Consider the following 144,179-nt stretch of genomic DNA (forward strand, 5'->3'; position numbering starts at 1 on the left):
GCCCTGGCAGCTGCGTTCTGCGCAACTTGAAGACGCTGCAACAGGTACTCTGGTAGGCCCAGGTAAAGAATGTTGGCATAATCCAACCTGGAACCTATCAGGGCCTGTACAGTCAGCTGCCTGTGCTCCACCGACAGAAAAGGCAGAAACCTCCGCAACATCTTCAATAGGCCGAAGCAGGTGCCGGTCACTCCAAGGATCTGGGCTTTCATCGTCAGCCCCTTGTCCATCTTAACCCCCAAGTTTCTAACCATAGGGGAAGAACCGGACGGAGGGAACATATCGATGGGCCACCAGGCCTGCCAGCTCGGCTCCGTATCGCATCCGAAGAAGAGTACCTCAGATTTATCGGAATTGCACTTGAGGCTGTTCAGTTGGAACCATGTGAACACCGCCCCAAGGCAATTCCGGATACTCTCCCCGTCAAAGTCGGCCCCTTATTATTAGTGGTCTCTCCTCAATAGGTAGTTGGTTCACTAACGTAGGAAAGAGATTTGTAGGTAAAATACTGATGCTAATGGGGGGAGTAGCACTACTGATTTTAGGGATAATCATTTCTTGGAAATGTCGCAAACACAAGAAAACATATAAAGTAAATCAGAAAGGAAAGAAAAAAAACTTCTGTGAAATTTAGCTTGAAGAATTAAATGGGGATTTGTATAAAAGAATGAAAAACTTCCACATAAATAATGGGGAAAAACCTAAAAGAGTGTTTGAAGAAACAGAAATGAGTTAATGTTGACAGTTGGCATCTGTTTCTGTAGTTTGTGATGATATAAAATATCATAAAAGGGGGGATTGATGGAGCAAGGTTTCACATGTAAAGCGCTTTGCTTGGCCTTTTCGAAATAAACTGTAATATACTAATAAACATGTTTTGTCTTATTAACAATGCAAAACATGACATTTCTAGTATCTAGGGGAAGCTTTTCTATGTGCTTTTACTAACTGTAACTCGATTAATCTAAAATGGCCACCGCAACGCGTGAACTTTTCACCGCATGCGTATGTCATACTCACGTGACATGACATACTTACTGCTTGGTGGGAAATTCTTGCTTCTGCGCACTAGAACTAAAGATAGCTGCTCTGTGTGTTCACATGCTAATGCTTGCAATGCTGCTTTTATTAAATTGTCTGTTCTGCATAATCCTTAATGCTTTAGTTAACATACAGTAATGGGAATAGAGTAGAGATAAGTGGAATATAGTGCATTCATTTTTTTCTTGTTCAAAAACTGTTTCTTTTCTACTTTTGCATGTATCGTATTTTGGGCCTGACCTGTACTTCTGAACTCCATCTTTGGAGGAACTGCGCCTGTGCAGAGAAGCTCAAATTCCTGAAGCACTGACATTGAAACCCGGCCAATTCCGGACTTCCTAGAAGATGTTCCTGGCAACCTTACCTCTTGACCTTGGAGAGGAAGCTCAACCAAATTGTTATATTACATTGTAGTCCTTATTGATACATTCACTGCCGGGTGGAATAAAAGTGCATGGGAAAATAAAATATTGGGCGGAAACATAAATCCGAATATTGAAGAGCATGACCTCATAACGGTTATGGTGTGATGACCTCCCCTCATCTTTTGACCAATCAAATTGAGGGAATTCGCACATTTGCAATATTGCGGGGTGGTACACTGCCCTGGAAAATGGTATAACTAAGGTAGGCTTAGCTAGTTAGATTGTCCGATTTGTCCGAATAGCTGACTTGTCAGTCACCCAAAGCACTCAATAGGCGATCAAGAGCAGAGGGGCTGGCGAAGCACTCGATCAGAAGATTTGATAACCCAATCGGGGTTCTGGGAAGGAGTTTGATAACCCAATCGGGGTTCCTGTGGGAGAAGATTCGCTAACCCAATCGGGGTCTGACTGTTAGCTGCAGAGAGGGGTGTGATGCTGGAGTTGCACTTTAGCTGTAGGTGCCGGTCCTGACCTGCGGTGGTCCTGTCCTGATCAAATTTGGTCCGTACTTATCCTGATTCTGGTCTGCACCTTTTCTATCCTGTTGGCACCTGCATTATCGGGGGTCCTAGCCTTTATCCCAGCCCATGGCCAGGGCTGGTCTTCACACCATTCTAGGTAAATATAAAAGTCGTAAGGGTATTTCATTGTGCTGTTTCCCTTTTCTTACCCATCCTATATTTCAATGCTTAAAGAACTTTATATGATACTCTCACATCATCTTGCTTTGATGTTATTCATGATTGATCAAGCCTTGACTAATTTAGTATGGGCATTGACTTTTAAAACATTATTTAGATAAAACGTTTAATTCTTTCCCAAGTCTGTGGTTATTTTATGAGTGCAAATGATTACATACTGCCTATTATTCTAATTTCCTTGATGCCTTAGGACTCTAGGTACCGGTGACAAGGATTGGTAAGACAAGGTATAGGTCCTAAAAAAGTAATATTACTGGTTTAAAGAGTAGGTTTACCTTTTCAAAGAGTGTAAGTGTTTATGGGCCCAGGTGAGTATGGTAAAAAAAATCTGGGCAGGTGAACTCGTGCTCTATCACCACCATTATCTCTGTTTTAATAATGACACTGTGGCGGAAAAACCTGTGTGTGCAAAGGCAAGCCCTTCAAGTGCTGCTCAGATTAGTCCTAATCTATGTTCCATGTTTGGTATTTCTCTGTCCCCCACTCCAGGGATTCGAGCAAACGGAACATTGTTTGCATCAGTTATATACGAGTATTTGAGTGGAAACCCTTTAGGTAATGTTTTACCACTGTCTTTACTTGAAGCATTGACAGCGTGCATTATTTCACCGTCCATTTTCGTTTTTGAATGAGTTATTGCAGCTACGGAAGCCGTTTGCACAGATTCCTTTGCGACTTCATCAGCCAATGAATTCCCTGCAACATGAACGCCATCACGTTGATGACTCAGTGTCTGTATCACGTGAGTGCTTTTTAGTTCCTGTCGTAACTGAACTACTTGTTCCCAAAGCAATTTATGCTTGATTGTGCAACCTTTTGCATCTTTGTAACCGTTTTGAATCCAGTTCTGCAAGTATTCATTGAAAGATTGAACACAATAATACGAATCGCACACTTTGAGTGTGGGGAATTCGCCTTCCGTATTTTCAAGCGCCATCTTTAATGCTTGTAGTTCAGCTTGCTGAGCTGTACAATCTCCTAGAGATTGAGTTTTAGTGACCATTCGGCGGAATTTGCCATCGCGCCAACGAACTTTAACGATCGCGCACTTTGCATTATAGGCTTGTTTACCCACCGTAGCGGGTTGAGCTGATCCGACAGTATAAATTATACTTTCATACTGCTCTAGAGGCAGAATTTCAGTAGGCAGAGGACATTCTTGTTCATATTGTAGAAATGCTTGTGTTTTCAAATATGGGTCAAAAATGTATTCAATGTCTGTTGCAGCAAGAGAATTAACTCATTGTATCCATCTTGGATGAAAAGCCTTAGCATTTGGAATGCTCGCTTTTGTCACTGCTTCTAAGGCAGGTACAGGTGTAACAACCATAATTTGTTTACCATGTGCGAGGGCTCTTTCTTTTGCTATGCAATTTGAACCGCTGTTAGAAGTTTTTCTGTACGAGTAAAATTAATTTCTGCTTGTGTGTACAAGTGTTATTTGTATGCTATTGGTACTTTTTTACCTTTGTTAAAAGTTAAGTTTGTGAATCCGCATTGTCCTAGAATGATTCAGTTCACTAAATTGAGTACGCTTACGCGTGTTTGCAAATGTTTTGTTGCTAACATGTGTGTTTGCAATGAACGCAACATTTCTGTGTGTTTTTGAGTCCAATTAATAGTTTTAAAATCAGGTTTGACTAATTTGTGGAGAGGTTTAACCATTTCTGCGTAGTTTAGAATGTAAGTTTGTCCGAAAAAATGCATTTTTCAGCGTTTTTGGAGGTTGGAGCAGCACACATTTCTCTGGAAAGTTGGTTGCCAGAATGTTGCCTTCACTTGATAGTTCATATCCTAGAAATAGGACGTTGAGATGGGCAATTCTAGATTTTATAAAATTGAATTTGTAATCCAAGTATAATAGTGTTCACTCTGTTTAAGTGCCCATCCAAGGCATCATCTGTTAAATAGATGTCATCTACATATGATAGTGCTTCATCATCATATGTTTGTAGTAACTCTGTTACTCTTGCTGAAAATAACTCAGGACTATTCTTGATTCCCTGAGAGAGACGATAGAAGTGATGCTGTGTTCCCATAATTGAGAAAGCGGTCAAATACCTACTTTTGGAGCAATGTTTTGACAGAAAAAAACGTTAGAAATATCTAATGTGGTTTTGTACTTTTTACGCACAATGTTATTCATTAATACTGCACTATGTGCATTTTGTACTGCAAAAGTTTTGCAACAAGAGTTTAGATGTCAGTAATGCAATACTAGACGATATGTATTGTCTGGTTTGGAGACAGGAAACAAAGGATTGTTCATTGACAAGATGCATGTTTCAATCACTGCTTGGTATTCAAGTTAATCTAACATCTCCCTGACCTGTTTTTTAGCTTCTTGTTTAACTGGATACTGCCTTTGTGCAGTTGGTTGATTTTTTTTATTTGGATTTTATGGTGAGGAGAGTCCTCATCCCATCCTACATGACTTTTGTATAATACAGGAGCCTGTGCGACTGCCCTTTTCCTTGCAAAGGTATATTTTAAATGAATTGAAATGTGATTAGAGAAGGCTGGCATAATAATGTCCTCACCATGTGGGCACTCCCTGACAAATTGTGGTGGCCAGTCTTGTTCAGCTAGAAGAAAGTCATAACCCTTAGAAAGTCGCTCCCAAAAGAGTGCTCTCACTTTTCTTGGTATGTCCCCCTCCACCCGGAGTGTTATTTCATATAACTTATGTTGACAACTAACCCTGGTATCTGAATGAATGATTACGTATTTGTATCGCGCATGGCTACCCGAAGGCATCCCAGCGCTTTAGACCAATGTTTATTCACCAAGGCTAGACGAACAGGAGGGTTTTTAGCATCTTCCTGAAACTAAGATGGTTACTTTCCATTCTAATGGAGAGTGGAAGATTGTTCCAGAGTTTTGAGGCCTGTAGGGAGAAGCGTCAACCACCCATACGCACTCTCCTTGTTTTCGGGACTGTCAAAAGGTTTTTGTTATGGTATCTGCAGTTTCAACTTGAATGTCTGAACTGGGGTGGCAGAGTGGCCTAAAGAACGGTGATGGATTAAACCCAGATCTGTTGACTGGATGTGAGTGTTTGATTGGTTCAGATGCTCCGTCCATCACCACCCCATTTTTGTACCGCTTTGTTCGGCATAAGTTGGCAGGGTATGCTCAGACGTGAGTCCCTTGCTCACTTTGCCACTGGATTAAAGCAAGCCTGGCTGAAGACGGTTGTAATGCCAGAAACCGGTCTTAGGAAGCTTGTTTCCGGTCCTGGGAAGGCATGGCTTGGCAGTTCGGGCTGGATTGTTCCCACGAGACACAGGGTCAGACTGATTTGCATATGGCCATGTCTGAACTGGGGTTGCAGAGTGGGCTAAAGAACAGTGATGGATTAAACCCAGATCTGTTGATTGGGTGTGAGTGTTTGATTGGTTCAGATGCTCCGTCCATCACCACCCCCCTTTTGTACCACTTTGTTTGCCAGAAGTTGGCAGGGTATGCTCAGACGTGAGTCCCCTGCTCACTTTGCCACTGGATTCAAGCAAGCCTGGCTGAAGGCGGCTGTAATGCCAGAAACCGGTCCTAGGAAGCTTGTTTCGGGTCCAGGGAAGGCATGGCTTGGCAGTTCGGGCTTGACTGTTCCCATGAGGCACAGGGTCAGACTGATTTGCATATGGCCATGTCTGAACTGGGGTGGCAGAGTGGGCAAAAGAACGGTGATGGATTAAACCCAGATCTGTTGACTGGGTGTGAGTGTTTGATTAGTTCAGATGCTCTGTCCATCACTACCCCACTTTTGTACCGCTTTGTTCGTGATAAGTTGGCATGGTATGCTCAGACGTGAGTCCCTTGCTCACTTTGCCACTGGATTCAAGCAAGCCTGGCTGAAGACGGCTGTAATGCCAGAAACTGGTCCTAGGAAGTTTCTTTCCGGTCCAGGGGAGACATTGCTTGGCAGTTCGGGCTGGACTGTTCCCATGAGGCACAGGGTCAGACTGATTTGCATATGGCCATGTCTGAACTGGGGTGGCAGAGTGGGCTAAAGAACGGTGATGGATTAAACCCAGATCTGTTGACTGGGTGTGGGTGTTTGATTGGTTCAGATGCTCCGTCCATCACCACCCACCTTTTGTACCGCCTGTTAAGTTAGTGGAATTTCTATATCCTCGAAAGGAAAGTATTTTGCTGGTGGTTCTTTGTAGAAGTGAAATACTTTTGTTACTGGATTTGCTTCAGGGAAAACTATCCATGAATAGAATACCCCTGCCTGGTTATAGTCATGTGACTCTATCACAAAAACTACCCTACCACCTCTCGGTGTTAGGCATATTCTAATAAGTTCTATAGTGATGGCTTTCCTTAAATTTTCTGAAATGCTTATAGCATCCTCGTCGGTTTCATTAAAACCTGTTCTGTTAAAAGCTGCATTGGCTGGATCAGCCGCAGCTACATCGGTTTCTGTGTTGTTATCCCCGTTTAGGGACATTTTTGTTTAATGAAAACAGCAGAGCAAGTTTCAAGGAACAAAAAGATTAAGGTGCGCAATATTTTGGAACACTGTATCCTTCATCGTTGAAGAAACCAAAACGCTAATACATAGGATTTTCGTCCTACTCAGCTATGGCCGATATTATCGCATTACCCACTACAGACATCTATTGGAGTATTTATGGAAAAGGGGTCTCTGAGAAAAGTACGACTGAGTTACTTTAGTATCTAGCGTTAAATCAGTGCCTTACCAAACTTTGGGCGCCAAGTAGTGTAGTTCCTATATTCCCAATAGGCTCTGCTCATTGGAATAATATATCCCCTGATTTGACATAGGACTTAAGTCAATAGGTCTCTATCGAATATACTAAACTTAATCGTGAGTGCCAGCTAGCTCAGAGGTCACTAAAACTTTCTCGAAATCACAAGAAGGGATTAGTTACTGACAAACAAATAAACATGACAACTTTGTTTCCCAAGAATAAGAATATATCTCTCAGAGTCGTGGAAACAATAGATAACTAGTTCATTTAGTCAATCGTGCATGCTTCGTTTCTGCAGAGTTAAAGAGAGATAGTGAGACAGGTGTATTTCAATAAAAGGTTTATTGAACAGTCTTCTTTCTCATGCAAGAGAGGTGAACTGCTACAATCGTTAGACAGAATGCAAAGTATAATGCGTACAGCGAGAATAGTATTAGGAAATAATACTCTAAGAGCATTGTATGAATTCTAAGCCATATAAAAATACACACATAAATAACATAGAATATAATACTCAACTGGTGCTTCTAAAATACACCCCAATGTACCTAACTCAAGTCTAGTAACAAGGAGGAAGTAAGTATGGTCTTTTGCATAGGTTTAGTTTTGCTACGAATCTACCAAAGGCTTCTCTAGGTTTTAATTATCTCCATACCTTGTTAGAATGAAGGAGGTCTGGTATCTCTGTCTCGGGACTGGATTTCCTAACACCCCGCAAGGGGAGTCAGAAACACTAGAGCTGGATTTTTCAGCAAAGAGTGGCAGCTTCCTGATCAGTGCATCAGCTGGAGAGTCGGCTTCCTTCGGCATTTGCTGTAGCAAGCTGCGTCGGGTAAATAGGTCGTCAAACTGCTCCTAACCACTGTGCTTTGCCATAGAAAGTGAAGGTATATTTATACCTTGAAGGTGTTTAGGAACGCCATGTTTGACGTAAAGTTTGGCATATGAACATCATGAATGAACCCCTAAGGAGTAGTTGTTCATTGTAAAACTAACTGAGTTCTTGGAGAAATTAATATTTAAGCAAGATGAAGTCCCTAATAAGCATGAGCGAATTTTGCGGATCTCGCTTTCGCGAATTCCCGCGAATTTGCGGATTTTTTTTTTTTGTGTTCGCCCGTGTTTCTGCCAGTTCGCGAGGGTTTTGTACACTTTCGCAAATTGCGAACTTACCTGTCGGGTCGCAAGTTTCGCGAACTTGTTGTTTCTACGTGTCCAGCCTGTTTGGGACACTCTTCTTCATCACTGCCACTCTCTGTCACCACTGCCACTCTCTGACTACTCATGCCACCCTCTGGCCCACCCATGCCACCCTCTGTTTCATCACCACACCCTCTGGTTGTCCAGTGTACATTATTTTCGGCAAAGCAAAGCACACCTTCCCTGCCTCAAGTGACCTGAATTAATTTGGGGCTGATTCATGTGTCACAGAATATTTTTTTAGCTGGCACCTGCTTCCTTAGTGCGCCCTGATTAGTGATCTTTTGCACTTGCTAAGTGCTTTCATTGTTGCAAAATTAGTTACAACACCTGCCCTGCCCCAACTGACAATAATGAATTAGGGGCTGATTAATGGATTTTAACTTCCAGCCTGGCTCCTGCTTGTCTCCCTTAGCTGTAATTCAGGACCTTTGTGGCATATGTGTAACTATTCTGAGGTTCAGAGCAGGGTCACATAATAGTTTCAACTGGCAACTGAACTCTGGAGGGGCCCCTCAGGAAGCACTCCAGGAAATGGCTACTAATGATGAGCCTGAACTTTTGAACCTGGTAAGTAGTTACTTTCAGTTTTGCTAAGATCGTATTTCTGCAATTTTGCACTTATTCGCGGGGCGCGAACTCACGCGAACAGTGCGAGCAGTGCGAGCAAAATCCGCTGCTCGCGGATTTGCGGATTTTGCGGGAAATTCGCAAATCTCGCGGATTGCGGATTTCCCGAAAATCCGCGAGCGGAACGGATTTTCCGCCCATGCCTAGTCCCTAACGGCTTAAGCTAGTTTTCCAAGAAATCGTTGTGACGTTTGGTGAGCGTATGGATGTAACCATGCCTGTATTTGGGTAGCATGGGTTATGCCTAAATAAGGGCTAGATTTCTATGCCTAGGTTAGGTTAGATTAGGTTAATGACATTTGTTAAGCGCATGGTTGCACAGAGAACAGTGCGTCCCCGCGCTGACAGCCCTATCTACATCTCATCAGCTGGATCACAGAAGGAGAACCTAGCCTCCTATGCTGAAGTTAGCTTGGGGAAAAGGTGGGTTTTCAGCTTCTGTCTGAACCTGGATTCAGACAGTTCCATCCTCAAATCGATGGGTAGGTTATTCCAGTCATTGCTGGCATGGTGTCTAAAGGAACGACCTCCCATCCTAGCTCTATGTATCCGAGGCGCCACTAAAAGCATGCTGCCCATCGACCTCAGGGGACGTGAGGGACGATAGACAGGAAGCAGGTCCTGGAGATATTGAGGTGCTTTTTTGTGAGCTATACGGTGGGTTATACACATAGTTTTAAATTTGATTCGTTCCTTTATTGGGAGCCAGTGGAGGGAGCGTAATGCATGTTTCCCAGAGGCTCTCCTAGGGAGGTTAAGGACCAGCCTAGCAGCTGCGTTCTGGACGCGTTGTAACTGTGCTAGGCCTTTTTTGCTAAGTCCGCATAGAAGGGAATTCCCATAGTCTAAGTGGGAGGTGACCAAGGCATGTACCATAGTTTTTCTGGAGCTGGGGGGCAGAAGGTCCAGGACTTTCCTCAGGACCTTCAGGAGTCCATAGCATTTTCCGGCAACCTTCCCAGCATGGTTGGTGTATGCTAGCTTAGAGTCGAGAAGGAAGCCAAGGTTTTTGACTGTGTCTACTGGGGCCGGGACCAATCCTAGTTCCGTGGGCCACCAGGCAGAGGTCCAAATGGAAGGGCAGGGGCCTACAATAAGAACTTCCGTCTTGTTGCCATTGAGGCGGAGACAGTTCTGTTTCATCCAGCCGTCAAGTGCTACCAAGCAGGCCGAGAAATTCTCAGCGTCCACAACTGGATCACGGGATAGATTGATCACCAGTTGTGTGTCGTCTGCATAAGAGACTATTGCAACACCATATGACTCCACCAACTTGGCAAGGGGTTCCATGTACAGATTAAATAGAGTGGGGCTCAGGATCGAGCCCTGAGGAACCCCTTGCCTGAGACATCTTACACTGGATTTATATGGTGGGCAGTGCACTTGAAATCTCCTGTTGTTGAGGAAGGAGACCAGCCACTCATGTGCAGGACCGGTTATTCCCTTTTCATTTAGGCGGTCCAGTAATACGGGGTGTGATACGGTATCAAACGCCGCACTTAAGTCCAATAGGACCAGTGCAGCCGTATGACCCTCGTCCGCCTTACTTCGCAGCAGTTCTGTCGATAGGAGTAGGGCAGTCTCTGTCGAGTGTTTGGCTCTGAATCCCGATTGAGAGATGTGAAGGAGCATGTTTTCCTCCACAAAGCTCACCAGCTGTCTGTTGACCAATTTTTCTACTACCTTCGCACAGTAGGGAAGGAGGGAAATTGGTCTCAGGTTGTCTAATTGCGTGATGCTTATGGGGGCTTTCTTTTTAATTGGGACGACTTGGGCCAGTTTCCAGCTATCCGGAACTAAACATTCATGGAAAGACAGTGAAGCCAAGTTACCTATATGCTTCGCTACCTATATAAGGGCAATGTGAATTGTACCTATATAAGGGCATGAATTGGAAAAATCCATTCGGAATCTAAAATGCCATACAGCAAGAGAGGTATTGACCAAAACCTAGATTTAAAAAATGTGGACATTAAATGTATTACACAGAGAGGATTAAAGTGACACCAACTGTTGCCTTTGGTTAAAACTTTTTTGCATCTCCATCCCCTTAAGCTCATGATTGTGCACTTTGAGGGCAATGACATTGGCACATTGATTGGGCTAGGGCTGGAAATGCTAATGAAGGATACCTATGCACTCATCACCAGCAGATTGGACTTTGGAAATGCACTCTACGCCAGCATCAACAAGTCCCTACTCCGCAAACTCCATAAAATACAGAACACCGCTGCCAGACATTAACACATCAGCCAACACCTATGAAGTCTCCTCTGGCTGCCCGTGGAGAAAAGAGTCACTTTCAAAATCCTCACTCACGCTTACAAATGCCTACACAAAAACTGACACAAATACCTCCACAACAGAATCAACTTCCACGTACCCAAATGAAACCTCCGATATTCCAACCTTGCACTGGCTGAGACCCCGCGCATCCACAGTGCCAGAGCAGGTGGAAGATCCGTCTCTCACATTGCAACAAAGACCTGGAACGAGCTACCAGCAGACATCAGATGTGCCCCCTCCCTGAAAACCTTCAGGAAGACCCTCAAGACCTGGCTCTTCAGCTAAATAGATCTGCGGACCCCCCCTCAGTGCCTTGAAACCCTCATGGGTGAGTAGGGGCTTACAATTCCCTGATTGATTGATACCTTTGCACAATTGATATTGCTTTTGCCTCAAACTGTTTTTGTATTCTCTAATATATGACAAAGACAGAAATGGAAGTAGTCAAATCAATTCTGTCCACAGTCTGAGAAAGCTAGGACGAATGTCAATAAAGCTGTTTCTGCATACCTCAGAGATCAAAGAATGAGGTCCATCTATAACAACAATCTACGTTTTGATATGGATGACATCTACAGAAGTGATGGAGTGCACTTCCCATGACAAGGAAACAGAGTCTTCCTCAACAACCTAAAGCTGTGCATCCACACTTACATGTAGCTACAACAAACTCATAATGAAAACAAGAGCTCTTTTTAGAGCCACCCTTAAACCAAACCGTAAATCTTACTTTTTAAAAAACATACATGCTCTTTTTTATTTTTGCCTGGAGTCACAAACCCATCGCGGCTACACGGAAGGGGCACGCTGACAGCCACGATGGAGTCTCAAGAAAAAAAAATCCCCCCATTTTCATTACTCCCCCATCCCCCGAGGCCCACCCATTTTGTAGTAAAAACACAAACAAAAAAAAAAACATTTTTTCTGCCCCATGGACACAATACCCTGGGGTATGCCTTCACTGTGGGGACCTCGGGGGAGCCTCCACGGTCCCAGCCTGCTCCCTGAAGGAGCTGGCATTGCTTTTGGACAAGGGGAGCCACTGACATGCAGCTCCCCTTCTGCAAAAGCAATACTACTTAGCTTTGTGGAAGCAAGAGCAGGTTTCCTGTTGTGCTCCCGCCCTGTCATTGCAAACTGCGATATCCCAGGGGTGGGTACCCCGGGAAATTGTCGGAGCCAGCCCTGGAGGGGTGATGGTCCCCCGGGCCAAGGAGGGCTCCAGGAGGGGGGTCGCACAGTCTCCCTCCCAACATTTACATAGCCCCGGGAAGGTGGTGGTCCTCGGGGTTTGCAACAGATTAACATAATTAGTCCCTGGGGAGGTGGTGGTCCCTGGGGCACTATGGGGGGGCTCTCCCCCCACAAACTTCCTTATTATAATAGCCCCGGGGAGGTGATGGTCCCCGGGACTTGGAGGGGCCTGTGAGGACCCCCTAAATAAATAAAAGCCCTGAGGAGTCGGCTATCCCTGAGGCTTAGGGGGGCTGCGAGGCCCCCATGTATAATTAAGTAAAACCCCTGAGGCCCCCACCCATAATTATGAAAAGCCCCAGGGAGGTGGCGGATCCCTGGGACTGTGGGAGGCCAAGTGCCTCCATGCATAATTAATAAAGCCCCAGGGAGATGGCGATCTCCGGGGCTGCGGGGGGCCCTACCTACTGGCAGTTGCCAGTCGGTAGTTATATTCAGGACATAGTTTCCATAGGGAAAAGGTTTTTTGTTTTGTCAAAAACTTTAGCTCCCCCTACACTTGGGGGAATTAATTCATCAAATTTTTAATGCATCTGGTACAGCAGGCCTCACACACTTTTTCAAAATTGTGGGATCTGGCCTTGTAACATTGGTTTAGACTACATTTTGAGTAATACCTGCTTTTATTCACTGTATTCAGAGGGTTTCCCATGCTGCTCATCCTGGTTTGTGGCTGTGCTGTTCCACAATGGATGCTCGATCTGTGGTACTGCCCAGTTATGCACAGTTGCAGCTGTACCATGATCGGATGCAACAGCTTTTTGGCTTGATGCCGTTGGGAGCTCTTGACATCGGCTATTGGCTGACATTTCGTTATGCCTACTTCGCCTGTGTGCAACCTGTGTTCTATTGCATTTGATAATCTTTTCATTGGGCCCTGGACATCTACCTTTCTTCAACGTCACCCACTGCCCTGGATTATGATCTGTTGAGGACCAATAGGGAGGGCTGTTCCATGGATACGTTGCTTGTGAACGATTCTTCCCCGGGGCTGATTGCTTAAGTGAGTACCTCTACCAGTGCACAGCATCTCTTGTATCTGAGTTTCATCAAGAATGACACATGCTACCCTGTTATGTTCATTGCGGTTTCAGGATATGAACAGCACATCTGTTCCTTTGAATTAATTAATTGGATGATATCGCTTTTTACTATCAACTGTTCTGACTCCTTACTTGGGCACAGGGCTTTCCACTTGTCTGGTAAAGGTTTTGGCCCGGGGATATGCTGTAATTGGATATACAATCATTCATTGCTAGCTTTATTTTTATCAATTTGACTTTCCATCATGGTCCACTATTGGCTTCTTGGATCATACTTGTCACCTGCTGGAGACTCTTTGGTTCTGCTTACCTCTGACTTACGTATTAGTCCAGGGCTGACGTCCTGACCAAGTAGTGGATGTCACATGGGGACATTGTTGTCTTCAAAAGGTTAACATTAACACGCTGCAGACTGTTCTGGTCAGGCCCTAGCCCCTAGAAAAAACATACAGATGCAGTTGTTATGTAGGAATACATACTTTGGTCTTTTTGGAATACACAGACAGGTAGCACACACTTGGAGAGGGACATTTCCAGGGAGCAGAGCATGACAGCACCTATGATATAGAACTACCGTCTATACACTGAAGTACGGAGTCTGTGGAAACACCCAGAGATCTTCTAACATATAATCATCCAGCATCTGTGCAAGGGGAGGGAAGTTGGGTTACTATGTTTCTCATTATGAAAGCTCCTCTTATGATCTACCGATTAATTGCTATACTGACCGTAGTTGCGCTATGTATTTTTCTGCTTATTGTGGCACGTATACTGCATATTAGAGCACGTTAGTTAAAATAAATATTTTAAAAGTGTTCCTGTCTCTGTCAGTTCTTAATGTGAACACATACAAGAGTGTAAGCGAAAGGGTTTGTTTTGTAACCACGATTCCTGAGAGAGTCGGGAGTTTTCCGTTCTGAGGTGTCTAATCACTTGTACCTATGTAAGTGAGTAGTAGGGCACGAGAGACACTAAAGCTAGTCGGTCCTGGTCTCGTGGGTACTAAGGAAGAAGGATGATTCAGTCCCTATATCCTAAGGTTTCATAATCCTAAGCATTGTTCTGTGTTTGTGCAGAAATCTTGCAACAAGGGCCAGCCAGGCTAGTTTCAAGATAAATTCAATACGTGTTTGTTGGACTTGGCCCTCTCTGCGGGGTCTTCTCCAAACGATTTGCCTCCTCTCCTCCTGCTTTTATGGCCCTTAGGAATTTGTGCACTTTACCACTGCTAACCAGTGCTAACGCTGGGAATTAATACCAGGCAATTTTAAATAAATGTAAGATTTTTAATAATATTGTTATGATGATGGTGATATGTATTGATTTGACAAGAATTGTCAAGTGTCACTTTCTTTCTACTTATTTTTGATAGGCCGATGGTGCACATAGGGATAAATAAAGGGCTTCCCTGTGTGCTGCTGACCTATGTAATAAGTAAAAAGCATTACCCAAAGAAGGAGGATCCTGCCAATAAAGTGGCCAGTAAGAAGAAGAAGAAGAAGAAGTTTGGTGCCACTACCATTGATTATGTTTTTATTTCACCCACCCTTGAGGACTACCTACTGAAAGCTGAGGTTGTCCCCACCATCCATGGCGACCAAAACCACATCAAAATACGGCTAAGAATCTCTCCCAAGCCGATATATAAACATGAGTGTGGTGCTAGGAACCTGACTCCCACTACTGATAATCTAAGATTGGTTTGGCGTGGAATCAATAATACGGAATTGGTCTATAAAGTGGTAAGGGATCACCGCAGAGTTATTGACTTGTGCCTGCCACTACTGGACTATAACCATGAGGCAATTGGTGCCTTTACAAAACCTTGTGGGGGTATTAAATCTATACTATCTAAACCATTTGTGGAAGCACAATAGGCACCAAGATGGTTCAATAGTGACTGCTCATCGATCAATAGACTGCTTCATAAGTCACTTTCAACCAATCCCAGATGTCATTCTCATGTCAAATCATTAAGGCCAACGTATACGTTGGTCATTTCACATAGAAAGGAAGGACTAGTGAAAGAACACTGGGATGCCCTTGCCCATGCTGCCACTCTAAAGAATGGGAACGGTTAAAGACATGATATCTATGAGTCAATCATTAACCCCGATAAGTTGCAATATAACTAGTGAGGCATGAGAAGCACATTTCTCGTTTATACAGCCACAATACATAATGAGGATCCCTTTGAGCATAAGGTTCCCACTAGGATCCCAATTTGATGATTCAAAGTTGAGGAAGTCATTCAACAGAGCTCGGGCAATAAAGCTCCTGGACCTGATGGGTTGTCCATTGATCTTATTAAACACAAACCTGATTTCTGTACTCAACTAGTATTATCGTCCAGTTTTTAAAAAAGGATGAACGTTTCCAACCAAGTTGCTACAGACTGAACTACCTGAAAGACAACACTTTGAACATTTTAGCGAGGATCCTGTACAATAAGATCAAAATATGGATCGAGGAAGAGTGCCTTATACAACCATGCCAGTTAGGTTTTAGGAGCAAAATAGGTACAATCAAACAGTGCCTAAATCTTAATCTATTGGAAAGTATTCAATCGCCCAACGAACCCCAATATATCTGGCTTTCATGGAGCTTACCTCAGCTTTCTATTTTGTTAGTTGGTCATGTTTATGGTCTACCCTTTTAGAATATGGTTTAGATTAGGTTTTAGCTCACTTTTTAGCCTACCTGCATAAGGATTTGAAAGCACAGGTGAGGATGTACAAGGCTGGGGAGACTTCAGTATTTGCAGAGGGGTCAGTCAGTGGTGTGTCCTGGACCAATAACCACATTTAAAAAGGGTCAAGGGAATATATTTAATGACCTATCATTAAATTTCCCTACATCATAGACAAAACCCAAAAACATATAGAAATGATCGGTCTTCTATGTGTTGTTGTACTAGAAACTGAGAAAATAGGACTTATGCAAATAGTGAAAGAGTTACAGCTGGCTGAGATATTCCCATCAGACCACCCTTCTGGCGGAGTTTCATCATATGGGATGTTTGTTAGTCCATCCAACCAGCCGCCCAACCCATCAGATGATGGTGCGGATATGGATGTGGAATCAAAAACTCTAGCCAGACTGTTACTCAAAGGGTAGTGCTCAGGGTGTGTGGTGCAGTGCTGTGGTGAAAAATTTAACTGGACCCTCTTCTTTTCATATTATATTTCAATAACTTACATAAATCATTGGCTGTACTTACTAGCGATGTCCCCAGAATCAATGGTAACACACTCCCCACTCTATTGTACGCTGATGATGCGTTCCCAATGCCCGCACACCAAATGCCCTACGTATCCTAGTGCAGGGTTTTGTGGATTTTATGGACAGTTTAGATTTATGCACTAATTTAAAAAAATCTTTCATAATGCCTTGTCGGCCAGAAAAGTATATTTTAAACTCTGTTACTGTGGATAACTAAAATTTACAATGCACTTGCACATTTCCTTACCTGGGGCTGGTCTTCACTGCTAAATGTTCCTGGTTTGAGCATGTGGTGCGCAGTAGGAACATGTTTTCTAAGGCTATTAACTCAATTTTGGTCTCCTCCAGCCAAAAAGGACAGGGGTAATTTTGGAATTCACAACATTTTTTTAAATCCCAGTGCATCTCAACAGCGACATATGGTGCAGAGGTCCGGGGTTTCGCAAAGAGCAACAATATTCAGCGTGAAGAAAACAGATTTTGCAGAAAGACTCCTGGGAGCAACAATCTGCATCAGAATATGTCTATCATAGTGAACTGAAATTGCACTATATTTCAGATTATATAAAGGCAGCCCTGTTCTTTTTTGATATATTAGCAATCTGGAAAAACCCAGCAGCTTCTTTCACTAGAGAGATAGTAGGAGATTGCCTCAAGTATGAGATGGCAAGGGAAATACTGTGGCTTGCCGCAGAGAGTTTAAGTAGTGTCAATCATGGACAGCTCTTTTTGAATCCAACTAAAATAGATAGCACAGATAAAAAAGATCGTCAGTCAGTCCAATATTTGCACAATATAGGAATGCAATATATAAAAGGGAGGTCAAGAAAACACCATCTATTTATCTCTTGAGACCAACAGGTCATTGCGGGAGGAGACTCCACTTTAGTTTAAGGGCAGGCACAGTAACATTTTTACTTTGTTTCTCCCTTGGGTATAACGCTAATTTAGACCATCTGCATGCCCATGTGATGGTCGGAGTGGGCAAACAATGCTCCACTTTTTATTTTTTTGCAAATTTTATATAAAATATGCTAAATGGGTTTTGATACCGTTTCAAAAAAATATCTTGCCTGTCCCTCTCGAAACTGCGTACATGAAAACTCTCAAATTAGAAGATAATCACCTAGTTTTCCATGTAGGCTCCTTTTTGAAGGTCGCAGTACGTGCGCGTAATACAATGAACTAAGCGGATACTCTTTGCAGACTTACTTTATATTCCCTCACAATGATCATGAATGGCACAAATCAAGAGGGTATTAATTGGAAAATTGTTTTATCCCCTTACAATTTGATGTATATCTATAAAGTGTTTTTATTGTATTTTCTTTACTGCTCTTATGATTAACAATGTTCGTGCATTTTTATGTTGTTATGTGACCTGTGCTTTTATGGATATACTTCTATCCGAATAAAGATTTCTGAATTGAATTGAATTGCAAAGGAGGAACAACAAAAGCCTGGAACTTTCAAAGCTGCCTTCAACGCACACCTCCTCCTTCTCAAAACCACAAAGAAAATGGCCTTCCAAGACAGAATCAATGGCTACGCAAGCAGCAGCAAAGAACTCTTCGCCATTGTCAAGGAGTTTGCCAGGCCCAACAGCGAGACCACAGACGCCCCAGCCTTCCAAGCCCTCTACAAAAAGTTTGGCACCTCCTTACACCGCAGGATCAGGCGGATCTATGATAGCTTTGACACTGAAGACCCTCCCAATACATCGAACACCTCAACACCCCTCCATGCTGCACTCCAATAAATCCTGCTCAACTGAACCCGGCTCACCACAGATGACACACTCAAGACAGTCAAGAGCCTCCACTCCTGAGCCCCCTCTGACACATGCCTGGCCCCTATCTTTTACAGAGCAACCACCTCCGTGCCCCCAAGCTACGCCGCACCATCAAATGCTCCCTTGTGTCTGCCACATTTCCAGATGAGTGGAAACATGAAGAGATCAACCCCCTGCTCAAGATACCATCCACCTACCCAACAGACATTAAGAACTTCAGACCCATTTCCCTGCTCCCTTTTCAAGCCCAGCTCATCGAGAAGCCATCAATGCCTAACTTAACTCTCTGAGCTTATTCAAGCCAATCTCGTCCTGGACACCTAGCAATCTGGCTTCCAATGCATCAACAGAATCGAGATTCCCTCCTTGCTGCCACCGACGACATCTGTTCACTCCTTGACTGTGGCAAAACAGCATCCCTCATCCTTCTGGACCTCTCGGCTGCCTTTGACATTGTCTCCCACTGCACGCTAACCAAGAGACTCCACAGCGCCAGCATCTGTGACAAGGCCCTGGACTGGATCCACTCCTTCCTCACCAGTTGAACACAGTGAGCCAGATACCGCAATTCGTCTCAGAACCCGCAGAGATCAGCTGCGGAGTACTCCCAGGCTCCTCCATGATCTCCCCGTTTTCAACATCTACATGGCCCCACTCACAGCCACCTTCAGGAACCATGAACTCAACATAGTCTCATATCCCAACAACACCCAGCTGCTTCTCTCCCTTACCAAAAAACCCACAGCTGCCAGAAACAAAAACAACTTCCACAGTGGGATGAAGTCCGTCTCCACCTGGATGAAAGACAGTTGCCTTAAACTCAACTCAGACAAGAACGAAGTCCTCATCCTGGGACCCAGCCCCTCACCTTGGGATGACTCCTGGTGGCCCGCCGCACTAGGAGCTCCCCGCACAGGCCACACACAGAACCTCTGAATCTTACTGGACTCCTTGCTCACAATGAACCGCCAGATGTACGCCGTATCCTACTCATACTTCCACACACTTCATCTGCTTGAAAAGACATTTAGATGGATCCCCACTAAATCTAGAAAGACAGTGACCCTGGCACTCATCAGCAGCTGACTCAACTATGACAACACACTCTACACCGGCATCACCCAGAAGCTACTCAGGAAACTACAGAATGTTCAAAACACCTCATCCAGAATGGTCTTCAACATCCCAGCTGCAGTAACTTCACTAAACACCTTTGAGAACTCCACTGGCTCCCAATCAACAAAAGAATCTCTTTCAAGCTCCATACCCATGCCTACAAAGTCCTCAATGACACAGAACCAGCATATCTGAACCACTGCCTCTCTGTCCATGTACCCTCCAGACACCTCCGCTCCGCCAATCTGGCCCTGGCCACTGTCCCATGGATCCGCAAGACAAGAAAAGTTGGAAGATCCTTCTCCTACCTTGTCATCAAGACCAGGAACACCCTGCCCCTCCACCTCAGGCAATCCCCGTCACTGACCCAATTCAGGATTGATCTAAAGACCTGGCTTTTCAACTGAACCCTAGAGCCCAGACACATCAGCAGCCCCCCTCAGCACCTTGAGACCCTCACGGGGGAGTAGCCATACTTTATAAACCTTGATTGATAGATTGATTGATTGATTTATTGATTTATTGATTGATTGGAGTGGCAAAGATGTGGTGAGGAAACAGCAGGAACATGTTTGTTTCATGGTAAGGGTAAGGGTAAGGTTATGCTCACCCATTCAATCCCTAATGGTCCTGAGACAGAGTCTCAACTCACATTCATCATTCAGAGACGCAACCTGAATGTATGTCTGGGAGCTAAACAGGAGGACCTCACAAACTCAACTTATTGTTTGCCTGAGTTCTAGTGAGGTGCAGAATCCATCTTGAAAGCACTGCCAACTTACTGTGTTGTGCTTGTATCTCTAATGACTGGAACTGCGTGTACCATGTCCTCAGGGTTTACCCTGGTATGTCTTTCAAAGGTGCCTCATTTTTATTGACCCATCTGTTGGTTAAGGGTCAAGCTGCCATTATTGCGCCCATAGTAGACTTTTCAGGATAGCAATACAAGATGAAGCTTAGTCTTACCAGACCACTGTTCACAGAAATAATGAGTCTTTATTCTGTTTCCTGATTTCACCTTTGAATTTCAAGTAGTGCAAGTGAAGAAAGGATTGCTTCTTTTGAGGATCTTTGCTTCAACATTAGGGTGCAGAATAACATGCCCCTTGGGGCACATTTACTCCGCCATTGCGTCACTTCTGTGATGCAGCAGCAGCGTAAACCATGCGCCATGTTGCGACTTATTTACAATGTGACGCATCTAGGTAGATGCGTCATGTTGTAAAGCCCTGCGCCACATTTAACCTGCATCAGGTTTAATGTATGAGGGGTGAGTGTTCCATTGGGAAAAGCCTTGTAAAAGTTTTGCAGTAAAATCTACAAGATTTCACAGAGTCACTTTTCAGAGGCCGCTGCGACAAAACCTTACAGCTGCTTGAAGCAGGCGTAAGGAGTGGCGCAGCATGTTAGGTATGACCGTTCCCTGAAGACACGACTCCAGCAATGCGCTGCTCTTACGCCATCAGATTGGACATGCATCTGTCTATCCCTGCGCCATGGTGCGCAGCATTGTAAATGCGATGTATCCGGGGTGGCGCAAGGGTAGAATTGCGTGTCGCTTCGGAACTGGCGCATCCCTGTTAATATGCAGGGATGAACCAGTCCTTGTAAATCTGCCCAAAAGGATGCAAAGTTTTACTCTACGGTGTGCATGCTTTAGAATCCTGCACACCTGTTGCCTCTCAGCCACACAAAGGTCAAATCTTGCCCTCAGGTCACATCCGGCAATGTCATGAAGGGAAATTAGGGCGATTTTCCTTTTTCGATCATGTAATGTTTCTCTAGGTTTCATATGCAAAAAAAATTGTCGCCATCATTCCTGCGATGAATTAGTCTGCCTGCATGGCTAAAACGACCTAAATCAACAGTAAATCTGCAACAGAGCGTCAAAGTAGAGTTTCAAATTATTTCTGCACTTCAAACATCCTAACTTCTATCTCATTAACATTCTAAGCAATTTTTGTTTTCTTACAGATACAGTTGAATGCCTTTATCTCAATGCGGCAGTCAAAGCTCTTAACATCGCTTCAAGCTTGAGACCAAAGTGTATGCCCACCAGCATTCCCCTCACAGAAGCAGGCGGATGCTATAATTGTGCATCTACTGTTTAAGTATTAATGTCAAAGAAGTGAGCTAATTGCATGCTGTGCTGACCTGTGACACTGCTGCGTCTGTGCTCAATGTACTGCTCCATTGAAATGCTTGCTTTGAGTAAAGTATTGTTTTTGTGCCAACCAATTAATCTCTGAAAACCATAATCCACACTGCTTGACTGCCTGTGCAGCCAACTGTGGGAGGAATTTCAACTGAAACATCTCTAATGCAGCTTCCCTTTCAGTGAAATCACAGATCTTCAGAAATATATGCCATTTGAACAATAACACTACGTTGGAATATTATTCCCTCACGTCAAATAGCAGCACTGGAAATACTGTTTCCTTTGTAAATATTTGCCTTTTGTAGAAAACTAAAATGCATGAACCAGAATCTATTGTGCAAAAAGCATTTCAAGGTGTGCTGTTTTTTTGGTGAACGAGGACTACACGCCTATCACACAATCAAAAGATTACCTTTGGTGCCTAGAACTGCTTTGGATTGGAGAATGCTATTTTGAGATATATTGTAATGGTAACAGAGTTACATCCCAACTAGTTTGATCCCTCGTACAGGAAGGATGTTTCAGCGAACCACAGGATCACTGGTGAGACACATGCATGATAGAGGGGTCACATATTCAAATACCATCATTGTCGACATAGGCTATCATCCTCCTGAGGTTGATAAGTTCATTGCTGTTAATTGGTTGAAAGTAACACATGTTATTTACATAATTTTGAAACGGCGAAAATGTGGCAGCAAGCAGTATAGAAAAGATTTATGAAGGCCTTGCGCCAGCGGTGCGTCACTTTTTCCCATTTTAAAAGTGACGCACCGGCGGCGCAAGACCTTCATAAATAAGGCCCCAGGTACTTTATCTCTGCACACTCTGCTATTCCGTGGAGGGGCTGATGTTCTCGAAGAGTCTAGAAAAAAAACCCTCTTGGGTACCTAAGAACTAAAAAGTCAGGTTTTTAATAATAATCGTGTTGACCATGAAAGGCATGTAAAGTGTGGTCGTCCTTAAATAATAAGGGGGCATATTATCAAGGGGGTTTATCTCCGCTTTTTTGGCTTTAAAAGCCAAGAAAGCGGAGATAAAATTATATCCCTATTACCTAGCTGTCGCTAACACCAGTTAGCGACAGCTAGTAGGAGATAGCGACCATCTTGGGCCCTACTTTGCATGTCAGTGATATTTATCACTAATGACATGCAAAGTGGGCGTGCCAAGATGTTAGCGACTGAAAACAGTCGCTAGCATCGCTATCTCCTATTACCAACTTTTGGAGATATTCGCGCTAAGCGCGAATATCTCCAAAAGCTAACACCTGCCCTGAGCAGTTCTTAGCCATGTTATCCAATGGGAGGTGGATAACATGGCTAAGAGCATCAGCTCGGTAATGCATGAATATCGCTGACTTGTAAGACAGCTTTAGTCATCTTAACATCAATGTTGTGCTTATTGATGATTCTAACATGTGGATTTAGTCCCCACACTAACTACTTACTAAACTGTCAATAAACTATTTTACTTTCCAAGCTCCACCTAAAAAAGTAGTGGACTACTCATAATAAAGGTCATACGTTAAAACAGTTTTAATTACTTCGCTTATTTTGTCCTGGACCTCCATTTTGCAATTCCCTTAAAGACACATACTCCTCTTGCATCTTTTCTGCTGGAGGATCCTTTATCAATCAATCAATCAAAAACAGTTATATAGCGCACTACTCACCCGTAGGGTCTCAAGGCGCTTGGGGAGGGCGGGTCTGCTACTGCTCGAACAGCCAGGTCATGAGCTGCTTCCTGAAGGCGAGGTGGTCCTGGGTCAGTCGGAGGTGGGTCGGGAGGGAGTTCCATCAGATCATCAGATGCTTCAACAATGTAAAACTTGATCATGTTTTAAAACATCACTCACTGATTTCTCAGGTACCCCTAAAGATCTTGTTTAATGCCTGCCATCATACTGTTACCTGTGTGGTCTTGGAGAATAAAGCTCACTAGAGAGTTGCTTATACTTTGTCATATAAGTTACTGCTTCGAAAATATATTGGATGTTCCTTTTGCGTATTGCAGAGCTTTAAAATCCCTGTCTGCCAAATTCCAAATATGTGCCTTAATCTGGAAAAGTTTGACTCTAACCTGCCCATACCAGAACTGACTTCATATATATTTTTTTTGCATTAGCTTTATTTGATCTACAGGAAGAAGTACGATTCCCCATCAAAACTGACATGGTTGATTCAAGTTCATAAATACTAACTTGTCAACTGTTGACACTTATTACTCTAGAAAAAAAATGCAAGTTCGGAAATAGCTCAACTAAAGTGTTTTTTAACTCCAGTAAAAGCAAAACAATAACGTAATACACACTATTCTACTATACTGTATTGATGATACAAGACATTAACACTCAGCAATCATCAAATACTGGTTAAATATGTAGAGTCAGTGCAGTCCATGTTCATTTTATGGCACACAATGTAGATGCTTCTTTGATGCTAACAAACAAGAACACCTTTGTTGAAAGCCATATTCTAGACCTGCCCTGCCAAGTCGTGCCAACCCAATAATGGACCCTCAAAAGATAATTTCTGCTGTCTAGAACCTTCTAAATCGATGCAGTGATGACTTTGAGTCAATCGACTACATCGCATCAGCGGACTGCTCGGCTCGAGGATCATGGGCAGCATGGCTCAACGATGCCTACAATGTAAAGGGGATCATCGACGAAACCTTCATCGCTGATGCCGATTGGAACTGATGCATTGAGTCTTTGACGTCAACAATTGCTACATACAAGGTACGTTTTCAGCTTGAACTTTGGATTTACCCCATTCAGCTCAACCTTAAATAACCCCTATGTGCTATTTGACGCTAAGCACTAGATATTGATTTAATATTTTAAAAATCTTAACTTCAGTTCTACTTATTAGATTTTTGTCGTTTTGGTCTGATGTACTCATGAACTTATTGTTTGTTTGTCCAATTCGGTGTGGAGTATTTTTGTGGTGGTTTCATTGTGTTGCTTTGTATATGTGTGTGTGTTGCACATATGCTTTACACATTGACTCTTTGGATACGCCTGGCCGCTCTGTGCCAAGCTACCAGAGCATGGGAACAGGTTATCTTTTAGTGTGTATCTAGCTTGCCCTGTGGTAGTTCCTGCTTGTATAGGGTGCAACTCTTACAACCAGAAACCCCAGTCCTAATATCGGTGATCAGTGGTGAGGACAGGACTTGTGTTTGTTTAATACCATATAGTAACTCATTCATCACTACAACTCTATAGTAAGACCAATTCAAACCTTTTTTCAATTCTTTCTAAATTGACATCTTTGATTTTTTTAAATGTCTTATTGCCCCTTACTCATTTTTATCGGCAGGTCTATGGCCTTATCTATAAATATGCAATTCAAGCTGGTAAATCTGGAAACCTACACAGTGGCCAACTCAAGAGGTTGTGCCAAGAAGTAGGGGTTTTGATTAAGGGTAGTGCCAAGAAAGCAGAGCTTCAGAAAGACTGACGACCATGGCAGGCATCACAACAGACCAACACAGAGGATGAGGAGGAGGGGTCAGAGTCTGAGGAGGAATTGGAGCAAGACCTGCCTGGAGGTCTTGTCATGCAGCCTATTGATGTGGGGGGTAGCAATCTCCCAGGACTGAAACTTTGCAGCAGACCAGGCAGCAGCTTGTCTTCAGGAAACCTGTCCCCAGAGGAGCTGGAGGACAGGAGGGAGGAGATAAAGCTCAAGCTATAGAGAAGGAGCAGGCCCTTGCCAAGCTAGAGAACGAACATGCCCTTGCTGAATCCAGTGTTCACTGGTGAGTCCAGAGTCAGGCTACCCAAGAATTTGGTGCCCATCTACATGTTGGGGAATGACTTGCAAAAAGGTTTGTAGTTTATGAAGAGGCTTTAAGAATGCACAAGGTCCCAGAAGAGTTCTGGTTTGGTAGTTTATGGAGGTATAGGTAAACAATGGGAATCAACCAGGGGCAGCTCTTCCGCTAGAGTGAAGGAGAGTCGCTCCACTGCTTTCTTACAGTGCGAGAAGCAGAAATATAAAATGTTTCAGTTATTACCATTTTATGTTATATTTCTTTGCCTGCGGTCAGTGGGTGGCGCTGCTCGACAACCAGGCAGGGCAAAGGAGGAGTGGTGTGCCCACTCCTGAGGGTGCAATGACTGTCTGGTCAGCTCTCTAGGACCTGCACACTCTTATCTACTCCATGTAGGTTACAATGCAGCCTGTATTAAGAACATGGCCTCCCCATAAGCCCCTGGGTGGGTGGTGGCCCCACCAATCACAACACTGCTTTCAGCGTTGTGATTGACGTAGGGGAGGTAGGCGGCAGGAGAGCAGGAGCAGGAGCCTAGAAGATGCAGGACCAAGCCGGCAGGAAGGTAAGTCTATTTTCTTAGTTATTATTAAATTAACCTCTGCGTGACCCACACTATCCCCTCACGACCCCCACCCTCCTCATGTGACCCACCCACTCGCGAGCCATGCTGGTGACAACTGGAAGGAACACACTCCATACTCTAGAGGTAAAGGACCAGGCTTGATATACTACTATGAAGGCCATCCTATTCACTAAGTTTGGACTGACCCGTGAGAGGTATAGGCTTAAATTCAGGGGTAGCCACAAGATCTCATCCAAAGCATAGGTGTATTTCTTGGATAATGCCAGCAAGGCACTGAAGGACTGGGGGAAAGGCATCAAGGTTGATGATTGTTCAGGACTGTACAACTTAATTTTAAAGGAGCATATGCTTAACATTTGTTTTCTAGAGCTTAGTGGAGAAGTGTGGCTCACTGGTTAGAGGAGGCAGACCCTGATGCAGAGGTCACACCCGGGATCAGGGTTCAATTCCTGACGTGGCAGGGTCTTGAGCGCTAAATGTCCATGGACTCGATAATTCTCGCCTCGGTGCCTACTCGAATCATGGGTTCAAACTCTGCAACTCTGGGCAATAGCTTGCTTAATCTCCACTACGGCCCCACCGCGATGGGATGCCTGGTCTTCACCTTGGAGATGCCCAGTAGGGGTTATCTCGCAGGGAAAGCCAGGACGGGTTCCCAAAGCAAGCGCTAAGAGACCTGTCGGTGATTTGGCGCTATATAAATCGAAATTAACATAACATAACATAACTTACTGACCCGAGGAACATTGCTGAGGAGTCAAACATTTGGGTCAGCACCATAGTGCCGAAGAAGGAATTTGGGGGGACTCCAAAAAGGATGGTCAGGGTTCTCAAAAGGACCTCAACACAACTCTCAGGGAAAATAGGTATTGCCCTCATTTCCAATTTAAAATAATTACCCTGACAAAACTCAGCAAACCAAAACTCTCAAATGCAATGAGTGCTATGAGTATGGACACTACAAAAGAGAACACAAGTGTCATAAAGCGCACCACCTCCCACTGGAGGAAATAGTCCAGGTGTTGTAGTGCATTGCTGTGAGAGCAGATTATCTCATTAATCGGAGGGAGTTTAGTGGGGTTACCCTAGTGTTCTGTCCCTGGGTGATAGTGAGGTGGTTTCTAAGAACCATATGCCCTCAAATACCACAAAGAACAGGCAATGGGTCACCAACAATGGGTAAAGTGTTGAGGCTATGAGGAATAAAGGTGCCAGAATGACTATGGTAAGGAGTAGGGGTGGTTGGTAAGCTCTCTTCCTTCAGTTTGCTTGGAGCAGGAAGTTCGGCAAGCACTCGGCAGAGTGGAGTTTACAAGCGTGCTCATATCTAGTATCAGAAATCCCACTATGGGGGACTTACTTGTCGCAATAATAGGGGTTTTTGGACCCCCCCAATGACCCTCTGCAGCCGAGGGGACTTCACCACCAACCAGTAGTGCACCAGGAGCCCCCTCTGCAGAGTGTGTGAGAAAGGGAGCAGGGTCTTCGACAATACCTTAGCAATCCTGCTGTGGGGATTTACTTGTGCCACCAATAGAAGTTCCTGGCCAGAACGACCCTCAGCAGCCAAGGAGACTTCATCCCCCAACCAGAAGGCCCATCTGCAGAGTTGTTTAGAAAGGGTGTGGGGCCTTCAAAGACATCTCAGAAATCCCTCAGTGGGGGAATTATTTGTGGCAACAATAGGGGTTTTTGGCCTACAACGACCCTCAGCAGCCAAGGGGACTTCATCCCCCAAACAGTAGTGCACCATGAGGCCCCTGTGAAGAGTTGTTGAAAAAGAGAGCGGGCGCTAGATGATATCTCAGTAATCTTGCTGTGGGAGACTTAATTGTGGCAACAATGGAGTCCTGGGCACCCAATAACCCTCAGCAGCCAAGGGGACTTCATTAGGGGTGGACAAGCAATACTCTGTCTGCTCACGGTACTCCTTTGAATTTGGAGGAGTTTGTTTGGCAACTCACAGAATTCTGCTGAGTGAAACCTCACAAGCTCTTCCCAGTCCTAGTAAGGAGTCAGCTGGTGTCCTCGGAGCATGTGATTCCCAATGCATTCCATCAAGTTGTGGTGGCTTATAACTGAGAGGGTCACTAGCCTGTGACCCTTGTTTCATTTGATTTGGGGAGTCAGGTTTTCTGAGCGTTGCTGTGAGGCCTGCCATGCCTGTGGACTGTTTGCTTAGTAATGACCTACAGCACATTACCTGAAAGTAGGTGTAGCTCAAGGCGCATGTGGATATATTGGAGTTATCTAATTGGATCTGAGCTACCCCACTCTGCATGTCTGCCCAGCATGGGAGTCAAAAATGGCTGGAGCCTAGAAAAATGGCTCAGCCAGCTGCTAAGAAGAGAGGCGGAGGGTGTGGAAAACTGGCCCCTGGATGGGGAACCTGCTATGGCCACTCCAATGTTCACTGAGGAGGGCATTGTTTCTCTTGGTGACCTGCCTGCACTTGCTGGATGTAATGTAGAAGGAGGACCCACTAAGGAAGAATTTGGTAGGGCACACAAAGAGTGTCCAACCTTTAAGGGCATGCAGCAGCAGACTAAAGTCCAAGCAGCAGGTGATGCCACCTGGAGTTAGCACATTTACTGGGTGGACAGCTTCCCTTACCGTGAGTGTAGGGCTTCTATGCATGGGACAACAAGGGCCCTGGTGGTCCCCCAATGCTACATGGTCTACCTACTGGATATGGCTCACAAAATTCCCCTGGCAGCCCACCTGGGCCAAGACAAGACGTTTGCAAGCTGTGTCCCCCAATTGTCTTAACCAAGATTCCTCAGATGCATTCTGTAGTGATTGTACAAACTGCCAGGCCAGTGGGAAGACAGGGCCGCGGCGTATAGCCCCATTTAATCCCTTGCCTCTCATCACCCTTTGAGAGGGTGGTCATTGGCATTCCTGGGCCTATACATTTACAGGATGCATAAGACAACAGGTTTAGCCTGGTTCTTGTTGATCATGCCACTACGTACCCAGATTCAAGCCCTTTGAAGACCATGACTGCATCTGCAGTGGCAAAGGCTCTTATGCAGATTTTTACTCATGTGAGTTTAGCCCCAAGGAAGATGTGTTTGACAGGGGCACAAATGTGATGCCTGCATAAATGCATTCAATGTGAAACGAGTGTGGAGTGACCTACACATTCTCCATTCCATACCACCCACAAACAAATAGGCTTATTGAGAGATTCAACAATTCCCTGAAGGGCATGTTTAGAGGCCTGCAAAGGCCTTGAGGAATATGTCGGACATCCTCTTGCCAAGCCTGTAGTTTACATGGAGAGAGGTGCCAAAGAAGGGAGCAGGCTTCAGCCCCTTTGACCTTCTATATGGACACCTAGTCAGAGTACATCTGAGCCAGGGAAGGGTGGGAGTAAGCTCCCAGGAAGGTTCCCCAGGATGTAGTGAGCTACATGCTGGCCTTTAGGAGCCAAATGGGTAAGTCGTAGAAGCAAGCTTCAGACAACTTAGAAGACAGTCAGGCTGTGATGAAAGAGAGGTATGGCCAAAATGCTACCAATGTGGTATTGCAACCCTGGGCAGAAAGTGTGGGAAATGGAACCCGTGGAACTCAGGGACCTTCAGGACAGTTGGACTGGGCTCCATGAGGTGATTGAGAGGAAGGGTAAGACCATCTACCTGATGGACCTCAAGACCCCGAGGCAACCCTACAGGTGTTTAATATCAATCGCCTCCAAACCCACTTTGAGAGGTCTGAGCTCACCATACTGTTTGCGACAGATGGAGAAGACGAGGAGGAAAGTGAACCTCAACCTGACCTCCTAGAATCAAAGGAGAAACGTGAGTCTCTGGAGGGAGTAATCCTTTCCCCCAGTCTCACTCCTAAAGCAGAAATATTGCCACCAAGAGTTGGAACAGTACTCCTATCTATTCTCCACTATTCTTAGAACTACCCACCTGTGTATCTATGACATTGGCACAGGGGCCAGTATCCCTGTTAAATATGCATCTTGAAGGTTGTGGGATAATGTGAGTGTCAGCATTAGGAGTGAAATATCTAAAATGCAGGAATGTAGGCATGAGAGATCCCTCCAGTAGTCCCTGGTCCAGTTGTTCTGGTACCAAAAGCTGCCCCACTGCGTACCACACCTGAACTGAAATTCTGTGTGGATTATAGAGGGCTCAACTCAGTTACAAAAACAGATGTTCATCCCATTCCCCAGGCTGATGATCTGATTGACCTGTTAGGGGCTGCCCAGTAATTAAGTACCCTTGATCTTACATCAGGTACTGGAAGGTTACTAGCAGTGTGCCCTAACTGTAGGAGAGGTAAGCCTTCTCCACTCTACCAATTTCATGTGATGCCCTTCAGGCTCAGGTCCTTGCTGGTAAGGAGGCCTTTTCAGATGCCAACCTAGATGACAAAGCTGTCTTCAGTAGCAGCTGGAAGGACCACCTCTTTCACCTGCAGGAAGTGTTTCAGGCTCTGCAACAGGTAGGCCTGAATATCAAGGCCAGTAGGTGCCATGTAGGGGAGGGGCCTGTGTTGTACTTGGGACACCTGGTGGGCAGGGGTAAGGTGCAGCTCCTACAGGCCAAGATAGAGATTATCATGGCCTGGGAGCCCCCAAAACCCTGACTGAGGTCAGAGTGTTCTTGATTCCTCACTGGATACTACAGGAGGTTTGGCACCATAGGTACCCCATGGCAGAGTTGGCTTTTAAGAAACAGCTCAAATATGTGATTTATACAGAGGCACAATGTTAGATCTGGGGGTCTCTAGTTGGCAATGGTTATCACCTTTGTCCAAATAGGGACCCTTACTTCTAGGTCAGGATAAGGGGATTACACTCCTTAATAATACCCGCTCACCCCCTTGGTAGCTTGGCACGAGCAGAAAGGCTTATCTCAGAGACAGTGTGTTAAGCATTTGTGAATATGCACACTAATACAGTGAAAACACTATAGATGGAAACAACACAGGTTTTATAAAAATAAGTATTCTTTATATAGACTTAAACACAGGACCACAAACGACAAAAATCCACAATAGTACACTTAAGATTACTTAAAAGATGATTAAAGTCTCTTAGTTCAAGTTGTTGGTAAATGCGACAAGGTTCTCAACAAAGTACCTGGATGAATAACGCAAAGTGAACAAAAGGCTTGCAAAAGGGGAGATGCATCGGTTCCGTGACCCGAGGGAACGGTTGCAACCTTCCTCAGTGCTTGCGCAGAATGGGGAACTCGTCGTGAGCCTTACCAGTGCGGAGGTGATGCGTAGATTCTTGGCTTTGCGGCCCGTTGCGGTGTGCAAGATGGCGCCTTGATGCGATGCGATGATCTGGTTGCAATGCGAGAAAATGGCGCTCGTGATGCGGCGAGGACTCCCTGGCAGCCTTGCAAAGACTCTGTACTTTGGAGCAGCGACAGGCCCTGCGACACGCTTCTCCAGTGATGCAATGGCGACTCCCTCAATGGCGTCACTCTTCTCCGGTGATGCGACAGCAGGCAGCTTCGATGAACACATGCTTCCAGGGAGATGCGACAAAGGCTCGCTTTGCCGGCGTTGCGATGATTTTAGCTGCGGCGGCGACACGCTTCTTCTCGATGCATCACGCTTCCAGCTCCCAGTGGCACGCAAGTGACTGGAGTCAGAATTCCCTGCAAGGAAATTCAGGAAGGAGCTGAAGGTGAAGTCTTTTGTCCCTGAGACTTCAGCAGAAGGCAAGCACAGTTCAAGCCCTTGGAGAATATTCTGTAGATGAAAGTCCTTACAAAGTTCCTTCTCCTTTCCCTTGGCAATGAAGCAACCACTGAAGGCCAACCCAGCAAACAGCACACTGGCAGAGGGGCAGTACAACTCCTGAAGCTTCCTTGGTTCTTCCCCTCGGCAGAAAGGTTTCTTGTCCAGAAGTGATCTAATTTCTTGGGATCAGAGTCCCAATATTTATACCCCCAAATCCTTTGTTCTCTGAAGGCAGAGAACAAAGTCTGAGTCCTTGGGGGTTTCCATGCCAGGATGGTATCACTCTTTGGTTGTAGGGGTGCCACCTGGCCTCTTCCTACCTGGTGACCCAAGTACACAACGGAACCCTGCCCGATCTGGCACTTACTTGATTTGATCGCGAGGACTGCCTTTCACAGTGCCATCAACACTTCCCAGAGGTGCTGCAAGTGTTCTTCCCAACTGGTGCTGAACACTGCAATGTCATCTAGGTAGGCGGCACTGAAACCCTCCAGCCCAGCCAACACCTGGTTGACCAACCTCTGAAAGGTGGCAGATGCATTCTTCACCCTAAAGGGCATAACCCTTAATTGGTAGTGCCCATCTGGTGTGGAGAATGCTGACCTCTCCTTAGCCCCATCAGTTAAGGCGATCTACCAGAACCCAGACGTCAAATCAAACGTGCTGAGGTACCGTGCAGCCCCTAACCGATCTATGAACTCATCAGCTTGGGGATGGGGTGTGCATCTGTCCTGGTGACTGAATTGAGCCCTCTGTAGTCCACACAGAACCGGAGTTCGGGTGTGACACCCGGCGAGGCAGCCTTTGGGATCAAGACCACTGGGCTGGCCCAAGGACTTTTTGAGGACTCAATGACCCCTAAAGCAAACATCTTGGAGATTTTCCTCTTAATGTAAGCCCTAACATTGTCAGTCACTCTGTAAGCCTTGTGCTTGACAGGAGGACTGTTGCCAGTGTCCACATCATGGACGCACCACTCTGTGACACCAGGAACCAAGGAACCAAGGAAAATAGATCAGAGAATTGCCCCAACAGCTGGCGAGTATCTTGCAGCTGATCAGGGGTCAGTGTGACAGAGAGGCTGACAATATTCACTGACCCATCCTTAGTGCATATGAATAATTTATGAGTGCACACTACAGGAGGTCCACTTCACCTCTTCCATTGATGCACAAGGTTTAATCCCCAATGTCATCCTCCACTGTATAAATACAGCACCTCTTGCTATCAGTTAGCAGGAGGGAACCGAGACTTCAAGGCTGACACACTGACCAGAGATGCTGCAGCTCCAACATGACATCGATCCAGCTGACAGTGGTCTGACAATCCCTTGTGGGGTGTCCAGCTCAGGTCCAGGGCGATGTCCCACACTCCCGCTATTCAGGTATGGGGGTTCGACTAACGGTCTGAGGTTATTATGTTCTGAAGTTGCACAAACTAATCTCTCTGATAACAGTAGATTCTAGTGGCACTGCGAGCTAGCTAATGAGAAAACATAGACTGACATATAGGTGAGGGGGTACAGACTCAGTTTGCCACCAAGCCCACAGCATATGTTATCCCTAAACAGCATAGATCCTGCATGAAAGGGTACTATCGGAACTACACTACATGCGTCCAATGTGGTCTAATGGCACCCAACGTGTCAAACATGGATTCCCAACCTGGAAAATACATGGTGCACTTACTCAACAGTAGAATCTGAGTAGCTCAGTTGTGCTTGTTCTCAGAGACCCTACTTACAAAACCCAGAGATGTCTGGAGAATGTAGGTTAAAAAAACTCTGCCCTAGCTGAATAGGTGAGATATCTTATGTATTAGCTGTTGGTTATTCAAGTTTGAAGGAATATTCCCAAAATTGTGCATACAACTTTTGCATAAAAACCTTTCATAAACTTCCTTGGAAAGTTAGCCTGTGTTCTAAAATACAATGGTTGAACAAGAGGAAGATTTAAACCATCTAGCCCAGGGACTTAATAGCTCTGGTGCAGATGCAATATAATTTGCACCCAAAGTAAGACAAACTCTTATAGTCAAACTACTCAAACATGGGTTACCACCTAGAGGAGGTGTAGTAATATTCAAAACAGAGGTTTTCCACTCATGCATTACATTCCCAGAAGCATATGCTGTAATATAACGTTTTCTTTATTACACAATGAAGAAATTCCAGCGGCTTATACTCCGTGTAAGGAGACTGAGATTCCGCTTATTTTCCAGGAACATATTTTCTGGTTTAGTGGCGTCCTACCCCACACAAGAACAATAGCAAGGCTTGGTCCTTTAGGAAGACCAGGAGCAACATGGCCGATATTAGCAAACTATGCATCACATCCAGACATTGACACAATGCCAGGTGATGAACTGCTGTTCAAATCAAAGAGTTGATATAACTCTACAGAAACATGACACAGTTTGTCTTAAGAACACTAGCGGTCCAACCTACAGTAATTACAACTAATCCAGCTCCAACACAGAGCTCAGGTATGAAAATTACTCTAAAAAGGCCTCTGCTGTCTGAGACTCTGACCTGGGTCGAGACTGGGGGCATTAAGGGGCTAGATTACAGACATTTAAACTCATGCACAAAAACATTTGCTGTCCAAAATGCACAGAGTGTGGCATTAATGAATAACATTGTGCGTAAAAAATACAAAACCACACTTGATATCTCAAATGGATTTTTCTGCCAAACTATAGCTCCTGAAAGCAGGTATCTGACCGCATTCAGTGCATTGGGGTCCCCACGACATTTCTGTTGTCTAGCACAAGGGTATAAAACCAGCCCGGGTGTATTTTCAGCTAGAGTAAGAGTTACTTCAAAAATTTGATGAAGAAGCGTTGTCCTATTGATAGAGCGCGTAGGTCACCCGGGTCATTAGATTACCAATTTCCGCGCACTGGGCCCTGGTGTGCATGTAATGACAGAGTTTTGCATGAACCAGGTGAAACCTTTACCAGGCTACTATGAGTAATTCGGGGGGTGTCACTTACACCACTTACTATTCATGTACCTGACTTACCCGAGGCACATTACTCCTGATGAATCAGGAGCTAGCAGTGGACAGGAACAAGATTCCTAAAAGAGTAGAATACCTTTCACGTTTAATACTTTAATGACATTTACTTTGTAAAATGACCACAGACACCTGTTGGGTTTTAAAGTTTATATAAAGAAAATTTCAGAAAGAATATGCCAGAATAATGAGGCAAATACAAATCAGTACATCAATTATCAATATTAAAGCCACAATGTAACTATGGATCAGGGCAAGTACCATTAGAGTAGTTGGGAACACTACAGGGTATGAGCATTTAGAAAACACGTTATTCAGCACGAGTTTAAACTAAGGAAAAGGGACGTGAGAAGGACCTGACGTGTGCAATATTATTCTTAAACCTAATCCCTAAATCTTATGCTATTCTTACTAAGTTCACGGCAAACCTACTAAAGGGAAGGGAAAAATGGAACATACTAAACTAATATGACAGTTCAATAATATCCTACAGGTAGGGAGAGAAGTGGAACATCACTAATAAACAATTGCATATAAATTGCTTTCAAAGGTGATAGGGCAATATCACGGGCAAGAGTGCTTTATTAAGAAGAGGAGAAAGAGTGATAGAAAGACGTACACCCACAGTTAATAATTACCTAGGCAGGAATGAGGACTAACCCTGGCCATGGGTCAACTTTGGAAGGACAGGGACAAGGACCCTCAAGGATTGGAATACCAGAAAGCGAGCAGGTACAGCTCGTGGACAGTCAGGACAGGATACCACTCAGGTTTGGGTCAGGACTGGGCTCACCAAGGTACGACCAACACCCACAGCTTCGGAAGCAACGCCTGCGTTACCCCCTCTCTGCAAGTAATCCGCCAATAACCCCGATTGGGTTTTCGAATCTCCCAGCAAAGTGCTTCGCCAGCACTTAAGACTATTTCCACCCCTTGTAGTTTGTGGAAAATACGGACAGAGTACTCCGCAGTGCTCTGTATCAATCACCTATAGAGTTCGTAGGGTCAGTGACAGGTCTGCTACTCGGACAAGTCGGACAATTTCTCTAAGCCAAACTAAGCTAGTTATACCTTTTTGGGACCCCTAGACCACCCACAAATGTTGCAAGTGACAAGTTCCCAAATTATGATTGGTCAGGAAAGGTGGTTATGTCATGGTTACCACCTATAATTCTGTGTTCCCACCATGAATATTCAATTTTTCATACCCGCCCCTTGCGTTCGCGTTCCCAGGCATAGGAATATGGAAAACAATGAGAGTGCACAGTATATAGAAACAATGTATCATTAGCAAGGTGAATCTCAGCATCTTCTCACATGGCCTAGGTAGGTTCCCAGGCGCATCTTGCTTCAGGAGCCAGCTGGCTGAGTTTTGCTTCTGCGCAGTTGGGTTTTTCCCTCATCACGTGTGCGGGGAGTTTACAGACTTCAAAATGGATTCCATCTCCCGACCCCAGCCCATGGATGCGTAATACATGAAAAGTAAGCGAAAACAAATTAGAAACACAGAAAAGAATGATTACACTGTACACCGTAAAAAGCTTCACTGCACCCCTTACTTTATAATATTTATAGCATTAAGGTTTAGTGCGAAAAGACAGATAGGCATAAGCAGCAGGGGCAAGCAGAGAGCATGGTTAGAGACAAGCGGCCATGTTTGCAACAATGCACAGGTGCAACAATATCCCTCCAAAATGCGAGTGCGTCACATCACATGGGTATGACCGACGCATGCGCAGACTGGATTTCTGCGAAGCAGCCATTTCCGTAGTGCAAGCATGGTTAGGATGAAAAGACACACAGGCAAGCCTCCTGGTGAAGGACTGGGTTATTTAAGACCCAGCGGTGCCAGGGGACAACACCTGAAACCTTCGTGGGTAACCTGTTCCGGCATACAAATGACAGAGACACGGGACACTTCCTTCGGCGTCAAAGATTCGAGGTTTATTTACTGCAGGGAACACAGAAGTCACGTGAAGTACAGAGCATGTAAGTTCGCGGGATCTGATTCAATTTGTTACTGTGGATCGCTCCTTTTTATACAGTTTTCACTCATAGGTAAACATGGTACACAAAGGTTTACAACTTGGTTCCCATCATTATCCCCAAGAGGGGTCGCTTTGATGTATTCAAGGTCCGGAACATAAGTACAGAAACATTTGGTGGTTCCCAACTGTAAAAACCCATCTTCCCACCATTAGTACATTCCAATCGGCAGTAAACAGATCGAAGAAGGAACAAGGACAGGTGCAAAGGAAGGCAGAAACAGTGGGGAGATCGGAAAGGGTGTAAAAGGGGTGGTATCGGGAAACACGAGCTGCAGGCATCAAATGGACGTGCCTAATGAGATGCACGGCTGACCAATAGACCGGCACGGCAAGATGCGCCTCGAGCGGGGCCATCTGCCTTACAGTATCATCCCCCTCATCATAAAGACACTTTCAAAGGAAACGTGTCTTCCGCAAAAGTCTTGGGAATCCCAGGGTCGCGAAGCGGACAGCATCCGTTCGCTGGCTACTTGAGGGCAAGAGACAAAATGGATGCTGTATCTAAGATGGAACCCGTGGGTACAGATAGAAACCCACGAAACAGACGAACGGTTTAGGTTAGCACAGCGAAACTGCGTACACCCACTAAACTCGTCATTTGCGGTTCATAGATACCAGACTCGACCATATTCGTGCGAGTCGAAAACACCACTTACGATCGTCACGAAACCTCAGACGCTCCTTTTGCCCTCATGTAGGCAAGCACTAGTTAGAATCATACTCGATATTCATCAGACCGTCTAGATGTTGCTGCAACATAATTCTGTCCAACTGAGCTCCTTTGGTAACAGGCGGCTGTCTTATACACGTCGTAGCACAGAGGCCACATAAGGCAGGACCACACTGCACACAAAGGCACCACGTGAACAGAAACGCTGCGACAACTCCGACGATCATCAGAATCTTCCAACCCCAGGTCGACATTAGGCCCCAAAACCACCCAAGTAGCATCCAATCCCCTACGTCCACGTGTATGGACTCAGAGATCTTATGCAACTTTGAGATGGCTTGATAGACAGTCGGAGCATTATCTGGAATGAAAATACAGCAGCTCGAATGGATCACCTTACATACTCCACCTCGATCTGCTAAAACAACATCTAAAACCATACGGTTTTGTAACGTCATAAGCCTATCCGCCTGAAGTTCTGTGGTGATATTACCAAGGGCACTGGCAGTGATATTAGTTGTTGATTCCACCACTCGAGTCAACTGTCTCAGGTTCCTACTATTAACCATAGGTCCCCAAAACGGAAGGAAACCCTTGAAAAAGTCTCCTGCCTCTTGACCGGCAGTGTCCTCTTCGCTAATCACGCCTCTCACAACTCTAGTCTTGTGATAGTCTGCATCAACAGTGAACGTCGGAGGCAACAGATTTGCGATATAACATGAGCCCACAAAGTCGGAGGGCAACCATGTATACGCACGATCATGGCAGACAAAGTATGTACCCTTGGCAGCCAGAAACACAGGGGAAGAGAGCATCGGCAGGATATAAGTCTCGGAGCAAGCACTCTCTCCAAGACGAGCTCTCGATCTTCGGCCACGACCCAATAAACAGAAATTACCAAGGTGGGGTACGACCCATATCGGAGGCGAGCTTCTAAGCTGTTTTTCACCAGTGAGTGCACTATACTCGACCTTACTCAGAACCCTATAAGCTTGTACCTCTTCCTCTGGGATGAGCGACGGCTCATAGATATCCCTATCTAAATCGTCTATCGCTATAGCCAAAGGCTTTTGGTACGGACCAGGACCAGAGTGGGAAGGATGTGGCTCTCGATTGGGGTAGGAATCTAGTGCACTTCGAAACATTGTTTAAAATGCTCGAGCTGAACCCTGGGAACTATAAGGAAGGACCAGATACGGAATTCCCTTATCCATGGTATGTGGCATTAATCCACACACCCAACAATTAGTAGTGTTGACCACTAACTGGTGCTGATGAAGGAGCTGGATAAAGGAATTATTTCTGAATTCCGCACGTCTAGCCTGTTCGCGTTCGGGTAAGATATGGAAAGAATGAGGGGATACAGTGGAGGTAGGTTTAGGTTCAAAAGTAGGAGTAGGTATGGCAGAAGGTAGGAAGTACGGTATCATGTAATACACCCCACCCGCCAATAGCGAAGAAAGAACCAGAAACAGAAGGAACACTTGAAACATAAAACATTTGGTACGAGTGATCTGTTGCAGTTTAAATCTTTGCGCCTGAGCTTCTTCCAAATCCAGCAGCTTCGAAAACGCCATCCCCTAAAACCGTCCGCAACGTTTCTTGACGCACTTCGTTCTGTGTAGCAGTAGTCAATCCCCAGGAGTTCCCAGGAACCGACGGTCTTTGACCTAGTGCCAAGACCTACTAACCAGAAGGAAGTACACGCGCGGCCCTACGGTACACCTGGATGCAAGGTATCTTATTCACAAATATGTATACAAAGTCTCTTAGCTGTGGAAGTAAAAACACATATATGGAACGAAACTCAATGTTTACAAAAATAATCACAATTATACGGGTGTTCAGACTGATCGTGGCAAATGGGATAATGTCAATGTCAAGGGACAGAAGCGAAAACTTTATTAGTCTTTGGTGCTGGATCGCAAAAAGTATCGAGTTTTCCCAGGACGTGTCTGTTCGTCAAACAAGGGATCCGATGCGGGGACAGAGTTCTGTTGATCAGTCGATGGTTCTAATCTTGAGTCTTGTGATGACAAATGTTCAACAATATCTTTCTGCTGCACTGAGGATTCTCCAGCAGGTTCAGCGTCACTAAAAGGTACGAAGGTCTGGAATTTCTCTGTTTCAGATGAAGCAATGCCCTTCCTCACCCACGAGTCCGCCGGTAAAGGTATAGGTACCTTTTTCGTATGGGTGGCGTGCAGCCAATTCTTACAACCCTCCAAACGGACAGCAGTTCTCGTGGCAAGGAGGACCTGGAAGGGTCCGGTGAAACGGGGCTCAAGATTTCTTTTGCGAGCGAAGTTTCGCGTAACCACCCAGTCTCCGGGCTGGAGCTGGTGGCCTGGACCCTCCGTCTGCGTCGGCAGTGCTTCGTAAACCTGTTGGTGAATTAACCTCAGTTTAGCAGTCAGATCATGCAGATAATCGATCAACATTGGGTACTCAAGATCAGAAAACACACTCGGTCTAGGGACCCCCCAAACATTCGCAGGACGGCCGAACACTATTTCATAGGGACTGAGCCCTACTTGGGAGTGTACTGTCGCCCTTGTTGACAACAGAGCTAAGGGCAAAGCGTCAGGCCACGAAAGACCAGTCGTAGCCTGAATCTTCGCTAGTTTGAGTTTAAGGGTGCCATTGTACCCTTCAACCAAACCTGCTGACTGGGGATGATTGGCGCTATGGAATTTTTGATTAATTCCAAGGCCCTTACACACACTTTTCATCACACTCCCTACAAACTCACTTCCGTTATCAGACCATACAATCCGGGGCATTCCATACCGAGGAAAGTATTCCTTCAGTAGGATTTTTGCAGTAGACAGGGCAGTATTGTCTTTGAGAGGGTAGGCTTCAATCCATCGGGAGAATGCGCAAACCACAACTAAAACATATTTCAGGTTATTGCATCTCTCCATATGGATGAAGTCTAGCTGGATCACTTCAAAGGGATATGAAGGGGGAGCAAAATGGCCAGGAGGTGTAGGGGTTCCCTTACCAGGATTGTACAACATACATACTATACAATTCTTAACCAATCTCTCAGCACATTTCGTAATACCATCATTCTTCCACACAGGGGACAACAACTTACAAATACCTTTCGCACTAATATGTGCTAGACCGTGTGCCATGGTCACAACAGCCAGCACATACGCATCTGGCAACATCCACCTCTTGTGCTCTGTCAAATCAATCCAGCAACCATTCGCATCCAGTTTTCCCGTACTCTCTTTCCACTTTGTCTTTTCAGTCTCAGTGGCCTCATTCTGTATCGATCTCACGCTTTCGATGGTATCCTCGCACATACTAGTCTCTGTAGGCCACCTAACCGAACTCGTCACATACATTCTAGTGCTAAGGTTCTGGGCAGTCTCCTTAGCAGTCTCATCCGCAAACGCATTACCACGTCCAACATCATCCGTCACCTTACGATGCGCACTACATTTAACAATCGCTACCTGCTTAGGCAACGTAAGTGCATCCAAAAGATCATTCACGAGCTGTCCGTGCTGAATCTTTGTACCATGCGACGTCATAAAACCTCTCTCTCTCCACAATCGTCCAAAGCTATGGGCCACGCCAAAAGCATATTGGCTGTCGGTAAACACATTCACTCGTTTCCCTTTCGCCAACACACACGCTCTAGTTAAGGCAATCAGCTCTGCAGCCTGGGCAGAGTTCTGATTCAATCTTGCAGCTTCCACAACAGTATTCAAAGTCACCACAGCATACGCAGTCGTCACATCACCATTCGGCAATTTAAAACATGAACCATCCACATACAAAGTTCCATCGGGATCTTCCAAAGGAGTGTTTTTAAGGTCCACACGACCTTTTGTTTCCTCCTCAGTCCTTAAGTAACAGTCATGCGCTGCTAATTCATCTGACTCCGAACTGATTGGCAATAGAGTCGCCGGGTTTAGGACATTACAACGTTTTATCTGAATATGACTTGCCAAAAGCGTCAACTCGTACCCAGACAACCTCGCACTCGTCAAGTGCTGGGTTTTCGTATGATTCAAAAGAGTGTCAACTGCATGCGGAACCATCACCGTAAGCATATTATCCATGACCAATCCTGCTGATTGTCGGATGGACACCGCAGCTGCCGCTGTTGCTCTCAAACAACTCGGCAATGCTCTAGCTACCGGGTCCAAGGTCGAGGAAAAATATGCACATGGACGCTGCTTATCACCAAAAGGTTGCGTTAAAACACTCAACGCACAACCTTCTCTTTCGTGAACGTATAGTGTAAACGGCTTACTGTAGTCAGGGGTACCTAACACAGGAGCCGAACACAATGCGTCACGCAGTTCAGAAAAACTTTTCTGACATTCTTCCGTCCATGGTAAAGGAGTTGGAACATCCTTGCACGTAAGAGCCACCAATGGTTTCGCTAACAATGAAAAATTTGGGATCCACTGTCTGCAGTAGGACGTAATACCCAGAAAGGCACGCACATCTCTTTGAGTTGTTGGCACAGTCATTCGCGCAATCGCTGCAATTCTCTCTGGGGTCAACCTTCTCCCCTCCTTTGACAATAAGTGACCTAGATAGGTTACTTCTTGACAACAATATTGAAGTTTAGAAGGAGACACCTTATGATGTAAGTCACAAAGATGTTGCAACAACGACACCGTAGCGCTTTTGCAGATGTCCTGAGTATCTGCAGCCACCAATAAGTCGTCGACATATTGGATTAAAGCTGCACCAGCCGGCAACACAAATGCATCTAGTTGGCCCTTCAAGGCTTGACTGTATATCGATGGACTCTCGCAGTAGCCCTGAGGAGCACGTTTAAACCGGAAGCTGCGACCACCAAGAGAGAAACCGAAAAGGTCTCTGCTTTCCTCAGCAATCGGTATACTGAAGAACGCATTCTTCAGATCGATCGCTGAAAACCAGGATGCCGAAGCTGGAATCAGAGTCAGTAGCGCCGTGATGTCAGGCACAACAGGGAACTGAGGAATCACAATTTTATTTACCTCCCGTAAATCTATAACAAAACGATAAACAGGCGGTTTCGAGGGATCGGTACGTTTCAACGGAAACATTTGTTAAGCCAGACAAAGGTGCGCCAGGGAGTTTCGAATGCATTATGGAACTTTTCGCTGCACCAGTGTCCAACAGAAAAGGCTCAACGACGCCCGAGGTGGCAACTGCGACGTAAGGCCCTCTCTGATCAACCGGAACTGATACTACTCCCTCTCCTTGTCTATGGCTGTCCTAGTAATTACTGTCGTCAGCATCCTGATCGACATAATAATCATCTACATTGTACTGCGCAGATCGTCCTTGCGATGATCCACGTTGATCAAAACAATTATTGGAATTTGACGAATTGTCTGAACGATCATTTTGAGCACCACGACCCCTACCACGTGATGTCTGCTGAGAACCACCACGACCTCCTCTAGATATGTTACCACTGTTACGCTCATTGAGGGCTGGACAGTTGAATTTTAGATGACCCTCCTGTCTACAGTAGGCACACTGGTTGTACCCTAATGAAGATCTCTGCGAAGAGGAGTCATTTCGCGATTGCGACCTATTAGATTGCGACTGCGATCGATTACGTTGTTGCGAATCATTCTGATTCGAACGCGGAGGATACGCCTGCTGCAACAACACTTTAGTTTTAAGTTCTTTCGTCTTTTTATCGGCACGGTCATTCTCTTCTTTCTCCCTATTCTCGTAATACTGTGCCGTAGCCAATATTTGAGCAGAAGTAGAGACAGCCCACGCACTTTCAGAATTTTTAAATTTGTTGCTCAAATCGGGCAATAAGTTAGAGACGAATTTATCCACAAACAACCGCTGACCACCCTCGGTACCCATATCCTGACCACTGTGATCGATGAATGCCTCCTCAAATCTCGTAAAGAAGTCAGAGACACTCTCGTCCTTCTTCTGTCGGCAAGCTGACAACTTATCCCAGTTCACCCTCATGGCTGGCATAAGCGTTTTCATCAGGGTAATGATTCTCTGAGGGAGAGCAGTAATAAGCTGTTCAGGCTTAGCCCCACCAATTTGTCGTGTATCTGCCGCAGTAAGAGCAGCCCAATCGCCACCCAATTCTGCCACGTGGTCTTCTTGACGAATCTTTGCCCATACCGGTTGCGGTACGACATTGCCAAACAGCATATCAATATCGGCAAGATTCATTATCGTAGCGTCAACGAGCTGTGATAATTCCTTATAATACCCTGCAGGATTTTTGCGAGGGTCAAGCAAAGATTGCTTCACCTGCAAAACTTCCGATCGTTTCCATGGGAGATGTAACCATACTCTCTGGAAATGTGGCAAGATCGGTGGAGCAACAGTAGCGTCACCTGGCATCCACACTGGTGGAACTTCGCGCATGGGAAACTGACCAGACGTATCTAACTGTCTCTCAATATCCTCGACAAACAATGCTTGAGGCATCATAGAGGGGCGAAGAGCTAATAACTGCTCAACAGCACGTCGGACATTAGTACCTACTACCATTCCGCTCGAAAACTGGAGCTGTAGGTTGGTCAAAGCGGTTAATACATCATCCGATGCATCAGCTGATATTTGGTCACGCAAAGCCTTGCACATTTCTTCAAAAACATATCTTTGTGTCGGTATATTGAATTGACCAAACGTATTCAAAACCGAACGTGGAGGATTCCTATAGGGGTGCAGCATCCATGCCATCTCCATATTATACAGCGCAGCACGTTCCCTATTACCAGGAAGCTGACTACGTCTTTGTGGACCGTCCGAACCAGCGGACTCAGAAATAGGTCCAAGAGGATTAACAAAGTTGGCAGCAACTGAAGGGGTACGACGTCGAGTAGATGGAGAAGTATACGATCGGGTAGTAACAAGAGAAGAATCGGGAACAGAAGAAGCAGCAGGAGTAAGTAGAACGGGAGCAGTAGCGGGAGCAGGAGTATGAGGAAGTACAAGTGGAGGAACAGTAGGAACAGAAGTAGGCAAAGGAATAGGAACAGTCGGTGGAACAGGTATAGGTTGAGGAACGGGTTGAGGGGCAGGCACAGGAGCAGGTACAGGGGGAACCACAAGAGCTGCGGTACCCTGTGCGTACGAAGGTGGTGACTTCATAAGATAGGACATAAAGGGATCCTCAACCAATTCTTCTATCTTACCCGACTCCGTTGGCAAAGCGGGGTAACATTTATCTATAGACATACGCTGAAGCCTATCAAAAACTTCCTTTTCCTTTTCCTCCTTATCACGCTGAAACTGCTCTGCTTTCTTTACAATGGTAGCAACACCATCTCTGTGATTACGTTTTGTCTGTCTGATTTCTTTCTGTCTGGCTTCTTTGCGCCATAACCAAAAGGCATCAAACATGGCCGGCCTTGACTTTTTCTTAAAAAATTTAGCCTCGAGATTATCTAGAATCGGGGTCTCGAAACTACCATGAGGTGGCCAACTAAGGACACCATCTTTTTTGGTATAGCGAATCCAATATTCATTAAAAGTAATCGGACCTAACCCATGTTTGCTGTAAAGCTCATAAGTGGGAGTTCCAACCGGAGGTATCGGACACGAGTCCTCCAGTCGGGAATCCGTACCACAACGTCTAAAACAACTGAACAAAGAACTACGACCAGGCATCTTGCACACTAACCGAGTTTCACAAACTTCAAGGGTTACGGGATTTACCAAGTCCCTGCAAAGAGCAAAAACCCTCGGTTTTTGGCGGCTGCAGTCGTCAAATATTACAACAAAGAACCAAGTACTAAGAACCACAAATGCAATGGAACCATGCAACAACTAAGCAACCACAACCAAGGACTCTGGGAGCGACCCACAAATACTTAACTCAAAGATCGATGGCGTCACCAGGAAGGCCCGTCAATCGTCTCGCTGTACCAAGGTCTACGCCGGGCGCCAAAACAGGTCTACAGTCAGGGCAGCAGTCCGTCGCAGCCGTCAGGAGGCGGGAATCTTCGCGGGAAAAGTTGTCGGGCCACTTGTTTCGACAACAGGATCGATGAAGCGGGGTGCACCTTCCCTCGGAGATTTCACACGAAGTTCCTCACGATCGTCGGGCTTGGACCGGTACCACTGATGCAGCCCCACGTTGGGCGCCAACTGAAGGACTGGGTTATTTAAGACCCAGCGGTGCCAGGGGACAACACCTGAAACCTTCGTGGGTAACCTGTTCCGGCGTACAAATGACAGAGACACGGGACACTTCCTTCGGCGTCAAAGATTCGAGGTTTATTTACTGCAGGAAACACAGAAGTCACGTGAAGTACAGAGCATGTAAGTTCGCGGGATCTGATTCAATTTGTTACTGTGGATCGCTCCTTTTTATACAGTTTTCACTCATAGGTTAACATGGTACACAAAGGTTTACAACTTGGTTCCCATCATTATCCCCAAGAGGGGTCGCTTTGATGTATTCAAGGTCCGGAACATAAGTACAGAAACATTTGGTGGTTCCCAACTGTAAAAACCCATCTTCCCACCATTAGTACATTCCAATCGGCAGTAAACAGATCGAAGAAGGAACAAGGACAGGTGCAAAGGAAGGCAGAAACAGTGGGGAGATCGGAAAGGGTGTAAAAGGGGTGGTATCGGGAAACACGAGCTGCAGGCATCAAAGGGACGTGCCTAATGAGATGCACGGCTAAGACAATAGACCGGCACGGCAAGATGCGCCTCGAGCGGGGCCATCTGCCTTACAGTATCATCCCCCTCATCATAAAGACACTTTCAAAGGAAACGTGTCTTCCGCAAAAGTCTTGGGAATCCCAGGGTCGCGAAGCGGACAGCGTCCGTTCGCTGGCTACTTGAGGGCAAGAGACAAAATGGATGCTGTATCTAAGATGGAACCCGTGGGTACAGATAGAAACCCACGAAACAGACGAACGGTTTAGGTTAGCACAGCAAAACTGCGTACACCCACTAAACTCGTCATTTGCGGTTCATAGATACCAGACTCGACCATATTCGTGCGAGTCGAAAACACCACTTACGATCGTCACGAAACCTCACTGGGGACACCCGCGTGTTGGGGAAAATGCAAAATAAATGACGGACAGGTTGAATTAATATTGTTACAAGTTAGGCGAGGTTCTTGATTAAGAGCAAGTCGCTTTACGTGCGAATCCTTGCTCCATCAATCCCCTCTTTGATGATATTTACTATCATCACTATAAAGGAACCAGATGCCAACTTCATTCTTCCATATCATCCATCTCAATTTCAACAGACTTATTGTTGAGTTTTCTTTCGGCTTCTCTATGAGAGTGGTGATTTTTAGCCTTTTTATAGATCTGGTTTCTCAATTCTTCTAATTCTAGCTCATCAATATTTCTCTTCACTCCTCTCTTATTCACTGTGTACTTTCTTTTGCATTTTTGACATTTACAGCAGATGAAGATGATCAATACAACCACACCTATTCCAGCTATTGGCATCAGTATTTTCCACAGAAGATTTTTACCTAAATTAGAAAACCAACTACCTACAGAGGAGAGACCATCAGTCAGTCTCTTCCAGGCACTGTCAACCTCTAATGGTTTGAGCTCTTTTTCCAAATTAGTTATGTTTCTTACATATTTCTTAAGTTCAATACTTTTGTCAGGTATGTAGGTGCAACAATGTTGCGCCTTCAGCATCCTGCAGACTCCGCCCTCTTTTGCCAATAAGGTGTCAAGAGCAAGGCGATTCTATAAAACCATTGATCTGATCGCAACCATTTCAGTATTGACCAGCAGAAATCCGGCAGCAGTGTCAGTTGATAACCGATCCACTACTGTAGACAATTTGCAGATTCTGTGAGTATTCAGAACTACCCCCATTCCAGGTATCAGTGCACTAAATATATCACCTACAATTTCTCCTACACTTTCACGTTTCCTACGCGCTAAGCCATTAGTATCTTCATTGCTTCCAGCAGTGTTGTTCACATGGTATACTTTCGGGAAAACAATGCCAAAGTAGCAGCTTCCATACCAGTGATCCGGCAATTTGAAATAGGCCTTGTTCCCACATATATAATAAATTCCGGGAAACACAGGTTCTGACCCATTTTTGAAACCCCAACCTCCAATTACCTTATAATTATGTTCACACTCGCTGGAACCGATGAATACATTGTTATAATAATCTGTCCTTTCTCTATGGAGACAAAGTTTCCCTTTCCGTTCAAAATCCAGCAACAATGCAGGAGTAGCTTCGCCTTGTGAGATGTTATCCATATGTTCTGCCCACCTAGGGATTCTATCCTTTTCGTCATTTGCCTTTTTCTGAAACTTTTCCCTCCTTCTATCTGCCATTTTTATAAACATCTTTTCCTGCTCTTGTAAGGAACAGGTCAGATTAGCTTGTCTCGCTTCATTTAAGTCTATTTCACCTATGGTCAGGAAATATTCTCCCATGTAGCGGGTCACCTCACTTCTAATATGTACAAGGTTCAGGTTTCCTCGAATAGGGAGTTCTGAAAAGATTACGTCAGTGTTTGAGTAGTAGTACTGTAAAGTGCTTCTATAAAACAAGCTAGCTAATATACTACAGGAAATTCCATAGGTTGGGGGTAAATGGTGATATGTCACACCTTCAGCTACTGAAGTGGGTAGCTTCATGCAGACATAACAGTCTTCTATTTCCATTGCCTCTACATAATGCACTAAAAGGTTAGCGAAAACATTTAAATGTGTCCTGTTTCTCATCTTGTGAAAATGTAGTCCACCCTCATCTGATGCTTCTAATTTTGGTCGTGTGTGTTTCAGGCTAACTGTATTGTCACGTTTTTCTAAACTTCGTGGAGTTTCTTCAGTCTGTACAATTTCTGTGTCTAACGTCTCAGGTTCAGTAGGGTACAAGTTAGGTTCTTTACTAACCATAAAAGGTATAAAGACTGTTAGTCCTATCCATATCACTATCAACATGGCTACCCTACATAAGCATATTTTACAACAAGTTTTGCAACACCTAAATTTGGATCTTCCATCGACACTTGAATCAGACATTATAGCTTACAGGTGGCTTTTCAACCCCTCTTTGTTTCTTTACACCAGAGGCTCACTCGGGGGTGTTTCAGGGGGGGTCTTCGTCAGAGCTCCGATCAGCAATGGACTCTTCGTCACTTTTGCCACTGTGGTTGGGCTCATCAATTTCTTCCAACACCAAGTAAGTCCATTCAGGGCTCCGATACAACCTGTTCTGTTTCTTTACTCTGTCGCCTTTTCTGAGAGACTTGCCTCGGGCTTCTTTCCTTTCACTTTCAGCCCTTTTTCGGTCTTTTAGTTTTTCTTCAACTGTCTTTATCCGGAGTCTCAGTCTTTTGATGTATCGGGGTTCACCCTTACTTTTGTGGCTTTCAGTGGTCGAGGAAACTTGGCCTTCCTCGTGCACTCTTTTGATTTCGTTTCGTTGTGGCACTTTTGTTTTGGTAGAGTCTATTTCCCTTCCTGTCTGACTAGTTCCAGGTCTTTCATCTATTTCTTCTGCCTGGTTTCTAAGCTGGCCTTGTTCAGGTTGGAGTTGTATTTGTTCTTTAATTTCTGGTGATTTGGTTTCTGTTTCCTGAACACGTTCGTCTATATCTATCTGTTCCTGTTCATGCACTTCGTTCCCTTGATTTTCTTCCGCATGAACTTCAACTTTAACCACTATCTGTCCCTTTCCAGATTCCGGAGTTTCAGGAGGAGTGTCGATGACTTGATCTGTCCCTACTTGGCCTACTTCCTGATCAGGTTTGATGTGATTCTCGTTGGCCTGACCTTTGTCCTCTAGTTCTGTCTCACCCTCACTATCCCACTCACTATCTAGGTAGGAATATTTTCTGGTTCGTATTGGATCAAGAACCTGTTCGTCAGCAGGGAACCATTCGACGTCTTGACTTGTGCTCGGTAGTACAATGTCAGCGAGATCTGGACCCTCTTCTGGAGTCTCCTCAGCTGTGCTACCTTCAGCTCCAGTCGCGTCTTCTCCGGTCACCCGCTTCGTGTGGCTGGCATGGATCCACTTCGTTACACCAGCACACTTCACAGCAGTTGTGGTGACAAGGATCACTTGTCTTGGCTTTCCCCACTTTGGTCCAAGGCAACTCTTCCGGGTGTGTTTCTTTAACACCACCCAATCACCTGGTTTCAGTTTATGTGCTGGAGTCTTGGGCCATTCATCAGCAGTCTCTCCAATCTGGTGAGAGATAGAACGCACTTGGTCACCCAGCTGCTTGCAGTATTCTAGTACCAAATCATCAGAAATACTAAGCAGTTTGTGTCCAGGTACCCATGCCTGTCGCATCACTTTCCCCATTAGCACTTCATGGGGGCTCAGGCCTGTTTTTCGGTTTGGAATACTTCTCAAACTCATCAGCACAAGGGGCAAAGCTTCTATCCAGTTCATTTTGGTGGAATCACACATCTTCGCCAGTCTGGACTTGATTGTACCATTTATTTGTTCAACTATTCCAGACGCCTCTGGGTGATAGGCACAGTGCAGCCTTTGCTCCATTTTAAATGCTGTACAGAGTTCTTTTAGGATTTCGTTTGAGAAATGCCCACCTTGGTCTGTTTCAATAGTCTCTGGAATTCCATATCTAGGTATCAATTCCCTGAGTAATAGTTTGGCCACGGTTATGGCATCATTTTTCTTTGCTGGGTAAACCTCCACCCACCTGGAAAACAGGCAAACTATGACCAGGACATATCTGTATCCCTTGCACTTGGGCAACGTTATAAAGTCCGCCTGCATCCTGACAAAGGGACCTTCTGCCTTTCCAATTGTACTTTGTTCTACTACTGTCCTCTTTCCTGCGTTGAATTGCTGGCACACTAGGCACCTCTGGCAAAGTTTTTCCGCTTGGTTCCTGAATTTTGAATTATAGAACACTTTGTCAAACACCCAACACATTGCATGCCTTCCCATATGTGTTGGTTCATGTATCATTCTGACCATGGGGTCTACCAGGCTGTCTGGCAGTACAGGCAAACCAGTTGGGTTCACCACTACACCATCATTCCTTATTCTGCATTTGTTCGCCCTCCATCTGCCCTTCTCTTCCCTGTCTGTTGCCTGTTGTAAGTTTCTCAATTCTTCCTATGTAGACACACTTTCAAACAACATCAGTTGGCAGCTGCTTCCACCACCCCATAATCCAATTTGGAGGGACATTTTGTGTCGGGCACAAAACTGGGCAATTTGGTCAGCGTATCGATTTCCGGCGGTCATATCATCATTTCCAGATCTGTGAGCCGCACACTTGACCACAGCCAATTCTTTGGGCAATTGAATTGCTTCCAGTAAGTTCTGTACCACCTTTCCATTTCTGATAGGGGTACCTGAGGAAGTCATGAATTCTCTTTGTAACCATAGTTGGCCGAAGTCATGAACAACCCCATAACAGTACTGGCTGTCGGTATAAACAGTTACTCTTTTGTTTTTCCCCCGTTTACAAGCTCTTGTCAATGCAATTAGTTCTGCTACTTGGGCAGATTTCACTTCGCATAGGTAAGATGCTTACAGGGTTGTTGTCAATGTGACTACGGCATAGGCAGCACTCAGACCTCCATCCTCATGTCTTAAACACGAGCCATCCACAAACATCATAATATCCTCATCAAGTAAGGCTATTTCTCCGATATCAGGACGTGGCTTGGTGCTAAACTCTGTTAAATCTATGCAGTTATGCTCCATTTCATCCTCGGCTTCTACATCCAGAGGAATAGGCAACAGGGTTGCAGGGTTCAGGACATTGCACCGAGAAATAATTACATTCTCAGCGCCCACTAGAATTCTTTCATATTTAGTCAGCCGACTAGGGGTGACATATTGGGTCTTGGTTCGGGTCAGTAAGATCACAACAGAATGAGGAACATATACAGTGACAGGATGTCCCATAACAATGTTCTCACTCTGTTCTAGACTTACACAAGTAGCAGCTACTGCTTTCAGACATCCTGGTAATCCAGCAGCCACTGGATCTAAAGTGGCCGAAAAATAGGCCACGGGACGCCTGATCAGCCCATGTTCCTGAGTTAGGACAGAGAGCGCACAATTGTCTCTCGTGTCACAGAACAATTCGAAGTTCTTGGAATAGTCAGGCATTCCTAATGCAGGAGCTGAGCATAGACAATTTCGCAATTTTATCCAAGCGGTCATGCTTTCATCATCCCACTTCACTGGATCTTCCACTCCCTTCTTGGTCATTTTTATCAAAGGTTTGGCTAGAGCTGCGAATCCTACAATCCATTGTCTGCAGTATCCTACAACTACTAGGAACATCCTCACTTCTTTCTGGGTTCTGGGTAGGTCCATGTTTTGAATTATCTTGATCCTCTCTGTAGTGACTTTTCGAATTCCTTTCTCTATCTGGTGCCCCAGATATTTTACTGAGTTCCTACAGAACTGCAATTTGTCAGGCGATACCTTATGTCCTCCCTTTCCCAGATGATTCAGCAAGGCAATAGTATCAGTGACACAGTCAGTTTGACTTTTAGATGCCACCAGAAGGTCGTCTATGTATTGTACCAGAACAGACTCTCTTGGCAGTACTAAAGATTCAAGGCATCTTTTCAGGATCTGGTTGAAAATCGATGGACTTTCGGTGTACCCTTGGGGGACACGATTCCAGACATAGATATGGCTGTCAAATTCAAAACTAAAAAGGAACTTGCTTTCAGGATGCAATGGGATGGAAAAGAATGCATGGCACAGATCAATGACAGTGAACCATTCCGCATTCCAAGGAATCTGGTACAGTATCACGGCGGGGTTGGGCACAATGGGACAGCAAGGTACAACAATTTGGTTTACCTTGCGCAGATCCTGCACTACTCGGTACTTTCCGCTAGGCTTTTTAATTCCAATTATGGGCGAATTACAGGGACTGCTCATTACTTCCTGTATGATGTTTGCTTCAAGTAATCTGTTTATTTCATTTGCGACTCCAGCCTTTACTTCTGCACTCATTTTATACTGTCTGGTTCTTGGGTACACAGCATTTGTTTTTATGGCTATTTTAACTGGATCTACATTCGCCATTAAGCCTACATCTCTTCCAGTGAAATCCCAAACCTCAGGTACCACTTTTGACTGCAGTGCTTCTGGAAGGTCTTCAATGGACAGGGGTCTAACTTCTGTATCTGGCCTTAGCAGCATCAATTTGTACAGGCCATCTTCATCAGGGGTCTGAATTTCGACGCCATTTGGTGTGCAAAAGATGGTGCAGTTCATTTTGCACAGCAAATCTCATCCTAGCAGGTTCACGGGACTGGAGTCACAGACCACAAATCTGTGCATTTCCTTGAAGTTCCCTATGGAAACCTCCATTGGTTCAGTTACCGGAGTACTGATTATCTGATTTGAAACACCCACTACTTGGATTGCTTCTCCCGAGAGGGGTAGGTTAGGAACATCCACTGTTCTCACAGTAGAACGGGTAGCACCAGTGTCCAACAGAAAGGTGACGTCTTTTCCCTCAACCTTTCCTTCAATATATGGTCCAGTCTGGTCTACCGGTAAGGAGGCGCCAAGCACGCACTCCTTGTCCTCCCCCCTCAGGCCCCGTCAATCTTGATCATCACAGAGGAAAGAATCATTTAACAAATACTGTGGAATTGCTGCATTTCTCTCATTCTCTCCTTCCCATACCTCGGCCCTTTCATTCTGCTGACCCTGATTCTTATAATTCGGTCTAGGAGTGCGAGGCACTGGAGGCAGCTTTACCTGTTGCTGGTTCTTTCTTGTCCCCTCTTTCTGCACCTGTGGATTTAAACCATTTACAGGGGCATTACCGGCCTGCAGATGTGGACACTCGTCTCTCCAATGCCCTATCTGACTGCACCCGTGGCAGGGGAACTTCTTCATAGCCTCCTCCCGACTCATTTTTACCCGGGGTTTCCCTCCTCCCCCAGCATTGGAATTTTGGGCATTATTATTAGTATTCATTTTACTTAACTGTTTTTCTTGCTGTTCAGCCAATTTCACTTGTGCCCACATCACCTTCTCCTTTAGAGCTTTCTTCTTATTTTCTATCTCATCCTCACAGTACTTGGCATACTTGAGGACATCATCTATGGGCTTGCCTTGCCAACTGATTTTATTATCTCGAATCCACTGGGATATTTCTGGCCTTAATCCTAGCACGAATCTGTAACTGAAATGGGTCATGTCTTTCATGTCCACATTATCAATTCCACTGTAAGTTTTGAACACCTGCAGTAACCTTTCGTAAAAGGAATGGACGGTTTCATCGCGTTCTTGGGTAGTTCTATCTATCCGAGTCCAATCAGTTTCTTTAGCGGGCACCTTTTTCTTTAGGTATTGTATGACTTGCTCATACTTCCTCATTACCTCGGGTGAGGGAGCTCCGGTTCTGGCGTCCCTCGCATATTCATAATTGGGCCAATCAATTTCAATTTTACACTCAGTCCATAAATCTACAGGTACCACAATGTCGAAAAACCCATCCAGGTCTTTCAGAAGGCATTTCTGAACTTTGATGAAGCGCTCAACCTGTCTGTACCAGTCAACTGGTTTCTCCCGTAATTTTGGAAAGTCATTAGTAAATGACACAATGTCTTGTCGGGACCAAGGGACATGGACATATTTTCCCCCCGGTACCTCTCTCATGGGACACAATTTTTCTGCTGGCTCTACCTCTTTCAGTAAGTATTCTGAACCCTTAGGATTAGCCTTACTCTCTTCTTTCTTCTTTGCCCACCGGGTTTTCCATTTTTCTACATTTCCCCAATTCTGTAGGACTTTCAGTAATTCCTTTATCTGGGTCTGTTTTCCTGCCATATTCATGTTCTCTAAGTCTTTGTCAGAAAAATCTGCTCTGTAAGGTTTCTTAAGGACTTTGGATCGACTAATATCGAATCCCATGTCAGTGGCTGTGTCCATCAATCTCTCATGTAGCAATCTAGTGCTTCGGGTAAGGTTCTTGCTGATAAACAGTAACTCGTCTTCATTAAAGGAGTTCAGCCGGTTTAATCCTACATTACCAGCCACTAGTTCCTCTATTTCTATCCTTAGTCTATAGATTTCTAAGGGCTTCGGTTGGGGAGTGGTCTCTTTTTCTAACTCTTTGGTCCATCTGTCCAACTCCTCTGGAGATACTACTGTGGCACTCCTGACCCCAGAGGTGCTTTCAATCATTACCTCTTTTGCCCTACTCTGACTTCTTGCCCTTGGCACACTTGTTCTAGTTTCCCTTATGGGCAGATCCATTAAGACCACTGACTCACATTCGCTTTCTTGATCATCATCTATGAGCGTCTCTTTTCTCGGGAGTGGAATACTAGGAGTTGGCATATTCGGGGTTATAACAGGAGTCCGTGGACTGGCCAGTCTATCCCCGTAAAGAGGAATAGCTGGGCCGATAGTTACTGGGATAGTCAGTGAATCTGGATGGGGATGTATCTGGGCTATGGTCCGAATTAAATCATCTCGCTGTCTGGTTAGGGCTTCCTTCTCTCGCTCACGCAAAGCCCTTTCTGCGGAATTGTCATGCAATACTTGGGGTACCAAGGGAGGGTAAATACTTGGGGCTGTTGGAGTAACCAACCGAGGTGGGTCTTCTCCAAACGGACGGTAATTCGGGATGGTAGAACTAGGTTTGCAGAACCCATCCCCATCACTGGTTTTACTATCCGTATCTGTTCCATCTGTTTCACTATCCCTCCGACATCTAGGATATTTAGAAAACGGATTTGGTGAACTCAAAGGCTCTGACTCTGCAAAATAGGGAGGGGGGTTTTCATCAACAAATCTTCTAGGTGTTCATCTTCTGAGTCCCCCACGGTCATTAAGTGGCGGGTTTTCTCAGTACATTTTCCTTTCCCTTGTTCCAGTACCCCCATCATTGGAAACAACCCTTCAACCATCATATTCTGCCTCCACTGTTTCATTTTCTGCTTTTTGGTTTCTTTCTGTAATTTTGGATACCATCTACTCAAACCCTTATCCATTCTGGGCCTGTCTCTTTCTAGAGCCTCAATCTCCCATTCCTCTAGTGCCTCGTACTGTGTTAATCTAGGTCTGGGATGCAATTCATTCATCCGGTTTCTTAAGTTGAACAGGATTCTGCCATTAAAGGAACCATTAATAGGAAAGGCTAGGACTCCGTCATCTGCAGTATACTTCACCCAATTTTCTAACCATACGCAAGTATGATACCAGTATCTGGTGGAGGAATGATCACACCCTCCCTAGTTCTAATAGGCTGGTCTTTCTTGAAATAATTCTTAATTTTGTCAGCAAGAGACATCTTCCTCTTAACTCCGTACATTTTGTTTGGTCTACCTCGTAAAATCTGTTCCTTATAGAAGCCTAAGTGCTGTGGATTAGGTATAAACTCAGGATACCACATACACCTTTCCAAACTCTTCTCAAGCTCCTGTTGATTAATTTTGTTTACCTTTGTGCTTCCAATGCTAATGCGACTTCTATCTTGCTGTAACCAATCAACGCTGTGACTACAAAAATCCTTGTCCAATGGGTGCGCGCCCTTTCGCGAGACGAGGTCTCACGCTCCGGTACTCACCCCTCCCTTACAATTTCAGCTCCACTACACGCCCGCTGTCTCGACCAATACCAGTGCGGCACGGAGTGACGTCAGGGCAGTCTTCCGACTGACTCCCTCCTTCACAAGGTAACGGAAACTTTGAATTTTTCCTAAAGTGCGAGTGCAAATTTTAGTGAACAACACGCAACGTTCGCCGCAGTGTCTGAGTGTTCTAAATAGAAAGAACATTTTTCTCTCACTACAAGTAAACCACTTCTGTCTACTTTTCATTCACTCCGGATAGACTTCTCTGTCTAACCTCCCACACAAGCAATATAGAACCTGCTACTCCTCTGACTCATCCACTTCTTTCCGGGATATATACTAAGTCAGGCTTTCACCAGCGGACTACCTTGCTTACCAGTCAGGCCTTGGAGACCCTATTACTCCTTCCGCATGTGCCCCTTACTAGGTGATATCACGATGGAAGTTTTACTAAAGGACTCGTGGCTATCATTTATTCAGATACAAAAAGCCCCTAATTAGTGCTTCCGGTCCTTCCTAACCATGCACTAATAACTCACGACATGCGACCTCATCAGCTAACCGGATTCTGCTCACCGTTAGCTATAGACTTCCCCGGGGATTCGGACTACACTGAACACTTACGAACAATTTTTGTTATTGTAACATATAACACTTATAGCAGCAATGCAAAATCATATATATATATATCAACCCTTTAAAACATTTGCGCAATATTTGAAGCAATAAAATCAATATATATAAAGATTAGCAGCACATTTTATTTTCACGGTTTATTTATTTAACTATCTTGTCTACCTATCTTAACTAGTCCTAACCATACTACTGCTACCAGAAAATTACTGATAGAGCGCGTAGGTCACCCGGGTCATTAGATTACCAATTTCCGCGCACTGGGCCCTGGTGTGCATGTAATGACAGAGTTTTGCATGAACCAGGTGAAACCTTTACCACGCTACTATGAGTAATTCGGGGGGTGTCACTTACACCACTTACTATTCATGTACCTGACTTACCCCAGGCACATTACTCCTGATGGATCAGGAGCTAGCAGTGGACAGGTAACAAGATTCCTAAAAGAGTAGAATACCTTTCACGTTTAATACTTTAATGACATTTACTTTGTAAAATGACCACAGACACCTGTTGGGTTTTAAAGTTTATATAAAGAAAATTTCAGAAAGAATATGCCAGAATAATGAGGCAAATACAAATCAGTACATCAATTATCAATATTAAAGCCACAATGTAACTATGGATCAGGGCAAGTACCATTAGAGTAGTTGGGAACACTACAGGGTATGAGCATTTAGAAAACACGTTATTCAGCACAAGTTTAAACTAAGGAAAAGGGACGTGAAAAGGACCTGACGTGTGCAATATTATTCTTAAACCTAATCCCTAAATCTTATGCTATTCTTACTAAGTTCACGGCAAACCTACTAAAGGGAAGGGAAAAATGGAACATACTAAACTAATATGACAGTTCAATAATACCCTACAGGTAGGGAGAGAAGTGGAACATCACTAATAAACAATTGCATATAAATTGCTTTCAAAGGTGATAGGGCAATATCACGGGCAAGAGTGCTTTATTAAGAAGAGGAGAAAGAGTGATAGAAAGACGTACACCCACAGTTAATAATTACCTAGGCAGGAATGAGGACTAACCCTGGCCACGGGTCAGCTTTGGAAGGACAGGGACAAGGACCCTCAAGGATTGGAATACCAGAAAGCGAGAAGGTACAGCTCGTGGACAGTCAGGACAGGATACCCCTCAGGTTTGGGTCAGGACTGGGCTCACCAAGGTACGACCAACACCCACAGCTTCGGAAGCAACGCCTGCGTTACCCCCTCTCTGCAAGTAATCCGCCAATAACCCCGATTGGGTTTTCGAATCTCCCAGCAAAGTGCTTCGCCAGCACTTAAGACTATTTCCACCCCTTGTAGTTTGTGGAAAATACGGACAGAGTACTCCGCAGTGCTCTGTATCAATCACCTATAGAGTTCGTAGGGTCAGTGACAGGTCTGCTACTCGGACAAGTCGGACAATTTCTCTAAGCCAAACTAAGCTAGTTTTACCTTTTTGGGACCCCTAGACCACCCACAAATGTTGCAAGTGACAAGTTCCCAAATTATGATTGGTCAGGAAAGGTGGTTATGTCATGGTTACCACCTATAATTCTGTGTTCCCACCATGAATATTCAATTTTTCATACCCGCCCCTTGCGTTCGCGTTCCCAGGCATAGGAATATGGAAAACAATGAGAGTGCACAGTATATAGAAACAATGTATCATTAGCAAGGTGAATCTCAGCATCTTCTCCCATGGCCTAGGTAGGTTCCCAGGCGCATCTTGCTTCAGGAGCCAGCTGGCTGAGTTTTGCTTCTGCGCAGTTGGGTTTTTCCCTCATCACGTGTGCGGGGAGTTTACAGACTTCAAAATGGATTCCATCTCCCGACCCCAGCCCATGGATGCGTAATACATGAAAAGTAAGCAAAAACAAATTAGAAACACAGAAAAGAATGATTACACTGTACACCGTAAAAAGCTTCACTGCACCCCTTACTTTATAATATTTATAGCATTAAGGTTTAGTGCGAAAAGACAGATAGGCATAAGCAGCAGGGGCAAGCAGAGAGCATGGTTAGAGACAAGCGGCCATGTTTGCAACAATGCGCAGGTGCAACAATATCCCTCCAAAATGCAAGTGCGTCACATGGGTATGACCGACGCATGCGCAGACTGGATTTCTGCGAAGCAGCCATTTCCGTAGTGCAAGCATGGTTAGGATGAAAAGACACACAGGCAAGCCTCCTGGGGACACCCGCGTGTTGGGGAAAATGCAAAATAAATGACGGACAGGTTGAATTAATATTGTTACAAGTTAGGCGAGGTTCTTGAGTAAGAGCAAGTCGCTTTACGTGCGAATCCTTGCTCCATCACTATGTGGATTATATTTATCTGACAGACGACAACTTAGAGAGGCACTTGACCAGGGTAAGCACTATTATTATGGGATTTGCAGCAGAAGGCTACAAATTCAATTAAAAAAAATCAAAACTACCCCACCTCAATCTCCTATTTTTGAGATATGAGCTGTCAAGTGAAGGCAAAAGTCTGGCAGCTAACGTTTTAGAAAAGTGTGTGCTGCTCCAGCCTCCAAAATCTGAAAAAAATTTCAATCAATCCTAAGGTTCCAAAATTTTGGCAGGACATACATTTTAGATTACACACAAAGGGTCAAACCTTTCTATGACCTAATAAAACCTGACTTTTCAGCCAGAGATTGGACAAAAGAACATACTAATATTCTTTGTTTACTCTAGGAAGATCTGATCACTTCCAAACACGCATAAAAGTTTGCCAATTAGTGATCTAAATAATCGCGGGCCAATACAAGTACACTTATTTAACCTTTAATGAAGGAGAAACTATACCTATCGCTTACAAATCACACCTGTACACAAATGCAGAAATGCGTTTTACTTCAACAGAAATTATTCTGACACCAGCTCAGAATGCTGTAGCAAGAGAAAAAGCACTGGCTCAAGGGAAACGCATAATTGTTGTAACTCCGGTACCGAGTTTAGAAGCTGTAACAAAGGCCAGCATCCTAAATGCGAAAGTGTTACATCCAAGATGGATACAATGGGCTAATTCTCTTACTGCAACAGATGTTGAATACAGATTTGATCAAAGTTTAAAAACACAAGCATTCCAGCAATATGAACCGGAATATCCTCTACCACATGAAATCTTGCCTCTAGATCAGTATGAATATATTATTTATACTGACAGATCTGCGCAACCAGCTATAGGAAGTAAGCAGCAATATTTTTCAATGTGTGCTATTATTAAAGGTCACATGCGTGATGGCAAGTTCCATCCTAGCTGCACAAAAATGCAATCTTTAGGAGACTGCACGGCTCAGTTGGCAGAATTAAAAGCACTTATACTAGCACTTGTAAATAGGGATCAAGAATTCCCCCACACTAGTCGTGTAATTCTTTTTAACATGTCCAGTCGTACAATGAGTACTTACATAATTGGGGAAAAAATGGGTTTAAAGACGCAAAAGGGGGCACAATAAAACACAAAATTTTAAGGTAACAGGTAGCAGAATTGAAATCCGAACTACTGAGGACACACGTGATCTATACACTGAGTCATCAATGTGATGGCATTTACGTTGAAGGGAATTCATTGGCTGATGAAGCCGCAAAGGGGGCTGTTCACACGGCTTCTGTAGCTGCGATGACTCTTCCAAAAACGAGGATAGACGGAGAAATAATGGTAGCTGTCATTGCATCACGCAAAGGCACCACAGCAGTACCTAAAATATATTTCCATTCAAATACTCCTACAAGTTAGATGCAAAAAACATTCCATATGCTCCGATTCCTGGAGTGGGGATGGAGTAATACCAAATATGGACTGTAGGCAATATTTAATACTTGCTGCTCATGAGTGTTTGGGCTCTGGGCACACAGGTGTTGCAGCGACTATTTCTTTACTGTGCTCTTGGTGGCTAGGGTTAACTAAGCAAACTAAAGACTGTCTTGAAATGCAACATCTGCCAGCAGATGAAAGGCTCCACCGTTGCACGCCCAGCACAGACGCTGTTACTAAAGTTCGACAAACCTCACGCATGTGTGTATTTGGACCACTGCGGCCCCTTAAAAACGGACGGGGCTTACAGATATATCATGGTAGCAGTGGATTCATGCTTGAGATTCCTATGGGTATGGCCTCAGCATTCTGCTGACGCTCGAACTGTTAAAAAAGATTAACGAGTCTTTATCAGTACATACGCAGTTAGCATGTGACACTCGGACCGCGGTCTGGCGTTTAGCTCTCTGGCTTACAAAGAGGCCATGGAAGGAATGGGCGTAGCATTGCGGTTCTCATCTCCGTACCATCCAGAGGGAAATTCGGTTGTGGAGAATAAAAAACAGAACTTAAAGCAATCTTTAACAGCTAGGGTATTAGGCAAGGGCGGTAGTTGGGTCACACACCTTTATGGGGTACAGTGGGCATTAAACAACCAGCCAAGAAGCTCTCTAGGGGGTGTCACTCCATATGAGGGCCTCTTTTGGACACAAATGTGGGTACCTGATCTTGATTGTGAAGGTGCAGTGGGGGACGAAAAATCATTTGATATCCTTGATCATCTGGCTGTTTTACAGGATCTAAATGACTTCAGGAAAAAACAAAGCAATGGCCATTTAAAGCAGATTGCCACTGAGGAAGTCAAGGTAGTCACGGCAAGACCTGTCTGGATCCCAAAAGTCTGGGATCTGGTCAGAGAGAAAATTGTGGATAAAAAGGAATTTGGACCCTCTTACAGAATACCTGCACCAGTCCTTGGAACAAGAACAGTTTTACTGCCACCTCTTGCTAAAAAAAAGAAGAAAAGATTTGTCTCAATCAACTTAACCAAACCACACTAAGTGACTGATCCTAAACAGTAGGCCTAGTGAACTCTGCTGTAGGAGACGCCCTTCTCTAGCTACAATCCAAGAAGTTCCAACAGAAAGACTCATCACATTTGAAGAGCCACCTGTAAGGAATGAAGGACTAAGCAACAATGCTATGGAACTTGTTACACATGAATTTGATATTCTAATTCAAAATGAGAACCAGAATAATTCCCAAGTTGCAATTAGACCAAATACAGATGTCTACATCAACATGCCTCATCGAGAGGAAAATAGCATTTCAACCAATCCCGATGCAATTCCTACAATTGATTGAACAGCTTCTGGTTATTTCATTAACTTTGATATTGGGACTGGGTGAAAAGTAGTATATTGTTTCCACGCGTCTGAGGTTATTATGTTCTGAAGTTGCACAAACTAATCTCTCTGATAACAGGAGATTCTAGTGACACTGCGAGCTAGCAAATGGAAAACATAGGCTGACATATTCGGTGGGGGAGTACAGGCTCAGTTTGTCACCAAGCCCACAGTATATGTTATCCGTAAACAGCGTAGGCCCTGCATGAAAGGGTGCTATAAGAACTACACTACAACGGGTAAGGGAAACAACTTTTACAACGCAGTCATTACATCGCACTACATTTATAATGCAGTCATTACATCGCAACATCCTTTACATGTCACTACAACACAGCCGTTACATTGCATGTCACTACAATGCATGACACTACAACACATGTCACTACAACGCAGTATTACATCTCATGTCAATACAATGCATACCATTACAACGGATAGTACCCATACACTATCCGGCACTTGCCATCTTGTTGCACCTCGTTGAGTTAGAATAGTATTTTTTACCCCTACACTATCCAACACTTACCTTAAGTGCAATGTAATGGTATGCATTGCAATGGTATGCATTGTAAAGTTATAATGGGATGTAATGGAATACGTTGTAAATGTAGTTTAAAATTTCTTGTTGTAATGGCATGCAATGCAAATGTATACATTGTCAAGGATGTTGCAATATAAAAAGTGCATTGTAAAGGCATGCGTTGTAAATGTAGGCATTGTAATGTCATACATTCCATAGGTACACCAGGGGTCCCCATGGGCTGCAGCTTGTATTATGCTCCCATGAGGGACCGCTCAAACTGTGACTACAGGCTTGCCATTGCAGCCTGTGTAAGTTGGTGCCAGGATGCTTGTTTCTGGGAGAGGGAAGACCTGACTTGGCAGTTCTGGCTGGACTGTTCCCATGAGACACATGGTCAAGACTGATTTGCCTGTAGCTGGGTCTGAGCTGGGGTGGTGAAGTGAGCCAAAGAACGATGATGGATTCAACCCAGATCTGTGATTGGGGGTGAGTGTCTGAACATTTTCAGAGCTATGTCCATCATCTCCTTCTGTTTGCTTTGTTTGCCCTAAGTTGGCAGGGTAGGGTATGACCAGACATGGGTCCTTTGCTCACTTTGCCACTGGATTCAAGCTAGCCTGAGAAACTGGTTCCAGGATGCTGGTTTACGGTCCAGGGAAAACTGGGGGTGAGTGCCTGAACAGTTTTAGTGCTCCGCCCATCATCAACCCGTGTTTGCTAAGTTGGTACTAGCACCACTTACAGCAGATATAAGTTTTCTTCTATCTGAAGGCACTGCACTTAACATCTCACCCCTAAGGTAGGCCCTTCAATCCTGAAGTCAGGGTGCTAAGCTATAAGTGTGAGGATGCCCTGCATGAGCAGGATACTCACTACAAAACCTGGAGTCGATTCCCCAGGATTTGTAAGTGCTCTAATTTCGATACATATTGTGGCCTTGTGTCATTACGCAATGGCTAACTATATCTTGTCAGTGTCAAACCTGGGCCTGTTTGGTATCAAACATGTTGGAATCATACCCAAACACCGCTGCCACAGTCAGAGGTATGATTCCATGCATCAGGGGGCCCCTACAGGAAGCCTGCATTGTTCCTGTTAACAGCCTTCCAGAGTCTGCCAGCAAGCTAGTGCTGCTGCCGACACCAGACATGATTCTGGCCTCCTGATGCTGAGCTGAGTTTGCAAAAACCACAGTTGAGTGACAGAATGCAGGACAATGTCATACATTCACCCCAGTACAGAGATCTGGACCTAAATCCATCGTTTTTTTGCACTCCACACCGCCCCAGTTCAGATATGGCCATATGCAAATCAGTCTGACCCTGTGCCTCATGGGAACAGTCCAGCCCGAACTGCCAAGCCATGTCTTCCCTGGACCGGAAACAAGCTTCCGAGGACTGGTTTCTGGCATTCCAGCCGTCTTCAGCCCGGCTTGCTTGAATCCAGTGCTGAGCTGAGCTTGAGCAGTGGAAGGTAGAACAATATGTTTCTTGTCACAGGGAGGTGTGACCACCTCTCAGACAGAATTTAGTGTATTGGGCTGGGGTGGGGGCACTTGCCTTCACCACCAGGCTGCTTGGAAGGGCACACTTGGTCCCCTCCTTGCATAATCCAGCTTGAGCCATTTCAGGGAGTGATTGTCTCCTGCTCTGGTGTGAAACTGGACAAAGGACATGGGAGTATCCTCCCCTTTGTTCAGCCCCTCCTCTGGGAAGGACCCTTGAATTGTCCCAAACCTAGGGTACCGAAGGGCTTACCTGTGGGTGGCTCTTCAGATTCATCACGGGACAAGATATAAACCCCAAAATACTTTAACTTCGACCATCTGGGCACCTTGGCCTTCACTGGACTTCACCTAGAACTAAGACTGCATCAAGGAAGACTCCTGCTGCTCCTGGTTTTGCTGTTCTGCAAATCTCCTTCATCAGCTGTGCCTGTGCTTTATCCAGGTTCTCCAGGCCTGTGTGCATCAACAACACCCAAAGGAATCTCCCTTGGAGTGAAGGAGTCACTTTCATGCATCTGCAAGCACTACAATGAAGCTGACCGGTCTGCTGCTCTTGATGGCCTATGGACTCCGAAAGGCTCAACAGCACTGGTGGTGGTTCTGCAACTCCCTCAAGGCCAGTATCCCTCGTCAGCACCCCTGGAACAAAACCACTGTGCACCACGTTGACCAACTGTTGCCAAGGCTTGTTGGCTTTGTACCCCAGATATCTTCGGGCTACAAGAAGCTCCAGCCTCCAGCATCACATGCTGCCAAGATCTTTGTCCTCACCACACCCTCTGCATCGTGGGCCTGCATCTTTGGTGTGCTACTTGAGGTCCTCTTGCTACTTCTGTGCCTTCGGCCTGTGGGTCCACTTGAGGGTCTTCTTTGGCTTCAGTGGGCTCCCCTTCTTGCTCTGTGAGTGATCTGAGCTCTTGCAATTGGTGAGTACCTTGGACCTTGCTGGCTCGAACGTTGTATCTTTTTCGTTTACCACGGATGCTACTGCTGCCAAGGGTTTTTAGCCTTCCCGCCGAACACCGACACCCTGTCTCGACTTCCTATGTGGGACAGCTTGTGAATACTTCCTGGTCTCCCACAGTATCACCTGGTCCTCACAGTTGCATCAACAGGGTCACCGTCATCTTGTCCCCTCTGTTTGCAGGTATTCCCCTTCAAGAATTCATCCTTGAGTTCCACCGGACTCTTCCACCTTCTTTGCCAGCAGCATCTTTTCTGAAGTCTTCCTTTATGGTCAAGGTGGTTTACAATGTCACTTCACACCTATGCACCCGGCTTCTCTTGTGTAGATAACTTGGTTCCTGGGGTATCCTTGAGTGGGATGACTCTGCAACCTGCTGTCTTATATAGAGTTTCTTCAGGGTCCGCTGGGAAGGGCCCATCTTCTTGAAAACTGGAACAGTGACTTTCCCATTGACTTACATTGAGTATGCGGCTGTGTTTCCACTCTGTACAAAGCCCCCGTGGGGCTCCTGGGTGCTTATCTCAGCTGCTTCCTTGTTTCCCTAGCTTTTCTGAGTCTTCCAGTGCCAGTCCCAACTTTGGTCGCAAGTCAAATTCCACGACTTTAGTACATGGTTTAGTCTTCCCTGGAGATCACTGTCCATTTGTGCTTACTTACCTGTTTACAAGTGAACTATTGTGTGTATTTAATTGGTATCTTCGGGTAGGAGATATGCCAATGTGTTAGTGAGTGTGTATTAAGCATGGGCGAATTTTGCGAATCTCGCGTTCGCGAATTTTGCGGATTTGCGAACTCGCAATCCGCAAAATCCGCGAATTCCCGCGAATTTGCGGATTTTTTTTTTTTGTGTTCGCCCGTGTTTCTGCCAGTTCGCGAGGGTTTTTACAATTTCGCAATTTGCGAACTTACCTGTCGGGTCGCAAGTTTTGCGAACTTGTTGTTTCTACGTGTCCAGCCTGTTTGGGACACTCTTCTTCATCACTGCCACTCTCTGTCACCACTGTCACTCTCTGACTACTCATGCCACCCTCTGGCCCACCCATGCCACCCTCTGTTTCATCACCACACCCTCTGGTTGTCCAGTGTACATTATTTTCGGCAAAGCAAAGCACACCTTCCCTGCCTCAAGTGACCTGAATTAATTTGGGGCTGATTAATGTGTCACAGAATATTTTTTTAGCTGGCACCTGCTTCCTTAGTGCGCCCTGATTAGTGATCTTTTGCACTTGCTAAGTGCTTTCATTGTTGCAAAATTAGTTACAACACCTGCCCTGCCCCAACTGACAATAATGAATTAGGGGCTGATTAATGGATTTTAACTTCCAGCCTGGCTCCTGCTTGTCTCCCTTAGCTGTAATTCAGGACCTTTGTGGCATATGTGTAACTATTCTGAGGTTCAGAGCAGGGTCACATAATAGTTGCAACTGCCAACTGAACTCTGGAGGGGCCCCTCAGGAAGCACTACAGGAAATGGCTACTAATGATGAGCCTGAACTTTTGAACCTGGTAAGTAGTTTCAGTTTTGCTAAGATCGTATTTCTGCAATTTAGCACTTATTCGCGGGGCGCGAAGTTGTACTGGGAAGCCGCGAACTCACGCGAACAGTGCGAGCAGTGCGAGCAAAATCCGCTGCTCGCGGATTTGCGGATTTTGCGGGAGATTCGCGAATCTCGCGGATTGCGAATTTCCCGAAAATCCGCAAAATCCGCGAGCGAAACGGATTTTCCGCCCATACCTAGTGTGTATAATGAATATACTTATTTTTATAACTACACAGTGTGTTTTTTTTCTTTAATTTACACTATGTGATGAGTAATGGTTAAACAAAATGCTTAAAACTCCTTCTGGATGAAGCCTTAAGGCTGCTCTCTACAGCTACAGCTTAGAGAGCTGTTTATGGCTGACTAAGACCATGAAAATTGCCATACCGGTTGCCTGGATTAGTGCAAGTTGCTTCACTTAAATAAGTGGGGACCATATACTATGCCAGCCTCCTACAATGGTTAAGAGTTCTGTACTGTTGTGTGTGTTGGCGTCTATTCTGTCTGGTGAGGGCCGTTTTCTTTTTAGTTTTGAGGAGGACGTGGTGTGCGGTGACTTTAGCTTTAAAAGTTGTGTGGGTTTTCAGGTTTTGTTAATCCTCCATTTCTTCTCTCGTCATCTGCAGCTGCGTTTGGACTCATGGAGGGGGAAAGTGAAACAGCTGGCTTTCTTGGAGTGTTGCTTGCTATGTGCTTTCTTGAGGGGTGCCAGAGTGGCATATCTTTTGGAGATCCATCAGTGGAGGTTGCCTGCTGCGGTATTGCCGTCTGTTGGTGTTGTCGATGTGGTGGTAGTGCTGGGGGAGGCAGTGAGCTGTTTTTAGTGACCTTGTTCCAGCTATACCTTGGGGGACGGTGAGGGCCTTGATGTTTGGTGGTTGGTAAGGCAAAGTGCATGCAGTGGTGTGTGGTCCAGAGGAATTCAGTGGTGTGGCTGTAGGTGATGTTTCCTCTAGAGGTTAAGACAGGGTCGAGCGTGTATCCTGCTGCATGGGTTCGAGTGGTGACTAGCTGCTTGAGTCCCATGTTGGCAAGGTTGTCCAAAAGGGATGTGGTGTCTGGTCATTGGGATTGTCCAGGTGAAAGTTGAGGTCACCGAGTAGGATGTAATCGGAGACTGCCAGCACTCCTGTCAGCACTCCTGAGCCTCGCTACTGGGCGTTCGCCAGTCGGTGGGTGGGTCCGGCCCACCTCGCTCACATCATCTTTGACAACTGCCACTCCTGACCAGAGAAAACCTGGGCAGCACGCGAAGAGACTTCTGAAGCACCAGGCAGCTCCAGGGCCATGGGGTCAATCCTCAATGTTGTACGCTCCAAGGGGTTGCTGCCGAAGAGCCTGTGTCTCAGGGATGCATTCAGGCTTTGGTGGCAGACAGCCCTATTCGCCACAGATGAGTCACGGGCAGGGAGCACTCACTCTCACCAAAAAAGCAGTCAGCTGTGACTCCATGCAGGTGGCGGTAAGAGTCATTATTAGCTGTGATTGTGGGGATTAAAGCAGGATAAATATCAGGTCCCGTGCGGAGCTCCTAATTACGCATCTGCCATGGACACTGTTAGAACCGGCTGTCTCTAGTTGGCAGAGGTATACACTTCTGACAAATAGGGACACTCCTTTTCTAGTCAGGGCAAGGGGATCACACCCTTCGATAACCCCTGCTCACCCCCTTGGTAGCTTGGCAGAGCAGAACAGGCTTATCTCAGAGGCTGTGTGTTAAGCAATTATGACCACATACAGTAATACAGTGAATACACTACAAATGGACACGACACAGTAGTATTATAAAAATAAGTATTTTTATATAAGGCTTAGCACAAGACCAAAATAACGGCAAACTGTACACAATCCGAATAAATACGTTCGGGAAGGAAAAAGGATAGTTCAAAGGTAGTTTCTTCTTTAGCACAAAGAGTCTTTTAGTATCAAGCAAATCTCCTTCTTGGAAACACAGTTCTTAGCAACAGGGTAACTCACACGGGAGCTACACAACGCCGGGGCAAAGATAATCCACAGGTTCGGCGTCGACCGCGAGGAGCGCTACGTCGGGCCTGGAGTCACACGGACCCCCAACAGCACAGTAGCTTAGGAAAATGAAGCACACAATGATCAGCGGCGTCGAGCAATCCGGCGTCGCGTCTTCGGTGTCGATCAGGCCTCAGCAGGAGTTGTCGATGATGCAGTTGCACAGAGTGAGCAGCGCTCACGGCGTCGAAGGGCACACGGTTGATGCGATCAGCAGCGGGGCAGACACGAGGTCCTCTGGAGTTAGAGCCGTACTCCTACTCACTGGCGTTGCTGCTGGCGTCGGTCGGGCCCAGCGTCCGATCGTCGTGATTGCTGGTTCTTTCCGAGGTGCTGGATTCACACTTCCAGCGAATAGCACTTTTAGCAGATGAAGTCCTTTAGCCCTGTGACTTCAGCAGGAGACTGGCACTCTTCCAGTCCTTGGAGATTTTCTTAGCAAGCGTGAGAGTACACACAAAGTTCCTCTCTCCTGGTTCCTTGGCAAAAATAAAGAAGCACTGCAGGATTCCCCCAACAACAGCACACTGGCAGAAGGGGTAGGCAGTCCTTTAGATCAGCAGGCCTCTTGTCCTTGGTTACAGGGTTCCTTGTCAGAAGTGATCTGATTTCCTAGTTCAGGGGTCCTTCTCTTATACCCCTTTTCGTCTTTGATCCCTTTGTCTATGCCGGGGGTTTCCCAACATCCTGGGTCTGTGGTGGGTGGAGCTAGGCAGTAGCACCTGGCCTATTCATTGAGCCGGGCTGAGTCCTCAGATGCCCCGCAGGAGGTGGAGCCAGCATTGATACTGGCAGGAGCAGAGCTATCGCCCTCCTGGCAGGAGGTGGGGCTAGGATCGTCCATGGCAGGCACAGAGCCATCAGTCGCTTAGCAGGAGGTGGAGCCAGCATTGTATCAGGCAAGGCAGGCTATCAACAACTACTCTCCCCCTACTCTCAACGTAAATGTCCCACTCATCCCACACTGACTCATCCAGACCTGTGGAGCCACCCAGCTCCTGTCACACACACGCAAGACCAGCAGAAACCAGATATGGTTAGGCAAGAAAATAGACACTTTCTAAAAGTGCCATTTTCGAACCCAGAGTCCAAAAACCATCCACACCAACGGATGTGTAATTAAACCCTGAGTTCACGGATACCAAACTCGACATTGCACCATGCTCCCCGAGCCAGCTAGGATTATAGCGTTAATAATCCCGGCGGCCCATTCTATCCAACGGAGAGCAGGCTACCTCGCAATAGTGAAGCACGAAGATGGCGGCACTTCACTATCAGGACATGCCAACTTGGTCAGGCGTGTCCTACCTTACACTTACAATGCACCCTGCCCATGGGCCTACCATAGGGGTGACTAACATGAAGTTAAGGGAAGGTTGGAGGGGCTGGCAAGTAGGGATACCTGCGCAGCCGGCGTGACAGTACAAGACTGCACGTGGGTCTTGCAATGACCGACTCGTAGACATTCTTTTACGAGGCCGCTCCTGTGGGTGGCACAACACGTGCTGCAAGCCCACGAGCGGCATTTGTATTTACAAGCCCCGGCACTCCTGGTGCACTAGACTAGGGACTGACAGTAAACCAAATAAGTCAAACATGGATACGGTAGATACATCATTTTAACATAGGGAGCACTTGCGCTATGGCACTGATCAGCAGTGACACGGCGCCCAAAGCATATACCAGCAAAACATCGTAAAACAGTAGAGGCAAACAGAAAAAATGGAGGAGAGACTCAAGCCAATGATGTCAGGTCTAACAAACACCATCTTGACTACGCCCCGTATCGTGCAGAGTTGTCAAAGATGGAAGTATACGGTTTGATCACAGAATTTGCCTGGGTGGTGCAGGATAATTCTATATCACAGATGTCTCTCAGAAGACAGACAAAGGTAACAGAAGTGGAAAGAGTGCTCTGATACAGAGGCTAGATCTCAGTTTTTTAAGATCATTGAATAGGATCTGATATTGAATGGCATTCATGCAAAACCCATTTTCTTTCATTATTTTTAATGGGTTGGTGGCAGTAATGAAGTTTGCTAGTATGTTCTGGTCCTTTCAGTTATCTTATGCATATTATAGGCACCGATAAACGAATGACTAAAGTAATTGCGAACGTCCTAAGGAGTGCATTGATTGTAAGCTCACCAAAATCCTGGTTAAATGGAGTCATAATACTATAATACCAATTGATATGAAGGGCAATACAGGCAACCCCATCTCCATAATTGAGTCCACTGCAAAAATACTGAGTAGGATTTTCCTGGACCAACTGGGGTCTTGGGTCCATGAAAGGGGTATATTCTCTGCTGTCCAGTTTGGTTTCATAAAATGCCTTGGGACCATTCAGCAGTGCTTAAACCCATCTTTACCTATTAAAAAATACACGCTTGCTAAGATGTGTGATCTTCCCTTATCATGTATGGGCCTTTGATTGTGTCAATAGAAAATGATAACGTGGGGGTGGAGCTTCCATTAGTTTAGCTCTTAGACACACTACATGAAGATGTGATGGGCTGTATCAGGTATGGGACAAATGGAGAATGTCCACTCCTGTTTAGCTTGTATATCAACGAGCTGGTTGAATCACTGTCTGATTTTGAGACAGATGTGCTGAGGATTAGGTCCAAAGGTACTACCGCCTTTCTCTATGCTGATGACTGAGTTTAACCCCAGGAACTGCTGTGGGCCTACAAAAGCCATTAAACAAGTTTGTCTAATTTAGGAGTGATCTTGATCTTTTTGACTAACAATGCCATGTCACACACCAGGACACATGGGCGCTCCCAAGCTAAATAAATATCCTATTTTATAAATGGAACCAGATTTCTATATATCCCTCCTTTGTGTATTTAGGGGTACTATTTGAATCCAAATATACCTGGTCACACCTTAAAATTGTTAGAAAATCGCAGTTTGATAAAATGATTGAAGCAATCTTCAGGTATATGAGGAAGTTAGGCTCTAACCCCCTGGATGTGCTGATTAACATCTACAAGGCCTGGTGGTGTTCTGTCCGTACTGAAGAAGCAAACATTGAAGGGTATGCAAAAACTTTGCATATTCAGATCAGTGAGAATGTCTTTCTGAGGAGATTGTTTTTTGTCCTTACTTCTGTCTCCCCATATACGTTAAGCTTGCCCAATTGTTGTGTTGCATTCTATCTGGGGCAAGCTAGAAACTCAGCTAAACTGCAACATAATTACTGATTGCTTGTAACTGGATCATGTTCATCACGTTTCCTGGTTCAGATACACGAAATAGCATCTTACTTTACTTGGGAGGAAGGGCTGTTTTTACAATCCACAGGACATTGCTGCCATTCCAAAGAAATGCTAAAAAGCGGAGTACCTTTCCATGCTGGCTGTGAGAGGAGAAACCCAAGAGTTCAGGAAAAAGAATGTGGCTGCTCATCACCACTTAGTACGAACACCCTGACCTCCACCGACTACATCCTCCTCGGAGACCTGAACTTTCACCTTGAGAACAACAACAACCGCAACTCCACAACCCTGATCGAGAACCTCGCCAACCTTGGACTGTCTTCTCCTCAAGCAGGCACGTCTCCTTCAACCACACCACCGAACTCCTCTGGACTGACCACTGCTGCATCCACTTTACCTTCCAGAAAACCACCATACACCACCGCACCCAACTGATCCCCTGCCGATACTGGAGCAAAATCACAGAAGACTAACTAGGTGCACACCTCGCTCTCAGCCCACCCAGCGAAGCCTCCAATACCGACGACACGGCCCACAGCCTCAGACGCTGGATCGATGACTGCGCCAACACCCTCACCCCACTGAAGAAACCCCCCAAAAGGGACACCAGCAAGAAGGCCAGCTGGTTCACCACAGAACTCCTAGCCTCCAAGCAAGCTTGCCCGAAACTAGAGAAGAAATGGCAGAGTGAACAGACTCCGGACAGCCACGCAGCACACAAGGACACCATCTGCAACCACCAATGGCTCACCCGGGCTGCCAAGAGGACCTCCTTCAAAGACTGCCTCAACAACGACGCACAAAGCAGCAAGGAGCTCTATAATCTCATGAAGGAACTCTCCAACACCAACTCCAACACCAACAACATCCCACTGTTGCAAGCCCTGTGCGACTCCCTCGCCACTTACTTCCACCGCAACACTCAGATAGCCCTAACAGACAGCAACACAACATACTTTCCGCAACCCATCGACCACAACCCTCTGCTTGCCTAGGCCAGCATGAGCATCGATGACACCATCAAGACCATGAGCACAATTCATTCCGTCTCTTTGTCAGACCGATTCCTGCACCACGTCTTCAACAAAGCAAGCAGCTCCATCGCACCCCAGCTGCAGAACATCATCAATCTCTCCCTCCAGGCCACGACCTTCCCAGAAAGCTGGAAACATGCCGAGATCAACGCCCTACTTAAAACACCTAAGGCAGACCCAAGAGATCTCAAGAACCTCCGGCCCATCTCTCTGCTCCCGTTCCCGGCAAAGGTCATCGAGAAAATCGTCAACAGACAGCTAACCTGATACCTCGAAGAGAACAGAATCCTGGACCTTTCCCAGTCAGGAATCCACAGCAATCACAGCACTGAGACCGCCCTCTTCACCGCCACCGACGACATCAGGACCCTGCTGGACAACGGTGAGACCGCAGCACTCATCCTCCTAGACCTCTCTGCCGCCTTTGACACCGTCTGCCACTGCACACTACCCGCACGCCTCCACGCCACAGGGATCCAAGACAAGGCTATGGAATGGACCCCCTCCTTCCTCTACGGCAGAACCCAGATCATCTGCCTTCCCCATTCTGATCTGAAGCCTCCGAGATCATCTGCCGGGTAACCCAGGGATCCTTCCTCAGCCCGACACTGTTCAATATTTACATGGCCTGCTCGCACACATCACCCGACAGCACAACCTCAACATAATCTCCTACGCCGACGACACTCAACTGATCCTCTCCCTCACCAAGGACCCCATCACCGCCAAATCCAACCTCCATGAAGGAATGAAGGCCGTCGCAGACTGGATGAAGATCAACCGTCTTAAGTTGAACTCGGACAAGATGGAGGTCCTCAACCTCGGCTCCAACCCTTCAGCCTGGGACGACTCCCGGTGGCCGACGGCACTGGGGGCAGCCCCGACACCCACCAACCATGCATGCAACCTGGGAATCATCCTCGACTCACTCCTCTGATTGACCAAGCAAGTCAATGCTTTCTCCTCCTCTTCAACAACCTCCGCATGCTCCGCAAGATCTTCAGATGGATCCCAACAGATACAAGAAAGACAGTCACCCAGGCCCTCGTCAGCAGCAGATTCGACTACGGAAACGCCCTCTACGTGGGAGCTCCGACCAAGCTCATCAAACGACTACAACGCATCCAAAATGCCTCGGCACGACTGATCCTCGATGTACCATGCCACGGCCACATCACCCCCACCAAAGAAACCTTCACTGGCTCCTAGTCAACAAGAGGATATCCTTCAAACTCCTTATCCATACACACAAGGCACTCCACAAGACCGGCCCAACCTACTTCAACAGACGACTTTCCTTCTAGACCCCCAACCGCCACCTATGCTGCGCCAACCTCTCATTTGCCACAATCCCGCGCATCTGAAGAACAAACACAGGCGGGAGATCCTTCTCCCACCTTGCCGCCAAGACATGGAATCCCTCCCACTGAGCCTACGACAGACCCAAGACCTGCTGACCTTTAGGAAGACACTCAAGACCTGGCTGTTCGATCAGTAGCTCCCCCCTAGCACCTTGAGACCCTCGCAGGTATGTAGTGTGCTTTATAAATGACTGATTGATTGATTGATTGATTAATTGATTGATTAGTAACCACTTTTTAGTTTCCTATCCTAGTCACATTTATGGCGACTCAGATCTACACCTGTGTCCCTGTACTTACAAATCTAATCAATTCTACCTTTCCTTTTGATTTCTCCAGTGTGATGTACCCTAAAGAGATATCTCTTACCATTGCTTAAGTCCCTAAACATCAGGCAGTGTACTTATGTTTTATGGAATAGAAAGTTTCTATTGGCAGCTATTAGGTTGTTTGGCAAATGTTATGTTTATCTAGCTGATTATTATTATTATTATTATTATTATTATTATTATTATATTTAAATTTATATGGAACAACAGCTACCCAGAGGTTTCCCGGTGCCTACAGACCCAAGCAGGAGAAAAGAGAGCAGCGAGTCAGAGCTCAGAGATTGAATAACCACGTTTTGATGCTTTTTCAAAATTTGGCATAAAGTTCAAAACAAAGTGAGAGTGAAAGCGAATTACATAAAGACAGGGCCAAGTGGGCAAAGGACTCACCACCCATACGGGTAAGTTTCAACCTAGAGACCACAAACTTTGCCTGCTTGGATGATCTAAAAAGGCGAGATGGAATGTACGGGTGAACTAAGGGACTAAGGTAACAAGGAGCAGTACCAGCATAAATTCTGTGCATATAGCAGAGGGCTTTGAACTTACACAGATTTTCAATCCTTAGCCAGTGTAAGTCCTGGAGGGTCCCTGTGATGGATGCAAGGTAACTGACAAAGGAGTCTGGCCACTGAGGTTTGGACTACTTGCAGCCTCGAAATTACCTCCTTGTGAGCACCTAGATATGGGACATTACCACAGTCCAGTCTGGACACGATTAGGGCATGAACCACAGTTTTTTGAGTCATCGGTTGCAGCATCCATAGGATTTTTTCTAAGCCATTTCAAAATGACAAAGCAATTTGAGGCAACCTGGACCGCTTGTTGACGCATAGAAAGTTGATCATCTATAATAATGCCAAGGTTGAGAACAGATTGCGAAGGTTCGTGAAGGGCACCCATTTGCAGAGGCCAATGTTGTGGTCCCCACAGAGCTTTGTTTCCACTGAGAATTAAAAGTTCCATTTTTCCTCCATTTAGCTTCAACTTGTAAGTTGTTAGTGTGTATCCATCTGGCAATTTCTTGTAAGCCTGATTGAAGAAAGGATACCTTAGACGTGTCTTCTGTGGATAAGGAAAAGATAAGCTGGGTGTCGTCAGCGTGAGAGTAAGTAGTTAGCCCTGCCTCTTCTGCTAAGGACGATAGAAGGCTGATGTATATGTTGAAGAGTAAAGGGCTTAAAATAGAGCCCTGGGGTACACCATAAGGAGAAGCATGGGATCTGGAGCTGGCCGTTGGGGAGAAAACCTGAAATGTATGGCTGGATAAAAAGCTTGTCAGCCATTTCAGTTCAATGCCAGCAATGGCCTTAGAATGTTGAACTTGAAGAAGGGTCTCATGGCACAGTGTCAAAAGCGGCACTCAAGTCTAATAATATGAGTGCCACTGTGTCTCCCTTATCAAGTCGTTGGTGGATAGTTTCGGTGACTCCCAGAAGCGTTGATTCTGTAGGAAAACCTGTTCTAAAACCGGATTGGGACAGATGCAGAATGTTTTGAGAGTCCACAAATTGTGTCAATTGGCGGTTGATATGTTTTTCTAAAACTTTGGAGAATGCAGGGAGCAACGAAATAGAACAGAAGTTGGAGAGATCTTCCGGATCAGCATTTGCTTTCTTTAGCAAAGGGAGGATCATAGCATATTTCCAGGCAGCTGGCACTACTGCTTCAAGAAGGGCGTAATAAAGAAGTTCCATAATAAGTCTTCAAATATGGAGATCCAATTTTTTTTAGAACAGAAATTGGAAAGGGGTGTTATTAAAAGACACAGTATCAAGAGGTAGCCAGCTATCAAGTATACTATCAGGTAACCTCTTTATCCAGTAAACCAGGGAAAGTGGTAGAATCTGATGGTATATTGTTAAACTTAGGAAGTTGTTCTCCATTAATATAAAATGTTATCAATTTTATCGGTAAAAAACACCACTAGATCTTCACATTGGATTTTGGTTAGCTCTGGAGGCTCGGGTTGGTGCGAGGTGCCAGACAGTTCTTACACCACCATAAACAGAGTTCTAGTTCTGTTTTGAGACAGCAAGATGGTATTATTTATGTATTGAGAGCGCGCAGCTTTACATAGTGCCTGGTAACCTTTGATGGTCTGTTTGTATACCTGTTTTGCAGCCAAAGCATAGTCTTTTCTCCAATGTCTCTCCAACGCTTTGCACTTCGTTTTTTGCGATTTGAGTTTGTCCCAGAACCATGGGGCAGGAGGGTGATGGCTATGTATTTTATTCTTAGACAGAGGAAGGCAAATGTCAATGGATGAAGTTAGCCAGCTTTGGATAGCATCAGCGTCTGTGGTACTAACTGTGTTAATGGTCGGCATAGAGTGCAAAAGGTGAAGATTGAGACAGTCAACATTAAGTTTCTACCAGTTTCTGAAAACAGATTTACTAGCGGTGGAGGACGACCCCTCACGTCCTCTCACCTGTTTAAGCTTAAAGCCAACCAAAAAGTGATCAGACCATAGTAAGGGGAAGGCTGGCTCACAAGCAATATTAACTACATTGGAAAAGACAGGGTCTAGTTGGTGACCTGCCTTATGGGTGGGCCCAGATGTACATAAGATAACGTTCAGGACGGCTAAGTCTGTAATTAAAGTGGAGCTAATAGACCAATTAGGATCATTAAAATGTAAGTTCAGGTCTCCTAAAATCCAGAAGTTGGCGGCTTCAAGTATAAGGGGAGTGATAAAATATGGGATCGCAGCTGCCCAGGCTCCAGCCGGACTCAGGGAGGTGATACATCAACGTCCCCGAGAAGGTAAATTGAGAGATGAGAGAAAGTTTAATAAGACAACCTTCACGTCATTGATAGGAAGCTCTTCCCCTTTGCATGCAAAAATCTTTTTAAAAATAGTTCCTATGCCCTCTCCCGTTTATTCGTACGATCCTTCCTAAGGATCGTGTAGCTAGGGGGTAGAGCAGTAGTGATGTCAGGTCCAGAACTGGCATTAAGCCAGGCTTCAGTAAGAAAGATGGCATCAGGCTGAGAATTCATAAGTGGATCGAAAATATCTTCTTTATGTTTAGGAAGGGACCTACAGTTAATACTAAAGAACAAAAATTGTGGGTGCTTCATTTTTGTTAGCAGAGTAGGAAGGAGGCTTATTTTGGGCCAATATGGGGGGGTGTATTATTGTGGGGCACAGAAGTGAAAAAAAAGCCATAGCAGAAGCAAATAGAGTAATGGTTATCTGGTGTCAGGATCACACAGTTGTGTTGCCGCTTAGGGCGAAGAGCAAGAAGGTCTTCCTTAAAGTACAAGCTGCCAAAAAATCAGCCGCCTCCACTCCCTCCACTGCAAACAGGAAAACCTGCGGTGGACCGGGGATTTGGAGGTAACAGAGGATGTCCAAAATGCAGATAAGGAAGGAGAATGTGCAACTAGCAAATAGAAGTGCAAATAGCAGATCGTTTTGCAAGATCAGGGTAAGGAAACAGCCGTAGCGCTGGCTCTCGCTTTCCAACGTTTTCCTATGCTCTTCTTTTTTGATTGCATCTTGCAATATTTTTAGGCTGTAAGTTTTTATGTGCTGTGACACATTTTTTACACATTGATGGAATGTGTGTGCTCTGTTCTCTTATGGTTTTATATAAACTGAATGAAGATGTATTCATTAAAATAGAAAAATTGTCCTGCTGATATATTGAAAAATTACCTTGTAGCTTTAATCTGCTTCAGAACTTTTGTATTACAAGTTAGAAGTTCTTTGATTCTGAAAAACTCTAATTAAGGGTTGTATTATCCCTTTCTTTATAAACCAAATCTCCTGATCAAGTTTTTAACAAGAGTTGATATGCCTATGGGTTCCTTGGATTTTAAAAATAGAAAATATGCACTGTTCATTTTGTCTGCTATGGTTTCTACCTGGTGATCTGTTATGTTATGTTATGTTATATTAATTTATTATGCGCACAGATACTCCAGCCAAGGAGCGTCCCGGCGCAGAGACAAGGTAGAACATAACACAACAGGAAAAATGGAAAAACATAGAAGCAGCTAAAACAGGAATGTTTTTATAGCCCTCCGGAAAGTCAAGAGGTCCTCCAGCAGGCGAATTTCAACAGGAAGGGAGTTCCATGCTGACGCAGCTTTGACACTAAACGAGCGGCCTCCCATGCGACTGAGCCTGAATCTGGGGACTACAGCAAGGGCCAAGCCCTGGGAACGGAGGGTACGGTGGGAACGTAAAAGGAGAGACAGCTAGATAAGATTTCCGGGCCTATACCTCTCAGAATCTTAAAGGCAAGACACAAAACCTTAAAGCGGATGCGCTTCCTTACAGGGAGCCAGTGTAGGGAACGAAGGACATTTGCCACCGAGCTGAATCTGGGAAAGCCAACAATCGCCCTAGCCGCAGCATTCTGAACCCGCTGCAAACGGGTTAACTCGGCCTGGTTGGCCCCAGCCAGAAGAGAGCTAGCATAATCCAGGCGAGAGATGATAGTTGCCTGGATCACTAGCTGCCTGGTCGGGGCGTCAAAGAACTTGAGAACAGGTCTCAAGCCCCTTAGCAGTCCAAAGCAACAGGCCGCAGTTTTTTTAGTGTGCCCTACAAAGGAAAGGCCCGCATCCAGCCAGACCCCCAGGTTTTTCACCTCAGGCACCGGGGTCGGAGTGGGTCCCAGCTCTGAAGGCCACCATTGGTCACCCCACATCTCCACTCCCTTACCGACAACCATCACCTCCGTTTTTGTGGCATTTAGCTGGAGACAGTTGCCTGTCAACCAGCTAGCCACCGCCTTCAGTCCAGACTGAAACCTAGGGGCCTCAATCTCTGCGTCCCCGCTGAGAGTAACCGCCAGCTGTGTGTCGTCGGCATATGAGACCAAAGTTAGGCCCCACTGCCTAGCGACATCAGCCAGCGGTCTCACGTAAAGATTGAACAATGTGGGACTCAGCGAGGACCCTTGCGGAACCCCCATGGCCAGCGGTTGGAAATTGGACTTGAAGGGAGGGATGGCAACACAGAAGGAGCGGTCATCTAGAAAGGAGCGGAACCATTGCAACGCCTGACCGCCAATGCCAGTCTCCTCAAGCCGATGCAGGAGGATGCTGTGGTCTACCGTGTCAAAGGCGGCGCTAAGGTCTAACAATATAAGCGCCGCCGTTTGACCAGCATCCAACCTTGCACGGAGATGTTCCACCATCACAAGTAACGCGGTCTCCGTGCTGTGACCAGCACGGAAGCCGTTTTGTGTGGGGTCGAGGGCATTGGTCCGTACAAGATGTTCAGACAGGGCCAGATTGACATGGGCCTCTGTGATCTGAGAACTACACTAACTTTTGCTAACACAATCATTTAGGTTTTCCCAGGACCGTACTCTGGCCATGGAAATGTGTTGCAGGTTTTCTTCCAGTGAGCTGGTAGTTGAAGATTTAAAACTGTAGGGCACAATCTTTAGTTCAGGGTTGTTTCTTCATTGGAATAACAAGGCGAAGCACTGCAATAAGTTTTTGGCAAGGGTTTTATTCTAAACCATGCTGAAGATGTCAGGGAGACTATGACTCCTCACAAAATCTTGATCGTACAAGATCCACAAAAAGTAAAAGTTTACACAGTGATATGTAAAACTCAATATTCTAGAATTATAATCTTGACAAAAATAGCTGGCTCCTTTTTAAGAGAAAACACATAGGGGTCTCTTCACAGAGAAAAGACATACATTTACATCTGTTGTTCTATTCCCATGCAGGGTGTGCAACTTTTAGCAAAAGAAAAATCCAATAGCACATCAGAAGAAGTTCAACATTCCACTGGGGAAACTCGTTTTTCATATGAAGAAACACCTTCCTCTACTTTCTCATGAAGTTTGGGGTTGTTCTGTACCCTTTCACACTCATAAAGAAGAGATAATCCAGGTGTTTGCCAAAATAAATCTCTGACCATTTCCAATGTCAGAAGGGTCAGAGAACAGTTTGTGAATTTCAAGAAGCTAACAAGTTTGTGGTCAGTCATAAATTTTCAAGGCAACCACTCATTGAAAAACTCACATCTAAACTGTTCTTTAAGGTGGTCAATGTGGTCCAGGGTTTTCAAGTATTTTAAGGAGCCGCTTTCATCAGCTGCCACTTCATCCTACAATTCTCACAAGTCCACCAAAAAATATTTCATGCCAATTTCCAATATTTCTAATTGAAGAAATAAGCCTGTGATTCTTTAGCCACACAATTGTTCTTTAGGTTCAATTATCCTTATGATGTTACAAATGCATACAACTAATTTGTAAGTAGTCTTCCAATTCGGACAACATGCAACCCAGTCTTACTCTGCAAAGTTTACACAAATCTGAAAAATATGAAAAAGTAATTTGGAAGTCCACGTTAGAGTATCAGTGACATGATTGTAAAGTTTTAAGGATAAAGCGTTGTCTGATATGTAATGTCATTTACCTCAGAATCAGTGTCATATCTTAATTGATCAATGTAATTAAAAAATGCAACTGTGTACAACAATACCACATGCCTTTTTGTGATAATCCCTAAAATTATTAAACTAATTAGTACATCTACTTCAAATTTACATAAGGATTTGAAAAAAAAAGTTTCTAAAAAACTAATATGTATTGTAATCCTCATCTGATTTAAATTGAGGACTATTCCTCATATAATAATTTGATTTCAATTCAACACCTCCCTCCATTTGATTTCAAGTAAACTCTATCCCTATATCAGATATGAAATAATCCAGAGGCTAAAAACTCGACTCACAATATGGAACATAAAATTGGCCTACATGAATATCTTGGTATAGGCCAATACACAAGAAAAGATAGTGCCTCAGCTGACATTGATATGGTTGCTTACTGCCTGGAGCGAGCACAATACGTCAGCAGCTCACCAGTGCTACCTTAAACTAGATGTGAAGATATGTCCCTTGATTTTGCAGTTTCGTTAAAATGTATGAGTTATGAAAGTATGACTGACAACAACTGCAAAAGGTGTGACAACTTGCATTGAAGCTAATAAATGTCAAGTTGATGTGGCATTTTTGCCCTGATCATCCAAATCTTTCGACAGATGCTAGTGGGTACTGACTCAGAAAGTATCCTACCCTCTGCTAAACAGACCCAAGGCTAGTGCTCTTTCCTCCGAAGGTATATAGTAATGGTTATAATTCTAATTGGCAAAGACAACCTACCTGGAAGACCCTACTATATGGCTGGGCTTGTAGGTATAGAGACTCCAGTGGACTTAATGCACTTTAGTGTGCACTGCTCTGCTGTGGTGTCATGTGTTGTTTCAACCCGTTTGACGCAACGCGAATTTCGCCGTGGTGTGAGGTTGCGCGGCGCCACGGTGCTCATGACGGCTTCAGACCATCATGAGTCACGGTAGTCGTGTGCTCATGGCGGCCTGGACTCATCAGAACTCTGCCCACTGACTAATTCGCCCGCACAGGCTGGAAATAAATCGCGTGTGGGTGGAGCGGCAGAGTCATGACGGCTCCAAGCCGGCATGAGCACATGACTACCGTGACTCATGACGGCCTGGAGCCATCATGAGCACCAAAGGAGTTAAAGCCAGGCCTTGCTTTGTCCACATTTGACTTTTGAATTTAAGTACTTCCAAAGTTTGAGCCTACCTGTTTATTACATTTAGGTCACCCCATAGGTCTACCCCAGGTGCCCCCAGGGTAGGGTGCAGTGTTATAAAAAGCAGGCACAATAGAACATATGTTCTGTATGCCATAGTAAGGAAAAGCAACCAAAGTCGTTTTTTCCTACTGTACTGCTGCTAGCCCCATAGGCTAGCATGGAACAGCTTAATAAAGTTTAACTTTTGATCGGAAAAAGCTAGGCATATAATTCATAGTATCAGCATAGTTGCCACAATAAATTGAACAACTTGCCACGGCCAGATGTATTTTATCTAATACAGAAAAGCAACCCTGTAGCAGCCTCTTCTTTGTGCCTCTTCAGATAAGCTTTTTACAGCCAGAGCCAAGCTGTTACCCGAGTAGGTGTAAAGAGGACTGAGTCTGCTAAAATGCAGCAATTTGGTGTGAGCAGATTTGTTTCTTGGAGAAGCCAGGCAGGGGAAAGGGGCTGGTAGATAAGGTGGACTTCAAAGCCAGGAGAACAGATTTTATAGGACTGAGGCGAGCCTCCACTTTCTTGATTTCTAGCTAGATAGGAGCCCCCCTTATTAAATTAGAGGAGGGTCTGGAAGGGAAGGGTAGTCAGTTGTTAGCCATACATAGACACACACACCAAGAAGAGAATTTCTCCATCTACATTTTTGGGAGAACCATGCATTTAGGTCAAAATATGCCACACTTCGCAAGAAGTGGTCATAGCTGAGGGAGGTAGCTTTGCCCCTATTGGGTGGGGTGACCCCCCTCCTGCCAGCCCAGAATGGAGGATAAGTATGAAAGATTTTCAAAATCTCCTAAGATCAGATCCTGAAATATCAGAAGTAGAAAGACTGCCCGCTGGATGCTTGTATTGCACCACAGAAGGCTTACACAGAAGGTCTGTACCTGCTGCAGACACATGCCTCCACAAATAAAGGACTGTGCCTGACTCAAAGAATAGAAGTTAGAGTTAGAAGAAGTCTCCAGCCAAGTCAAAGAGATGATCGTCCCAACTGACCAGTTGCGACTGGATTTTTCCTTGACTGTGGAAAAATTAGTCCTAGCCCCAAAGAGGCAACTTAGAGTCTCTGAAACCTTGCTGGTGGCACTGTACCCTTATTTTCCCCAAATGAACCAAGAAACTTCAATAACTCAAAGTCGGCAAACTTTCTGCAAAGTTTGGCAGAATAGCTGGAGCCGATGTCGAATTCACCAATCAAATAGACCTTGCAGGTTTATCACACTTAAAAGTGCCAAGTCGAGCCCAACTTGACGCCGAGAGGGAAGCCATCAATGACTGGTTCAAGGCCCACCTCACCATTGACTGATAATTCTACCCGTCTTTTCACTGAGCCGCTCAGCTGCAGCAGGCCACCATCATCGACTAAAACTACAGATTTGAGAAACCTGAGGACCCACCCATTAGCCCATTGTTGAGAGAAAAGCTCCAAGAAAAAGACAAAGTCCAAACTTAAACTGTTGACTGGGACCTAGACCTCAACCTAACCGACCCAAGCTCCGTCATGGTCAACCTAAATCTTTGACTTACTCCCGTTCCAGCATGACCAGATAGTCGCAAGTGGCGCTTTATGTTTTGTGGAGCTAGAATGCACAATTTTTGATTTAATCTTTATAAATTCAGGTATATGGTTCCCTACATTGGGTGTTTGTCCTTTCGGTATCATCAAATTGGTGTTGGATGTTAATTATGTTGTGTCTTTTACTTGTTTACTGTTTTGGTAGTATTACATGCTTTACACATACCTGTCTCCTTATTTGCTAAGCTACCATGGGTTGAGCAAGGATTAATTTACTGAGACTTGACCTGACCTGATTGTGGTATTATTACCAGCTAATGTGAATCTCCCACCTACTAATAATCAACTTTCCTGCAATATTCCTTTCAAGTGAACACATTTATAAATGGACATACATCTTTAGAAAGGAGAAAGAGAGAAAGGAGAAAGAGGGACAATAAGATCCAAATTGATGTACACATTTGTATAATCACTAGGGCCACAGACTTACCTGATGGCATAGTGTTGATTTGCTTCCTCCAACATGTTCCTGATGTGGGTTGAGCTGTGAACTGTAGTGTTGAAATCAGAAAAATATAATGTCAGTGTAGCTTTGTGGAGAAACACTACCAGAGTATTAAAGTATCAAAGCACAAACAGAATATGTGATTGTTAAACAGTGTTCACCATCCTCATAGCTGTGTCCTGAGTGAAGGCTACTAGAAAATGGTATCAGGTGCAGACATTTGTTAGGTAGTGTCAGGTACCTTGAGAATGGTCATATCACCTTATTGTTGCCTACAATGTGGATATGGGTGGCTTGAGCAGATAACAGGAGACCTACACATATACTTACCAAGGTTGTGTGTAGTATACTAAGGTCATAGTCATCAGAAGTGTTACTTGACCCATTACAACAGGCATGCTGAATATGGGGTTCTAGTGCTGTTATTAATGCACTTATTCTCTCCCCTTCCAAGTGTGCGGACATAGAGATGCAAAATCTACTAGTTATTGACATTGATATTGAAAGAAGAAAATACCTTGATGAGAATGGCTATGTTTGAGGCCTATTCACTGAAGCAATTGCTATGTTGTGAGGACACTCTCTTTTAACCCCTTCGCTGCTAGGCCTTCACCATCCCCCTGTGCTAAGCCTTTTTTTTTGGGTTACTTGGGGTAGTTTGCGCGTATTTCCCTGTAACTTTATGACGACGTAAGGTATCCACACCAAATATGAGTCCTATTCTTCCAGCACCATGGGAATTTTAAAGGTACCTAGGGTTTGTTGATTTCCCTGGAGGGGACTAAGAAATTAGCAAAAATACAGCTATATTTAGTTGTTTTTTTGAAAAATGGGAAACAAGGGCTGCAGATAAAGGCGTCTGGTTTTTTCTCTGCATATAGTATCAACTAAGGGTTTATGGTACTGAAATCACCATCTTACCAGCTTTCAGGTGCTGACAGACTTTTGTCAGAAAACCAAAAAAATGTACAGAGTTTTGGCATTTTACTGGGACATCGCCTATTTTTGCTATTTTTTGTGCTTTCAACTTCCTTCCAGTTAATGCTAAAAATGGGTATAAAAGTAATGATGGAACCTGGAAATCTATACATTTCTGGAAAGTAGATACAATTCAGAATTTAACAAGGGGTCATTTGTATGGAGCCTTCTAGGTTTTCTTATACAAACTAACAGTTGAAATCGGAATAATTTAAAATGAATAAAAAAAACAGCCATTTGTGGCAACGTTTTCACCCGTAACTTCTTCTAAGTATGACATATTTTTGAAGCAATATACTGCTACATGCGCTGGATCCTTATGACTGTGGGGATATATAGGACTTGTAGGTTCATCGAGAACTCGAGGAACCCAGAGCCAATACCTGAGCTGCTTCTTGCAATGGTTTTTCATTGTGTACCGGGTATAGAGCAATTCATTTGGGAAAATATAAACACTGAAAAATCAGTATGAAAGACATCTATGTATTTCTGAAATGGAAACAAAATATAGAGTTTAGAAACAGTAGCAAATTGCACATCTCCGAAATTGTGGGCACCCATTTCAGCATGTGAATTATAGGACATTTTTCAAAGTGACTTCCTTTTTTACACATTGTCTTACATTTGGAAGACAAAAATGCATTGAAAGTCATTAGGTAATAACAGTTGCTCTACAATTCTGTGTTCCCCTCAGTCTCCTAATAAAAATTATACCTCACTTCTGTGAGTAGGTGTAGTGCCCGCGACGTGAAACAGCCCAAAACGCAACATGGACACACCACATTTTCATAGTGAAAACTGACCCTTTTTTTGCAAAGTACTTATCTGTAGATTGTGAATTCTAGCTCTGCCGGGACTTAGGGAAACCTAGCAAACCTATACACTTTTAAAAACTAGACAGCCAGGGAATTCCAGGATGGGGTGACTTGTCTGGCTCTCACCAGGTTCTGTTACCCAGAATCCATTGCAAACCTCAAACTTTGTATTTCTGTGGTGGTAAGTTCCGGAATCTGCGTGGTTCCACAAACTGCCACGCACCCTGTGTGTGTGTAAAATGAGTTGCAAATCCACCTACCTCACAAATATTTATGAGGTATGTCACAGTTTGCAACCCTCTAGGAATTGTAGCCATCATAAGGCTGGTGGCCTGCTATAGCCAGCAAACCACCATGTCAGTGATTCCTTTTTAATAAAGCAATCTTAATTTTTTAAATGCATTCCATTTTCCTCAAACGAAAACGGGGTGTGTTTCAAAAAAACTAATTTTCACTTACAAATAAGTTACCACCAATTTTGAAGTGGTGGTAAAGTATTACTGTTTTGTGAACAGAATTTGGTAGCAAAACATTAATTCTTACTACCACTGCGATGGGAAACATCCTTTACAACGAAACTTTTTCCACGCAGTACCTTTACAATGCAGGATTTAAAACGCAAGTCGTTACAACGACTTGCGCTGGAGGGCGCTGTAGGATAGGGAATAGTTTAATTTACTTTCCAAAACCTTCCCTACTATCCACGGGGACTGGAGTTGGAAAAGTAAATTAAACTATTCACTATCCAGCGCCCCCCAACGCAAGTCGTTGTAACGACTTGTGTTGTAAAACCTGCATTGTAAAGGCATGCGTGGAACAAGCATGCATTGTAACGACATACATCCACTGCGCTTCAGTCTTTAGAAGGTATTCTCTAAGCATACCCTTCCAAATATCGAATCAGATTTGGGTTGCAAACACAAATTGCGATTTGGTAGTTACCTGAATTTGCCATTTGTACCTTGAAAATAGTGTTTCTGTGTTCACAAATGGCCCGATTCTGTGACCTCAAAAAATATTTCTACATCTAGCTCGTAATTCTGTGTTGTTCTCAATGAAGTTCCTGGTGGGATGGGATAGCTCAAATTAACACTAAGTGAAGTGAGGCTCCATTCCTCTTGCAGCACAATGGGAGAAGGGCAGAGTCCAGAGTCTGGGTTGTGTTAAGGGCTTCCACAGGTAATGTTTGTTAGGTGTGTGTAATTTTCCTCAGAAGATAATTTTTTTTACTATCCTTTTGTATTCATTGTTACAAATAACATAGGCAGAAATGTCTGCCAACACTTCGTCAAACAAATTTAGTTTGGTGTACGGATAACATATTTTGATTCATGCATTTCCTCAACCATTAATGTGAGATGAACAGACCATGTACTTCTGCTAGTAGGGGTAAATATCTGTCTCACATTATTCAATTGCAAAAAACTGGCTTTCTGCCAATAAACATCGCTTTGTGATCAGGCCTAGAGTTCGGTAGATCAAGTTTTTATTAGTTCACTTCCAATTAAAATCATCTCGTTTTAGTTTATATTAAAAGTGCAGAACCTTTGTTTAGCCCTTGTCAATCTAAACATTTTGTATGTTACTATTTACCCTCCTTTATATTAGGGGCCATATTTATCAAGGTTTTGCATCACCACCTGTGCCAGGCAAGTCGACATCAAATGACGAAAAACCTAGAATGATAATTGCCAAGCCACGTAAGGCCACTTTGCATGGCCCTGCATGGTTTGGTAAATCTGGAGTAACGCAAGTCAGCTTAAGTTTATCCAAAGCTTTATTCTGCCCTTGGAAGGTGTTCCACGGGTGTTCCCATACATCCACCTATAGATTTTGGGTGCATTCCCAGATTTACCAAAGCAGGTAAACCCGGAATGAGCCAAAACGCTGTGCCTTATTATGGGATGCGCAACAAGGAGAAATATTTTCATTTCTCCATATTATTTCCTCTGGAAAAGGCACTCCTTCCTGCATAAAACAATCCTGCTTACAACACAGTGACCCTTGAACCACAGCACAAGTGTGCCTGCGTTTGCGTTTGTAGCACATTGTGTGCCAGCGTAAGTAGAGGGAAGGTAATTGTTGAAAGTAAATACCTCACCGGGGTCCAGGTAGTTATTCCAAGAAGTCATTTTATTCAGGTTTAGGTACAAAGGTGGTAGGTAAGTAGTACCAGGTAGTTGGTTGGACAAGATATAAGATGGTAAAAAAGGGGCCCCCACCAGGAGCTGTGTCCTTGAGCTCAGCCAGGAGTCAACGGTCCTAGCACAGTCACACCACATTCTGTGACATCAATGACCATTCTAAGTGTTTCTAGACTGAACATGACAGGAAGACAGGGTGGAAAGAACGAAGAGTAGGAAAGACCTTATAACAGTAATATTTGGGTATTCCAATATACAAAAACTCAGAACAGGCAACAATCAACACAAAATATCTGTAACGGGGAAGTGTTTTAATTCTCTTAATAGTAAACGTGAGAGCAAATATTTCAATGACAATAGAACGGAGATGAAGAATGATCCTAAACAATATTTTTAATGACATATATGACGTGCACAGAGAGAACGCTCTATGTTTAAGTTGTAAGCTGACAAAGCTCAGTCCTAATGAGACCTCAGGTCTGTCAGGACACTGCTGTTTGCCCCGCCACACCAGTAATACTAGTGTTATCTCGATATAGAATAACATTGCTATCTCATCAAAGATAGACAAAAACAGATGAAAAGTGTAAAAACGAACGGAAAGGTAGGAGTGCCTTGGGAGAACTTAAAAATATGGGGGCCTAAGCCCAATGATTAGGAGTAATTTAAAAGAATTTAGCTTAAACTTTTTTCTAACATATTGCAGTTCAAGTAACATTGGTTCATAATATAAACATAGTAATCAATAGATAAACACAGCATGACAACAACCTCCCTGGTAGAGCTTTGTCTTGAGGAAATCGGAGTATTGACAGGACACAGCAGTCTGGTCTGCCACATCAGTAACACTACTGTGCCATCTTGGCGTGGAACTATCTGAATTAAGATAGACATATGCACATGAGAGGAGTAAAAATTGAAGTGCTCAGCGGAAAGGCAGAAATTGATACTCGAGAAGGGATTCAGGATGGTTCTGCAGCTCAGTTGGAGAAAATGTGACTCCATCCATTGATCACAATCATGCAGGCTCCTCTGCCGGTGGTAAGTCTTGTAGTGCTTTGAGCAACTCAAAACACAATTTAGTGCCCAAGCAACAAGGGAAAAATTATAATAATTTAATACAAAGGTCTCTCTACAATTTGCTGCTCAAATGCCACTGATACTGATTAAAAGCCTAGAAAGAGTTTTTAATTGAAAAGCACAGCATGAAAACAACTTTCCCACTGCTCCAAGAAATTATTCACACATAGAAAACAACCCTGAAAGGAGTTAGTGAGACATAAATAAGAGAAGTTCCTTATTTTCAACATTTAACAGATTGCAAAACTGAGGTGTGAACAGTAGATAAAACGTTTAAAAGCAGTTCCTTTCTTTTAAACACATTTGTACCTACCAGAGTAAACACTACAACAATGAGATACCATTTGTGATACGTTTGAGAATGTTGAATTTACTTTCCCAGAGCGTTGTTAATGCACAACACAGAGAAAATCACCAATCCTTTACTACCATCCAATAGAGGGAGGAATACACGAGTCTGCAAAAAGGCGTCCATCAAGGACTTTAATCTGTTGGTGGACATGCTATGAACATACGCTACTGCGGGAAGCCAAAATCACCAATGGTGTGGAAAGTCAAGAAACTCCTTTCAAACTACAGTAGGTACAAATCACCCCAACCACTTTGCTTACTTTAAACGTCTGATGAAAGAGCAAAATTGCCAAGAAATTCGACAAGCTCAATCCTTAGGACGCAGTGTAACTTCAAATGTTTTCAAAGTAGCAGGGGGATGCAAGACTGCAGCAAAATATCAAAATCTTTTGAAACATTACAGGTTTAGACTGCATGAACATAACAGTTTTTACCCTCAAATATTAACAGTGTTTGCATTAAAACAAAAAAGAGCCATTAGAAAAAGCCAGTAAAATGCGAACGAAATTAAATGGACCACTTTTTACCCTCAAATATTAACAGTGTTTGCATTAAAACACAAAAGAACCATTGGAAAAAGACAGAAAAATGCGCACAAAATTAAATTGACCACTTTAAAAATCCATTAGATCATTACCAAATAGTTATACTTGACAAATACAACTTTAAACAATTCAAGATTTAGTGAAAATGTAGAAACCAATACTCTGGAGTTTTTTCTGAACCCGGTTTGGCAGCAGAGGAATCTAAATACAAAAGGTGAACCACAAAACAATATTAAATTGGAAAAGGTTAAAAATCAGGCTTCTATTCAAAATTAAGTTAACAGTTAAAAAGATGAGGGGCATTTGTACAAGCCCCTATCGCCATGGGAAAGACACTTTTTGTGATGTTACCGTGGCGATAGAGGTCTTGCCTTATGTACAAGGCAGCGTTAAGTAATTTAACATGGCTTAACGCTGCCTTGTACATAAGGCACCATTTCACGCTATGTTTAACGTGAAAGGGGCGTGCAGTGGGCGTTGCGGTGGAACGCTGCCCCCTATGTACAAGGGTAGCGTAGATATGAGGCAGCTCCTAAATTAAGACCAGGAAAATCCTGGTCTTAAGTAGGTTAAACAAGGAGAAATGCGTTATTTCTTATCATTTTTGCTTCTTCCATGTGTGCTGCCTTGAGCAGCACACATGGATAAAGCAAAATGACATGGTTTGTTTATGTACAGGAAGGTGTCACTTCCTGTACATAAACAAACCTTTTTTAAAAATGCCATTTTGTAACTTTCATGTGTGCTGCATGAAGCAGCACGCATGAAGGTTACAAAATGGTATTTAAGGGGGAGGAGCTTCGCGCGCAACCAAGATGGTCGCGTGAGCACAGGGCTCCCGAGACCCTCGCCACCTCCCGCATCTATCCTGAACTTTATCCAGACTACGACGACGGGTTATTGACAACGTGACCCAGCTGATCTAATAGATGCTTCCAGAAATTGATTTGGACTCCGGGAACCGCAACTACGATACTCTGAACCTTTGCGGCCTGCTCCATGGAACTGCCTGGGGCTCGAGTCATCATGGTGCCCAGGTGGTAGTTGAAAAACAACGGCCAACGGGGTCCCGCTTACGACCCCAGAGTTAACTTTTGGTTTCGTTTTTGGTTCCTTTGCCTCCTCCTATTTCTTCATCGCTTTGCCAGCCCGGGAACCGGACTCCACAACTTCTCTGTGTGCCAACTGCAGTGTCCCGGGTCGTGGAATATCCCGCCGGGACTCGCATCTGATGAATTATGAGGAGTCATTTTTACCAGGTCCCAAAGGCCCCTTCGGGACGTAGCACCCAATATGGCGGGTAAGCCTAATAGCGAGAAGCGAAAGACCAAGAACGTTCACCGTGGGGGCACTATTCAAACGAACATAATGGATCGCTATACCCATCCTAAAGGGTCCCCATGTGGCGCGAGTCGGTCTCTCGAGGACGCCGGCGACTCCTCAACTGCTGTGGATGATTTGACCCTGCGCGATGTCATGGGCGCCATTGCTAGTATGAAAACCTCCATTGGTCAACAATATGAGGCTCTGGCTCTAAAGCTTGACACCGTGGCAATTGATGTCAACCTGATCAGGACTGACCTATCAAAAACCAACGAAAAGGCCAAATCCTTGGATCTGAAGACCTTCAGCCTCACGACTGATGTCTCCGATTTACAGACGGAGGTTCGCAACCTACGATCCTCCAATGATCTCTTCGCCCGTCGGCTGGAGGATTTTGAAAGTCGGGCCAGACGTAATAACATACGTATCATTGGGGTCCCTGAAAAATCGGAAGAGTTCACCGCGGATCTCCTCGTGGAGGATCTCATCTTAAACCATCTCGCCCCCAAAGACCTGAGCAACTTCTTTGCGGTGGAACTTGCACGCAGAGTGCCGGGTGGGAAGCCGAAACTGGGTGCCCCGCCGCGGTCTATATTTGCCAGAATCTTCAATTTCAGAGATAGAGACGCTATCCTGCAGGCATCGCAAGTGGGTGGCCCCACGAAGTTTGAAAACACTACGGTGAGCTTCTAACCTGATTTCACCCAGTTCATTCACAAACAAAGGATGGGATTCCTGGGAGTGAAGCGGCGATTGCGAGACATGGGTATGAAATATGCAATGCTTTTTCCAACCCGGCTAGGTGTTGAACACAATGAACGGACGTTTTTCTTTGATCACCCTGAGAACGTGAGTGACTGGCTTGACACGTTGCCTGCACAGCGTGATCGCTCGGAACATTCTGGTGGAACTGAAGGAGCCGAGGGTGGCCCGCCGGAACAGGAATGAGAAGTGGTAGCTGGTTCTCGGACGGTGTACGGAACTGCAGCTGTGATTTCATGACTTTTGTGATGCTTATGGTACTGTACCCAGAGGTGGCAAGGGAGAACGGGACTCTTCCTCCTCTGGGTTTCTTTTTGTAGTTTAATAATTGGGCGACAGGCACACTGCAAGTTGGGGTGGCTTCTGAGTCTATCGCAGGGGTGCAGGGTGGAGGGGTGTGTTTTCGGGATTTGTTGGGGGGTGGAAGGGGAGGTTTGGGTTTGTTTCATTTTGTTTCAAGGCAACACATCGCCTTACATCTTGATCTGGGTGTTCTGTTCGCTATGGGGTGGATTCGGCACTTGCTTTTGGGATGGGGGTAGAGGGTTGAAGTTATTGTGCTGGAATGTCAATGGGCTGGGGGACAGGATAAAACGTGGGGTTGTGTTACAAATATTGAGACGCCTTTCCCCTGATGTAGTTTTATTGCAAGAGACACATTTGATTGGCAACACATGCCATGCTATGAATCGGAGAGGATATAGTCTGATTGCACATTCTGGATTCACCACTGGATCTAAAGGGGTGGGTATCCTAGTCAGGAGTTCCCTCTCCCCGGAGGTAGACGACATAATCCTTGATGATAGGGGACGCTATGCTGTGCTCACTGGTAGGTGGGAGGGGAAGACCATCTCACTGCTCTCTGTATATGTTCCACCTGGGCTGCAGACCACGGCCTTCGCTGAACTGGGGAGGGTGGTTTTAGGGCTCCTTTAGGGCACTCTGATAATGGGTGGAGATTTCAATTCTGTTGTTTCCGGTCAGGAGGATCGCAGCCCCCCCCAGGGACCACGCGAAATCACAGTCATGGTTAGGTGAATTTTTGCAGATGTTGGGACTGGTAGATTGTTGGAGGCTAATGCATCCGGGACAGGCGCAATTCACCTTTCACTCACGGTAGCCTCTCTAGGCTTGATTATATCTTGATGCCAGCGGTGCAGGCCTCTTTGGTTAGGAAAGTTAGTCATCTAGCCAGGGGTATTTCGGACCACTCCCCACTGTGGCTTTTGATGGACATGAAGATGGGTGCTGAGGGTCGAGTGGCTCCGATTAACCCTTGGTATCCCTGTAACCCCAAAACCAGGGCTGAATTGGCTAAGTCTTTGGATCAATATTTCACTGAGAATGTGGGGTCTGTATCCTCTTCTGTTTCTTTGCGGGAGGCTTTTAAGACTGTTATCCGTGGCTGTACAATGTGGGAGACAAGGCTGGGAAGCTGATTGCTTGGTTAGACAAAAAGGAGAGGGCAAGTCGTGTAGTTCCAGTGGTTGAGAGAACTGATGGAGTGCGTGTGACTGACCCGGTTGAGATTGTGGAGTGTTTTGTGGAACATTTTCGAAATGTATACTCCCCAGTCTCCAATAGACCAGAGGAAGACTCCCATTTACTGTTAAGGGACATTGCGTTACCACGCCTATCGGACTCAGATAGGGATTTGATGGACCCGGCATGTTCGGTTGATGAGGTGGCGGATGCTATCCAATCCATCCATTCGGGAAAAGCCAAGGGCCCCAACGGTCTCCCCATCGAGCTTTACAAACTGAGTCCTGACAAAATGGCGCCGCATCTTCGTGCTATGTTCCTAGAAGCGCAAGACATTGGCTCCCTTCCCCGTGATCAGCGACTTGCGACCATTGTGGTGATTCATAAGGAGGGGAAACCGCAAGATCGCTGCGCATCCTATCGGCCTATATCGCTCCTTAACGCGGAGCCCAAGATTCTAGCTAAATTATTGGCAAACCGCTTGTGAACTGATCCATCCGGATCAATCTGGTTTCATTCCACACCGCAACACGGCTCTGAATCTGCGACTCCTGCACGGCGTCCTGGCGAGAGCGACGTCGCTGCGTGATCCGGACATCTTGGGTGACCCACTTGTGGGACACCCCTGCGCCGCACGGCCACCAGCTGCTGCGTGTGCCCCTCAGCCTGTCCCTGCCTCGCTGCCTGCCTCGCTGCCGGCCGACTCGGTTGTCATTTGTTTTGTTTTTGTTTTGACCGTCATTTGTGCTTGCTAATTTGTTTCCTTGTTTCCTTGCCCGTGTTAGCGTTTTCTTCTGTTTTTCTGTATTTTTCTTTTTCTCAGCTTGTGTCCTTCCTGTTTGCCCGCCTACCCTCGCCGCCCTCCGTTTTCCCTCCCCGCTCCCCGCTTCCCGCCACCACCGCAAGCCCCGCCCCTTTTTTCATTCTGTTCCCTCCCCGCTCCCGCCTCCCAGCTGCTCCGCCCACCCGCGCACTTGGCCTTTATATGGCGACCGTGCGACACAGGTGAGTGTGACCCACTTGTGGGACACCCCTGCGCCGCACGGCCACCAGCTGCTGCGTGTGCCCCTCAGCCTGTCCCTGCCTCGCTGCCTGCCTCGCTGCCAGCCGACTCGGTTGTCATTTGTTTTGTTTTTGTTTTGACCGTCATTTGTGCTTGCTAATTTGTTTCCTTGTTTCCTTGCCCGTGTTAGCGTTTTCTTCTGTTTTTCTGTATTTTTCTTTTTCTCAGCTTGTGTCCTTCCTGTTTGCCCGCCTACCCTCGCCGCCCTCCGTTTTCCCTCCCCGCTCCCCGCTTCCCGCCACCACCGCAGGCCCCGCCCCTTTTTTCATTCTGTTCCCTCCCCGCTCCCGCCTCCCAGCTGCTCCGCCCACCCGCGCACTTGGCCTTTATATGGCGACCGTGCGACACAGGTGAGTGTGACCCACTTGTGGGACACCCCTGCGCCGCACGGCCACCAGCTGCTGCGTGTGCCCCTCAGCCTGTCCCTGCCTCGCTGCCTGCCTCGCTGCCGGCCGACTCGGTTGTCATTTGTTTTGTTTTTGTTTTGACCGTCATTTGTGCTTGCTAATTTGTTTCCTTGTTTCCTTGCCCGTGTTAGCGTTATCTTCTGTTTTTCTGTATTTTTCTTTTTCTCAGCTTGTGTCCTTCCTGTTTGCCCGCCTACCCTCGCCGCCCTCCGTCTTCCCTCCCCGCTTCCCGCCACCACCGCAAGCCCCGCCCCTTTTTTCATTCTGTTCCCTCCCTGCTCCCGCCTCCCAGCTGCTCCGCCCACCCGCGCACTTGGCCTTTATATGGCGACCGTGCGACACAGGTGAGTGTGACCCACTTGTGGGACACCCCTGCGCCGCACGGCCACCAGCTGCTGCGTGTGCCCCTCAGCCTGTCCCTGCCTCGCTGCCTGCCTCGCTGCCGGCCGACTCGGTTGTCATTTGTTTTGACCGTCATTTGTGCTTGCTAATTTGTTTCCTTGTTTCCTTGCCCGTGTTAGCGTTATCTTCTGTCTTTCTGTATTTTTCTTTTTCTCAGCTTGTGTCCTTCCTGTTTGCCCGCCTACCCTCGCCGCCCTCCGTCTTCCCTCCCCACTCCCCGCTTCCCGCCACCACCGCAAGCCCCGCCCCTTTTTTTCATTCTGTTCCCTCCCCGCTCCCGCCTCCCAGCTGCTCCGCCCACCCGCGCACTTGGCCTTTATATGGCGACCGTGCGACACAGGTGAGTGTGACCCACTTGTGGGACACCCCTGCGCCGCATGGCCACCAGCTGCTGCGTGTGCCCCTCAGCCTGTCCCTGCCTCGCTGCCTGCCTCGCTGCCGGCCGACTCGGTTGTCATTTGTTTTGTTTTTGTTTTGACCGTCATTTGTGCTTGCTAATTTGTTTCCTTGTTTCCTTGCCCGTGTTAGCGTTTTCTTCTGTTTTTCTGTATTTTTCTTTTTCTCAGCTTGTGTCCTTCCTGTTTGCCCGCCTACCCTCGCCGCCCTCCGTTTTCCCTCCCCGCTCCCCGCTTCCCGCCACCACCGCAAGCACCGCCCCTTTTTTCATTCTGTTGCCTCCCCGCTCCCGCCTCCCAGCTGCTCCGCCCACCCGCGCACTTGGCCTTTATATGGCGACCGTGCGACACAGGTGAGTGTGACCCACTTGTGGGACACCCCTGCTCCGCACGGCCACCAGCTGCTGCGTGTGCCCCTCAGCCTGTCCCTGCCTCGCTGCCTGCCTCGCTGCCGGCCGACTCGGTTGTCATTTGTTTTGTTTTTGTTTTGACCGTCATTTGTGCTTGCTAATTTGTTTCCTTGTTTCCTTGCCCGTGTTAGCGTTATCTTCTGTGTTTCTGTATTTTTCTTTTTCTCAGCTTGTGTCCTTCCTATTTGCCCGCCTACCCTCGCCGCCCTCCGTCTTCCCTCCCCGCTCCCCGCTTCCCGCCACCACCGCAAGCCCCGCCCCTTTTTTCATTCTGTTCCCTCCCCGCTCCCGCCTCCCAGCTGCTCCGCCCACCCGCGCACTTCGCCTTTATATGGCGACCGTGCGAACGCGCAGCAGTCACGCGCAATGGGCGCGCCGATTGTGCGCCGAAGGCGCGCCAAAGGTAAGCCCGTCTGCGCCCGTCCGCGACCGGATCGCGACCAGCGCCAGGACCCCTGGCCCCCGAAGACCCTGACCGACCCGCCTGACGTACTCCGCCGCCACCCTCATCGCTCTCAACTCCGGCCGACTCCCAGAATGCCATCAAGCCACACCACGACGCACCCACGGACCTTTCAGCTGCCACGCCTGCAAGTTCACCTGCATCCGGACCTGCCTCGCACCAGCACCCGCCAAGCCGAACACCAGCAGCACCCACCTCAAGTGCATCCTGCTCAACACCCGCTCCGTCCACAGACACGCCATCGAACTCTGGAACCTCCTAGACGCCACAGCCCCTGACGTCGCCTTCCTCACGGAGACCTGGATGAACGCCTCCTCAGCTCCCGACATCGCCATCGCTATCCCAGAGGGCTACAAGATCGTCCGGAGGGACCGCAACGCCAACCAGATGGGAGGAGGCATCGCCATCATCCACAAGAACACCATCCGTCTCACGACCAGCACCGACAACACCCTGACCACCGCCGAACACCTGCACTTCCAGATCCACACCAACCCGAACACCACCCTCAGAGGCACCCTGATCTACCGACCCCCTGGACCACGCACACAATTCAGCGAGGACATCGCCGACTTCGTCAGCCCGCTTGCCCTCCCCTCCTCTGACTACATCCTCCTGGGGACCTCAACTTCCACCTGGAGAACAACAACGACCGCAACACCACCACCCTACTGGACAACCTCGCCAACCTGGGACTCAAGCAACTGGTGTCCACCCCCACCCACCTCGCCGGACACACGCTCGACGCAGTCTTCTCATCCAGCACAGACATCGACTTCAGCCACGCCACAGAGCTTCAATGGACGGACCACAGCTGCGTCCACTTCACCTTCAAGAGAACGACGATCCACCACCACCAGCAAAAGGCCGCCCGCAGAAGCTGAAACAAGATCACAGCAGACCAGCTCGCCACCTCCCTGAGCCAGCACCCTCCTGCCAGCTCAGCGGACCCCAGCCAGGCCGCCGACAACCTCACGAAGTGGATCACCATCTGCGCGGACGAGCTCGCCCCGCTGAGGACCCCGCCCAGCAGACCCGGCAGCAAGAAAGCCCCTTGGTTCACCGACGAACTCAAGAGCTCCAAGAAGAACTGCCGAGCCCTCGAGAAAGTCTGGAGAAGGGAACCTACACCGGACAACAGGACCTCCTTCAAGCTTGCCACCCGGAAGCACCACCAGCTGATCTGCGTCGCCAAGAAAACAGCATTCAAGGAACGGTTGGACAACAACGCACACAACTGCAAGGAACTCTTCAACATCGTGAAAGAGCTCTCCAACCCCAGCGCAGGAAACAACGACATCACCCCATCGCAAGACCTCTGCAACTCCCTCGCTTCATACTTCCACAACAAGATCACGGACATACACAACAGCTTCAACAACCATCCAACGCACACCATGACCGAACAATCACCCCCACCACCACCCTCCACGCCTGGACCCCGATCAGCACCGAAGACACCATCCGCACGATGAACTCCATCCACTCCGGATCACCGACCGACCCCTGCCCTCACCACGTCTTCAACAAGGCCGACGCTGTCATCGCACCCCACCTGCGAGACATCATCAACACATCCTTCGACACCGCCACCTTCCCTGAGAGCTGGAAACACGCCGAACTCAGCGCTCTACTCAAGAAACCAACAGCGGACCCCACCGAACTCAAGAACTACCGCCCCATCTCGCTCCTCCCGTTTCCAGCCAAAGTCATCGAGAAGACCGTCAACAAGCAGATGGCCGCCTTCCTCGAGACGAACGGATCCCTCGACCCCTCACAGTCCGGCTTCCGAGCCAATCACAGCACCGAGACCGCCCTCATCGCCGCCACCGATGACATCCGAGCCCTGATGGACAATGGAGAAACAGCAGCCCTCATCCTCCTAGACCTCTCCGCGGCCTTCGACACGGTCTGCCACCGCACCCTAGTACAGCGCCTCAGCAACAGCGGAATCCAGGACAAGGCACTGGAATGGATCATCTCCTTCCTCGACGGAAGAACACAGAGAGTCCGCCTACCACCGTACAAGTCAGAGGCCTCCGAAGTCATCTGCGGCGTCCCTCAAGGATCATCTCTGAGCCCCACCCTCTTCAACGTCTACATGAGCCCCCTCGCGGCCATCGTACGCAAACACAACCTCAGCATAATCTCCTACGCCGACGACACCCAGCTGATCCTCTCCCTGACCAACGACCCCGCCTCCGCCAGAGCCAACCTGCACGAGGGGATGAGAGAGGTAGCCGAGTGGATGACGACCAGCCGCCTGAAGCTGAACTCGGACAAGACGGAGGTCCTCATCCTGGGCTCTTCCCCCTCCGCCTGGGACGACTCCTGGTGGCCTCCCGCCCTGGGCACCGCACCCAAACCGACAGACCATGCACGCAACCTGGGCTTCATCCTGGACTCCTCCCTCTCCATGACCAGACAAGTCAACAACGTCTCCTCGGCGTGCTTCAACATACTACGCATGCTACGGAAGATTTTCCGATGGATCCCCACCGAGACCAGGAAGACCGTCACCCAGGCCCTCGTCACCAGCCGACTGGACTACGGCAACGCCCTCTACGCCGGCACCTCCGCCAAGCTCCAGAAGAGACTCCAGCGGATCCAGAACGCCTCAGCCAGACTCATCCTCGACATCCCACGAACCAGCCACATCACCGGACATCTGAGAGACCTTCACTGGATCCCCGTCAACAAGAGAATCACCTTCCGCCTCCTCACCCACGCACACAAAGCCCTACACGACCAGGGCCCGAGCTACCTCAACAGCCGGACCAACTTCTACGCACCCAAACGCCGCCTCCGATCAGCCAACCACGCCCTTACCGCCGTCCCCCGCATCCGAAGAGCGACTACGGGAGGAAGGTCCTTCTCCTACCTGGCCGCCAAGACCTGGAACTCCCTCCCTCCCGACCTGCGCCTGACCCAAGACCACCTCTCCTTCAGGAAGAAGCTGAAGACCTGGCTGTTCGAGCAGTAGCGGCACCCCCCCCCCCCCCAGCGCCTTGAGACCCTACGGGTATGTAGCACGCTCTACAAGTGTCACTGATTGATTGATTGATTGATTGGTTTCTTTGGATGCTACGATGGCCTTCGATACGGTGAAATGGCCATATCTCTGGGCTGCTCTTGCAAAATGTGGTTTTGGCTCCGGTTTCATCGGCTGGGTAAAACTTCTATACGAGGAACCATTAGCTCAGATTGTGGTAAGTGTTCGGGTCTCCAGGTCTTTTGTTCTGGGGAGGGGCACGCGACAGGGGTGCCCGTTGTCTCCACTTCTTTTCGCCCTCGCCTTGGAACCTCTGGCAGCTTGGCTGCGGTGGGAACCATCAATGAAGGGTATTCAGTGGACCCCAGAATTTGAGTATCGAATATCATTATACGCAGATGACATCCTGTTGTATCTCTCGCCACCTCGGAAGTCCTTGTTAGTACTGATTGATGTGCTGAACTCGTTTGGAAGGAACTCCGGCCTCGTGATTAATTGGACTAAGTCCTGTGTTTACGTTCTTTCGGGTGACACTCCCTCCTTACCGCGCGGCTGTCCTATACAGGTGGCACAGACGGGATTTAAATATCTGGGGGTCTATATTACACTGGACCCCGTTGTCCGTTATGAACGGAATCTGCTTCCTCCGCTCCAACGGTTAAAATCTGATGTGGCGGCCTGGAGTAGACTGCCATTGTCCCCCCTAGGGCGTGCAGCCCTGTTCAAAATGATGTCCTTGCCGCGGTTTTTGTACGCACTTTAGAACACGTTCGATGTAATTCCAGCGGGTTATTTCCGTGAGGTTGAAAGTCTACAGAGGCAGTTAGTGTGGGGCACACGTCCGCGTATCGCCCTCGCCAAATTGACGCTCCCCTGGTATGACGGCGGTATCGCACTTTGGGATATCAAGCGTTACTACTGGGCCTCCCAGCTGGGAGCGATCAACCATGGAATGTACGGTCCGATTTTGAACCTCGCGTTAGAGATGGATAAGTGGCAGCTACCGGGTGGAGACTATAACAGGGCGCTATACTCCAAATCTGCAGGAGGGAAACTGTCGGGACCCACTAATATAGCAGCGCGAGTGTGGAAGTGTGCGAATGCAGCAATGGGATGGGCGGACCAATTGACCAGGGCTACTTTGCTCTATGCTTCTGATAAATTGGGTAGCTTGTGGAGGACGAAAGGCTTTCCAAACTGGGATAGGATCGGTATTAGCAAAGTAAGCGACCTCTGGGCCAAAGGTAGGATTAAGACCTTCGAGGAGCTGAAGATAGAGTATGAACTTAATGACAAGGAGTTTTACCATTATATAGAGGTCTGCCACGCGTTGAATTCGGTTTTTCCAGCAGGTGTTGCTATCCCGGAATCGTCCCCACTCGAAGATCGGGTACTGGATGCATACGTTCCAGACAGCACTATTTGTCTTATATATAAAAAATTGATTAACGGCCGTGCTGACCTGTTGATACACCTTAGAGAGGTTTGGACCAATGACGGTTTAGAATTAGATGATGAGGACTGGCAATCTGTGATATCCTCGCCCAAAGAGGTCGCGATTCTAGCCCGTCTCCGATTTGTGCAGCTTAAGATCCTGCACCGGATCGATGTGACTGGCCCTCGCTTGATTCGGATGGGTTTTTCTGTTGATGGATTGTGCAAGCATGGGTGCGGTGTAACTGGTACTTTCCTCCACATAATTTGGGAATGCCCGGAGATAGCAGTATTTTGGAATCAAGTGCATGCAGTTATGACAGAGGTCACAGGAGTTGCGCTACTACCCGAAGCCAGGTGTTGCTTGCTGAATGTATGGGAACCGACTGATTATTATGTGGCGCAGACTCAGTGGGCAACCCTGGGGAATATGGTTGCCAAGAGAGATATAGCACAGTTGTGGGGCTCCCAGACGCCCCCAGGGTTTCGGCATGGAAGGAGAACATGGACTGGTGTATGTTTCGTGAGAAAACGGTGTATGTGGCACGTGGTAGACCGAGGAAGTCGGGTAAAATTTGGGGTCAATGGAATGCGTACCGGGGCGATGTGTGTACACCCACCCTCACCGAGGTTCTGGATGCTCCTCTCTCCCCCTGATCTGACATTCCTAATAGTATCTAATCCTAATGTAAAGTGGCTTTGTTGTCCCCCCTTGCTCCCCTCCCCCCCTTATTTCTCATGCTGATGTTCTGTATTACATTGTGATGCGTTTTCTCCCCTACTTGAACACGTACCCAGCTGAATGCCTATTAATGCCTGTTTGTTATGGTTCTATTTTCAATAAAAAGAGTTTTAAAAAACAAAAACAAAATGGCATTTAAGATTATTTACATGCAGTAAGGGACACCTTCCTACACAAAACCAATCGTCCCCTGTACACAGACACCCTTACACTCTGGTGCAAGGGAGCCTGAGTTGACACTAAGTTGTTAAACTTAGCGCCATCGCTGGGGGAAACGCAAGACTGCACCACATTTTTGTAAATATGGTGCAGCCTTGCTTTTCTGATGTGGCGAAGTGTGTTGTTAAGCCCAGGAGGCTAACGACATGCTCTACCACTTCATTGTACATATCCCCCTGAATCTCCAGAAAAGAAGCATAAAGAAGTAAAAGAAGGAGTGCAATAAATAGACTTATACCAAACAATTAAAGAGGGGCTTCTCTTCTTTGCTTATAGAGAAAAGTCAAAAATATAAACATTTGCAAGCCTAAATGAACATAAATACCAAAAATGATATATGCTGTGATTTTCTCGCTTTCCTGAAACAACATCCAAAATACTAGAATAGTACTGTGCTTGCTGGTTCAGTGACCGGAAAGCAAAATTCACTGCAAACACACGGGTTATAATAAAGATAAAGCTGAGTTACATCTGTGAAATGTGGGTGTATCTCTTACTATGGGTTTTCTGTGCAATTCACAGATATGTTAAGGCCCTTGGTGCTGCCCTGATACCCGCACCAAGGATTAATATGGGATAAATCTTATGCATTTTCCCTGGGATATGGTTAAAAAGGTCCGCACAAAATTAGTGCATGACTTAATTTTTGCCTTTCGGGCCACTTTTTGTTCTGTTGAGCCGCGTCAAATACCAAAATGGAAATGATCCTTATTTTCAACATGTAGATATAATAGTCTTGCTTAGTAGAAGGCCAGAGTCATATTTGTGACTCTTTCTGACTGCTTCTTCCCTCTTAGGACACTATACCTAGAGATAGCTGAAGGGCTGTGGCTGTGGTGAGAGGGGTTCTGTATCAATTGCTTACAGCAAGGTGCTTACTTTTTCCTTTCAATATGTCAATTCTCATCAGCAATAATTTTGTTTTACTACTGAATGTTCATTTCTCCTCAAGGCACGGAAGGTAAAGGTATGCAAAATTGCGTAATGCTACTTAGGCATCACAATTTTCAAAGCAAACAAATACTGTGGTTTAATCCCTAACAGATTAACGAGATCAAAAACGATATAAGCTAAAACACATCAATGCCTTCTTACAAATACCTTGCCTGGCAAAAAAGTACCTACCTGTAGCATTCACATCTGTCACTCTCCTATCTTATGTTGTTTACCTTCTGCATAAGATTGTTCATCTGTGCACAGCTCACCGAATACTGGCCTTTGATGTCTATTACCACCTTTCCTCTCGGTTCCACGTTTTCTTTCCTGCCCTTCGCTTAAGTTTCACCCAGTCCTATATTAGAGCTGTGGTTTACACCTTCGATTTTGGCCCATAAAAGGCTCACCCTTTCGACACAAAACATACTCTTTTTTTGCCCTTCCCTTAATAATGATGCAAATTAATTTAACACAATCCTCAATATGCTATAGATACACATCAAAACTCCTAACCATCTGTACTGTTTTGTACTTGTCTGAGCGCTACTACTCTGTCGGCTGATGCTTGCAATGTCTTCCTTGTTTTATTCCACAATATTGGACCAGCCATTTTTACATTGGCGCTTGCTTCTGCGTATTAAAGAAAAGCCCTTTTTGATTTTTAAACAGTCAATATCATATTTTTACATGATTGTTGTTGCATGGTCATATACCAAACTAGGGCTTGGCTTATGCTTGCTCTCTTAAAGCCAGTGCTTAATTTGTAAAATAAAGGACATATTTATTAATGAGTTGCGTCACCCCTGCGCCATGCATTGGCGGGTAAGATCAATGAAACTTTTAAGTTTGATTTATCAAGCGACACAAGGCCATCTTGATTGGCCTTCCAATGCTTGAGGAATCTAGAGTAACGTAACGCAGAGAAAATCAGTGCCTGGTGTTACTCCACCCTATTGAGAAGTTTCATTGGTGGAGTGTGAGTTTTCCCACACCTCCACCCGTGGAATTCTGTGCATTTCTAGATTTACCATTACTGATAAACCTGGGAGTGCATCAAAATGCTGCACCTTCCCAGGTGAGGCGTAATGAGGAGAAATATCTTTGTTTCTCCTCATTACTTCCATTTCCTATGTGTGCTGGATTCTGCGGCACGAGTAGAAAGAGGAATAGGCCTCATGGGATTTTTTTTTGCTGGAAGGTTTCCCTTCCTGCACAAAAACAATTCAACGTAGACACCCTTGCACCAGAGTGCAAGGGTGCTGGCATTGGTGCTAGCACATTGTGCACCAGTGCTAGGAAATGACAAGAATATAGTTGCACATTCCTGCCTTTTCCCTATCAAGCAGTACAGCAAGGTGACTTGATGCGTTGTGTGATTATTTGTTAAATATGTCCCTTAGTTTTGCTAAGTACCCTGAGCCCAGCGCTATCAAAGATCAAATTACCAGGGGCATGGCGTCCATGCCAAAGTAAAATGGAAACGGGTTGCTGAGCTCTATAGCATTGAAAGAGATAATGAGGCTTTGCTAGCATTTCTGTGCCGTGCTTAGTGAGGATTCCTGTTCCCTGATTTCCTTGCGCCTCAGCAAGCCATGGGGAACCATCGGAGGTTTGTGTTTCATCTCCTGGTGCTGCAGCAGTGATTTTCCTGTCTCACGTTCGAGCTGCTGCCATTTCCTCTCCGCTCTCCTCAGCCTCACATGGTACCCAGCATCCTCTTCTGAATATGGATGGTTTGGAATAATTTCTCTGCAGTCCTCCCTCTTTTTATCTTCATTTTGTGCATTGCTAGATTTTGTCTAATAATGGGAACTTTTCTATGTAAAGGACGTTATTTTCCATTTTCTTTCCTGCATACTCATGCATATTGTTTGTTTTTATACTACAACTGACACTTCCATACAGAGGATACATAGTGGAAAGAGTGATTCATAGACACAAGAATGTTTTTTTTTTATAATTCTTCAAAATATCAATACATTTTTTTCACTTTGATTCCTTCTCACGTAATGGCTTGAATATTGCCCTTCTATATTATACACACCATCATTTCAGTGCTTGGGCAGGATTTGGTCTATTCAAAAGCTTACAATACATTTTGTGAAGATGGCCAATGACTTGCACGCTTCTTCTAAGCCGTTATCTTCTGACACAAAGCCAAAAAGAGCAAAAAACGACCCTCCACCAATTCTGTCACCTCATAATCCTGTTTCAGATACTATGTTGGATGAGGTGCATGGCCTTAATCCTTTCACATGTGCAACTAATGAAAAACTGCAACAAACAGAAGATCGTTGGATCGCAATGAAGACCAAGATGCTTGAAATGGAACAATGTGTTGGTGGTCTAGACATGGCCACCAAAATTCCTATGCTGGAAGTAGAAATTCAAAAACTTAAACTACATACTGAAGTCCTTGAAAACTGAAATATAATAAATAATCTTCACCCTTATGGTCTGCTTGTGAACCTTGAGGGTCCTGATCTTTTGAGCTTCTCGAAGAAGTTTTTACCTGATCTTCTTGGCCTTCAATATACATCGCTTCTTAATATTCAGCAAGCGCATCGTCTGGGCCATATCCAGCCCCACACCACTTAACCTTGAGGTATCATAATGCTCTTTTTGGGGTTCACTGATTTGATGCATATCTTGAAAGCTGGGAAGGAAAAGCCTTGCCATGTATGGCCTGGCCACAATATAGTTATCTCTAAGCAAATTTCTAATGCAACAAGCGCTAGACAAAAATACATTTTAGCCCATCGACTTCGAATGAGACAACTGAACATTCGTTTTGACATTCCACATCATTGCCTCTATAAAATCACCTACGTAGGGCTCTCATGATCTTTTGACAATCAGGCTAAACTAAGAATGTTTCTATAAAATGTTACAAGTCAGACTATGGAAACTAATGCTCAATGTTCTTAAGACATTTAATTTTGCTCATGGCTTCTCTTATTTCGTATTTTGTATCTTTCTAAATCTAAGGCTATATGTCACATATTCTCTTGTTTCTCTCTACGTTGTTTTTTCTCCTCAGTGCTGACATGCCTTATGCTCACTCTCCATTGTTTTCACTTCAAATCTGGCTTTCTGACCTTGATCTGCTTCGTCATCCTTTTTCTCTCATTCGATTTCTTATTTTTCCGTCTGTCTACCTTCTTTTTCCTTTTAAACTTTTTCTCCTTTATATTTTTCCTATAATTGTATGTGTGTGTACTCATTCCTTCTTTTTAATTTAATTATAGTTCCGGTATCGTAACCTGTACCCAACAACACGTTTAATGTTGTCTTGTGGAGCGCTCATGGTCTGGGTCATTCTAGGAATTTAGTTCTAGTATCAAGGCATCTGTAGACCAACAGCCCATATAATGTGGAGTTGTTGTTTAATTTACAGCTAAAGGAAAGAGCTTCGCATTTGTCAATATTTACTGCATCACAAATGATTGGTAAGCAGTCTCTATATATTACTGCTAATCCGCCTCCTCTTTTCCCCTCTCCATCGAGTCTGTTAATTATGTAGCCGGCGGGTAGTGATGTGACACAGTCAAGTGTTGAAAACATATCTGCCCATGTTTCTAGTAGGAAGAAAATAATGAAACTATAGGATTCAAAACATTCAAAACTCTCATATTTATGTTTAATGAATGACCGTGAGTTTGGCAATGTCCAGCATATAATGCTAATAGTGGCGCACTTGGTCCCAGTCCTAACAAGGCGCTTAGGAAAATATTTTCAACTCCTGGTGGTGCATATAAATTATAGCACACCCATAAAATGCAGCAGCCACCGCTTTTAGTTTGTAAATTTGGAATATGATGCTATGGTAATGGGAACCCACCTTTTGTCTAAATGTAAGTACTGCACTCAATGTTTGGTACTCTTCCCACTTTTGCTACATAATTGACCACTGTCTACTTTGAGCTTGCCAGACTGGTTTTGAACAGTCAAATCAATTGATGGTTCCTTTCCTTCTTTACCGGCCCCTGATACAATCGTATTTTCATAAGTGGGAGGTTCATTGATCTCAGCCATGTTTGTTATAACATCCGTCTGGAGTTCTATATCACTTTAAGCCAAGATACTTGTAAGAGTTTGTTACTGTTTTGGAAGTTTTTCAAAAACACTTTAGCTGAGATACGTAAATAAGATGCTTAGTTGAATTGTGCAATCTAAAATAATTTGTATTTTAAAAATTGCATAGTCGTTTATCAATATAGAGTTGTTTTGTAATGTAGGAGTTTAAAAGACCAAGCCCCTATAAACTAATTGAAACTGAGAAAACTGTAACCAGGATATACAATGTCATTCCACTACCGTGGGTTTCATAGGTATTGCAATAGAACAGTTAATTGTAAATGCAACTGTAAAATATACAGATCTTCATTTCTCGCTGGGTAACCTCTAGGTTAACTATAGCAGTTCACATCTAAATTACACTATTTAACGATAGTGATATAGCTGTATACTGGCAGTGTGTGCACAGTTGTGCTTGCGAACATGGTAATCTTCGGTGGAGTTACAGGCCTTTGTGTTGCCACTTGTCTGCTCCAGTTGCTTACATGCAGCTTGCTTGTTTGTTGAGATGTGAGGAGATAAGTGGCATGTCATTCACACAGAATTACTTGTTAGTATGCGGAGAAAATATAAAGTGTTGAATGCTGCTAATGAAATAAATTAATTCTGAAAATGAAATATACCATAAACGTGTATTCTGTATTAATTTAAAAGGAAAGAGTAGCCATATGATTTTCAAAAAATAAAGAGTTATCAAAGTATCAAATAATTAAATAAAATGTATTACAGTATAGAAGGCAAAATAGTAAAGAATACATTTGTAAATGTAAAATAACTGGTCAATAGATAAAGCAAAATTGGAAATAGCAAATATTGATTTTTTTTCAACTACACGTTATTAACACAATTCTATCACCCTTTGTAACTTATAGAAAATATTTATATTGGTAGTAAAAATGTATGACAATAAATATTTAAAAATCAAGTTTTAAAGTCAGAAAATTCATTTGAACGTCAGAATATTTGGGAAGCAAGATGGCGGCCGCTACTGCAGCCGTGTGAGGAGCTGCTCGTGTTCTCTCCGGGGATCTGACCCAGTCTGGCGTGAGCGTGGAGCGTGGCGCCGGCTGCCGTCCATCTGTGAGCCGAGTGTTGGAGGTTACGCAGGAGAAAAGACCGCTCTGTTCTTTGGTAGCTTTTGTGTAAATTCGGGGCTGCTGGTCCGAGTTGCAGGACTGAAGCCGATTCTTTCCCCGTTGGCTGGCTCAGGTGCTTTTGAGCGTCCGCGGTGCTTTAATTGCCTTAACCACGGCGTCCCAGTCGCAGCTTATTGCAAAACTCCAGTTTGCTGCGAGGCAAGGCGAGGCAAGCCGAGTGAGTTGCTGTGAGACGGGTGGAGGACGCAGCTTGGGCATCTGTGCTGACGGTGGAACATTGTAGCAATTCCGCCCTGAAGGATACTGCCGGTGCTTTTGGCTACATTGCTAAGTTCAAAGATCCGATTAAAGACGTCAGCGGTGCTTGAATAAACGACTGGCGGTGTTATACTGTTGCAATTCCGCCCTGAAGGATACTGCCGGCGCTTCGGTTACATTGTCTAAGTTTAAGTTTCAAGACGCGATTAAAGGCGTCGTGAGCGGTGTTTGAACAAACGGCTGTATTTCCAAATCGCAGCTAGCAATTGTAACAGTTTTCCACTTTCTGCTACAACGCTCAGATAAAGACACCTTGGTGAGTGGAGAACATATCTTTTGTTTTTGAATTTGCTACATTGTGGTGCTTGAAAACTTTCATTTAACAGCCAGCAAAGTCAGAAAGTATCGAACTCTCAGAACTCTCAGAGGTGATTTAAGTGACTAGGAAAGACTAGGAAAGACTCCTCCTATTCTTCCAATTCTTTTTTCTTTTGGCATACTGTTTGGGATATATCACTTTTCATTTAAACATGGCTCCCAAAGGCAGAGTAACAAAAAAAAATACCTCTAACTCAGTCAACTCCACAAATGTTGTGAATTCTGCAAATGCCCCAAACACTATCAATACAGCAGACCCAGAAAAACGCAATTTACAAACAAGTGGAGTTTCTAAAGAGCCCACAATACCTGAGTTATTCAAGAAAAAGCCTACAAATATCCCTAATAAAGGCTCTACAATTGAATTGACCCCATCAAAGGTTACAGCACGCTCTAACCCTGATAAAATCAATTCGAACCAATTAGCTAAAATTGATGCTGCTATAGCTCTTGTTGATGAAGATGCTGGTGTAAGAGGGGAAGTCAACAATGATGATGCAGTATCTGAGCTCTGCCTTGCTGTAGAGGGAGTTAGAGTTTCACCTAGACCAAACGACCTACAACAACAACATGATGCAGAATCTGTAGAGTCTGGGGGCCAATTCTTTTCAATGTCTGATTTATCAGTTACATCAGAAGGTGATCTTGAGGAGGAGCTCCTAAATGAGGAACATTCTCAGGCAAAAGATTGGGCGGAGGAGTGTAATCAAATCACAGAGGAAGATATGCTCGGCCCTGACTTTCTAACTAATGAAGGAGCTTCAAATACAGTCCGTAAGGTCATAGAGGAAAAGGCTAAGGAGAATATAACAGCAATGAATCAACCTCAATGGGATGGGGCTGATGTAAATAATGAACACAATCATGAAAATTCTGAAATTCCTGAGTTATTAGAGGAGACTGAGGAGATCACCTTAAAGTCCATATATAAGTTACAGGCCTCAATGTATCGTATGATTCTAACTCACAGAGAAGAAACCAAGGCAGAGGGTCTTCGGACTCAGGGAGCAGTACGCAAACTTCAAAATGTTGTTCGACGATTGGCCAAGTCTAGTACGGACACTAATATTAGAGTGCAAGAGACTGAGACACGTATATCAGCGGTTGAGGATGAGTTAACGCTACAAAAGAACTCAATTAAAGACTTGGACAGTACTAGGCAAGATGTGGACTGGAAGCTAACCGATTTAGAGAACCGCGCTCGGCGCAATAATCTGCGCATCTTGGGAGTTGGGGAAAAATCAGAAGGGAAAGATACTCGACGCTTTGTAATAGACTTGTTTGCGGATGCTTTTCAGGATCTCACTGGATGGGACTGGGATAAGGAAATTATAAGAGCCCATCGGTTCCCATTTAACCAAAAAACAGACCAGGAAGGGAGGAACAAACATCCAAGAGCTATTCTCATCTGTGTGCAGAACTATCTTCTCCGTGAGATTCTTTATGATTTGGCAAGACCTTCTAAACCTAGAAAAGGCTTGGGGCATGAATTTTTTGTGAGACCAGATTTCTGTGCTGCAACTGTTCAACAACGTTGGAGACTAAAACAGCTTATGGCACCAATGCAAGCTAAGGGGGGTCAAACCTTCTTACTTAACCCTGCTAAACTCAAAGTTGTGCATAAAGGAAGGACCATATTTTTTGTATCGGAGATAAAAGCGCAACAATACTTAGAGACTATGTAGTAAAATGTTATAGGAACGAGGTTTTGTTCAACATTGCAATTAGTTTGAATAGGCTGACCCCCTTAGCAATATGTTTTGATACTTAACTTGCTGTTTTTTATAGCTCCAGATGCACTGTATTTTCTTTTGCTACTTTTGTCAGGAGGGTCAGACCCGGATGGAACTCACAGCTGATACTCACATTCCATCAATGAGGGCAATAGCCCTTACGCTTCTGGTGGGGGGGTGGTGGGGGAAGGGAGGGGTGGGGGGGGTACAAAGGGGGGGGTGGGTGGGAAGAATTTTTTCTTTTGGGGTGCAAGGTCATACTGCTGAAATATGTACTTGTCTTTTGTTTAAGATTCATTCTTGGTAGATATCGAATTTCGGCAGTTGTTGCTCATATGTTTGTGTTTAGCCTAGTTCACTCAAAAATGCTTTATAATGGCTAAATTGTCAATATATTCTATCAATGTATGTGGTTTGAATGATAAAAGAAAAAGAGGTATAATGGCCCAGATGCTATCAACTATGCGGGTGGATGTAGTTTGCATTCAAGAGACCCATATTGCTTGGTCCAATAGAGGGACCCTAAGAGATCTTGGGTTGGAAGTGGTAGGATGCTCTCGTCAGGGTGCCACAACACGTGGGGTTGCAATACTCAAGAGGCGTGGAATGGGGGAAGTTAAAAGAGTTAAAGAGGATTTATCTGGACGGTGGGTGATTGCAGAACTTAAAGTTGGAGGTTTGGTAGTTACCATATGTTCCTTGTATGGATCTATATTGGATGATTCTGGTGCACTTGATTTTTTAAGTGTAGAGCTGGCACAATGGTCACCCAATATTATTTTTTGTGGAGATTTTAATCTACATTTGGAAGAAACATTTGATATTCATAGTAGGATTCCATACAAGGGTAGGAAAAAGAAGGTATTTACAGCACTTAAAGGGATCATCGAAGAGTACAGACTAACTGATGTAGGCCATGAGAAGCGAGGAGGTATGTTTGGACACACTTTTTTCTCTGCACCGCACCAAAGATTTTTTAGATTAGATTATTTTTTTGTATATAAGGGATTATATGATGATTTAGCTCAAATAGAATTTGAGGTCCTTCCAAAAGTTATCTCAGACCATAATCCTTTAATACTCAAGTTTGCACTGAATATGGTTAATACTACCTGCTCATGGTCTTTTGACCGTAAACTACTGTATGACCCAGTTTATGTTGATCGTATAAACGTGTGGATTCCGGAACTCTTTCTTAATAATAAAGGCACTGCATCACCAGAAATAGTTTGGGATGCTTTCAAATGCGGGGTTCGGGGTGAAACACTTAGTTATTCTTTGAGTAAACAAAAAGAGACCCGAAGCCAGGTAACTTCTGAACTTAAAAATCTTAGATCTTTAGAGGTTCAATTTATGCAGTCATGTAAGCGAGGATTACCTACGGAAACTATTATAAAGAAATTAGCAGCTCTAAAAAATACGATTTACCAACGATATGCTAGGAAATTTGCACAACAAGTCTCTGCATTTAGGACAGAGTTATATGAAGTTGGAGAGAATTCGGGCAAAATTTTGGCAAAGAGGGCAAGGCAGAAAGCAGCTTTTGCTAGTATCAATAAAATAGATAACCATCTAGGGATAACAGTTAGCAAATTGGAAGATATTCTGAGAGTTTTCAGAAATTTCTATTCCCAATTGTATACGGATGATGATCGTCCTGATTGTTTAGACCAGATCAATCAGTTTATCCATCCAGTATTGAATACTATTCTATCTACTGAAGAGAAGGAGAAACTAGATCTGCCATTTACCTGGGAGGAGATCGAACTCTCCCTAATGTCCCTAGCTTCAGGAAAAGCTGCAGGACCTGACGCCATTCCGTTAGAATTTTATAAACTTTTTAGGAATGTATTAAAAGCAGAATTATTGGATTTATGTTTAAATGCACAGCAAGGTAACTCCCCTCAATCATGGCCCGATTCTATTATTACAGTGTTTCTTAAAAAAGGTAAACCTCCTTTATTGCCCTCATCTTTTCGTCCTATTTCACTTATAAATTTTTCTAAAATTTTAGCGGTTAGACTTTCTAATATTATTTCCCCTCTAGTCTCTAAATACCAACATGGGTTTATCCCAGCTAGAGACACCGCCGATCACATTCGACGTGTGATTTCCTTCTTGGATTGGTCCCAAGCAACTCGGTCTAATATTGGACTCGTATTCTTAGACGCTGAAAAAGCTTTTGACCGGGTTGCTTGGGATTATCTTTGGGAAATTCTGCTCAGGAAGGGATTAGGTCAGGGGATCATCAAAGCTTTGAAAACTTTGTATATTACCCCAAAAGCATACATTCGAATCAACGGACAATTATCTTCACCTTTATTAATTTCATGGGGTACCCGTCAGGGATGTCCCTGTTCTCCTTTACTTTTTGCTTTCTATATTGATCCCTTAATTAATCGGTTTTTTTCAGAAGTTAATATCAAACCCATACATTTAGCCAATATTAACTACCGAGTCCTTGCTTATGCCGACGATATTGTGATTACTACAGCAGATGTCCAAACAGCCTTACCTATTATTGATCAGATTGCTAAACAGTTCGGGCTCTTCTCGGGTTATAAACTTAATTTGGAAAAGACTCAAGTTTTGTGCTCCGGAGAAAACCCACCAGCTAATATCCCCACTACTTTAGAAGTCACTTATTTAGGAATTAAAATTTCGCTACCTATAGAAAAAATACCAGAGCGCAACTTAAACCCTATTATCACCCAAATCAACACTTTATTACAGCGTCTTGATCATTTACGGTTGTCCCTCTTTGGCCGAACCAACATCTTAAAAATGCTGGTTTTACCGAAGGTTTTATACTTATTCCGCACAATTCCTCTGGATTTCCAACTACATTCCTTCAAAAATTTAGAAAGAACCACATTTCGCTTTCTTTGGGGCTATAAACGCCATAGAAAAGCTGCTAAAAAAATGATTCTTAGCAAGGAATGTGGCGGATGGAACGTACCGTATTTTCTTTTTTATTACTTTTCTGCTGTCTTACAATACATTGGCCCTCTAATTTTGGGTGAAAGAATTGAACTTGCAGAATGCCAGACCCCATCAATTTACCAAATGATTCTGGGCGAGAAAGTTAAGGGTAGCTTTTTGAGAATAGTAGAACCCAGTTATCACAAAAAAAAACAAATATAAGATTCTGAAATCAGCTTTTGGAGTCTGGCAGAAAATTCGAAAACATATTAAATTAGCGAAATAAAATTTCTATACTCCTCTTATATCAATGGAGCTATTTCCAGAATTTTTTAATGATTTAATTATGTATAGGTGGCAGCAGAAAGGAATAAAGCATCTGGGTGATTTATTTTGTAATGGGCAAATGATTTCGTTTCAGGATTTAATGACCAATTTTTCTGTGGGAAGAAAGGATTTTTTTAAATACCTACAACTTCGTAGCTTCTTACAGGGCCATCCCGCAATTCCACCAATTAAAAATTCTTTATTAGAGCTTTTACAAAGAAAACCTCGAATAGGTGCTATATATTCAAGCCTAATGCAGGAATTTGGGGATGATTTAGGCCAATGTCAGATTAAATGGGCCAACAGTCTAGGCATAGTAGATGTTGATATTTTATTGTCAATAAGAATGGCTGCAGAATGTCTTATAACTGGGATGATGAAATCCCAACACTTCATGTGTATCCACAGCCTTTATTATACTCCTAAAAAAGTAGTTAAATGGAGTACGTCGGCAGGCACGAATTGCAGCCGATGCGGATTGTACGCAGCCGATGAATTGCATATGTTTTTTTTTTTGTCCTAAATCATCATTGCTGTTTCAACAAATTGAAACTTTTTTGTCTATTAATTTGAAATGTAATATAAAGTTAACTAATGAATTAGTATTGCTTGGTATAGACCACACCACTACTCGGCCTAGACCAATCTCTTATTTTCTATTTTTATGTATGGCCGCAATTAGATCTTGTATCCCCAAAGAATGGATTAGTCAGGATCCCCCCACGTTCTTTATGTGGAGGGAAAAATAACTATTTATGTTTAATATGGAATCTGCTATCTATAAGCTCAAGGGGGTAACAAAAAGAATCATGGGGGAAAAAATATGGGCACCAATTGCCGAGTGGATTTGATTTAATTTTATGTACTCTATAGTTGCTATTCCAATCTGTTTTCTGTTAAAAATTCATCATATAATATGTTCTTCTTTTTTTGATGACACTCTGCTCTTCTTTTTTTGTTGTTTTTTGTGTGTTGTTTATTATAATGATTTGCTGTATTTCCTTGCAATAAAATAATAAAACTTTAAAAAAAAAATTAAAAAAAAATGAACGTCAGAATATTTCGTTAAATGCTTTGAATGATTGCTCTAATTGTTACCAGACAATTAATACTGTTCTTTTAAAACCTATGTAACATTTGAAACATTTTAATACTCAATTAAAACCTTTCTGGAAGTATATAAAAAGCAATGCTTGCAGAAGTGTTGAGACAGATTTAGAGTATTATGTTTTAAGTTTTTCAGCAAAACGTATCTCATTTTACTGTATTTGTTCCAGTATCTGTGCATCGAAATGAGTTCTACAAACCACATATGTGGTGGTAAAATGTTTGCAAATACTCTCTCAACCTCCGCTCACTTCTAGATCGAACTTTGCTTCTTTGGCATTTCCTGGTTCTTCTTTACCATTATCTGGACACAACAATCTTAATGAGTATACAGTGGTTTCTCTTTCTAACCCTTCCTGTTCCTCAGATTCTTTCCAAGCTCCATATTTGCAGAATACTCAGAATCAGCCACTCAATCCTTAGCTTTGGTAGTATTTATTTTTCTTTGGCACCGAGCACTCTCAGGTGATTTAATGACTTCTTTTGTGCACTTCCCACTTATTCTACATAATTGACCACTGTCTACTTTGAGCTGGCCAGACTGGTTTTGTACAGTGAAATCAATTGATGGTCCTTCTGCCTCATTACTGGCCCTAGATACAATTGAATTTGCATAACTGAGTGGTTCATTGATCTCAGCATTGTTTGTTATAACATCTGTCTTAAGTGCTATATTACTTTGAGCCCTGGTACTTCATGGAGTATGTTATGTTTTTAGAGATTTGGAAAACATTTTAGTGGAGATGCATAATTTTGATGCAATAAAACGCTTAATTGAATTGAACATATTAAAATAATCAGCATTTTAAAAATAGCATTGTCTTTTATCAACATAGAGTAGTATTGTAAGAGTTTAAAAGACCAGGGGCCAGATGTAGGTAATCCCAGATTACCGATTCTTAGATACCGAATCATACCGAGTCGGTATTTAAGAACAGGCAAAAAAAATGTAGGTAATTTTACTGAAAAAATTACCGAATCTGTAAGTATCGGTAATTACCGAATTCATTCCTATGGGCCTGGAGGCCCATAGGAATGAATACTGATTCGGTAAAAGGGGGAAACATTGAAGGGTGGCAGGGTGTCACTTTGACACCCTGTTGCACCCTCAATTGGGTATGGGTGCACATGTTGCAGACATACATGCCCTAAGGGCATGTATGTCTGCAACATGGCACTGTTGGAAAAGCAAACCAAATGCTTTTTCAAGGGTTTTCATTATTTACCACCAACTTCTAGTTGGTGGTAAACAACGAATCCTTAACTGAGGAATGCACTAACTTGAGTGCTTCCTACATCCTGGATTCGGTATTTTCCCGAATCGGTATGTTAAGAATTCGGTATTTTACCGAATTCTTAAATTACCGATTCGGTAAAATACCGAATCCTTAAAAAATGCCACCTACATCTGGAAAGCCCAATACCGGTCAGTAACGGCAGAAATTGGGTAATTTCGGCCGTTACCGACCGGTATTGGACGACCTACATCTGGCCCCAAGTTCTCAATAAAACTAATTGAAGCAGAAAAAATCATAACTATGATGTACAACATTTATAAAAGTATATGAAAAAGCAATGCTTGTAGAAGTGTTGAGATAATTGACAACAGATTTAGGGTTTTTATTTTACATTTTTCAGCAAAACGTACGTATCTCGTACTGCAATCATTCCAATATCTGTGCTTTAAAATGAGTACTACAACACGCATATCTGGTGGCTAAGTTTTTACAAATTCTTCTGAAATCGCCATAATATGTATCGTAATAAAACTTACATGAATTTTATCAAAACTGGATCGTTGTTTCTCAAAGAAATGCACCACAGCTCTACCTGCTGCTCTCTCCTACATCTTCTGTGGAGTGACTCTTGTAAACATACTTCCTTCATTGCTGACACTAGTGTGACTTTCATCTCCGCTCCGCAATATGTATATCTTTTAGAGAGCAATGTATGAGCTTTGCCTAGCAGGTAATGGACATAGATCTACTATTCAGACCGTTTCACACTCCTGTATGTGTGAGTGGTGGGCGAGGTGTCTGTCAAATAATTCCACATAGTTGCCAATCCCAAGAAAACTTGTACAACCCTTCTTTGGAATAATGATCACACTAATTCTTGTGAGCTCCACAATGTGCGTATTTTAAAATCCACCTTTCTCTGTTTTAGACACAGTCTGGTGTCCTGTAGTTTACACAATATAGCTGTCAGTGCCTCTCTTAGGATATTTTGAACCCTGTACAGAGTATACTGTATGGCCCCCCCATGACACAAGTCAAATCCTTTTGCATTGCTAATCATTTTATTTTTGTAGATGTGTTAACAAGTACAAGTACAATTTAGCTATACAAGTGCACTAGTAATAGAATAATAAATGATGCACTTCTTCACAAAAAGGGAACTTTCCTTGTTTTCTGTCCTGCAAAATTTTAATTCACCACTGTAGTCGAGAGTTCATCCAACTGCATGCTTAACTATTATCAGTGCCAAGCCACTCAATGGGTCCTGGGCCATTGAAGAGTGCAAGTAATTGATAATAATTTTCAACTTTGAGAAGGATCATTGCCCTGAGGCTACTGTGACAGGAACTTCAAAAACATTCTTAGATGTATGTTTAAATTTAGATACATTTTATGCAAGTGTTAGTCATACGTGCATTTGAGAACAGAGAGAACAGACGCAGTACATGCTGCACATTTACCAGGATGGCTTTTCTTGTACAGACCCAGGAAGCTTTTAATTTCTGTGATGAGTTCATGCCCTGCAATGTATTCTTCAAAATATGTAACTGTATTTGTGCACTTTTTCAAGAGCTCCCCTGTTTCCAAGGGTTTACCTGATATGACATGGTGCCCAAATCTATATTTGTCATTAAAAGTTACCATTTGTTCCATCTGTCATTAAAAGTTACCATTTGTTCTTTGAGTTTTCTGACTGTCTGATCAACAATGACATTGCTGTATTAAGTTTTGAATTTTTCTTCTGCTCCAATTACTGTATCATCTTCTCATTCACAATCAAAATGTCATTTCTTCCTTTTTGTTCTCTTCTCAATCTCAAAGCTGGTCTCCACTGGATCATAAAATCATGAGGCTATCTCAGAGGCAACTTCAATAGCTTTATCAAATCTTGTGTCACTATACTCTCTCATGTAATTCCCTGTACTTTTCAGCAGGGCTATGGCAACACCTAACTGCATGTCAATAATTTGCATTAGTTTGCTAACTTTATTCATTTTTCCTAAAATGTAATACCAGATAACACAGCTGACTAGAAATGGAAATAAGTAAAACTCATTCTGTAAACTCTGGGTCTCAGAGAATGTCTGTCCATCAAGATTAGGCTCATCCAGAATTTTTATAAATGCTGGGTTTACATCAGGGTCATAGTTGAACAGAACATTCTCAGTTTTGCTCTCCCATTGTTGTCTGATGGCCTCTTTACAACTGCAGTACTCACACCAGTGGTAAGTATGGCCAATCTTTTCATTAATGCTCCAAACGTGGTATAATCTCTGTAAATACCGAAAGAAAGACAGTGCTGTAGTTGATGACTTTGTTGCCTCACATAGAACTAGATTAACAAAATGACAATGAAAGAAAATGGCTTTGGGGTTACTGTCTAGTATTCTTTTCTGCACACCGGAATGTCTTCCCTTCATATTAGCCCCATTGTCATAACTTTGACCACTGCAGTGTTCAAGAGGTATTCCTAAATCTTTCAGTTTGTCAATAAGTACTTCACTAATGGCTGCACCACTTATGTCATCTACTGATATAAACTACATGACGTGTTCCTCTACTTTTGTGAATGCAGGTATTCACCAACATGTACCCAGTCACTTTTAAATTCTATACACGCTTGCAGTTTTCTGGTAATTGGCCTCTGTGAGTTTGTGTTTCTGAAACTTTAGTGAGTTCCACGGAGGAGTCTATACCACATTGAAAACACATTGGAAAGGTGGACTACAGTGATATGCAGCAGAGGGTGAGTTGATCGTAGACCACAGTTGACAGCTGGAGCTCCTAAATTAAGGTGGAAAACAGTCTACCACTCACAGTCTGTGCTTGAAAATGAGCGACACGCCAAGGTAAAACAACAAGATCTTCGTCATCCCAGAAGCATGTTAAAACAAGTTACTTGAACTTCTCACTTTTCGGATAATGGCCACATGTTACTGGATATGAATAAATTGAGAAGGCTGCTGCCCTTCATGTTGCGCAGTAGATTACAGCTATGACGTTATATGCAGCGCACATTCTGACAGTAATCCACGGAGGCTCTGTGCCTTTACCTTACCTGCTATTGTTCTGCAAGGTCAGAGCTAGCAGTGACATGGCCATGTTTGCCGAAGCCATGAAAAACCTCCCACCTTCTGTGGCGTGTGTCAGAGTTCAGGGCATCCAAGGAGCACACACTCCCTTCCGCCTCCTCGCCTCATAGTTCTTTTGTTGCCTCCATAGCTGACTGCACCTAGCTCTTCTTCAGCTGGGAGCATTGGCTGAGGAGAACACCGGCGCTGGAATATATGTGCTGCCAGTGCGTCACTAAAAGTGACATACTGGCAGCGCAAACAGCTTGTAAACCTGCCCCAAAGTGCTCAAAAATACAACAAAGTACAAAGACAGTGAGGGTTACAGAGATAGAACAGAACAACAAGATAAATAAATAAACAATATAGATATCTAAAAATGTGCAAATGTTATACACGGTCAAAATACTGAATCACAATATAATCCAATGATTGTTTCTGTATTCACATTGTGTAAAATGACATATGGTACAAAATCCAAGTAGAACTGTAAATGTGCCAGCTAATAGGGCTTGTTCTACGCACGTTCCGGCGAATTGTGATGCCTTCTTCAGGAAAAAAGCCACAACGTACACTTTGTATGCAAGGGAGTATGGATGTTGAACTCTTGAATATATATAAAATCTCAATGAAGAGGGGCAGATTTACAAGCCCCTTGCAAAACTTTTGAAGTGCCATTGCATCAGTTTTGTGATGCAGCGGCAGCGTAAAAAATTGAGCCAATTTACAACGTGACACATCTCGGGAGATGCAGAACGTTGTAAAGCTCTGCTTCACAATATACCTGCATCAGGTATAATGTATGCAGGGTGGGCGTACCCACGCAGGAAAGCCTCATAAAAGTGATGCAGGGAAATCCACAAGTTTTCACTGCGTCACTTCTAGGACGCCACTGCGGTGTAAGGAGTCACGCAGTGTAGTGGGACTAGGCTTCAAAATGCATTGCTGGAGTTGCGTCGTACTTGCGACACGACTCCGGCAATGCGTGACTTTTGCCTCAGAAGATGCATTAGAATTTCTGACGCATCCGTCAATGCTTGCGCCTTATTATAAGTACAGCGCATCCATGGTGGCACAAAGGTTTCCCAGGGTGGAGCAGGGTAAGTGACGTATCTCTACAGATGTCTCAATTTCTTGTAAATCTGCCCCAGGGTTTCTAGTGTAAGCACATAATTAATCATCTGATGTACAGGAGCTTAAGATGGAAGCTCCAGAACAGAATATAAAAGGACAGCAACAATGCTTAAATGTACACCTATCCAATGGAGTCGTATAATCTGTACTATTCACTCCTTAAGTCTGAGTGTTGTTTATTTTTTTATTTACAGGGGTTTCCCTTTTTTTGACACATTAATGAGACCAATGGCGATCCAATAGTATCTGACCCTATCTTCACCTCCAGCAAGCACATCACCTTCGATCACACCACATCTCACCACTGGACGGACCACAGCTGTGTTCACTTCAGCTAAAAAACTACCCTGATCCACAACCGCCCACAACCTATACCTCGGAAAACTGGAACAAAATCACCTCCGACCAACTCCTCACATCACTCAACCAAAACCCTCCCACTCTCTCACTGGACCCAAACCAAGCGGCCATCAATCTCAAGCAATGGATCACCCACAGTGCTGACGTATTAGCACCCCTGAAAAAGCACCAGATCAAATCAGCCAGCAAAAAGGTTCCTTGGTTCAATGATTTCCTTAAAAAATCCAAGAAGCTATGCCGCTCCCTGGAGAAAACATGGAGAAAAAACCCAACCACCGACAACATGGCCATCCTTAAGGCAGCCACCCGCAAACACCACCAACTGATTCGATCCGCCAAGAAATCAGCATTCAAGAAGCGTCTCGACAACAACACTCACAACAGCAAGGAACTTTTCAACATCGTCAAAGAATTCACCAACCCCACCGCAGCATCCAACGAAATCACTCCGTCCCAAGACCTCTGCGATGCGTTATCCTCCTTCTTCTACAACAAAATTGCCGACATCCACAACAGCTTTGAGAACACGCCCAGCGATCAACCCTCCCCACTACCCTCAGACCCTACTACGCCAACTAACCTACTTAGCGCCTGGAACCCAATCACCACTGAAGACACCATCCACCTAATGAACTCAATCCACTCTGGCTCGCCAACCGACCCCTGCCCCCACCACATCTTCAACAAAGCTGACTCCATCATCGCACCCCATCTTCGTGATGTCATCAACTGCTCATTCAACTCTGCCACCTTCCCAGAAAGCTGGAAACACGCCGAACTCAGCGCCCTTTTGAAGAAACCCTCAGCAGACCCCTCTGAACTACCGACCCATATCCCTCCTCCCATTCCCGGCCAAAGTCATTGAGAAAGCCGTCAACAGCCAGCTCGCTGCCTTCCTTGAATCCAACAACTCCCTCGATCCCTCTCAGTCCGGATTTTGCGCCAAACACAGTACCAAAACCGCCCTCATTGCAGCAACAGATGACATCCGAACACTACTGGACAACGGAGAAACAACGGCCCTCATTCTACTCGACCTCTCCGCCGCTTTCGACACAGTCTGCCACAACACCCTCATACAACGCCTCAGCAACATCGGCATAAAAGGTAAAGCCTTGGACTGGATCACCTCGTTCCAAGCTGGAAGAACTTAGAGATTCCGACTTCCCCCATTCAACTCAGAGGCCAATGAAGTCATCTGTGGAGTACCACAAGGATCATCACTCAGTCCCACCCTCTTCAACGTCTACATGAGCCCACTCGCTTCCATCGCGCACCAACACCACCTCAACATCATCTCTTACGCCAACGACACCCAATTAATCCTTTCCCTCACCAAAGACCCCGACACCGCCAAAACCAATCTTCACGAAGGCATGAAAGAAGTAGCTGAATGGATGAAACATAGCCGCCTAAAACTCAACTCAGACAAAACGGAGATGCTCATCCTAGGATCTTCCCCCTCTGCCTGGGACGACTCTTGGTGGCCTTCTGCTCTGGGCACGGCACTCACACCCACAGACCATGCTCGTAACCTTGGCTTCATCCTAGACTCCTCTCTCTCGATGTCCAGACAAGTCAATGCAGTCTCATCCTCCTGCTTCAACGTACTTCGCACTCTCAAAAAGATCTTCCGCTGGATCCCTCTCGAGACAAGAAAGACTGTCACTCACGCACTGGTCACGAGTCGACTGGATTATGGTAACACACTTTACGCCAGAATCACAGCAAAATTACAGAAAAAACTCCAACGCATCCAAAACGCATCAGCAAGACTCATTTTAGACATCCCTCGCCAAGATCACATCACCGGACACCTAAAAGACCTCCACTGGCTTCCCGTCAACAAGAGAATTACATTCCGTCTCCTCACCCACGCACACAAGGCCCTCTACAAATTAGGACCCGAATGCCTCAGCACTCGAATATCCTTCTACACACCCTCCCGCCAACTTAGATCGTCCTATCAAGCCCTAGCCGCAGTCCCGCGCATCCGAAAATCCACCATGGGTGGCAGATCCTTCTCCTTCCTGGCTGCCAAGACCTGGAACTCACTCCCCACTCACCTCCGCCTTACTCAAAACCACATCTCCTTCAGAAAAGCACTTAAAACCTGGCTATTTGACAAATAATGTACCCCTTCCCAAGCGCCTTGAGACCCTCTGGGTGAGTAGTGCGCTATACAAATGCCCGAACTTGAACTTGAACTTGGTGCAGCAATGCTAAGCAGTGGAATGAGCAGGGATGCAGCTATCAAGAGTGCAGTGGCATAGAGGCCCATGGGTATCAAACATTGTGGCTGTGTTTCACTACCTAACTAAAGGCATGGGGGTCCATTTTATTTTGTTTCATTATGGCCTATAACACCCTTGCTAGGAATGAGCTTTAGGTGATCTCCCCTCACATCAATAGACTGTGTTCCCATATTTGTTAGTAGGGTCCTTTTCCTTTTTGGCGTTGCATGTATGAGCAATGGTTTGGAAAGATACAGAAGCTGAAGGACTTCTCGCTGGTTTGCAGGTTATCATGTCAGAATTGATATAAGGTTTACTAGAAATGGAAGATTGGCACTGCATTTGTTTTTGCCATGGTCTTCGAGCGCAAATTACTTTTACTGATTTCCTTTCTGAAATGATATATTCATAGGATTAAATTAGAACAATGGATTTCATTAATATTAAGATGGGTGTCAATTTATACCTGTGCCCCTGTGTACTCAACGAGGACAATAGAAATGACATACAGCACTTCTGTAATCTAAAATGCATGGTTTCAGACTGCATGTGCCCTGTGCAGTATGAAATATGTGTAAAAGTGAGTGTGGCGCTGAATACATTGTGAAGCAGGATTGGTCTTGCGGCGGGTGGCATGCAGCAGAATGTCTTAACAAATGTTTTATTTAAAGCCAGGCTTGGGTAGTCTGCAGGAGTAATTGCTAGTTTGTCAGACAATCACTTTTGCTCTCGGAAGAGCTTTTTTGTCATTATATTAGATTATTTTCCATGTCAGTACGGGGCGGCGCGCTGCGTGAAAGTGCCACAGAGTCGTGACATTTCATTAATAGATACACAACATTTTATTTGGGGATTTGCCACACTGCGTTGCTGCAGCTCCAGCTTCATGACAAGCTACTGCAAATGAACGCTCTGTCCTTTCAAAGTATTATTTTAAGACTGAAACGAAATCTGAAGCCCAAACATTCACTAGCGGACAGTAGATTTGAACAGAACAATGCAGTCACAAAGTTGCAGTGAGGAGCTATATTTAAATTTAGAAGAATTTTCAGCCATTTTGACCAAAAAGCTTCTTTCTTACTTGCTGGGGGCAAAGGGCCATTGTGCTGGCCCTTTGCACTAATTGCCACCACCACCATTGGTTACCCTAGGCTGCCGCCTTATCTTTCTCATATGTATCAGTCTCGCATCATTGCTCCAGGGAAAGCGGCAAAAAGGTAAACTAGACTAGATGAGGTGCACATTAAATGAAAAGTAAATTCACACTCGATGGGGTCAAGGTGTAACATACTGCTCACTAAGGCACAGGTTATATAAAAGGTAAACATGTTCTAGATGGGGTCAAGTGACATGAAAGGTAAAATCGCGCTAGATGGAGTGATGTTAAATGAAAAGTAAATGTTGTCTCGACCAGAGCAAGTTAAATTAATTGTAACTCACTATTGATGGGTTGAAGTTAAACAACAGTGTTGGAAAGTGGGTTTTTGGTTGGCAGAGGTATGTACCCTATCCACGCAGGAACCACAATCCTAGTTAGGATAATTCAGATAGATGTTTGATGTTTGATGTTTGTGTGTTTTTATATAGCGCACGCACACTCCATGGAGCATCTTGGCGCTGATAGACACTATGGGCCAGATGTAGGTGTCCAAATAACGGTCGGAAACAGACGAAAATACCAATTTTCGTCCGTTTCTGACCGGTATTTGGACATTGGTATGTAAGGACCTTAAAAACATACCGATTCGGTAATTTTACCGAATCAGTAATTACTGAATCAGTAATTTTACCGATTCGGTAAATGTACCGAATCGGAAAAATTACCGATCGGTAAAATTACCGAATTGGTATTTTCTTATGTAGGTAGCACTGTTTACAGTGCTACAGGCCTTCAGAATTCGGTATTTTACCACCCAATACAATTGGGTGGTAAAATACCGAATTCAGGTGTACATGCACATCTGTGCATGTACACCTGTGCCATGTGACACACAGACATGCCCTTAGAGCATGTATGTGTGCCACATGTCACACAAGTCTGTATTTGGGGTGCTAGAGGGTGTCAAAGGGACACCCCCTGCAACCTTGCAGTATTCGGTATTTACCGATTCTGTAAATACTGAATCAGTATTTCCCATTGATTCCTATGGACTTCAAGGCCGAAATCAATTTTGGAAAAGGTGATGGACAGAGTTTCTGAATGATGCAGAATACTCCTACCCAGTCAAGAGATCAGGGCTTGATCCATCACCGTTTTTTAGCTCACTGCACCATCCCAGCTCAGAACCTGGCTACATGCAAATTAGTCTGTTCCTGTCCCTGTGCATGATGGGAACAGGGCAGACCAAACTACCAAGTCAATTCTTCACCAGAAAGGAGACAAGCTACCAGGGACCGGTTTCTGGCATTTCAGCCGTCATCGGCCCGGCTTGCTTGAATCCTGATGGTGCAGTGAGCTAGGGACTCACGTCTGAGTATACCCTCCCACACTTAGTGTGGATAAAATCAATTTTGGAAAAGGTGATGGACAGAGTTTCTGAATGATGCAGAATACTCCTACCCAGTCAAGAGATCAGGGCTTGATCCATCACCGTTTTTTAGCTCACTGCACCATCCCAGCTCAGAACCTGGCGACATGCAAATTAGTCTGTTCCTGTCCCAGTGCATGATGGGAACAGGGCAGACCAAACTACCAAGTCAATTCTTCACCAGAAAGGAGACAAGCTACCGGGGACCGGTTTCTGGCATTTCAGCCGTCATCGGCCCGGCTTGCTTGAATCCTGATGGTGCAGTGAGCTAGGGACTCACGTCTGAGTATACCCTCCCACACTTAGTGTGGATAAAATCAATTTTGGAAAAGGTGATGGACAGAGTTTCTGAATGATGCAGAATACTCCTACCCAGTCAAGAGATCAGGGCTTGATCCATCACCGTTTTTTAGCTCACTGCACCATCCCAGCTCAGAACCTGGCTACATGCAAATTAGTCTGTTCCTGTCCCAGTGCATGATGGGAACAGGGCAGACCAAACTACCAAGTCAATTCTTCACCAGAAAGGAGACAAGCTACCGGGGACCGGTTTCTGGAATTTCAGCCGTCATCGGCCCGGCTTGCTTGAATCCTGATGGTGCAGTGAGCTAGGGACTCACGTCTGAGTATACCCTCCCACACTTAGTGTGGATGAAATCAATTTTGGAAAAGGTGATGGACAGAGTTTCTGAATGATGCAAAATACTCCTACCCAGTCAAGAGATCAGGGCTTGATCCATCACCGTTTTTTAGCTCACTGCACCATCTCAGCTCAGAACCTGGCTACATTCAAATTAGTCTGTTCCTGTCCCAGTGCATGATGGGAACAGGGCAGACCAAACTACCAAGTCAATTCTTCACCAGAAAGGAGACAAGCTACCGGGGACCGGTTTCTGGCATTTCAGCCGTCATCGGCCCGGCTTGCTTGAATCCTGATGGTGCAGTGAACTAGGGACTCACGTCTGAGTATACCCTCCCACACTTAGTGTGGATAAAATCAATTTTGGAAAAGGTGATGGACAGAGTTTCTGAATGATGCAGAATACTCCTACCCAGTCAAGAGATCAGGGCTTGATCCATCACCGTTTTTTAGCTCACTGCACCATCCCAGCTCAGAACCTGGCTACATGCAAATTAGTCTGTTCCTGTCCCAGTGCATGATGGGAACAGGGCAGACCAAACTACCAAGTCAATTCTTCACCAGAAAGGAGACAAGCTACCGGGGACCGGTTTCTGGCATTTCAGCTGTCATCGGCCCGGCTTGCTTGAATCCTGATGGTGCAGTGAGCTAGGGACTCACGTCTGAGTATACCCTCCCACACTTAGTGTGGATAAATTTACCGAATTGTTACCTACATCTCATTTACCGATTCATGAATACTGAATCAGTAAAATTCGGTATTTAAGAATCGGTAAATGAGATTTACCTACATCTGGCCCTATATTATGAACTTCATTAGCGAACAGATGTATGCAAATCAACTGAAGTTGAACCCCGATACAACGGAGTTGATTCTCACCGGAGGAACTGCTAACCCATGGAACTCCAACTTTTGGCCTCCTTTTCTGGACAGTCCTCCACGTCCAGAAGACTCTATCAAGAGCTTGGGAATCCTTATTAGTAATGATCTGTCCATGAAAGCTCAAATCGTCTCAGTGGTCTCTGCTTGTTTTTTCCATCTATGCAGAATCCTAAAGATTAGCAGATGTTTTACCACTGAGGCCTTGACCTTGGTCATTTTGTCCGTAGTAATCTCCCGAAGTGATTATTACAACTCATTATGTGTTTTCATCCCAGCATATCATCTACACCGCCTGCAGCTGGTACAAAACCAAGCGGCCAGACTAATCTATCACCAACCTAGACACCATCACTTTAGTCCTCTAATGAAGAGTCTTTATTGGCTTTCGTTGGCTGATCGCTGTGCCTTCAAGCTGGGCTGTACTATTTTTAAAGCCCTTGCTGGCACTGGTCTACCATTTATCTCTTCAAGGATTCAGTGTTATATCCCTTTCCGAGAGCTGCTCTCCTCTCACCTGAACTTACTGACTACCCCAGCATTTAAACGTAAAAAACACGGGTTCTCAGAATCGCGGACCTGGCCCAACAAATCTGGAATTCGCTACCTGTGGAATTGAGGTCTACACCCTCCTATGTCCAGTTTAGAAAACGACTCAAGATCATGTTGTTTTCTCAAGCCTATGTGTAAGCCAATGTCCTCTCGATGTCGACTTCCCTATTATTCTCAGCATCATGAAGCCGCTTGGTGTACACGTGCTTAATAAGTGCTTTTAACATAACAGAACATTTAACATAACACTGCAAATTAACCTCTGCTCACACTCTGGTAGCTTGGCTCAGAGCAATCAGGCTTAACTTAAGAGATAATGTGCAAAGTATTTGCGCAACACTTTAAACAGTAACAGTGAAAATACCACAAAAAGACCTCACGGCAAGTTAATACAAATAGTTGTATATTTCTGTTACCAAACCAAAATCAACCAAAATGATAAAAAAACAATAAGTATAACCAGAGCTATGCATTATTGAAGCATATCCTGAAATGTATCACTTCAAAGTTATACTTACTTCCAAGGGCCCAGGACTGAATTGGCATCATTTGGCAGGGCAAGACATGCAGGAAGTAAAGTCCAGGTGCTGTTGTAGGTGGGGAGAAGTCTTTGATATCATTGGGACTTCGAACAGGGGGCAAGCCAGCATACCCTTGAAGTCATTTTGGTTCTGAGTTGGAGAGATTTTGGTCCAATCCTTCTCACTCCCAGGCAAGGAGGGCAGCAGGCAGCACGCAGCACAGCAGAGCAGGAGTCAAGCAGAGTGACAGTTCTTTCAGCAGCACAGCAGCCCTTCTTTCTGGAAGAATGTCCACTGGTCCAGAAGTGTACTCATTTGGAGATGTCTGAGGTCCAGTCTGGTCTAAGTCTCAGCCCTCTCTCCCACCCTGCTCAGGATGGCTCACCAGGATGTGGACGGCCTATCAGTTACCCCAAGGCTCCCTTTGTATGTGGCTGTCTAGAGGGAATGCACAAAGCCCAGCTGCCACCCCCTTCAGTTGTGTATTCAGAGACAGGCAGAAGGCACCAAATGGCTAAAGTAAATAAATTCCATCTATCTAAAAGGAGGATTTCCATAATTCCTATTTAAAATCTGACTTCACAATAAGTTCTTATTTTAAATAGTGATTCAAGAGACACCATACTTGGGGGTCCCATCACTTCCCAACTGGATACTACATTTTAAAAATGAAATAAGGTAGTCCCAATGTTATCCTATGAAAAACGAATTTAAGAGTTTTTCACTACCTCATTATGTAAAACTTAAAAGTACATGGCCTGCTTTTTAAATACATTGCACCCTTTCCCTAGGATGTCAAGGGCCTATATTCTGTATTTCAAAATAAGATTTGGGCCTACCAAGAGTGTTCACTTGCCAGATGGACATGATAATTTGAAACTGAAAGCACAGTGGTAGACCTGAGATATGTTTAAAGGGCTATTTAAGTGTGTGGCACAATCAGTGATGCAGAACCACAAGTAGCATTTAGTCTCCCTGCCCTGAGGAAAAGTAGTGCACTTTATTAGGGAGTTATAGGTAAATTAAATATGCCAATAGTGGATGAACCAATGTTGTCATGTTTCATATAGAGAGCAGAAGCAAATTAGCACTTGTTAGCTATACTAAAGAGTCCTAAAGTCAGCAAAAACAAAGCCATTCAACCAGAAGGTCTGAAGGCAAAAAAGTCAGAGGAAACCACACGAAGGATGCCATTTTCCCTAGGTGTGATCAAGGTAAATGAGATGCATGGATGTAAATATTTTGTTTTTTTTATAGATGATAAATTGATGGGGTGTGCATGTAAACGATTGAAAAATGTCCTCTGTTTCTTTGTTAACCACTATATTAACTCAGTTCAACATTTCCTGTGGATGCAGTTCGGTTAGACAAAACACAAAGACATGTATCCGACATTGGAGGCTATATCCATTCTATGTTTTTATGACAATCACTCCCATTGCTTGAAAACCTATCACATGGAAAGTTGTGTATACTTTTAGTGTGCAGAACAATGTTCTCCACCTGTGTCTAAAAGCATAAAACATAAAAGTGTTCACAGTGTCAATTGAGAATGATCCAGAGTGATGTCTGTGAAGTACTGGATACCTTGAAGAAGATTTCTTATAATACCACTGCCCTGGCTGCAAAAGCCAGATAAGGCAAGAGCTTGAGATAATCTCTGGTTGGATTAAACTCCAACAGTAGAGCTCTGCTGGTTCTTTACATTATCAAAGCAGAGCATGTGGCATTTTGTGGGGGCTTATATGCAAGGAAATAACCAAGAGCTCAGATCACAGAAAAACATATTGAACACATCTGTACGTTTGTGTTTGTTATGTTTGAAGTTGCAGTAACTATTTGATCACACAGAGAGATGTTTTCTGTGCTTTAAAAATATATTACTCGGTGGTTTGAAGGACTAAAGAGAGACTGGTTATTCTCTAATTTTCAACGAATGTACCAATGAATCCTGTAGTACAAGTTACATTGATAATCCAAATCCAGAATATCCTTTTCAACCCATTAACATATGAATCCTGTAGTACAATTTACATTGATAATCCAAATTCAGGATATATTTGCATATATTTAAAAGGATAGTTCTTAAGAGTAGATGCTACACTTTAGATGAGGCCTACACTGGGTCTTAGAGTAATAGGTGTTTTGGGGCTACACCGAGACAATTTACACTACTTTAAATTTGCAAAAAACTAATTTGAAATATTAAGGGGTATATTTACAAGAATTGCCGTTAAGTATTTTTAACGTAGCTTAATGGCAATTAATAACTGCTGTCTATCGCCGAAATCCATGGCCATGTTTGTGACATATTTCCAATAAGTTGTTACATGGCGTTAGGATTAGCTACCACCGTCAAAAATTGGCATTAACTCTAGCTTCACGGTGATAAAAATATTGACACTAGCATGAAACAAAATTACCTCTGGTCAATTAGCTGCAAGAAAACTCACGTTAGTCAGCCGGCCGTCACTTTTTTTGTGTCAAGCAGGAAAAAAAACCCACAAAAATGTCTCAAAGCCCCTCCCCAAAAAATGCACTGATATGTCAACTTGAGCAGCCTGGACCCAGTTCAGCACCAGACAACAGCCCCCCTAACTACCCCAATAGCCAGAATGAACAGCCAGAGTCCCAGATGAAGAGTAAGAGGAAAACCAGATTCAGTCAGGAGGAAAATGAGATCCGGACTGCGGAGGTAACAGAGAATCAACACCAGCTCTTTTCTCTATCTACCTATGGCTCGATGCCCACCCACACTGTGTGCAGATCAAACGCTAGCTACATAGGTACTCTAGGTACATTCACATGTCCATTGAGCTGTTGGTATCATTTACAGATACATTGATAGTCACATAATGGTGGTGTAAGTCCCAAGCAACCAAGCGCACATGCACACATACAATGTCAACTGACCAGTCATGTGTCTTCTAACTCTGGAGCATATTTACAATAAATATGACTGAGCACAGAGTTAACTTTCTTGCTGAACTCAGTGCTCTGTCACTTTTGAAACACAGGGCTGCACTGTATGTACAACAATACAGCTCATTCTAGTGTTTAACCCTGCACTGGTGCTAAATGTGGCTCTGTAGCACCAATGCAGGCGCTCTTGTACCAATGTGCAAGGGTGCCTGCATTGTGGTGAATTATTGATTTGTGTGTAGGCAGGGATACCTACCTGCACATAACTAATCATGCATGCTGTTTAGCTAACTCAATAAGCACTGCACAATGCAGCACACATAAAATCATCAAAAAAGAGGCCAAGTCTAGCATTTAGCATTGGTGTGCAATGTCAGTACCCTGTTATTACTATTTTTACTGTTGGCCTATCCACATATATTCCGCCTCCTTGGTAATACGGTGCAGCATCCAAATTATTGGCTGTTGTGGTGGAAGGTCCACTGCAACACACATTGCCTACCCCTCTCATGCTAAGGGGCAAATTTACAAGCCCCTATCGCCACCATATCGTCACTCTTTTGATGATGTTGTGGTGGCCATACAGGCTTTGCCTTATTTACAAGATAATGTTAAGCCACTTAACGTGGCTCAATGCTGCCTTGTAAATAAGACCTCCTCTTACACTATACTTGGCATGAAAGGGGTGGGCAATGGTTGTTGCGGTTGGGGTTCGGCCTCATCACCCAATTATTTTGATGCTGCCCCATATGTACCATGGTGGCTTAAATATGGTGCAGTGTCAAAATGAATACAGGGAAAACCAGGTCTTACCCTCTTGAAATTTGGAGAAATACTTTATTTCTCCTTGCTCTTGCTGTTTCTATGTGTGCTGCAAGCATAGAAGTGACAAATGGGACACCTTCCTGCACAGAAACAATCCTACCCTGCAACGCAGGCACCCATGCACAATGTTGCAAGAGTGTCCGCGTTGGTGCTAGTCAGCTAATTTTTGCACCATCACTGGGTGAAACGTCGAGCTGCACCTTTTTGTTGTAAATACAGTGCAGCCTTGCATTTCAGAAGTGGCAGAGAGTGGCGTTAAGCCAAGAAGGCTAATGCTGCGCTCCGTCTCTTCCTTGTGCATATGGTCCCAAGTATAGCATGAATGTGTGCCTCATTCACAAGGCTGTGTAAAGCCACATCAAGTGGGTCACCACTGCCTTGTAAATATGGCGAATCATGTTTTGTTACAGTAAAGTTAAAAATAGTGATATTCCTATGGTGATAGTGCTTTTAAATGTGCCACAAACAATAGTAATTGCTTAATTGCCGGTTTGATGTGTTGCACAGACAAAATATTGAGTAAAAAATATCGAATTACATAAATATCGACTTCAAAATATAGAATGAACAAAATATCGAATGGACAGAATATAGTCAGCAAAAATATCGAATTTAAGTAATGTAATATCGATTTTTATAAATATAAAAAGTCAAAATATCAAAGTATATCATATAGGTTATTAAAATATATCGAATAGTTAATAATATCGAATTTTTAAGTTTTTTGTATGTTAGTATATGTGTGAAAAGTGTATATTTTTTTGTAATTTATTTTAAGTAATACATTTTATGTTATTTAATTTTTGTGTAATATAGGGTGGGAAGTAATTGAATTATATTAAAAAAAATATGAATTTTTAGAAATTATTAAATATTTTTAATTTAATTTTGCGTTTTAGTTATGTAGCGGGTTGTGGGTTTATAGGGGAATAGGGTGGGAAGTAATTTAATTGTAATTAATTAAATATTTTAATTTATGTATTGGTATTTATTTTGAATACATTGTTAAATAATTTTTAATTGGTAATTAATTAATTTTTAATTGGTATTACATTTTTATGAATTGATTAATTTATGATTATGTGAATTTTATTAATTTGTTTTCTGTAGCGGGTTGTGACTTTATAGAGGAATAGTTACTTAATTGTAATTAATTACATGTTTTTATTTATTTATTGGTATTTATTTTGAATTAATTGGTAATTCAATTTTATTTGTTAATTAATTAATTGTAAATGGTTAATTAATTTGTATTAATAGTTAATGCATTTAAATAATTAATCATTTTTTTAATTGATTAATTATTATATTATATTAAATTGATATTTACTTTTAATTAATTTTTTATTGGTATCGGTATCTAATTTATTTTTATTAATATACTAAATATTTACTTTCTCTACTGTTAAGCTCACTAGAGTGGAAATAGTAATTTTTAACCCTACGCTATCCAACGCTTTCCCTACTGTTGCATTCTCTGGAGTGGGAATAGTAATTTTTACATCTACGCTATCCAACGCTTTCCCTACTGTTGCACTCTCTGGAGTGGGAATAGTAATTTTTACCCTCCCGCTATCCAACGTTTTCCCTACTGTTGCACTCACTGGAGTGGGAATAGTCATTTTTACCCCTACGCTATCCAACGCTTTCCCTACTGTTGCACTCACTGGAGTGGGAATAGTAATTTTTACCCCTACGCTGTCCGAACGCTTTACCTACTGTTGCACTCACTGGAGTGGGAATAGTAATTTTTACCCCTACGCTATCCAACACTTTCCCTACTGTTGCACTCTCTGGAGTGGAAATAGTACATTTTACCCCTACGCCATCAATCGTTTTCCCTACAGTTGCACTCTCTGGAGTGGGAATAGTAATTTTTACCCTCCCGCTATCCAACGTTTTCCCTACTGTTGCACTCACAGGAGTGGGAATAGTCATTTTTACCCCTACGCTATCCAACTCTTTCCCTACTGTTGCACTCACTGGAGTGGGAATAGTAATTTTTACCCCTACGCTATCCTACGCTTTACCTACTGTTGCACTCACTGGAGTGGGAATAGTAATTTTCACCCCTACGCTATCCAATGCTTTCCCTACTGTTGCACTCTCTGGAGTGGAAATAGTACATTTTACCCCTACGCCATCAAGCGTTTTCCCTACAGCTGCACTCACTGTAGTGGGAATAGTAATTTTTTCCCCTACACTATCCAACGCTTTCCCTACTGTTGCACTCACTGAAGTGGGAATAGTCATTTTTACCCCTACGCTATCCAACGCTTTCCCTACTGTTGCACTCACTGGAGTGGGAATAGTAATTGTAACCCCTACGCTATCCAACGCTTTCCCTACTGTTGCACTCACTGGAGTGGTAATAGTAAATTTTACCCTCCCGCTATCGTATGGTAAAAATATTTTTTAATAATATCATGTGAATATATATATATTTTAAAAAATACAATTGTATGTTTTTTTAGCTTAAATTCATAATTTTATAATGTTAAGGTTATTTAAGTATTTTAAGTATTTTTTAGTTAATTATTTTTAATATTTCATTTATTTGAAATTACTTTTAAGAAATTTACAAAAATTTGATATTTTGACTAACTACATTATTTCTAAACTATATTTTTGATTCGATATTTTTGTACTTACCTGTTTGTAGATAGGAATTAGATATTTTTGTAGTCAATATTTTATCCACTATATTTTTGTATGCCTATATTTTTGTACTCGATATTATTTCAGTGATCCGTTGCGCACACATAACATCAAAAAATGTCAGATATAACTTTTTGAAGTTGACTTGCCCATGTTGTTTACATGAAAATCCGCCCGTCTTTTGCATGCACCTTGCGTTGCTGATGTGAACATTCCAAAAGACACACAGATGATGGACAGAATGCAGAGCTCCTAGAAGGTGGTTCTGACCCTCTGAGCTGCCCGGATTTTTCGCTTTTTGAGCACCTATTTGTTGAACTTTTACTGTGGAGAGCCACATAAGTGCTGACTCACCCACAGGGAACTCATGATGGAAGAGACTGCATGTGGGTTTTACTGATGTCCCCCTAGTTTGACTAGGCCGCTGTGCAGCAGCAGGAGTAAGGGGCACTGGACTGGTTACATGCAGACACATGTGTACATGTGTGTGCACATGTGTATGGGCTGCGCAGGGGAGATTCCTGGTGTGCGCAGCCCAGGAGCAGCTACAAAGTGAATGGTGTGGCAGGACCTCGGCAGAAACATGCCAGAGAAAGTCAGTGTGTTTTACTGTTTTCACTTCATTATTCACCTATGCGGATGTGGAGCCCAGGGGCTAGTGACACTTTCCTAAGGCCTACAAATTCTAGACACTCAGTAAAGTCCACTGTAACTTGTGTGAGAAGAAGTATTCTGCAGAGTCCACAGTCATATTTGTACTGCTTTTGGGTCATCAGGTAATGTTATATTTCTCTGAGTCAGCTCATAACCAGGGCCTGGCTGGGGGCTAACTCTGCTAGGCTGAATTAATGATCTTCCTCTCCAAGCCGTGGCCTCAGAGACCCAGCCCCGCACAACAAGCATTCCAAGGGAGAGGGCCTCCAATCCAAGAGGAGAAGATGGGTGGAGCAACAGGTTCATCCATCAGTAGCTAACACCTTGTACCAGGCACCAGGCCAGTATGGAGGGAAGGCAGCTGGGGGGAAGGGGCTCTCAGAGACCATGTGGCAGGAGACCCTGGATGACACTATTTTGAACAAACCCAGAGGCCTGGGCAGGAAGGAGGGAGCAGGGGCAGTGAAGTGATGTGTCACTGTTTGATAGGACAAACAGAGACTTTCTGTCAGCCCCCTCCCCAAAGCTTTAAAAATTGTTTGCAAAGAAAGAGAAGCTCTCTCTGGGGTGTGTCTGCTGAGCCAGAGGGTACTGGAGCCTAGCACAATAGGCAGTTGGAAGGAGTAACCCCCTGATTGTCCCAGGATCCTGAACAGCGCCAGGAGAAGATACCAGGATGAGTGAGCAGAAGCAGTGGCCTCTGTGCAGGGAGAAGAGAGGCCCAGGAGAAGAGCCAGGTGAAAGGCTGGCAAAGGGAGCACGCGAGGACAGCTCCCTGCTGATTCCACTCTCTGTGAGACCCAGAGGGCAAAATAGAGTGCTCACAGTGGTTGGGGAGCACCACCAGGAGCAAGAAGAGGCCAGAATAATGAAGATCTGTCCCCCGGGGGCTGAGAAATGCCCCCCAGAAGGTAGATGACCATTAAATTCTGGCAGACTGACGACGAAGCACATGGGGCTCCGTCGCCTGACTTGGAGATGCCCAGGAGTGGGTCACGTTCCGGGGGCTTCCCACAGTAAGAAGTAAAGTCCTGTGAACTGGCCCATGAGGGATGCCAGGAGCCCACCCTGGCCCTCAAAGACATTGCCGGAGGGGGATTGCCATTGCACCCCCATCGAGGAGAGTCCAGGGGTCCTGGATCCCAACTCTGGGCCCTGATGGTGATGGTGATGGCGCTGCGGAGAAGGGGGATTGCCGTTGCGCAACCCCCCTCGCGGGAGAAGTTGTTGCGAGGGAGTGCCATTACGCTCTCCGTGAAGATGGCCCCGGTATTGGTGAAGAGGAGGAGAGGGGTGTGCCATTGACGTCCCCCCTTGTGGGTAAAGGCAAACCGGGGAGCGCAGTCGTGCTCCCCATGAAGTAGCCAGGAGCCCAGGACCCCAACTCGGGGCCCGATGGTGCCCGGGGTACCAGGAGCCCACCTTGGCCCCTGGTGAGAAGAATGAAGTCGGGGCGTGCCATCACGCCCGTGAACACTGCACAGGGGCCCAGGACCCCATCCCGGGCCCGAAGTGAGGAAGAGGTGGGGTAGTGCCGTTGCACTCCCCGAAGAACGGCTGGTGAGTGAGCCACGTCCGTGTCTGCCCGCTGGAGCGGGCAGACCAGAATGTACGCGCCGGCTCCCACGGCCGCACACTAGGGTGCGGGCCGGGAGGGAGCTGGCAGGGGCAGCTGGATGTGGGCTCCTCGGGCTGCTCTCAAGCCATCTGCCAGTACGGGGTGCCCGGGTGGGACTGGGACCCAAAAACAAAGGGCAGAGCTGCGAGAGGCCCGGGTGGATCAGGGCCCCCGAAAAACCAGCGAGCCACCGGGGGTGGGCTCTGCCTACACTCACCTGGTGGTCCGAGTAGGGACGGGCCCCCTATCTAGGACAGGAAGAGGCACGAAGCGCCAGGAATGAGGGCAGCGCGGCTCTCCCCAGAGCAATGGGGGACCCGCTGCTCTAGTATGCAAGTGTTCTTCCTTTACAAAAGTGTTCCCACAATGCCTTGCAGGGCAGGACCAGCCTGCTTGTGGTAGCCCCAGGTGAACAGGGTCATCACCACTACTGGGCAAAGGTGCAGGGGGAGCTGCTGGAAAAGAGCAGTCTCCCCCCGCATGAAGAGAAGATCCTCTCTAAGTCTCATGGGGACTTGAAACTAAGAACCCCTCAAGGGCTCATCTTGCATTTTAACTTTTCTTGGGCTGGAACTTTAGTTCTACAGCTGGGGGTGTTATAAAAAGTGCATCAAGTGAGGATGGTCTGAGTTGGGGATGTCTCTAGAAGGGCATCCCCTGGAGGTGAAGAGGTGTAATTGCACCTACTAACGTAATGTCTTTCAGCGGGACTGAATGTCCCGCGTAATGTGAAGTAACTGTGTAAGGTGATGTCATAAGTAAAGTGGGGTTATGTTGCCAGACTTTACTGCTAGGGTGTCTGGCTGTATATGCGTAATCCTGTGAGTTCATCTGTGAATCCTTTAGGGGCTGTAATTGCAACACATTCTAATGTCTACCAAATATGATGAGTACTTACATTCTAAAGTAATGTTTAAACATGTATTCTTGCTGCTGCTCTTAGGTGAAGAACCCAGACTGTTAGCCCTTAAGACGTAGGGGTGTATACGTCATGGTCGGTAGGCAATGCTCAGTCAGGGTTGTGTGTCACCAGGGCAGGTGTACCTATTTTAAATGCTTGTTGAGGTAACGGGGTGGGTCACCGCTGGGGTGATGCCAGTGCGCAGGGCCCTCGCACCAGGTTAGGTTTAACTAACTGCATTTGCAGGCAAGATGATGTGCATACATGGGATTGGTGATACTAGACCCCACCCCCCTGCGGGAGGAGAGGAGTTGTTATGCAATGTCACAAAGTAAATCCAACAGTTTATTTATATTTGTAAATTGGTGCATAGTATTGAGTTGTGTGTGTGTTTAATAAATGTATTCTTACTTTTATAAAGCAAAGTACAGACTGGACAATCAATTATTGAGTGTTATTGCTGCCTCATCAAAAAACCAAAGTTAGAGAGCTAGGACTAATAGACGCCCGTCCATGTCCCTGCAGTAATTTAGTAACCAAGAAGGATGGCCAAATGAATTGGCTGTCTGACTCTAAAGTGTCTGGCACCTCATTGGTTTGCTAAGAAGACCCTCACAAACCAACCTGGTTGGTGTCATGCTTCATCATCGGGTCCCAGCCGGGTAGCCGAATGCTACCCGGCTGTGCTGCGACACCTGATTACAGTGGAGCTGGTTGAGGTGTGTGTGAATGTGATGAAGTGAGTGCAATCTAAAACTACCTCCAGAGTTCCACCTATTTACTTTATTCCTGGTGATCTGGGGTATGTTTAAAAACAGGAGAGAAGGTAACTGGTTTACATATGTTATGTGTAGTTTGTGGTTACCTTATCATGGTCAACATGTTTCAGCCCTCTAAAAAAATTGTGGGGCTTTCTTCAGGACCTCTCAGAAAAAGTGAGTGACGCGAGTAAAGTGAGTTGTAAAAACAACTACCACATGTAAAGCATTTTTAGCACTTGCGCTAAGGAGTGCTGTTTATGCATAAAGGACTGATCGTTTGTGAGTCCTCAAGGAATTTCGCATACCTGTAAAGAAGCAAAAAATATAGCACAATGCATTATATTGATACAACAATCAGCCAATGAGTTCCGTAGTTGGTGGTGATACATAACTTCTGTGGTTAACCGGCATCAGGAGACAGACAATTTTTTTTTTTAATTGCTGCCACCTGTAATGGCGGTTACTAGCCCACACCACCTCCCTCGAGTAAGCCTCAGACTGCTTTGCAATGCTACTCTCTGAGAGTCAGGCTCTACAATTAGGTATTTGGTTCCCATTGAAGAACAAATGTAATGATGTTATTTGTGCAGACCTCACAGATACTGCCTCGTTTTCCAACAAGAGCAAATCAAACATTCACCGGAGTCAAGAGATCTGGGTTAATTCTATCGTTCTTTTGCTCACCATGCAACCCCAGTTCAGACCCAGCCATATGCAAATCATGTTTGACCAAGTGCCTCATGGGAACAGTGCAGCCGGAACTGCAAGCCTGGTCTTCCCTAGGCCAGAAACGAGCATCCTGGGATGAGTTTTGTGGCATCATCCCTGATCAGCCAGGCTAGCTTGAATCCATTTGCACAGTGAGCCTGGGACGCACGTCTGGGTATACCTAACGCACTTAGGGCGAGAAAGCAAAAGACACACAGATGATGGACAGAAGGTAGAGCATATAAAAATACACCTCCAATCAAGAGATCTGGGTTATACCATTGTTCTTTTGCACACCGTGCCACCCCAATTCAGACCCAGCTATATGCAAATCAGGCTTGACCCTGTGCCTAATGGGAACAGTCCAGCCCGAACTGCCTAGCCTGGTCTTCCCTGGACAGGAAACAAGCATCCTGGGACCAGTTTTGGGGCATCAACCATCATCAGCCAGACTTTTTTGAATCCAGTGATACAGTTAGCCTGGGAACCACGTCTGGGCATACCGGCACACTTAGGGTGAGAAAGCAAAATACACACAGATGACGGGCAGAATGCAGAACAAATCAAACATTCACCCCCAGTCAAGAGATCTGGATTACATCCATTGTTCTTTGGCTCACCATGCCACCCTACTTCAGACCCAGCCATATGCAAACCAGGCTTGACCCTGTGCCTCATGGAACAGTCCAGCCTGAAATGCCAAGCCAGGTCTTATCTGGACTGTAAACAAGCATCCTGGGACCGGTTGTGGGGAATCACCCCTCATCAGCCAGGCAAGCTTGTATCCAGTGACAAAGTGCGCCCGGGACCCAAGTCTGGGCATACCCAGCACACTTAGAGCAAGAAACCAAAAGAAACACAGATGACCTGGCCTGGCAGTTCGGGCTGGACTGCTCCTATTGATCGCAGGGTCAAGACAGATTTGCATATGGCTGGGTTCAAACCTGCATGGCATGGGGATCAAAAAAACTATGGATTTAGGCCGTGCTATCTCTGTATTGCGGTGAATGTATGACATTGCTCTGCATTCTGTCCATCAACTGTTGTTTTTGCATTTGTCACCCCGAGTGGGATGGGTATGCTCAGACGTGAATCCCATGCTCTGCATTCTGTCCATTAACTGTTGTTTTTGCATTTGTCACCCCGAGTGGGATGGGTATGTTCAGAAGGGAGTCCCATGCTCTCCACACATCTGGAGTCAAGCTATCCTGGCTGATGACGGCTGATAGCCAGAAACCGGTCCTAGGATGCTTGATTCCGGTTCTTTTTGCATTTGTCACCCGAGTGGGATGGGTATACCCAGACGTGGAGCCCGTGCTCACCATGCCACTTGAGTTAAGCTATCCTAGGTGATATGAGGTGAAACTCCGAAACCGGTCCTAGGATGCTTGTTTCTAGTCCAGGGAGGGCCTGGCCTGGCAGTTCGGGCGGGACTGCTCCCATTGGGCACAGGGTCAAGACAGATTTGCATATGGCTGGATTCAAACAGGCATGAGTTTGAGTTTGAGTTTAAAATATTTGTTAAGCGCGCGTACACCGAGCGGTTTCATGGCGCTGATTGGACTGAACCCCTGAAGCTTCAGGCAAGGGAGGAAAGAAGAGGGGGGGAATTTAGGAGGGAAAAGCCTGAGTGAAGAGAAAAGTCTTTAAAGCTTTGCGAAAAAGTGAGTATTGAGGGCAGGATCTCAGGTGACCCGGGAGGGAGTTCCAGAGGGTGGGGGCGAGAGTGGAGAATTTGGATCCACCCCACTTTTTGCGCATGAAACGGGGGACTAGGAGGAGATGTTGGGTAGAGGAACGCAGCTCCCTAGGGGGAACGTAGAGATGTATTTCGGAAGTGATGAAGGCAGGGGCTGATCCAACCCGAGCGTTGAAGGTGATACATCCTAGTTTGAACTGGGCGCATTCGCGGATGGGGAGCCAGTGTAGAGTCTTGAGAAGAGGGGTGGCATGATGGGACTTGGGTAGGTTAAAAACCAGCCTGGCCACCTGATTTTGTACTAGTTGAAGGGGACGCAAACTGTATGCGGGCATGCCACAGTAAAGGGCATTGCCGTAGTCCAGGCGGGAGATCACCATGGCAAGAACTATAAGTTTGAGAGCTGAATAGGAAAAAAAACGGGAGACTTTACGGATGGTGCGGAGGGAGTGGAAGGATGAGGACACCACCGAACTGACCTGGGCATGAAGTGAGAGTTGGCAATCAAGTTTAAATCCGAGGGTTTTTACAGAGGGAGATGGGGTGGGTGGAGAGCCCAATGAGGGAGGCCAGAAGAAGGGGGTCCAGGGGCTGGAGCAACCACCAGTCAGCACCAACTCTGTTTTGTCGGGGTTGAGCTTCAGGTGGTTGTGGTTCATCCAGTCCTGGATAAAGGTCATGGTGGATTGAAAATTGACTATAGACTGTGGGGAAGAGGATAGGGGGAAGATCAGCTGGAGGTCGTCCGCGTAATTAAAGACAGAGACCTCCAGCTGTTGGAGAGCAAAGATCAGGGGGGCGATGTACAAGTTGAATAGTAGCGGGGACAGCGAGGAGCCCTGGGGGACCCCGCATGTAACCGCCTGGAAGTCTGCTGCAAAGTCACCAAGGTGCACCACTTGGGAACGGCCGCTCAGAAAGGAGGACAGCCAGACCAGGGCAACGCCTCCGATGCCCGCCGCCCTGACACGGGATAGTAAGATGGAGTGATCAACCGTGTCAAAGGCGGCGGAGAGATCGAGGAGAACCAGGGCCTGGGGATGATTGTTGTCCATGCCTTCTCTGAGGGTGTCCAGAACCGAGAGGGCCACGGCATGGGATAAAAAAAACTAAGGATTTAGGCCGAGATCTCTGCATTGGGGTGAATGTATGACATTGCTCTGCATTCTGTCCATCAATTGTTCTTTTTGCATGTGTCACCCCGAGTGGGACGGTTATGCTCAGACGTAGGTCCCGTGCTCTCCATGCCACTGGAGTCAAGCTATCCTGGCTGATGAGGGGTGAAACCCCGAAACCAGTCCTAGGATGCTTGTTCCAGTCCAGGGAGGACCTGGCCTGGCAGTTCGGGCTGGACTTCTCCCATTCAGCGCAGGGTCGAGACTGATTTGCATATGGCTGTGTTCAAACTGGAATGGCCTGGGGAGCATAAGGATTTAGGCCCAGATCTCTGTACTGGGGTGAATGTATGACATTGCTCTGCATACTGTCCATCAATTGTTCTTTTGCAGATGTGCACATTCCATGTTGATAAAAAATTACATACTGGAGGTGCAAGGTGCATTACATTTTTGTAAAAGTGTTCCACTTTTTTAAGTATTGTATTCTGCCCCAGCATTGTGGAAATGAGTTCATTAAAATCACAACATGCCTGTTGTGGATGCAAGGCTCATTGAACCACACATGCATTGTTCCTTCCAAGGTAAGTGAAGGGTGAGAAGGGGTCTTATTCACAATGTTGCAATAATGCATATTATTTGGCTACACGCCGCTTTGCTATTATTCCTGAAAATACTTTTATCCACATGAAAGTTGCTTATTATGATGTTCCTTTTGCAGTATGAAAATGTATCCATGGTCCTGGGTTTGGTGGTCGATGACATACATTTACATGCGTGGAACATGGGCCTTAGGTAAAGTCAACGGTGGCAGAGTGAAAATGCATATCTATTAAAGTTTGTAAACATTCTTCCAGTAACAAATTCATCAAAGTACCATGTACACTACAGTACGTGTCATCCGTGTGCTCACCCCTGTGATGTTCAACAAAGGTCTTCCGTGGAACAATCCACCCATCCTTAAATTGTGCCTCAAAGTCCTTTGTCCCCCCTCCTGCTTGCATTAGGTCATCATTGTCACTGTTTTGGAAAACACAAGGGGAGTGCACACACATCTTCACCCTGGCCCATTTCTGTGTATGTAGGCACATGCTGGCTTGTGCAGTTTAAGGTGTTCAAATTCTGGTCTAAGGAGTATATGTTGTGAAATCACACCAGCAATCCAAGAAAGGCATCCCCTGGTGTGCTGCATTACACATGTAACCTTCTAACAGATTGCAACATCTTCCTGTTGTGGTGAGCTACAAATTAAGCAAAAGTAGTAGGCATATGATAAAACACTTGTCAACATGGTTACAAAACTGTGTGTCAGTCAGCTGTTTGTCCTGACCTCAGTCTTCAAAACACAGGGGGATCAATGAACACATGCACGTGTTCAGAACAGATACCTAAGCTTTCTCACAGTTTGCTTAACACCTTCGCTAAAAACAATGCAATACAAAGGATGTCAGTGATTCCAGTTTGAAAAATAGGTTAGGATGTAGCCACGTTGTAGTAGCTTAACCACATAAAGGCAAAGCATGTGTTTAAGTTCAAATTACTAACAGCATGCTTAACCATAACAAAACTTTTGGGTTCTGTTGATTTTCAAATTCAAGCTGCACTCCTGCGTTTGCAATTGTGCCTGTAGGTATCGAAGCTACCTTGCATCAACACAGGCACCATTGCACCAATGTGCAAGGGTGTCTGGATAGAGAGAATGATTGTTAATGAACAGGGAGGTGCTCCTCCCTACACATAAACATCCATTCATGGAATTGACCTGTTTCAATCTGTGCTGCACACCTTAAAAGACATATATAGTTCTAAAATTAGGAAAATCAAAGCACATATCCTTGTCTTTTTCACATGGACATCCCTGTATCCCTGGTCTCAAGTGCATGAGTGGCCTCCTCCTTATGCCACACGTGTAAATAGGTGGCAGTGGAATGTCCATCGCAAAACGCAGCTACCACTACATGTATGCAACGTGTAGTCTGTAAGGGGGCCTTTTCGACAATTCGGTATTAAGCCACGTGATGTAGCTTAACAATGTATTGCAAATAAGGTGAAGCACCCAGCGCCACAGGAAGGTCTGAATATATGTCGTACCAGTGGCAGTATGGGCTTATTAACATGCCCCTCACTGTTGGCATACAGGGCAACTGTCCAAATCAATGAACAACCTAAATGTAACAATCATAAACTTTGTACATTGACATATACAACTGCATGTGACAGGTGTACGATATAACACAGGAGAATAGAAAGTGTCATGCACTCTGATTGTCAAATGCAAAAATACATGGTAACATGTAACAGACACATGCAACAGTATCTGCCCGTTACATTGCAGTGAATGAAACCTCACCTCCTGGACAACAGCCTTTCCCACTCCTCAACGATGAAGAGAATGTTGATGAAGAACTCACAACCATCGACCATGACACCCTCGAGACCTGCTTGACTCCATAGACAGTCT

Source organism: Lissotriton vulgaris, chromosome 4_1, assembly GCF_964263255.1.
Source record: "Lissotriton vulgaris chromosome 4_1, aLisVul1.2, whole genome shotgun sequence".
In the NCBI taxonomy this organism is placed as follows: Eukaryota; Metazoa; Chordata; class Amphibia; order Caudata; family Salamandridae; genus Lissotriton; species Lissotriton vulgaris.